Source organism: Indicator indicator, chromosome 3 (assembly GCF_027791375.1).
Source record: "Indicator indicator isolate 239-I01 chromosome 3, UM_Iind_1.1, whole genome shotgun sequence".
Classification (NCBI taxonomy): domain Eukaryota; kingdom Metazoa; phylum Chordata; class Aves; order Piciformes; family Indicatoridae; genus Indicator; species Indicator indicator.
Window position 1 is genome coordinate 9383873 of NC_072012.1, and position 111826 is coordinate 9495698.

The 111826-nt window shown below is 39.2% G+C and overlaps 3 protein-coding genes across 3 annotated transcripts; 2 read left to right on the forward strand and 1 right to left on the reverse strand.

Moving 5' to 3' along the window:
- The first annotated feature begins 28461 nt into the window (after nt 1-28461).
- FAM118A (family with sequence similarity 118 member A) lies at nt 28462-38541 on the forward strand. Its single transcript, XM_054399737.1, has 8 exons — nt 28462-28511; nt 29736-29988; nt 31670-31891; nt 32502-32630; nt 33834-34119; nt 36644-36676; nt 38096-38179; nt 38441-38541. Exons 1-8 carry the CDS (start codon nt 28465-28467, stop codon nt 38539-38541), a joined length of 1155 nt encoding a protein of 384 aa, XP_054255712.1. The 5' UTR covers nt 28462-28464.
- A 2178-nt stretch (nt 38542-40719) lies between these two features.
- SMC1B (structural maintenance of chromosomes 1B) lies at nt 40720-68974 on the reverse strand. Its single transcript, XM_054399472.1, has 25 exons — nt 68857-68974; nt 67744-67932; nt 67068-67180; nt 65827-66030; nt 64747-64985; nt 63997-64252; nt 62532-62672; nt 60326-60408; nt 59178-59385; nt 56580-56765; nt 55460-55639; nt 54642-54788; nt 53975-54112; nt 53382-53498; nt 52344-52450; nt 50625-50766; nt 49659-49804; nt 48276-48429; nt 47522-47620; nt 46500-46656; nt 45536-45690; nt 42930-43081; nt 42615-42684; nt 41095-41205; nt 40720-40830 (listed from the first exon to the last, which is right to left on the reverse strand). The coding sequence occupies exons 1-25, from the start codon at nt 68963-68965 to the stop codon at nt 40720-40722; spliced, it is 3714 nt and encodes a 1237-aa protein (XP_054255447.1). The 5' UTR covers nt 68966-68974.
- A 400-nt stretch (nt 68975-69374) lies between these two features.
- On the forward strand, nt 69375-84739 carry RIBC2 (RIB43A domain with coiled-coils 2). Its single transcript, XM_054399817.1, has 7 exons — nt 69375-69491; nt 73885-73966; nt 75732-76076; nt 76678-76796; nt 81252-81479; nt 83536-83702; nt 84658-84739. Exons 1-7 carry the CDS (start codon nt 69375-69377, stop codon nt 84737-84739), a joined length of 1140 nt encoding a protein of 379 aa, XP_054255792.1.
- The last annotated feature ends 27087 nt before the right edge of the window (nt 84740-111826 follow it).

Sequence of the window (111826 nt, forward strand, 5' to 3'; positions counted from 1 at the left end):
TAATTTTAACCCACCACACAGCTAAAACATGCAGGTTTTTTTCTATTCTACTATGCAAACCTCTAAATTGTGTCATACAAAATGTTGTCTAAACATGAACAGATCAAACAGAACTATGAGGCATTTAAGTGTAATAATTCAGGCAACGCTGAAACAGCCTTGGTTGTTAAGATCTTCTGATTTATGGCTTTTTAGTGCTTCCTAGTTCTTAGCCAGACATTTAATTATCTGCAGCCAATTTCTCTTCCAAGTTTTTGCTCCACAGCCCTTCAATGTGTTAAACTCTGTGAGGAACACTAAGAAACTTGACATTTCCACAAGTGCCGTGTTGCAGCATTAACAGCCAGACCGGTCATTAGTCACTGTGTATGCTTTTAAGTATGCACCTGTGGACAGAAAGATCACCACTGGCAGAAGAAAATAAAGCCATTCACAAACACCTCTTCTCAGAGTCCTGGCACCATAATTAATCTCCCCTGTTGTTTGTTTTTTTATCATGGTAGTAACAGCAACTGCGAGTACTTCCTTTGGAGCTAGATCACTGCCATCTTCAGGCACTGTGCAGAAGGACAGGAGGGATGAGTCCTCCAGAAGAGAGGGATTAATAAAGCCATAGAATAATAGATTGTTAAAAGCTCATCTAGATCAACCTGTCTGCAATAAGCAGGGATGTCTTTAACTAGATCAGGTCTCTCAGAGCCCTGTCCAGCCTGACCTTGACTGTTTCCAGGGGCGGAGCTTCTACCACCTCTTTGGGCAACGTTTCAGCGTTTCACCACCCTGATTGGAAAAAATTCTTTCCTGTATCTAATCTAAAACTTCCCTCTTTGGTTTAAAATAATCAACCCTTGTCCTGCCACAACAGGCTTTCCTGAAAAGACTGCCTCTATCTTTCTTATACGTCCCTTTAAGTACTGAAAGCACACAATAAGGTTCTATTGCAGCTTTCTGCAGGCTGAACAACCCCAACTCTCTCAGCCTGTAATTGAAGCAGAGGTACTTCAACCTTTGGATCAGGGTTGGACTTGATGATATATTTGGGTCCCTTCCAACCCCTGACATCCTGTGATCCTGTGATTTTTGTGGCGCTTTCAAGTTAGGCCTGAAATCAGGGGTTGGATCAATAAACAGGCTCTCTTGTGCACAAAAAAGAGACTGCATATTTCTGCATGTTTCTCTCCAGGTGTAGTGTAAAACCATTCTGTACCTCAAAAGCTTAAACTGGAGGGAAAGCACTTCTCGAGAAAAGGAGAAAATACTTTGTTTTCCCTAGAGGCATAATGAAGTTAGGCTGCCTGAAAGGAGGAATATGCTGCCTGCACAGCTCCCCCATGAACACAGATCAGACTGCTACATGGAAGGAGAAGCATGGGTCAAACTAGTCAGAAATCAGTGTGTAAAGCAAACTACAAATCTGAGGGGTAATTTGGAAAATAAGTCTCACTGTGGGACATTTAGGGCTTTGCTGGTAATGTCACTAATGGGACAACAGCATTTCAAAGAATGATGTTCTTGTTGGTAGCAGCTACTCTCTGTGCATGTCTCTTTCCTTCCACATTTATTTACAGAGCAAGCTCTTTAAGGTGGAGGTTTTTGTGTTTGCACACAAACTTGCATCTCATGGGATTTCAATGTTCCAGCTGAAATATCTATGAAAGATAAATATTCATTGCAGCAAGATACACATAATGGAGAGGTGCATGCAGTTTATTTTATTCAGTCTAGGGGTTTTCTCTCCTTATTACTTGGAGAATATTTATATTCTGTGCCATATGTCTATGTCATAAACACTATTCAACACTTTCATCCTCAAATTCAAGGCTTATCTGACTTTCAGTCAGTGACCTAAGTAGTGTTCCAGCAAAGAGAGATTTAAAATTCTGTGGCTTAGGTAAGCAGTATAGGTGAAGTGAATTTTTTACCCATAATTATTGTATTAGATCAAAATAGTGTCAATATAGATTCAGAAGCCCAAGTTTCAGTGACTTTAGATCTCAGTGAAAGAGCTGGAAGAAAGGAGCTATATGGCCAGCCAGCAGAACTCTCTTCTTGCTGGTCAGGTTGAAGTATGAGCAAATAAGCATGCAGACACCCAGTCACACACCAAAATGCTCTTAAATTAAGACTGGCAGAAATATTTCTCTTTAAGTCACTCTAACCTTGATCACTTTCAAGAGCTATGAACTAGCTTGTAAAGCAGGCTGGCTTTAGTGCCCAGTTTCACCTGGATGACAAAGTGCTGTATAAAGCTGACAGATTTCTATCACTAAGCCCTGTGTGTTCAGCCCTCAAGCTAACCACTTCATCCATCATTGAGTATATTGGTGCAAGGGGAGGAAAAGAATATTAAATGTTAATGGGGATGTTAACTTCATTCATAAATGTGTCACTGGATGAAAAAAAATGCTTTTCAAAAGGGTCAGTGCACCTAATACACTATAAAAAACCAAACTTCTAGCTTTCCTCAGAGTATTTTTTTCTTTAGATGAGGCTTTTCAAAATGCTAGTAAGCTGAATTACAGTTCACGATTTATAATGCATTCTTTTCAAATTATCATAGACTAATAATGTCTTTAAAGAGGCAGGACTCTTCATGGCAGCACATTTTGGATCATATATTTCTATTTCAGTCACAGAAAAGAGTTTTTTGAAGAAAATATGTGGATTTTTCCTGGGGAGATAGCAGGCTATTCTGAAGCTACAGTGAAAAGTAAATTTCAATATTAAATGTTTCACTAGTTTTATATCCCTGGAAGCCTGAAAGACAGAAGAGGAGCAAACAGAGGCCATTTCTCAACAGAGATGTGGAAGCAAAAGGTCAAATTTTGTTGCATAGTTTCACAAAATGTATGCTTACATTCCTGACAATATTGAATGCACCCTTACACTGACAAAACTGAAATTACAAACTGCCTTGCAACAATATTCTTTGGTTATCAGCTAACCAAATGTCAGAAAGATTCTCCCCAAATCCTGACTTTCAGACTGCTCTTCAGGTCACTGCACCAGAGCACAGCATGAATGCCAGTGAACAACATCTGTACAAAGCTAGAAACACATACAGTGGAAGACTCTTTGAGGAACTGTTAGTATAAGCAGGTAAACTAAACTATAGAGACTTCAGAAGATATTCTGATGGATTGTGGATCTCTGTGGATTTACTTCCAAAGGCAGGCTTTCATGGCTACAAAGCAATACACTATTTCAGAGGACTTGAGCTCTTCGACACACATCTAACCCAGCATTCCCAAAGAGTTATGAAAGGAAGGAGGTGAGGAAGATATGGCTAGAGAGGAAATAATTTTATAAAGAGACTCAAACCCAGTTAATTTCTGTTTGCAGATACTATAATGCAACCCACTAGAGTAATATGGCCAGACACTTTGTCTCAACATTTAATAGTGATATCTATTGCAATTAAATAATTAGTATAGCACTCATTATTCAGATGTTGGAATAGCAATTAAAGTTATTGTACGTAGCCCTAGGATTTCACATTACTTTGAATATATTTTATTAGCTCATCTTTATATTCTATGCATATGCTGAGGGATAAAGGAAACATTGCTTAAAGGATGGACAACGAAATAGAACCCCCCATTCTTCCCTAGCTTTTGCTCAAATGAACATCTGCCTGAAGTTGACTGCAGCTTAGTTTGTGGTAAGGTTAAGGAAGGGGTGTGGGAAGGTCTGGATCAATAATAATAAATAGCATCATGTGCTATTTATAATGATAACCAGCACCTCTAAATCATTTACTCATCATTAGTCAATTACTCTATTAAAAATGGTGTAGTATCATTTCTTAACCATTAACAACACAAATTGAATTCCCCATTGATACAAATTTGTTGGTACATAATTTACAATCTGTAGGAAAGGCTGTTCTTTGCCCTGATTAGTGGTGGTGTGCTTTGTAATCCATCCCCTCCTGTCACAACCACAGGATGGTGACACCATTTATACTTAAGGCTGAGGTCAGTGCTCTTTCAAACCATTTTAACCCTGGATTTTTCTCCAGAAACCTTTTTTTTTTTTTTTTTTGATTACCTATTTCACAAATGACTCTACTTGAAATAAAGTTGATCTCAAAGCTGAAGACTTTGGTGCTAAGGGACGTGTTTTAGCATCAGACTTGGTAAAGTTAAATAATGGTTGGACTAGATGATCTTAAATGCTTTTTCCAACTAAGGGCTTGGAAAGCATTGGCATTGTCCTTGCCCTACCTACAGGTTACTCCTGTTGAAACCCTTTGGATGAACCTGAGCCTCTGACTTGTAGTGTCAGGTAAATGCTGAGGCACGGTGTGAGTACAGGCACATGGCAGAAAGGATGGCCAGGAGGCATCTAGAAATTGTATCTGAACTGCATGGCAGGCAGAGGGGGAAGGCAATCTCTGGATAATGTATAACATTTGGGAACACAGAACAAAACATCCAATAACTTTTAAGGTTTTTTTTCCATTACTGATTGTGATTTCAAGCTGAAAATTTAGTCCTTGGCTATGAATGCACCTGCAAATTGTTTTGCTGTGAGCTAAGATATTTTCTATAAACCAGTACTTCTGTGTGGATTACCATTCCATCTTTTTCACGGAATCACAGAACGTTAGTGGTTGGAAGGGACCTTGAAAGATAATCCAGGCCAACTGCCCTGCCAGAGCAAAGTCACACAGGAATGCATCCAGGTGAGTTTTGGATATGTCCAGAGAAGGAGACTCTACAACCTCGCTGGGCAGCCTGCTCCACTGTTTTGTTACCCTCACACTGGAAAAGCTCTTCCTTATGCTCACATCAATCTCCTATGGTGCAGCCTGCACCTGTTGCCCCCGCCTTGTTTTATCATTGGACATCACTGAGAAGAGCCTGGCTCTGTCTTCCTGACACTCCCCTTTCACATCTTCATAAACATTAATGAGGTCACCCCTCAACCTTCTCCAAGCCAAAGAGACCCAACTCTCTCAGCCTTTCCTCAGAAGGGAGATGTTCCACTCCTTTAATCATCTTTGTGGCTCTGCACTGGACTCTTTCAAGCAGTTCCCTGTCCTTCTTGAACTGAGGAGCCCAGAACTGGACACAATATTCCAGATGTGGCCTCAGCAGTGCAGAGCAGAAGGGGAGGAGAACCTCTCTTGACATACTAGCCATACTCCTTCTAATACACCCCAGGATGCCATTGGCCTTCTTGGCCACAAGGGCACATTGCTGGCTCACGGTCATCCTTCTGTCCACCGGGACTCCAGGATCCCTTCATCTGTGCTGCACTCCAAGAGGTCAGCCCCCAACCTATCCTGGTCCATGGGGTTGTTCTTTCCCAGTTGCAAGGCTTCACACTTGTGCTTGTTGTGTTTCTGTGGGTTACAATCTGCAAGTGCTGATATCTTGGGCCACGGAGGACGTGCCTGAACACCACCTCACTGGCACAAGTTCCTGGAGGGGTGGTCACCTGCCGCAGATGGGCAAAGGGCCCTGATCCATGGACAAGTGCCTATTTATTGGGAGATGCTTACATGCTTTACTTCCCTTCCCACAGCCCTACTGATCTTCAGATTCAGCTGTTTAATAAACACCCTCCTTCTCTCACTCCAGCAGGTGGTTTCCCACCTGCTTATCACACATTCCTGCAATACAGCTTTCTGGTATTGCTACACTTTCCCATCTGTTTCTCATTCAAGTCTGAAAATCAGTGAACCACTTATTATCTGCCAGCTCTGGGTTCCCACGTATTTCATTAAATTTCTCCCTGCCCAACTTTCCAGCCTGTCCAAGTCTTGCTGAATGGAAGCACAGCCCCCAGGTGTGTCAGCCACTGCTCCCAGTTTTATGCCATCAGCAAACATGCTGACAGTGTCCTCTGTTCCCTCATCTAGGTCACTGATGAATACATTGAACAGTACTGGTCCAAAAGCCCTTTCTCCTTTACCATCTTAGAAGTCTGTGAGTTTGAAACACTTTCTACAGCAACACTGGTTGTATTCACCACTGCCTGTGATGGGTCACCTCCCCACAGCCTGGATGAAGGCTTCTTTGGTGTTACCCTCTCTCTGCTTCCTGACAGTGGAAAAGGACACAGAGCAACCTCAGTGCTAGCCACAGGCATGCTGCTTAGTGAGGTCTTTTCTACTTGTTGCTTCAGGAGCAAGTCCCTGTGATTGGGATGTGTAATATGATTTGCTGACAGAGAGAAACTGTTTGACTTGGTGTATGCTGGCTTTCTTCTCCTTTTAGTCATGGACAGCTTTGTCTGTTTTTTGTTTATTATCGTGGAGTTTTTTGCTTTGGTTCTCATCTTTGTGTTTTCAAAACCTTTGCTCCACCACCTTACCTCTCCCAGTTCTCTTCAGCAAGTTCTGTTCTGTTCTATTCAACAATCCTTTCAAAAGGCAGCACCAAGGAACACAAGGAACACCTGGCGTGTTTGGTTCATTTAGTTTTTCACTCCTTCCCCAAGGAAAGGTTTGTACATGCAGAGTAACACTTTATTTCAGAAAGGATTTGCTTGCATTTCTTATATACGTGATGCTATGTATGCTGTGCTCTTGGATGGAAGAAGGTTCATTTTCTGACAGTCATTAGTTTTCATGGAAATCTATTGTGCAGGCTGAGAAATCTGTCAGTGTCATGCCTTTCATAAAACCCTTCTCTTTAGAGGAAACAGCTCTGCTTTCCCTGTGGCTTTCTTTCTCCTTGTTTGAAGAACACTTAAAAGAGACTATGGTCAATTAAGAGAGATTACTGCTTGGAGGAGACTGCAGATATAACACTTGGTATCAATCTATGTAGCTCCATCAGGTTCAGTTCATTTTAGCTCTGTAAGTGACATTCACATTGATGATGTTGGATTTATGATGCTCTCCTCCTGGATGATAGGTATGTATTGTTGTGTGATAATGCAGACGGGGTGGTGGCAATGGCTTATTAGAAAAATAGATGGACGCTTTAAAAATTATTTTTACTGCCCTGATTGGTGAGGTATTTTTGTATTTAATGTAGAGAGCCACATATGATAACGTTAGGCCTGTGTTACAAATGTTCTCCAAAGTCTGGTGTGTCAGTACTACTAGTCATCTTTTAGCAGAAAGAATTCCTTTGACCAAGCAGATCTATAGCTGTGTAATACAGCTGCAAATGCCTGAGCTGCTGGGCTGTTCTCAATAAATATCTATGTTGTGCCACATACATCCATTGTATTTAGGAGAACTGACTCTAAAAGGAGTCTTTAGGCCTGTGTGAGTTATAAATGCACTTAGAGAAAGCTTGATGGAATAAATATCTATAATAAGCAATCTTCCTTGGGAAGTGCAATTCTTTGTTAATAGAAGAATTGAAATCAATGTAAAGTAGAGCAAAAACTGCATAAATATCTGGAGTCAAAATACAGCCCTCTAGTAGGTGAAAAAATAGAAGGTCTGCCGTAAGGAATAAGCATAAGACCACAAATTAAGCTTTGCCTGGTCAAGACCTGAGTACAATTTTGGAGCTTTTGTTTGTTGGGTTTTGGTTTGTTGTTTTTCTTTTTTGTTTGTTTGTTTGTTTTTTTCCCTGTAGCCTGTGTTCTGCCACTGATACACAGGGCACTGAAATAGCAGAACTGTTGTTAAGAAGCTGTCAGGTTAGATGAGGGCTAAGACAAATGTAATCCTTTTTTAAGCTAGAAGAACTAAGAAATTAATTAAGTTTGCTTGCATTTTTCACTTCAGGCTACCAGTGAGATTGATGTGTGACCCACAGAATCACAGAGTCACAGAATATTAAGGCTGGAAGGGACCTCGAAAGATCATCCATTCCAACCCCTGCCAGAGGAGGATCACCTATACCAGATCACACAGGTATGCATGCAGGAGGGTTTTGAATATCTCCAGAGAGGGAGACTCCACAACCCCCTCTGTGCAGCCTCTTCCAGTGTATCCACATATATGGACCCTTACCACTGATCAGATTTCCCCATGTTAATGCTCTATTATTCATCAAATGACACAAAATAATTGGCAGTGTAATGTGCTCTTACACTGCTGCAGATGGATAAAGAAACATTGATCGGTTGGACTTGATGCTCTTGGAGGTCTCTTCTAACCTGGTTGATTCTGTGATCCTGTGATGACAGGTTAAGTGGTTTAAGTGAACTTTCTACCCCACAATTTCAAAGGCCTGGGAGATCACATACGTCTAGCTCACCTGGCTAAGCTGACAAGGTGGAAGCTGGCAAATCACAGCAGCGTACTGATTACCATTATGCAGTCACCCCATAAGACATTAGTCATGTTAACTGCTGTGAAGGAAGACATTTGGTCTATCTCATTCTCAGCTTTAAAAGTATTTCAGGCTGGAATAGTACACTGTTCCTTAATGTTTACAGTGACCTCAGATACTGGACTTCTAGAAGAACCTCTACTGAAATGTAATAATCCTACCAAACAGAAATGCCTCTCGGAGCTATGCTTTTCTCTTGAATGTTTAACAACAGAGAAAGGGGGAAAGACCTTAAAAATGTAAAAGGCAAAAGACAGCGATGAACCACTCTAGCCTGACTGATAGAACAAGAATTACAGCTCTTGCATATTTGACAGAGTCTGTTTGGTAGCTTTTCATTCTCAGTTTCAGGGCTTTAGTAATCAGGATATTTAGTTTAAGCTGTGGATATTTAGCTTTGGCAGAGATTCTACTCTTGAGCTATTACAGAGAGACCTTTCTCAAGCCTTAATATTAATCAAGTTTCATGACACTAAAAATCACTCTTGCTTGCAAACCCAAAAAACTAGATTTTATTTACCTGGTAAAATTAAATTAAAAGGGCTTCATTATATAAATAATCAAGAGCAACTTGAGGACTAAAGTGAAGGATTACATCCACTGCCTAGGGATGCCTGCTTCCTCACATCAGCCAGGGAAGATTGCATTGACCCACATCATGGCAAAACAGTCAAGCTATTTTTGCAGAAAGCAAATCAACAGAAACTGCAGCCTAGGAAATGTAGCTACTTCATAAGCCAGGAACATTAAATCTATCTTCTGTCATCTTTGCTCGGTCCTTAATCAAAAATCATATTACTTTTGTCACAATTGTAACACGATTACCCAACCACTCTGAATTACCAAAGATACTTTCTCTTCCTCATCTTCTGCAGCAGTGTGACACTTCATTAGAAGCGATCACAGAATCCACCAGGTTGGAAGAGACCTCCAAGATCATCAAGTGTAACCAATCACCTAACCCAACTAATCAACTAGACCATGGCACTAAGTGCCTCATCCAGTCCTTTGTTAAACACCTCCAGGGACATTGACCTCACTCCCTCCCTGGGCAGCCCATTTGTGATGGTTTGAAACTGTCTTTTAAATCTTTCCTTGCAAAGTTCAGAACAGAGAAAGTGAAAGAGTGTAAATAAGTCACTATTGGGTGTAAGAAAGCAAAATACTGATTGTTCTAAACACTTCCATTGGACAGATAGAAATGTTTAAGAACTATTACTCAAAACAAAGTGGGGCACTCTGCACATTCTGTGTTCTGCAGTCGGGGCAGCTGTCTGGTTGCTGTTTTCTTCTTCTTCTCTTCTGGCTGAAGATAACACACACTGACCTTGGCAGCTAAGTTAACTTTCTGCTCTAACTAACTCTGCTTTCTGTCCAAGGGGGGCCTGGGGGGGGAAGCTCCTGGAGAGGGAGGCCCCTTTGGGAAGGGTCCCCTTTGGGGGTAAGCAAAGGGAGATTGGTTGTGCTTTTCTGTTGATTGTATATATTTGTAAATGTTGTCAATTTTGTATATTTGTACATATTCATCGCATTTCATCATAGATTGTAGATTCTGCTTTGTAAATACAGCTTTCATTTGCTTCCAGACTGAGCTAGCCTGGTTATTGTCAGGGGGGGTGGGGGGGTGGAATTTCAGCTTACACTGACACACCATTCCAATGAGCAATCTCTCTTTCTGGGAAGAACTCCTTTCCAAGATCAAGCCTAAACTTACACCTGCACAGCTTGAGACTGTGTCCTCTTGCTCTGTTGCTGGTTGCCTGTGAGAAGAGACCAACCCCCACCTGTTTAGAATGATGTTTAGGACAAGCCCTTCAACTAACAGTGGATTCACTGAGGTAGGAAAATATTATCATTTTGTAACTGACCAAATGTGGGACCAACCTATGTTGACCTGTGCAGCACAAATGCTCCATCACAAGGGGCAGTTCTGGGAAGGTTGCAGCAAAGAGTGCTTGCTTTTATTAGACATCTACATTATCACATAAGCCCAGGAATTTCATTTAAAAATAAAAGTACTCCTTAGTGTTTCTTATCTGTATGAGATGACAGTTCAAGCAGATAACTGTACATAGTAAGACATTTCCTCTGCAAAGAAAACAGTAACTTCTGTGTAACAAAGAGGCCTTTCATTTTAACCCCTGGCTCCTCCAAGATGCAGATATTTCACTGTTCTGTGATGGTTTGAGGTTTGCTATAGGGATAGGATTCTAGATGTGATTTCTGAGACGAATGCAAGAAGGACCAGTTCTCCTCTTCCTGAGGAACTCACCTCAATGGAGCCATGCCAATTTCTATTAGGCAATGCTGTGGCCCTGATTTCTTAAGTAGAAAGTTATTTTTCCCTTTTTGGTGTTTCCACTGCTTGACCTTTCAGGTTTGCACAAAATTAATTGTCTCCAGATGATAAAATAAGTTCCAAGTTCTTGTCTTTCTAACTGAGCCTTTGTATTTCCTTATGGACACATGAAAGATTTCTAATTTAATGAGATCAGTGTCTCAGTGAGTCATGCTGCTCCGGTCTGTGCACAGATGGGACCCCCACTCAGCTCATAAGTCAGTTCCTGTGCTGAATGAATGTAGGATGGGGTTTATCTCCATCCCAGTGGTCCCTTTTTAACAAAGCAGAGCTCTTCTAGAGATTTGCAATCGGAACGTACAAAGGGATTTCATTAAGAAAGGAGGAAGAGAAACCCTAAAAATAATTCCTGTTTAATAGATGTGTAGATTTTACTATTGATAGTGAATGCCTCTTGTGGAAGCACCAAAGGACAGAAATACTTCTCCAGGAAGCCAAAGACATAGCAAGCTGATTTCAGAGGGCAGAACAGCACTAGACAACAAGTGTGGCTTTTGTGCAGCAGATCTCATGAGACATGAATCTCCTGCTACATTGGAGGATTCTGGAAAGACTTTGAGACAATGTCATAAGACCTCCTGCTTCTGTGAGTTTTCTTCCTGGATAAATGGGAAATTTGTCCCTTTTACCTGCAGCCTTCTAAGTGTAGTGCAGTAGTGACTAAAAGTTATTTACTACTAGAACAAAGTTGCCATTGCCAGGACAGACTGGATTGCCAGACACTGCCCATAACAATCTGTTATTAATACCAGCCCCCAGAACTACCACTTCTGAAGTCTGCATAGCTGATCAATAACCTCTTTGAATAGGTTTTTTGGTTGTAGTGCCACTCTCAAATGGACAGGTGCTCTTATCACAACAGCAGTATGGCAGCTGCTTCTTTTAGGGTTAACCTCTGCAGAGCAGTCCATGAATAAGACTGAGGAATACAGGTGGTTATTATAGTTCCTGACAGATCATGCCTAAAGGACAGTGAATGGACAGAGGGAAAACAGTTTCTCATCCTGTTATAATGCTGCATCTCTGTACTTCTCCAGTTTTTAAACGTGTCAGTTCTCCACAACTCTTCCTGTTTTATTCACAGGGATCACAGGGTTTATCAACTTTTCTTTTAAGCATCTCTGTATTTTCTTCCAGGTCTCCCATACTCATGGAATGCTTTCAACAAATTCACAAAGGCATTACTCCTCTGTTAGTTCATTCCTCAGGGTCTACACCCACCAGGATATCTGGAGGAAATTGCAAGCTAATAATAGCTATGCAGAAAACTAGGGAGGATCTTCAAAATGCATCAGGATGGAGAAAGAGATTTTGTTGTTCTTGAGCTCTTCTTTTACTGGTGCAGTCAGAAACCTTACAGGTTTTGTGCATTACTATATTGCTTTAAAGGATAAACCCACCCTTGATTAGATCAGTGCCACATTTGTACAATTAATTTTCCCAGTGTAAATATTAAAAATCAGATTTCTAGGAATAAAAGACAGAAGGGTAAGATCTTTTCTGGCTTAATGTGATTTACCCCTGTGTTTATGCCAGCACAGGCTTAGAGTGCATTGTAGAGTTAGAAGGAATAATACAACTCACTCTTACTCTACAGTAGTGCAAATCTAGGGTAACTTCTGTGTTCAATATTCTCTCTCAAAAGTAGTGTGGGGAAAAAAGTCAAACCAAACACACTGAAGATGACATGCAGGATTTGAAACAAAATGAGACACATATGGGGAGGAAATTGCATTCTAATAATTGGATTATATATTTCAAACACATTTCTGGGGCCCATGGCATATCCATAAAGGAGATGGATTCAGTAATGGGACTGTAGTATATTAGTGCAAATCTGGAGCTGCTGCAGTGCCATCGTGTTAGCCCCATTAATTCTGTAAAATCTTGCTGATATTTATTTTTTCTCCCCAGCCTGTTTTAAGTGGTAGATTAATAATTTTGTAATCTGAATTCTTAAGTGAGCAGCCATTCATAATAGCAATTACTCGTCTAGGATATTCTCAGCTGAACAATTGGGTACAATAATAATTCCGCAATCTGAATTCTTAAGTAAGCAACCATTCATAATAACCATTACTCATCTGGAATATTCCCAGGTGAATAATTGGGTACAACAGGTCAGATTTCCCAGTGGGTTGCTCTTCATGTAGTTGCCCTGAATCACAGAAGGCTTATGTTTTTCAGGACCTAACCCAGGAAACGTAATTCTGAAAGCCATTGTAGCTTCTGTTAAGGCTGTCCAAATTTATAGCTCTGAATCAGAGCCATCCATGATGCAGTCTGGGTGCAGAGTTCAGATAACTCCAAATTTTCCCTTCATGAGAGATCTCAAAAGTTGTTAGAAGGTAAACAACAAAGCCACCTACCAATGACACAGGTGGGGGGAAAAAAAAACCCTCTATACACCCAGAACAGTACTAGGAACTCCACTGGTGCCTATAGTAGATGGAAATCAAAACTGCCCCACTGTTCCTCACCTGAGAGCAGATAATAGCTGGGGATTGGTGATGCCTGTGCAGGAGAGGCACGAAGGGAGGTGCTGAGGGGAAGGTAACTTTTAACTGTAGGGATTTTGTAGAAAGGAGTGGGTGTTGGGAGCTCTTCAGAGGGGCTGCCTCCCAGCATTGTTTCCTTTCATGGCAGTATTCTGGAAGGCTCAAACACATGCACCTGGTTGGTTGTATTAGCCCTTTGCTGCTTGGGACAGCTGTATGCAGGGAAGATGTATCTATCTGCAAGCTCTTTGTGTTTCCTCCCCTTCTGTTTCTCTGATGCTTATTTGTTATGTCTTGGGTGACAACTGCTCTAGGACCCATGTTAGGGTGGGAATTGAGTTTAGGGCTTCAAAAGTATTCTGCTTGAAGATTGTGAGTCTCTACTTAAGCTTGGCTGGGAAGGAGGAGAAACTACAGAATCTGGTTTTAGCTAGTGTTCCCCAGAAGACTGGAGATGGGATGAGCTTGTGTGGGGATGTGGGAGATATAAACTTTATTCTAATGCCACTTGCTCTTTACAGTGCCTCTCCCCAACACAAGTTTCCTTTTTATAAAACTTTGCTGAATTTCTTACTATGTATGTCTGGTCTTAAAAAATTTAGTAAGATTCCTTACTGCTAAAAGATCCAAGAACTGACTACTGCTTCTGGTGCTGCCACTGGAGTAAGGAGGATGTTCAAGTCCCCCTTATAACACAGCTTTGCCTTTATCCTTCTCAGGTGATGTAACTCATATGTTTGAGGAGCAACATCTCTTACCTTGCTCCCTAAATCCTTGAGTTTCCTATTTTGCATTAAAGCAAAACTCCAAACTCTCAAACTTTCACAGGGCAGATAGGCTGTTCCCTGTTCACCTGCATTTCACATCCCCCTTTTATGCTTTAATGTTGTTTGTTAGCATTGCTAGATCCTCCCTTATGAGTCAGGGCTTGTAGGAAAACAGTAAAAAGTTGGGTGGGGTTGTTTTGTTGTTTGTTTGGGGTATTTCTGTTGATCTTTTTGTTTGGTTGGTTTGGGGTTTTTTTGGTTGGTTGGGGTTTTGTGGATTTTGGTTGGTTGGTTGGTTTTGGTTAGGGCGTTTTGTTTGTTTTCTTGCGGTTTTTTCTTAGGGTTTTTGGTAACTTTCTCTTTTAGATCAATTCCTGAAGCCTCAGATTTTCAGGTTCTTAGCTTGCTAGAAACTGTTTCACTCTTACTACATTTGCTCTAGAAAAACATTTCTGTATGTCTGACAGCTCACTGTGTCCAAATAAATCTTATATCATCTACTAGTATGCAGTGAAGGAATCAGATGAGTAACCAGCATTGCTTCTCTCTGAAAAATAACTGTCATGTGGCCATTGCATGCACTTCTTCACAGCTTGATGGGGAGGGTCTGGATGGGTGAAAAGAGAAAAAAATTGTATCTGTAAGCTATGTACAAGGTGAGCCTCAGGTTTCAGTTTTGCCTAGGGTATTTATTATCAAATACAGAACAAATAACCATAGTATATTAATCAGACTGATTAGTGGTAGTATTAGTACTGTGGGGGCTGACTCCCAGAAGGTGCAGAGAACCACTGTCAGCTACAAACATTTGCCCAGATCTTGCTGATGAAATGAAGCAGTCTACAGTCTGCCCTTACCTTTGTCTAAACAGGAGTGCCTTGTATAAAAGCTTGAATTCTCCTCAGTAACTCTGTACAGAGAAACTGTAATTGTGCTGTTTGCTTCACAGTTGGGGTCACCAACCCTAGCAAGGACTACATTTTTGTGGGTTGTTTTAGACAAAGGCAAGTCTAGACTTTTGGTCAAAGATGTCTGGCCTGAGGGTTCATTCATAAAACTCATTTCACAACTGCTTGGCAAGGAAATGTTGTTGGCAGTGACCAAGAGCTGCCTTCTCTCTTCCCTGCTGTTCTGGCATGCTGTTTTGAATGCCACCTGTTTTGAATGCCACTCCATAAACTGACAGAAATAAATAACTTCCTTATATCACACCTTCTCCCTTAAGGGCTGTGTGCTCTGAGAGGCACAGAGAAAAGATCTTGAGGGGTGCAGTAGTCAAACCAGCCAACAAACAAAACTATCTTACAACTTCCACTGCTGATCCTTGCCCCTTCAGACAAGGTAGAAGGAGGAGGCCTTGAATGGGCAGAAGCTGTAACCAGAGATGCCATCCTGTACAGCTAACACAGATAACTGTGAATGCATGGCCTTCTGAAGCACATCCCATAAGTGAAGTGTGTCTCAGACTATAAGTGCATTAAATAAAGGTGACTGATATGTAGTTATGCCTGCAAATACAATGTTTTGCATTAGAAAGCACATCAACCATTGCATCTTCTGCAGATTCTGTGGCAAAAGCTTTCTACACAGATGGCCAAATGGCTACAAAGGGGGTTGCATACAATGATGTGGTGCTAAGGGACACGTTTTTTCACTAGACTTGGTGGAGTTAGATAACAGTTGGATTCAATAACCTTAAAGGTTTTTTCCAACCGAAATTATTCTGTGATTTGTTTGATGTATTTATTCACCTGAACAGTCTTGTTTTGTATTTTGAAAGAGAGGGAGATGCTGTTACATGGGAGAAGTTGGTATTTTTGAGGGTAATGCTTCTTTCCTGATTTATCCACATGCTAGTATTTATTTATACACAGGATCAGTGACATTTCATTATTGCACTTTGTCATTTGCTGCTTTATGGTTAAAAGAAAGCACCAGATGAATTCAGTTAGTCTGTCCACTATTTTTTTTTAATTTAGCTTAATTTATTTATAATAGCTTTTGTAGCATGACTTTGGAGAATGCTATATATTTTCTTCAAAACATAGTCAACGCTTTTTGGATGAAAGGAGTTCTTTAACTACAACGGAATGTTATTTCCTTAATGGCATGAGTAACTTTGGGATAGAGTTTGTTCCACACTTGCCAGCATAATTCAAGCCAAATCCATTGAAGCTTGTCCATTTTCTCTGTGTTTATACCAGCAGAGCTTAGCAACAGAATGTATTCAAGACTGCAGCCCTTACTCAGGGAACATCCCCACTGAGATTTGCCTAAGTTTTGAAAGATTATGTACAGTTGGAATCAGTTTATCGATACACAATTTCTCCCACACTTTCTTCCACCCCCTGGCATCAGCACAACTGGACAGAGCTCAGCTCAAGTGCACATGAACGAGTCCCAAATAAGAACATCACTCTGCAGTCTTGCTGAAACAGTGCATCTAATCTTGGCAGCCACAGGAAAACCCGAGGGTTTATCTCAAATTTGGCTCAGGGAAAGGAATTCTTAGCTTAAGTGTCAGAAAAGATTCATACATTACTGATAGCATATGAGGTAATTACAAACAAATAGGATGGGGTTAATTCTACATGTTCTTGCAGTTTAGATGAAGAGTTTGAGCCTGAATCTAGTTTTAAGCATGTGTGTATTGGGGGAGAGGGGGGAGGGGGGGAAAGGGTTTTTCAATACACAGAATTCTAGTAAAAGTATTGTTTTAATCAGAAATGTGTTCTCACAAGGGATAAAAAAAAAAGGAACCTGAAAAGTGTCGAGGAAGATCAAAACACTTTGTCCAAGTTGTTTGGGTTTTTGGAGGGGAACCTTGAGGAGAGGAAGAAATAATTTCCAGACCAGATGAAATAGAGACGTTATACTAATCTATTAATAGATTTCTGTCCAGTATGCATTTGCATGGGAAAGAATTTGCTCTGTTAGACGTTGGAATGTGCTGCCCAGGGAAGTGGTGGAGTCACCATCCCTGGAGGTGTTCAAGGGTGGATTGGACGTGGCACTTGGTGACATGGTTTAGTAGTCATGAGGTCTTGGGTGACAGGTTGGACTTTGATGATCCTTGAGGTCTTTTCCAACCTTATTGATTGATTCTGTGATTCTGTGATTCATATTTTCCACATTGTCTTTCTGTCCACTTAAGAACAACACTTACGCTAGCAAGTTTACACACAAAACCTTTTCAGTTTGTACACAAAACCTTTTCAGTTTGTACACAAAACCTTTTCAGTTTGTACACAACCATCAAGGCAGCAGTAGCTACTCCTGCAGATTCAATTGCTGCACAAAATGCATCCTGTTTGCTCTTTTTATTTTTTTGATTCACAGGTAGTTTTGAACTTGTTGCAGCATTATCAAGTAGAAACATGGGAAAGTATTGCCACCCTCACAGACACATTTCTGATCTTCACTGAAAATCAAGGCAAAATTCTGTGATAACTTCCATATAATTTATTGTCTAAAACTACATAGAAATTATAGAAAGCACCCTCAACTTCAACTGGCCATTCTTAATTGAATTCTGTTCTCAATCCAGCCCATGAAAGGCCCATTGAATTTAATGGGACCTCACATGTTTAAGCACAAACAGACTATTATTTGGAGCTGATCCAAAACCTATTGAATTCATACAGAACACATTCTGCATACATGCAGTGGACTTAAAATTCACGTCTTTCTGGCTTTTATTTTTCAGGAAATGAACTTTTCCCATGCCTAGGAATTAGCTAAAGATAGTTACTGATGATTACTTTCAATGGTATATGAAAACGTATGCCAACCCAGAATAATAAATAAAAGGAATTATGATAATAGAAATGTAGCTGTAGCGCTCAAATAACCCATACCAAAGAAAATGGTGCCCTTCCAGCCTATACTGGGGAAAAAGAATCCCAGAATCCCAGAATGTCAGGGGCTGGAAGGGACCTCAAAAGATCATCCAGTGCAACCCCCCTGCCAGAGCAGGATCACCTATACCAGGTCACACAGGAAAACAGCCAGGCAGGTTTTGAACATCTCCCAAGAGGGAGCTCTGCAGGACTCCATGGAATGTGTTGATTAATTGAGAAGCAACAAATACAATGCAAATTTAGCTTACACTTTTGCTGAAATAAAGAAGAAAAAAAAAAAAAAGAAAGAAAAAAGCAAACAATAAAACAACCCCCAAGTTGTACACCTGAAACAGATTAATAACGATCTATCATCAAAGTTGTCTTGCACCTACTGATACCATTATTTGCAATTTACTATTTCACTGCTCAGATTCTCACTATGAATTCACATTTTCAGCTGAGAAATGCACAATAATCTACTTTTTATGGTCTTGATAAATTATGATGTCTGGGCTGTCAACAAACATGAATTCTTTTCCTATGTCTTCCAGTTCAGTTTTCTTTTCCCCTGCCCCTTACTCTAGCCATCACTTTGAGCGTCAAGCAAAAATAAGTGATGTTCATAAGCTAAAGAAAATCTCAAATACATCCTAATCCAATCTGCAATAACACTGAATCTTCTTGAAAGACTATTCTTTAATTTAAAACAAAACGAAACAACACAGAGATTAAAATAATTTGCCAGTAAAGGTGAATTATTGAAGAAGCCAAAACTACACAATAAAAAACTTAGTAAGAAAGTTTTGGTACTTTCTATACACTTTTCGAATTAAGTTTCAGCTAGACCTGCTCAGTACTTGAGAGTTATACCCACACTAAAGTGAGCTATGATTTTTAAATTATTTTTTTTAACCCTATAAAATTATATTTACAAGCAAAAGCCCTTCTGTGGACGTAACTGAATATTCCCCCTGTGAATGGGATTTGTGAAGCAGACAGGCCAAAATTAGGCAGTGGGAAGAAAGGGAGGCTGAAGCATTTTGTATAGGGTAACTAAGGTGGGAAGAAACCGTGAAGTGGGGTGATGGCAGAGGGAAAAAGAAAGAAATTACAGCCAGATCTAGTTGTCTGTATGTAAAACAGAAGGAGGGGCTGTGAAGGAACTAGATGCTCATGCAGTGAGCCTGGCTCCCCAATTCAAAAGCAACAAGGATCTGCTGCAGAGAATGGAGTCTCTTCTGGAGACTTTCAGAACCAGCCTGGCTGCATTCCTGTGCAACCTGGGTTTGGTGACCCTCCTTTAGCAAGGGGAGTTGGACTACATAGTCCTCCAGGGGTCCCTTCCAGCCCTACCATTCTGTGGCTGGGACTGGGACTGGGGAAAAGTAACAATAATTATCACATTAATCAGTTCAGACTGTAAAAAGGAAAAGCTTTCAAGGTCCCTTCTGCACATTGTTTCCTCTCATATGACTCCTTAAATTAATGTGAAACAAAGAATACTACATATTGTAAATCAACAGAATGGCTCTGACCTTGAGTCTCAAGAAAATATTTAGCATGTCTTTGTGACTCCTGTCTACAGCTGACAAAACAATCTAAGACAAATTACTTAGTGATACATTCCAAAGTTATTACAAATGCAGTGTCAAATAGCATTCCAAGCTGGATTTCACACATAGTTACCAGGGTTAAGGGAGCAGAATATCACCTGGTTCTTTTGAAACACAAGATCTTTGACCTTCAGGTTTACTGAATATCATCCTGATAAAATACCTTGCTGGGTGACTGGTGAAAGCTTTGTGAAGGGTGAAAGGCAGAGCCAGAAGTATTACATAGCTTCTCTAACTCAGTCAAGCTTCAGTTTTCATGTGGGACTACAGTCACTTACCTTTTCTCTTCTCCCTAATCCTGTCCTCCATTTTCATTTGTAGAACATGATTCCCCAAATATTTGTTGAGAAAAAAATGAAAAAATGAGAAGCAATGTCTAGAGAATACTACATGGAGGGTTCACGAGGACACAATGTTCTCATACAAATTGACAGGGAAGTCAGGGCAGTCAACACAGTTACTCTTGCCAAAAGTAACATCAGATGTGGAGTAAAAAAAGTAGGGTCATGTTTCTAAAAGTATAGCAGAATATCAATATGACACTGACATTTAACAAACAAAAGCCAATGATGAAGCCTCTTGTAAAGGCATGCAAAAACCTGTGAATCCTGATTGTACCCCAAATGAAGAAAGTGACTAGAGAAACCAAGAAAATCTTGTAAAACCTCTTCTGGGGAAGCTTGTGCTAATAAGTACTTCAGCTCTTCAGAAGTCTGTAAAATGGTACAATAAGTAGTACTAAAAACTCCAGTTAAGAAACTAAAATCAGAAAATGATGCCTTTTCAGCACAGTTCTGCCACTGGAATTTGGGTGTAGAATGATGCAGTACTATCCTTAGGCACCATTAGCAGCCTTTATACACACCTGACTGCCTGGGTTTTGTGCACTCCTGTCGTTGTTACCTCGAGGCTGCATTTCAAAGTGCAAAGCCTTAGTGTTCTGACTGAATCAATGTATAACTATGGAGTTTCTTCATCCAAAGCAAAAGACCTTGAGAATGTTTTAAACATTTGTCTAGGGAACTAGTTAGGAAGCTTTTAATCTTGAAATATGAGAGGCCAGGTTAATAAGCTGAAAGACCATCTTTGTGCTTCAAATATGTACACCAATTATAGATAAGAAAGAAGCTATGGTTGTTTAAGGAGCATCCTTACCTTGTTGGGATAAACACCTAAGTGCCCTGAGGTGTCTCAACACCCTAACAGGATAATGTGAGGAGGGGGAAACCTCCCCAACGACTGACTACCAGATGACTCGTGTGAGTGTGTAAGTGTTCTGAGAAGTCATGCCTTATGAATATGCAATAAGCAGGAGGAATAACTGTATTAGACAGGTATTACTTTGTAAAGCTCGTGTATAAACAGCCACAAGAAATCTTCCTCGGTGTGTGTGCTTTGTGGAGTGATCCCCATGCACCCAGAGTGCTGTAATAAAGAAATGCCTGCTTCATAATACTGCACTGGTGTTAAGAGGTGTAGTCCTGATTTTGGCAACCCAGATGGGACACTGCTTCTGACCCTTGATGGATCTATGGGATTGAATTGCAGGACCTCCACCTGGTACCAAAGGAGGTGCCAATCCCCAGACTGAAGAGTTCTGAGCAAGACCCCTGGGAAAGGTAAAGGCATTTTTTTTTCCCCCAAAAAGGACATCCTTCCCATAAGTCACAGCAAAAGCAGTGCAGGGTTAGGGCTGAAGTATATACTAAAGGGGGGAAAGCCTGCCCATAAAGCATGGTGAAAGCCACATGGAGGACAGGCTGCTTGTGAGTTGCAGCAAAAGCCTGCATGATTTGGGCTATAAAGGTACCTAAGGGAAGGAAGGCAAAGATTCGATCCTCTCAGAAAAAAGTCTACAGAACACCCAGGTTTAAAGGTTGTAGGTTAGAGTCCCACTTGGAAAGGGATCAGAATCCCCAGAGTTTGTGAGTTAGAGTCCTCCTTGATAATAGGTCAGAGTCCCCAAAGGCTGTGGGTTAGAGTCCCATTGTGAGTCAAAGTCTCACTCAGAAAAATGTAGGTTGCAACCCACTGACTGTGGTACAGGGGTTTGAGCCTCGTTTTAGGTTAAGTAACTTGTCTGTGTATTTTGTGGATTGAGTCCCCAGCGTCTTCTTAGGTGTCTTGTCTGTGTATTTTGTTTTGTGTTATTGTATTGTTTGAGTAAGATTGTACTGTTGAACTGTAGATTTTGTACAACCATGGGGTGGAGGGAATGTGAAAGCTAGCCCTCGAGGTTTGTATATTAGGACACTGGAAAGATCTGGAGGGTCAAAAAGGGAGGATGAAATCCCATATATGTGTTTGTTCTTGAATCCTAAGGAACCTGTTGCAGACCTGGCATGTGACTCTCTGCAAACCGTTGAAGGTGACCCAACCTCAAGAACGAACCTCTAAAAGACACCAATCTGGAGCTATACATTGATGGGAGCAGCTTTGTTGAAAGTGGAAGATGAATGGCTGGCTATGCCGTGGTGACTACAGAAACGGTAATGGAGGCAGCAACACTTCCAAACAGCACTTCTGCCCAGAAAGCAGAGTTAATAACTCTAACTAAGGCCTGGGGATTGCCAAAGGGCAGTGAGCAATTATTTGGACAGATTTGAAACATGCCTTTGGAGTGGTTCATGCTCATGGAGCCATTTGGAAGGAGAGAGGTTTACTCTCCACCCAGGGTTCACTGGGTGGAGAGCAAACCTCCTGAAGTTACTACAGGTTGTGCAGAACCCAAGGAAGCGGCCATTATGCACTGCAAAACACATCAAAAGGGAAACACTCCAGTAAATATTGGTAATCAATGGCAGACATTATGGCTAAACAGGTGGCAGAACAAGGAGATTTAGTTTTAATGCCAGTCAAGGTTCAGCACAACTTCAAAGAAGTGAATCCCCCAATGTAGTGATATAGATCATTGCCTAGCTGAAGCAATAGGAGCCAGGAAAAAGGGTGAATGGTGGGTAGCTGAAAGAAGAAAAAGTGAGAATTCCTCTTTCCATTATGATTGAATTACAAGGTAAAACCACCAAGAAATACATCGGGGAACTTAACATTCACTGAACTGCAGAAACAGTGGGGATGATGAAAATTATTAAATCTCTGTCGGGAAAGTGGGAAATATGCTTAAGAAATAACCCCCTAAACCTTAAAATATCCCCTTTGGGACACACATGTCAAGGAAGTTCACCAGGAGGTTATTGGCTGACAGATTTCAATTAATTACCTTGAAAGCAAGGGTATAAATATCTTTCAGTGTTTTGCTGATGCTTTTTTGGGATGGCCAGAGGCTTTTCCCACTCATAACAACAAAGCTTAGGGAGTAGTAAAATCCATTTTGAAGGAGGTAATACCTAGATTTGGAGTTCCTTTAAGAATGTCATTGGGCAGGGGACCTTACTTTGTTGCTGAAGTTGTACAAGAAATAGGTAGAATGTTAGACATTAAATGGGATTTACATGCTTCATGGAGACCTCAGTTCAGTGGGTGGGTAGAACCAATACTTTGAAGCAACAGATAAGTAGGAAACTTCAGGAAACTTCATTAAGCTGCCTGAAAGCTTTAACTTTGGCTCTTCTGAAAGTGAGAATTCAACCTAAATCTAGGGTGAAGCTAAGCCAGGATGAAATTTTATATGGGAAACTCCATGAGGCAATAGTGGTGCCAGGGGAAAAAGGAAATAAGAGGTCCAACTGAACTGAGACATCTCATTGAACTGGGCAATTTTTTTTTTTTTCAAAACTCCCCAGGCACCCAGTGGTGTAATAAACTAATGCCTGCTTCTTAATGCTACATTGGTGTTAAGAAGTTTATTTCCAATTTTGGCAACATCATGAGGCTGCCTCCTTAAACCCACAGCTCTGCAGAGAAAGTCGGACACTGCTGTTAGACAACATGGTGGAACTGAGCTAAATGTCCATAATCAAATGCCTTAATGAACAATGGTGAAGGACCTTCAGGTTTTCAGGCTTTGTGATGGGTTGTGCTGCTGTCACTGCAGGTAACACATCATCTGCCATTAACACATCCCAGTGCCGAGCCTCATCATACCTTGATCGGCACTGAGAGTCAAGCCTAGCCTCCAGCAGAGCCACAGAAGGTAACTCTGTAATCTCTCTTTACTCTTTGCTTTATTTTGCTCTCTCCTCACCCTAGTATTTGTCATCTTTACATCCATAAGCTTTCAGAGCAGTAACCCCATTGTCGTACAACTTCATCACCTCCCTTTCTCCTCTGAGAATTGCTCCTTCCATTTCACACAATCATAGATTCGTTTTGATTGTAAGAGACCTTTAAGATCATTGAATCCAACCATTACTTAAATCTAGCATGTCTGCTGCTAAATCATGTCCCTTAGCACCACATCTCTGCATCTTTTAAACACACCCAGGGATGGGGATTCAATCAGCTCCATGGGGAGCCTGTTCTAGTGCTTGGGAACCCTTTCAGTGAGGAACTGTCTTCTAACATAGCAACTAAGCTGGTGAACAGCCTTCAAGAGTAAGTCTTACAAAGAGCAGATGAGTGAACTGTGACTGTTTAGTTTGAGGAAGAGGAGGCTGAGGGGAGACCTTATCACCCGTTACAGCTACCTGAAAGGACAATATAGAGGTGCTGAATATAAAGGTGCTGAATATAGAGGTGCTCTTTTCACAAGTGATGGAATAAGAGGGAACAGCCTCAAGCTGCACCAGGGTAGGTTTAGGCTAGGCATTAGGAAAAGAATTTTCACTGAAAGAGCAGTCAAGCACCGCAACAGGCTTCCCAGGGAGGTGGTTGAGTCACCATCCCTGAAGGTGTTTAAAGGTCGTTTACATCTTGCTTTTAGCGATATGGTTTGGTGGTGAAGGTGGTAGAGTAGGGTTAATGGTTGGACCGGATGATCTTAAGGGTCTTTTCCAAGCTGAATGATTCTGTGATTCGAACCTGCCATGGTGCAACTTGAGGCTATTTCCTCTCGTCCTGTCAGTTCTTACTAAGGAGATCAGCCCCCACCTACGTACGTGCAGACTGCGAATTTGTATTTGGGGCTGTAGTTTCGAGTATTTTTAGGGGTACAGGAACGTGACCCATGTCCATTTTAGGGACCAGGTGCTGTCGAGGGACATGCATCGCCTTGCCCAGCATCCCCCAGGCTGTCGGGGGCGGGTGGGGGGTGCGGGTCTCTTCTGCTCCGGCTGTTCAGCCGTTGCACAGGGTGCAGGCGAAGCGGTTCGCGATTTTTAAGCAGGTTTCACTGCAGCCAAGAACTGCCTCACAGCATCGGCTAGTCCGGAACCGTTCTCAGGCGGAATGTTGTTCCCGCAGCGGCGGTTTCCCTGCCGGCAGGAACGGCTTTGCTTAGGGAACTGCGCTGGTGGCGAAGGTGGTGGTTGGGGCGGGGAGAGCCACGTGCCGCTGGCCCCGCCCGGCGGATCGCACCCATGAGGTAACGGCGCTGGGGCCCGGCCCTGTGCTGGCAGGTGGGGGTTAGGGACCCGGGGGACGGGGTTGGTGTCACTGCTCGGGTCCGCGTCTGGCGTCACCACCGCTATTACTATCCCCCCTCCCGCGGGGGTGGCGGCAGCTCCAGCTCCTGGGCTATGCGCGGCAGGTGACCGGGGAGAACGGGTGAGTGCTGCAGAGCTCAACCGCCGCTCCGGCTGCCGTGGCGGGGCTGCGAGTCCCGGGCAGGTCGGGGTGTTAGCAGACTCTTCCGGCACAGGTGGGAACGGGACAGGCCTGAGCCGGCAACGGTGCCGTAGAAGCGGCTCCTCTTCACTCGTGGGTGAGTGAGGATTGCCGCCGGCCCGGGGGAGGGTGATGTGCGCCAGCAGGCTCCCGCTGTGCCCGCCCGGTGCTCCGACTAGCGCCGGTTCAGTGGCTGGAGGAAGAGGGGAATTTACCTCGGCAGAAGCTACTGCCCAGCCTGAGAGAGTCAGCGGACGGGGTTGGGCAGGGTCCTTCGCTAGCGCTTCCTTTGCGTTGAACATTTTACCCTATTTGCATATATTAAACTGCCGGGGGGGGGGGGGGGGGGGAACAAAAAACAACAAAAAACCCCGAAACATTTTGTTTAATCAAACCGCTGACTTGAAGCAACACTTTAAGTTCTTGAGCGGAAAGAAAAGACGAAGTTACAGTTTGTTTTGATGAGTCCGTCGTTGCGTCTGGAGTAAAGACTCAGCTCCCATTCCGCACTTTAAGGCATATCTGCGTTGTAGTGGGGTCTCTTAGAAAGAAGTTCTTCACGGAAAGAGAGATTGCCCATTGGAATGGGCTGCTCAGGGAGGTGGTGGGGTCGACGCCCCTGGAGGTGTTTAAGAAAAGACTGGATGAGGCACTTAGTGCCATGGTCTCGTGATTAGTTAGGGTTGGGTGGTCAGTTGGACTTGATGATCTTGGAGGTCTCTTCCAACCTGGTTGATTCTGTGATTTCCAGCAGCTGTGGGCACGGCTTTAGCTAGTCTCATGTGTCTTTAAGTAAATCAGTGTTGAATGCTGGTGCCCTGGTCAGACGCTGTGTGTTTATTACCCTGAGGAGTGTTTATTACATCTGGAAAGAGAATATACAAGACTAGTTACAGTTAATCAATACTCAAAGGCATGGAGAAATTTGAACTTACCAGCAGTCTAGCTCCTGTAGGGGTTGGTGAGAATTGCTGCCACTTAAATAGCTTCTGCTTCCAGAAACTAGTTTTAAGGAATAAAAGGAAAGAATAAGGTCTAAAATGCTGGTGCTGGCAGCATCCTGTGGTAAGATGCTTATTTTATAAATTTTCTTGTGTTACTAATGTAATTATTAAAGCTTTCTTTCCCCAGCACTTTGCTGGATGAGGTTATAAAAGAATCTTTATTTGAAGATGTTGTACTTCCTTCGTGTGTGGTGAACTCACAACCTTTCCATGTGCAGAGGAATCTTGTTCTCCAGATTTTGAGATGTTTTGCTTTAGGTAGGTGGTGGTTCTGAATTTTGAGTGTGCTGATGCTGTTCAGATGATAGGGTAGAATCTTTGTAGGGTATTGCCACTGAAGAAAGGCAACATGGAGAAAAATACTACAGCATTTTTCCTCTTGAAAAAAAAGAAGTCTTGAATGCATTTGTCAGAGATCTGTATGTTTTCCTCAGAAACGCCGATGTCCCTTTATCATAGGCTGGGGTTTTCTTGGTTTTGTTCTTCAGTGGTTTTTCTGTCAAATGATCTCCAAACTTCTTTGCTCCTCATGTTTCCAAATGATCTTCCAGCATGTGAACCATGCAGGTAGCCTTATGATCTGTGGGGTCTTATTTGCAGTTTCCACAACCAAATTAAGCTGTGTTTGAAACAAAAAACTATGTCTTTATTAAAGCAAACACAAGAATTAATGCAATGAAACTTGAGGGTTTCTAAGTGGTGATGCTGTAGCCAAACTCTCTTGACAAGACGTGGTCCTCCTTCTGCTTTAGACATAATACAGATGATAGGGAAATATTTCTTTTATTGTTTAAAATACTTGCTGAAGGAAAAAAGTGCTTCATGTTTTGTGGTCTGATAAGAGTAGCCATGTGGCTAGCAGAGGGCCTCTCATGGTCATTATGTGCTACAGAAGTCCAATTTCCACAACCTTTGTTCAGTTGACCGATTATTGTGAAAAACAGTAATTCAAGAAATGCATCCACATACTTGAAATGAATTAGCATTTTAGGGATTATGATCAATTTTATCTAATTTAGATGGAAGTAGTTCTCAGCTGCATAAATAGCCACATGTCTGTCAGCTTCAAAATGCCAATCAGCTGAACTTAAATGGAGCTGCAGTAGGTTTCTGCACTCGTGCTTTGCCAGCTTTGTTTCTGTCTGTGCATTGCTTAACTGGGATGTGACATTGTGGTAGTTTTAGACTATACCTTTAAAATTTTTCACAGATTTTGAGCAGAAAGTAGTAAAAATGGAAAAAAATCACTATTGGGCATAAAAAGAAAAATAATGATTATTCTAAATAATTCCATTGGAAGGATATCTCCTGTAAGATTTGGTTCCCCAAACAATTTGTTGTCTTTTCTTCTGCACTGGAGAGATTCTAACGGGCTTTGCTGACCTTGGCTGAATTGTTTTGTCTGGTATTATATATTTCTCTGCTTCTCTCTTTTCCCTTTGGCACAGGAGGGGTAAGGGGGAGGCAGGGAGGCAGCTTCCTTCATCTTTTGGCCAGGGAGGGGTCTTTGTGCTATTTTGTTAATTGTAAGTACCTGTAAATATTGTAAACACTGTATATTTGTGCATATTCATTGCATTCCATTGTAGATTATAGTTTGGCTTGTGAATACAGCTCCATTTGCTTCCAAACTGAGCTAGTCTGGTACAGTTAATGTTGGGGGAGAATTTCCAACCCAACACAGATATACAAGAAGTTCTTCATGGGACAACAATGTGTCCTTTGTGGCCAAGAGAGACAATGGTATCCTGGGATGTATCAAGGAAAGTATGTCCAACAGGTCTAGGGAGGTTCTTCTCCCTCTCTGCTCTGCCCTGGTGAGACCACACCTGGAATACTGTGTCCAGTTTTGGGGTCCCCAGTTCAAGAAAGACAAGGACCTGCTGGAGAGAATCCAACAGAGAGCCACGAGGATGATTAGGGACTTGAGCATCTCCCCTGTGAAGAGAGACTGAGAGCCCTGTTTTGTCTTGAGAAGACTGAGAGGGGATCTCATCAATGTGTATAAATATCTGAGGGGTGGGTGTCAAGGGGAGGGGGCCAGGCTCTTTTTGGTGGTACACACTAATAAGACAAGGAACAACAGGTTCAAACTTGAATATAGAAGATCTCACCTCAACATGAGGAGAAACTTCTGTACAGTGAGGGTGACAGAGCACTGGAATAGGCTGTCCAGGGAGGTTGTGGGGTCTCCTCTCAAGACTTTCAAAACCCACCTGGATGCATTCCTGTGTGGACTACCCTAAGTGATCCTGCTCTGGCAAGGGGGTTGGACCTGATGATCTCTGGAGGTCCCTTCCAACCTCTAATGTACTGTGATATACTGTGATAGAGAGTCTTGATTTTAAAATACTTGGTAAGAATTAAAAGCAAATGTGAACCATTATACATCTGGGTATAATTTTGTCCTTTTTCAAGATAGAAGCATTAAGAATTATTTTACCTTTTGTTTTGCTTAGGGCTCAGAGATGGATTCATCGGAACAATCAATAATCAGAAGTGAGCAGAAATCCAGGTAACTTGCATTGCAAAGGTTATACCAAGCTGTCTTAATGCAAACCTGAAAACACAGTGGAATGTGTTTGGAAACCTGAAATGATCCCAGAAACTAGTTTTCTCCAGTGACCAACTGCTTCATACTTGGTTAAGCTGTTCATGAGGAGTAAGTAATATGCTTGTTGAGAGGAAGCAGTTTGTGCTGAATGTAGAAGGAAGGCATGGGGCTTGTCAGCAATACATTCTTTGTAGGCATTAGCTACATGTTTCTGAATTGTTTTGCCTGAGGCCATTTCGAGTTAAACATTGCAGTTTTAGCTAGATCATTTCAGTTGATAGTGAAATAAGAGGTGCTAAACATCTGTATTACCAGATAATGGTAATTAAAAGTCAATAAAGGTAGTGTTGAAAGTCAGGGGAATTCCAAGGTTCTGTGTTACTGAAACCTTGTTCCTGTACTGTGATTTCAGTGTGTGGTTTAAATGCTTTTTCTTTGCTTTGCCAAGGAATCATGAAAGTTAGAACTTGACAGTTGCTTGTGTGGTTTGTGCAGGGAATACTGAAGTAGAACCAAATACTCATTTGAGAGTGATGTGTGGTTAGTAACATGTGAATAGTGGGCTAGCAGAATCCTTCATCTCTACAAGCACAGCTATTCTTATCTTCACCTATCCTAAAATAATAATAAATGAAAATAAGATACTGCTTTTTTCCCATCAAACCAAAATTTTGTTTCTTTGAAATGCTGTGGCTTGTCCTTTTGAGAGAGTTATACTTAATTTCTGTCAGATGTGTTAAGTAAATCATCGGACAATCCTTTGAATGCTTTTATTCAAAATTTCATCTGAAATGGTGTTTGGCTGGACTCAAAAGTGGTAATTGTCAATTTGGATTTCAGAGACAGTAGTGATGTGAAGTTGTTGCCATTTTTTTCTCTTAATTATCATAGAGTGGTTTGGATTGGATGGGATCTTAAAGATCATCTAGTCCAACCCCCTGTCATGGGAGGAAGGGGGCTATGAATGCTTGATGTTGGTTTGGGCAGGACTGTGAGCTGCTGCCATCACCATTCTGTGTAGAACTGGAGAACTTGGTTCCTTTTGGTTGGTTACTGTTTTGTACAAGCATTAATAATTCCTGCAGTCTTCAGTGTCAGACCTGAGATCTGTAGACAAGTTAGAAAATGCACTGTAAAAAAATCAAACAAACAAAACCCAAAAGATTTTTGTTTTCTGTTTTAAAGAAAATTCTTAAAAAGTTTAATAAGAAAACAGCCTCAGGACCTTCTTCTTGTAATTGGAACTGGGGTGAGTGCTGCAGTAGCACCAGGAATCCCAGCATTGTGCTCTTGGAGGAGCTGCATTGAGGCTGTAATTGAAGCAGCTGAAGAGCTGGAAGTGCTTCACCCGGGAGATGTTGCTGAATTCCGTAAAAAAGTGACCAAAGACAGAGACTTGCTTGTGGTTGCACATGATCTCATCAGGAAAATGTCACCTGTGAGTATAACTTAATACCCATTTCTAAAATTTTGATGGGCTTTTCTCTTGATACCAACAGAAATTCTTTTCAGCTTTCTAAAACTTGAAATCTTCCTGGTAAAAAATGAAGTTTTGATTGTAATATAGTATAAAATCCTTGGGTTTTAGTGTAAGCTTGGCTACACCTCAAGTATTGTGTCCAGTTTTGAGCACCTCAATACAAGAGAGAGAGATGTCAAGGTGCTGGAGAGAGTGCAGTGAAGCTGGTGAAGGGCCTGGAGAGGAAATCTTACCGAGTGACTGAAGGAGCTGGGGCTGTTTAGTTTGAAAAAGAGGAGGCTGAGGGGAGACCTCATTGCTGTCTACCTGAAAGGAGGCTGTGGAGGGGTTGGTGCTGGTCTCTTCTCACAGGCCATTAGTGATAAAACAAGAGAGAACAGCCTCAAGCTGCAACAGGGTAGGTTTAGACTGGACGTTAAGAAAAAAATTTTCAGGGAAAGAGTGGTCAGGCATTGGAACGTGCTGCCCAGGGAGATGGTTGTCACCGAGCCTGGATGTGTTTAACGGTCATTTGGATGTGGTGCTTGGGGATATGGTTTAGGGGTGAACTTTGTAGAGGAGAGTTATTGGGTGGACTTGATGATCCCAAGGATCTTTTTGAACCTGAACATTCCTGTGATTCTGTAAGCTTTTGTCATAATTTATGCAAGCAAGAACCCTGACTACTAAATGTTCACCATCATTTTTCTTGGAACTGAGAAAAGAATTTACTGCTTTACTGACTAAAACTAGAGATACCCTGAAAATACAGCTAGGCCTTGTGACTCTACTGATAATCTTCGGTCACAACAGCTTTAATCTGCACCGCAGGTCACACCTTGCTGAAGGCACAACAGCTATTATCAGCACTATGGGTCACACCTCGCTGAAGACAGTCTGTACACATGCAGTTTCCCAGCCCTTCATCTTAGGTTCCAGAGGTTTTCAGATTGTGTTAAAGATTTGCCAAGTCTTCTAGCTGAAATAATTAGGGTGAGATAACTACTCCTAAGTGGTAGGATCTGCTGAGTATTTTGCAATGCATGATGAGCTTCTCCTCAGGCAAAGTACAGCAATAACCTATCTCTTGGGAGGAGTCTACTTGTATGGTTATGCTTTGTAGCAGGTTTAATGGTCAATATATTTTTCTCAACCAGGAAGCAAAAAAGCCCAGACATACTGAGAAAGGTGAGGTTTCCTTTGTACTTAGGTCAGGAACTATATCAGGCTTCTAAGGAACATTTGTTCTGTGTGTAATACAATTTATTAAGTAGGAAGCCTGTATGTTTTATAGCTCTGTTACATGTTCCTGTCAGTCTCAGCAGATACTCTGGAAAAACACAGCCTGTGCTGTTAGGAAGAAAGTAGCTTTCTGTTAGCTTGGAAGTGATGGGTGAGGATGTAGGTGGAACAAAACAAGTTTTGTTTTTATCATACCTGTATTGCAAGCTTCCTTGAGAAAACGGGACTATTATTTTGATACACATTAAGTGGAAAGCAGAGCACCTGAAGTATTTGAGATTGGTATGCTTTGTACACTTTGTAACCCTTCTTTTAAAGAAATGCTTTGGCATTAAGTAGACAAGGTGGGTTTTCTGTTGGAGGCAGTTACCATGCTGTATGCAGTCCTTATGAAACATTAATCTTTTTCTTTCTTCAGCGTACTGGGGACACAAAACCCAACTTCTTCCAGGATTGCTTAATGGAGGTGTTTGATAATTTAGAACAACACATTCAGAATCCTGTTGTTCTGCAATCAATTCTGAGACTCATGGAGAGAGGCACAATGGTTCTGACTACCAACTATGATAATTTACTTGAAATATTTGGTCAGCAACAGGGTAAACCTATGGAATCATTAGACTTGAAAGATAAGGATAAGGTATGACAAGAGTAATAAAAATTTTTGTACTTATTTTAAAAGAAGGCAGCTCAAGCTTCATTGACAGATGTTAAGGCTGAAACTTCTTAATTGTTAAAGCATGTCTATAAGCTAGTGGCAGATGCACAGACATTTATTTTATGTGGCTTTTTGTTCTGAATAATCCGGTGACCGTTACCTAAGAGAGCTTCAGGGACATGTTTATTAATAAATTCCATTCCACTGCCTGGAAAAAACCCCCACAAACATATTTAACTTGGGTGAAGTAATTGTTAACAATCAGAAATATGATTTCACTTAGCTGATAGTTAATTTGCTGTTCACATCCCTTTTGTCAGCATTGCTAGAACTTGTTTCTAGGTTGAGTACTAGCTTAGACCAAAAAGCCAGAGATACCTTCAGTATCAGCCATCGCCTTGTTATTGTAATTTAAAGTAAGCTAAAGTAATTAGTAGTTCAAATAATTTCTGCACAATTTTGCTCTGCAGAAAAGTGCAAGAGAAGTTATTTCTGCTTTAAGTGTTTTCCTGAGTTAGGACAGCTGTATATTTTTGCAGAATCTTTGTACTGTAATATAAAAAAAGAATGTAACTTACACAATTTGCTTTAGGTTCTTCAGTGGGCAAGAGGCCATATAAAATACGGAGTTCTTCATATTCATGGCTTATATACAGATCCCTGTGGAATGGTGCTAGATCCCTCGGGATATAAAGATGTTACTCAAGATCCTGAAGTCATGGTTTGTGTGATCTTTAAATTTTTTTACTATATTTTGCCAGTATTTCATTTTAATCACTGCATGCACATTACCTAAGGCTTTGCCAGACCATACAGAGTAAATAACCGGGCCCTGAAGAATGGCAGTGCTGTTCCCAAAGCCAGTGATCTTGCTGGGGCAATGTATGCTCCTCTGTGCAGCTTCTTTGCAAATGGCAATCACAACCCTCAGCTGTATGTCATAGTTCGACAGTTCTTTGCATTTATCTCATGAAATAACACTAGCCCTGAAATGCTAGACACTGAAACAAGGATTCATTGTTATCTGATTGCTTGGATTAACTTTATAGGGGCTTTAGCTGTTACCAGCCTTGGATCAAGGACAGGGAACTGCTTGAGAGGGTCCAGCACAGAGCCACAAAAATGATTAAGGGAGTGTGGAACATCTTCCTTACGAGGAGAGACTGAGGGAGCTGGGGGCTCTTTGGCTTGGAGAAGAGGAGACTAAGGTGACTTCATTCATGTTTATACATTTGTAAAGGCTGAGTGCCAAGAGGATGGAGCTAGGCTCTTCTCAGTGATGCCTAATGACAGGACAAGGACAAGAGTGGAAGCTGAGGCATAGGAAGTTCCATGGAAACAGAAGGAAGAATTATTTCACTCTGAGGGGGACAGAACACTGGAACAGGCTGCCCAGGGGGGTTGTGGAGTCTATATGCAAAACCCTCCTGGATGCATTCCAGTGTGATCTGATATAGGTGATCCTGCTCTGGCAGGAGCATTGGACTGGATCATCTTTGAAAAGCCTCTTCCAGCCCCTAATAGTCTGTGATTCTGTGATCATGGACTTAATGTCACAATGTAGGTATTTTAAGAAGTCAAACATTTGGTCAAGAATATCCATTTTCCTTGTTTACAGATAGAGCTAACAAGAGCCTAATCTTCTGCCATCATCATTCTTTCCATTAAAACTTTCTTTCCTGGAAATGCTTACCCATGTATTTAATTTTATATGGAAACTTTGATTTTGAATATAATTTTTTTTTGGGGGGTAGAAACAGTGCTTATGAAATGTCAGTTTGCCCTGATCCTGAAACATGCTTAATGCAGTTCAATAGGGATGTCTGCTCTGCTTCTCCTTTTCTGACATGCTTAAAAATCTCTTGCCCTAGCCTTTTGACTACCAGTGTTAATGTAGCTCTTGTGTGTTTATATTTCTTGACAGGAAGTTCTTCAAAACTTGTATCGAACTAAGTCTTTTTTGTTTTTGGGCTGCGGAGAGACTCTGCGTGATCAGATATTCCAAGCTCTCTTTCTTTATACTGTAAAGAATAAAGTGGATTTAGAACATTACATGTTGGTGCTTAAAGAAAATGAAGACCACTTTTTCAAGCTCCAGGCAGATATGTTGCTGCACGGAATAAAAGTGGTGTCCTATGGGGACTGCTTTAAACAATTCCCAGAGTACGTACAAGATCTGTCTGCTCAGATCTGCAAGCAGAAAAGTCCAGGTAATGTACACTCTTCAAGAGCATTTTGAGTGGGTGCAGAGCAATCAGCAGTTAGCCTGAGGTGTTGACCTCCTGTGCAGCTAGTGGTCAGTTTGTGCAGCATCTCTGCTTCTGAATGGCATGTGGAGATGGAGCACCTGACGAACTTGTAACCAAATTTCTTTCTGGTAATGCCTGTGGATGCTTGCAGCTTTCTTAAACCCAATGCTAACAACAAATTTCGATTTGTACTTTGTGCCATTGTATTCATGTGAACTACTCCAGTATATAGAGTATTATGTGAATGAAATACAACACGTCAGTAAGAGAGACTAAGAGAACTGAAGGAATTAACTGCTTGGGCCACAGTATCTGATTAAGCATAGAGTAGGAAATCAAATCGGTACACCAAATAGTGTTTGGCTTGACACAGTTAGGTGATGGGGAGAACACCCAAATGTGAGGATAATGGCAATAAACGTGGCAATAAAATAGGAGAGGCTGGGGAACAGTACTGCAGTGTGACCATGAACGGCATTCTGTACAGGGGGTTTAATGCCAGCCTGGGAAATAACTCAGTGCCTAGGTTTCAGGAAGTTTGTCTGCAGTGGAGACCCCTATAAGTTGGGGTGCAGTTTCGGACACTGAAATAGCCTTAGCCTGTCTGCTAGTCTGTTCTTTGACACACTGCTGTTCATGGATGCGGTGGACACTTACCATAGTCTGAGCAGTGTCTAGAGCCTGTTGAATCTGCAGAGCAGCCACTGATACCAAAACAGGAATCAACAGCTCTAAATGACTGCAAAAACTTTCAGGTGTCCTCTTTCTCATGCTAATCTATGAACTCTTTTGTTAAAAAAAAATAACAGAAGGGGTTTGTCGAAAGGGTTATCTGAAAAAAATGGTCCTGATTAGGGACTTCAGCCACCTGGACATCTGCTGGAAAAGCAGGACAGCTTATTACCTTAGTACAGGTGATGGAGAGGCTCTGCTGGATCTGTGCTTGTTATTGGAGAAGTCAAGATTGGAGGTAGCCAGGGCTGCCGCAGTCATGCCTAGGTAGAATTCTCCATCAGTGAAGGAAGTTGCTAAGCCTCTCTCCATCCTACTTGAAAACTTGCGGCAGACTGGGGCAGTCCCTGCTGATGGGAGAAGGGGAAACATAACCCCTGTTTTTTAAAAAGGAAAAAAGGAAGACCTGAGGAACTACAGGCTGACCAGTCTCACCTCTTTGGCTTGCAAGATCATGGCACAGATCCTTCTGGAAACTCTACTAGGTCACAAGGAAAATGAGGTGATGGGTGACAAGCAGCAACATGGTTTCACTAGTGGCAAATTGTCCCTGGCCAATTTGGTGCCCTTCTGCAACCAGATTACAGTGCTGGTGGATAAGGAAAGAGCTACTGATGTCATTTACCTGGACTTGTTCAAAGAATTCAACACTGCCTGCATGACATCCTTGTCTGTAGCTTGGACAGACATAGATCTGATGGATGGACTACTCAGTGGATAAGGAGTTGGCTGGATGGTTGCACTCAAAGGGCTGCTGTCAACAGTTTGATGTATGAGTAGAGACCAGTGATGAGTGGTGTTACTCACAAGGTGGTACTGGGACTAGTGCTGTTTAACTTCTTTGTTGGTGACATGGACAGTGGGATCAAGGCACCCTCAGCAAGTTTGCTGATGACACCAAAATGTGTGGTATGGTTGACAGGTCAGAGGGCAGGGATGCCATCCAGAGGGACCTTGACAGGCTGGAGAGGATGGGTCTGAGCAAAAATTATGAAGTCCAACAAATCCAAATGCAAGGTCCTGCATCTGGGTTGGGGCAATACCAAGTACAAATACAGGCTGGGTGATGAGTGGGTTGAGAGCAGCCCTGCAGAGAAGGACTTGGGGATGTTGGTGGATGAAAAACTGAGTATGTGTCAGCAATGTACTCTTGCAGCCCGGAAAGCAAATCACATCCTGGGCTACCTCAAAAGGAGAGGGGCCAGTGGGTTGAGGGAGGTGATTCTTCTCTACGCTGCTGGAGTAGTGTGTTCAGCTCTGGAGTTCTCAGCCCAAGACAGAAATGGACCGACTTGAGCGGGTCCAGCCCAGAGCCATGAAGATAATCAGGGGGCTGGAGCACCTTGCTTAAGAAGACAGGATGGGAAAGTTTGGGTTGTTCAGCCTCTAGAAGAGAAGGCTCACAGGAAACCTTATAGCGGCCTTCCAGTACTTGAAGGGGACTTAGAGGAAAGATGAGGAGGGACTCCTTATGAGGGAGAGTAGTGATAGCATGAAGGGTTAACAGTTTCAAACTGAGAGGGTAGAAGTGGATTATTTACAAGGAAGGAGTTCTTTGTGAGGGTTGTGAAGCAACAGATTTTCCCACAGAAGCTGTGGATGCCCCCTCCCTGGAATTGTCTAAAGCTGGGTTGGATGGTCTAGTAGATGTCATCCCTGGCCATGGCAGAGGTTTTGGAACTATTATGATTTTTAAGGTCCTTTTCAACCAAAATTCTTCTGATAATTTGTGCTGTTGCTGTCTCTTCTCTAGATGCTGATCGAGTGGACAGCACAACACTGTTGGGTAAGTAATGTTCTCATTTTCACAGAAACATCCACAATGTATCCAAGATAGTGGAAAAAAAAATAAGTATTATTTACAAAGTAATGAAATTATTGTTGTGCAGCACTGTGATTTAGCTCTGAAAACCTACTTAACAGAATCTCTTTACCCTCTTTATTTTCTTTCTGCATATTAGGAGGTAACTGCTGGCTTGCAGTTGTCAATAAAATGACAAATTGAATAGAAAAGCCCCAGAAAAAGTATATAAATTACTAACACTGATCAGAGTATTCTAAGATAATATTCACACCCATGAGGCTTTGGCTTAAATTTCCAAACTTATGTTTAACTATTTTGAATAGCTTCCTTAAGTATAAAAGAGTGAATATCAAGCTTAAGTGTGTAGTACTGGAGGTCAATTTCTGGCTAAGTGTTGTTCAAGTATCTAAATGATGCTTCTGTGAGTAAGCAAAGCAAGAATACATTCTAATATATGGTATAAGATAGCAAAACTTCCATTTGGAGTAAGACTTCAGCTTAAAAAGGTATTTGTACTGCTGCTGCAAATACCAAAATTGTATGGGAGAATTTTCATTATTGCATGTAAGGGCCTTTGGCCTTGCAGGAGATTAAATCTCCCCACCTTTCACAATCGAAAAGTACTCAAGGTCCAGGATACTTGGAGGCAGGTGTAAAGTCAGACATCACTTTTGTAATTCCAACGAAATCTTGAACTTTCACTGTCTTGCAGAAAAATTCATAAATCCCTTTTCCAGTAAAATGCAATTAGGCTTCTCCACTTAGTGAAGAAGCAGCCAAAAACTTAAGCACAATTTATTCTAGTTCCACTTAATATAAAGTTCCTTTGCTAACTAATTATCACCCTCCTTTACAAATTATTTTAGCACCCCTTTACTTCTATTTTAGAATACATAGAAAACAAAACAAACAAAAAATGCCTTAACACAGATTAGATTTATTTTTTGTGGGCTATTACACAAAAGTGATGCATTTCCCTTCCATTTCTTTTCACTGCCCAGCTCTGGTGTTTATACGTTCAACAGCAGCTCACACCAACGAGTTTTTCCCTCTGAATAAGGGATCCAAACTTCTAAAAGAGGCTTCTCACTTGTGAACTCCACAGGCATTGCCATGCAATAATTATTTTCTTTTAAAGGCAGATGTGTAATTGGCTACTTCATGATTTATATGTTGGTACCAGAGCTCAGTGTTGGGGAAGGAGCCTGAGAGCACTGAACTGCTGCAGCTTTTCAGTGGGGTTAGTGTTACCCTTGAGAGTCCAAAGACAAGAAACTTGGTTGGCCAGTATTGTGTTTATCTTAGTATTTGGTGCTTGCAATAAAAGGTATGCAAAGCACAAGGATACAGCAACATTAAAGGGTTGTTTCTTTCCCCTCTCCATCCCCTTTTCCTCCCTAGGAACTCCATGTGTGGACTGTGCTAAAAGGAAGCTAGGAGAGAACAGCACTGACTCTCCCAAGAGAATCAAGCAGTCAGATAATGGCATAGCCTCTATTGAATGAAAAACACCTTGACCACCAAAACCCAACCCAGAAGCTTTTTAACAGTAGATGTTTTTCACCTGCTGTGTGGAAAGTTTTGAGCTGAGTTATTTCCATGGTTTTAAGTGGAATAAAAATTGCTTGTCTTAGCCTGTTCTTTCCTAGAGCTGTACATGTGTAATGTATGTAAACTTTAGAGTCCTATCAGTTGCTCTGTAGGCACTTTTATGCTACTGAAACTATCTGCAGAGTCAGTTAGAAGCAGGTGCAAGTTTGCCTGTGCTTCAAAACCGTTTGGGCCAAGCTCTTAGCCAGGTGAAGCCACAACAGAGGCAATGTTTGAATGTCAGAAGTGACTTCTGACACACCTATGTTAGTTGGCTTTGAAATGAAGGGTTTTCTATTCTCATCAGCTGAACTGCAGTTAGGTTGCTGGTAGTTGAGCTCTTCAGGGGCTGCTTGCAAGCTTCAGGATCAGATCCCTCAGCTGTTAAGAGTGGGAAATGTTTCATATTTCTGGAAGGCTCATCATCATAATGTGCCTGTTTTCAACTTTTAGCATGAGTATTTGTTTCCTTTTATCATTCTGTTAAGGCATGAGATTACATAAGGAAAAAAGCATGTAAACAGCAAGGACATGCCATATGTAAGTGGGGACTTACACTGCAAATAGGTTCAGTGTTTCTATGAAAATATTTTAAATATTGTTTTTAAAATTACCAGATATGCTGCTGGTTATCTCTAAGAGCAGATAGTCCTAATGCAGCACAATTTTTTGTTTTTTTTTTTTCCCCTCCCAAAGAATATATGGGGTTTTTAAATTATTTTAAGGATGGGATTGTCTTGCAGCTTACCTCAGGATTTAAATTACAGTCAAAAGGGACAGAACCTGAAACTTGTCACTTCCACTTAAGCCCCAAGTACCTGAGCATGGTGAAAGAAGTGTACAAGATGCCATGTTAAAGGATGTTTGCTGATTCTACTGTAGGTAGCTCTTAAGCATTTTTTCTGCTTAAGCTGCTTAAGCATTTTTTTCCATGGGAGGAAGCTATTTACTGAAAACAAACTTGCTGAGCATTTAGTATCTTGTTTTGCTCAAGCTCTGTAATGAAGCTGATAGAACATCTCAGATGACGGCATATACTCTTCTAATAAAATATTTAAAGCCCAACAGACCATTCCTGTATAGTAGCTAAAAGCTGCAGCCTTCACCCTTCCTCAGTTTGTTCAATTCTTTACTCTGGTTTTCTATTTCAACCAGCTGTTGCTAGCAAGTAAACACAACCCAACACTTCTGCATGTGCAGTACACAGACTGATACAGGTCAAAAGTCTTTGGCAATCTCTAGAGGCAGCTCTTCTGTTCATCCTTCACCCTACCTACAGTATTTCCCCATCTGTCAGTGGATTTTAATGAAGGGACTGATGCTAACTTGTGACTTGCAGTAAACAATTTTATTGAATAAACAGCTGTTTACAGTGTTAAGTGAACAGACTTAGGCTGTTGAAATATGGCCACAAGATGTTATCTGCTGCTTGTGTGACATTCCTTATGCAGTAACCCCATGTGCTCAGACACCTTCCCTTTTGTCCAACAAGCAAAGGTAGGTAGCTGGGTATGAAGTGTGGTGGACAAAAGGAAGCTAGCATATGAACATAAGATGATGTAATTATTACAAACAGCCATAAAGCAAATAAACCTCTTCAGCACACCCTGAGGTGAACAGGAACCAGATGAAGTGATTCAAACCCTCTCAATGAGTGTTCTGCAACCAGCTTCCTTAACTTATTCTTAGATGAAGCATGGTTATCAAAATACAAACTTGTCTAGTGAGAAACCTACACACTAACACTCCCAACTGCAAACCAATAGACTTAGTAAGGCTGTTACCTATGGCATGGGACTCACATCTGGTTTGTTCTTTCCACTTGTGAGTGGGGTAGAATACCTGAAGGGTGAATTTTTTCTAGTTCACATCTATAGAGGAGCATCATAAGCTTTTTGTCAAGTTACCTAGTATTTTGTAAAGTTGCAGTGGAAGACTGAAGTCTTGCTAGGCATCACAAACATCATAAGATAATGGGCAGATTCTGGTATCTTGTTTCCAAAAATCAGGAAATAATCCTATCTGAGGATAAACAGATGCAACACAGAAGAAAGAGACTGTAATGGTCTTGACCAGCAGTAGGAGGCATCTTAGTGCACTGGAGATAGGTCTGAACCTTTTATAAAAGCAAGAGGCTGCTTCTTTGTAACACTGGGCTTATATGAACCTGTAATCTGTCATCTAAGGCAAAAAGACCCCAATACAGTTGAGGAGAAAGCTTTGCTTACCACACTATGCACACTTCAATACCCACCTCTGTCTGACTAAATTAATCACCAAAACCATCAGTGCCGGCTTCAATATTTTATAAACCCACTTAATCTAAATGGTGAACATTATCAACCTCTAATAGCCACACTCAAGCTTATACTCCTAACAGTTGGCTGTAAACTCAGTTCTTGCCCTTGTCACCCGGCCCTGAAATCATCCACGCTTCATTCTGAAGCAGGACTGCGGTTGTGCTTCTCTGTTGTTTCCTGATCATCACCATCTGGATACTTGGTAAGATCTATAGTCAGTACTGTGCTGAACATGAAGTCATCTTTCTGAGGAGAGGAAGGATGGCACAGTTTAAAACGTCTCTGGTATTTGTAACAAGCATTTCCTACATTACTATGAGATACAACGGTAAGCTTGAGTTACCAAAACAGCTGTTTCAGTCACCCAGTACCTGTGCTTATTCCTGAACACAGAGGAGTTCGGCAACTCCATTCTGTGCATGATCCACTGTAGTAACACTTAAAGTGTAAATCAATACTTCAAGGAAAAGCAGGGTATCTTACTTAATGAAATCTAGCAATGATTGTTACCTCTGGACACACTCCAATCAGTGCATCTGCTTTGGAATAAAACTCTTCCTTTAGAGAAATGACTATCATCTGACTCTGTTCATGGGCCTGTTCTCTAATGAAACTCGAGACCTTTGGGAAGAAGCCAAAGATTTCAGTAAGTTAATTCTGGGCAACTTACACCATGCTGTAATTAGGGAGTCATTAGGAAAGAACTCACCTATGTTAGCTGCAGAATTCAATTAGGAAATAAATAGGACAACATAAGAAATAAAGTGGTTTTAAGTCAGATACTTTGCAGGTTTTTAACCACTGAGATCATCTGCTTTTCAAAAATATAGCAAAATAATCATTAATGATTAAAGTTTCAGAAAAAGGCCAGAGCCAAACCCTAAAGCTTGCTTAGATATTTTCATTACTGTCCCACAATGTCTAATTTGCTGTTGCTGAAACAGCGGACAAGGTTAAAACAAAACTTGGAAGTTTTGTCTTATGTCTGCTTGGAAGTAGTGGATGATGGGTATCTGGGTATCATAGACTTGTATCCCAAGGAATGCTTAAGGAACTCAGGTTGAGGAAAGCACTTCTCACAGTGCTACATGGAGTCAGTAATCTCTGAGAAGGAATTCTATCTGGCAGGCACAAGTAGATGAGATTTCCCAGCTGTCTACCCTGCAAGCAAACCTGGTGTACTTGGCACGTGACAGTCAACTCCATTGGGAAATAAAGTCTAGTGTTTATAAAACTGCTTTTGTTTGTTAAGATCTATCAAGAACAACATCACTATTAATGCAAGCAGAAATACAGCTTGATCCTTTATGTGGAAAGAAATGTCTGCATAGACAAAAACCCAGGTGAGATCTTTTTGATTCTTCTCCTACATCCAATCTCCTTGTATTAAATCTTCTCTTCCCAGAAGCTGACTTCTACAACTGGCAATCTTTACTGTGTGCATTCTATTGTAGGTTTTTGTTACAGTGAATAGTTATTGTCAAAAAGGAAAAGAAATTGAGAGGAGGACAGGAAGCTATTTTAATCAAGCAAGAATTCATGTGACTGAAATGAGGAGAGTGACAGCCCTTAGCTGGTTTTCATGTAAAAATATTTTGTAGGCCAATTATATAAAATAAATACTCCAGTGCTAGAATTTTCAATATGCAGATACCTCTTAAGAAGCAGAAAGGAGTGTAAGAGAACAAAGAGGCCTGAAAAATTACAGCCAAGCCCAAGCAGCAATTCACAAGTGACCTTCAGATCAGACTGTACCACAGGTGGTCATGCAGCCTACTTTCACATTCCTGACCTATTTTCCTCAACAGCTTGGCAACTGATTAAAACACATTGAGATGAATTAATTTAAACCTAGCCCTGGTCTAACATCTCACACAACCATTATTTTGGTCCTAAACCACATGTATTTTAAACCAGGTTAAGACAGTATAATCAATCTCTTTATCCCAAAAACCAGTAATGAAAAGTAGCCATCCTTCTCTAAAAGGTATCATTATATCGTTGGTAAAAGCAGAAAGGCAGCAACTTACTTTATCAATGTTTGTCCTATCCAGGGCAGCATCTATCTCATCGAGAACAAAAAATGGTGCTGGCTGAAAACTGTAGAAGAAGAGACAGTATTTTTGCATTAATTACCAAAATGCTAAATAACATTCTAATTACTTTAGAGGTTCACTTAATCTATCATAACGTTGTGATAAGAAGTAATGACAAGTAAAGAATAAAGACTTCAGCAATGTTTGAATACTCTACCAGCAGCAGACTTTTAATCATTTCTAAGTGTAACAGTGTCTTCCCACCACTTACTCAGCCCACAGTTGGATAAAAGAGCAAATCTCTTTTACCTTTGTATGGCAAACATTAGAGCCAGAGCTGCAACAGATCTTTCACCTCCTGACAAACTGTCCATTGGCATAAATCGTTTTCCTGGAGCCACACAGTTAAAGCCAATGCCTTCCAGATAAGGCTCCTCAGGATTCTCAGGGCTCAGGAATGCCTGGAAACACACACACACACACACACATTTCACTATCCATAGTGACATTTATCAAATCGTTAAGATGGCTATTGTTTGAGATTTGAATACCAAGCTAGTGTTGAAACTGGTGAGTTAGCTTCATTTGCAGGAAACACCTGCTGCTGAAGAGCAGCACTGTAACATTTCCCAGTGAGTATGCCTTAATCAACAAACCACGGGCTAGAAGGCCAATTAACCAAACCATTTGGGAAACAGCTCTACCTACTTGTAGTAGTTGAAAGTTTGCAAATAACAAAAACTTGGCTTTATCACCTTCTACATAGCTGCTTTAAGTAATCACAAAAAAATTCAGCAAATTAAGACTTCAAAACCGGTCTTCTTTTATTTTGAAAGTAAATCCACTTCCAAAATCACACATTTTTTTGTGTGTGAAACGTTAGTTTGACAAAATTTATCTTCAAGCTTTAAAATAGTCATGCTTTCTCTGTACTTTGTATCCTGGTTCCCAGGTCCAAAAATTAGAAGCAGTATTTTAAAGGAAAGGCCCATTTTACCAAACCATTAAAAAGTATGATGGATAAGCTAATTCCTTCATGTTTTATTTTTCCCCATTAAATAGAAAAGACAATAAAATAACAGTCTTTTCCTCTCTGCACAAGCAGGTACAGATAAAAGAAAAATTTCCATAGGGGGCACATTTCAAATGGCTCCTCTGGGATCACAGATAAAGTGGAAATAAAACGAAACATGAGTTTTGCTTTCAAATAATTTCTGTGGTAAACAGTCCTGGAGGGAACAGATAGTGCTTTCAGGGTCTTTGTTTTGTTGGAGGGATGCATATTGTTTATCTGCTGAGAGAATGCCTGCCATTGGTATGTGACAATGTTCTTCAGGCTGTAAACAACTCCCAACTCTCTGCCACTGCGTTTATCTATGTGAGAGATTTTCAGATATAGGGGTGCTGTCAGCAAAAAATCATCTTGCAGCTTACCAGGGTACATACTGCTCATCAGTATATGAAAGGAGTGACATTTTTCTCTCAGCAGAAGATGACTGGGAGAGAACTGGTGGAGAACCCAGCAGTGAATCTGTGTATGTACAACTTTTTAGGAGGCAGTTTCTTTTAAATTGCTTGTAACAGTAATGTCTTTATTTTACTGAGCAATATATTCAAGCGCACAAATGTTCAGAGTCCAGAATTTCTGGAAGTTAAATTAACTCAGTCTAGCAAAGCGTCTCCCTTCTGGAGTGAATAGTAAAGCATAACAACATTAAGGAATATTAAAATCTAATACTAACATATTTTCCTGTCGAAAATTGTTACAGCTGTTCAATCTGCATCTTAGGATACCTCCTCTGATGGCAAAACTCAGAGCTAAGCCTTTCTTTAGCCAACCAGAACAATTTTCACACACAGAACAATCATTTATCTTCAATGCAATGAGACCAGCTTCCTGCAGCTGCTGTGTTAGTTTCTAGGAGGCAGTTTTAGCTTCCCAGCTAATCACAGGATAATCTCTTGACCAGGTTACCACTACAGCTCAAACCCACACATGGCATCACACACCTCCGAAAAGAAGCACACAATTATTTGTGGCAACTGCTTGTTTTAGAGTAATGCAAAGTCAAGACCAAGATGTTTACTCCAGAGGAGAAGGTATGTGCCCAGTAATCACAAAGAAAGAAATGCTTTATTATTCTGTCCAACCTAGAAGCAGAGAGGATGCATTTAAAGGTATTTAAGGTGTTCCCAAATAGCTGACTGAGGGAAAATACAAACCTGAAGTTTAAAACAGCAAGTGTTCAAACCTGAGCCCTTTAAACATTGGACCATCTATAGAATTTGATGTAACCAAACCATTTGGGGCTTTCCTCTTTACTTTGAACAATATCACTAGAACACTAACAAAGATGAATACAATTGTGATGCATTTTTTCCTACAGATTTCCTAAAAAGCTGCAAATACATTAAGTCTATCTTTTTAAATTAAAGTGGGGTGCAAGGAGCATCAAAGCCTCATATAAAACATTAGCACTGAAATAGTGATTTATGATTTTTAGTTTTATCTATGCTAACAATTAAGTGCTTTCATTTACTTACCATGGGTATCACTAGATCAGTAAACTAAAATCATTTTAAAAGGAAGTATCAGAATGTTTCACATTTGTGTCATAATGACACAAGCCTGCTAAATACAAAGACTAAAACTGACCGAAACTGAGTAGTACCTGATTATGTTAACATTTCAAATCACATCTCCCTGTCTCATGTCAATCATTCTTTAGCATGTTACCTATTCCTCCTCTAGCCCTAAAATTCTGATGTCTTTACATTTTGTGTAGTTTTCTTCCTTAGGACTGAAACTATCTTTGGAAACTGCAAGCTCCAAAGCCAAAGTTCCATAGGTTCTCTTGTTCTAGATAACAAAGAATCAATTAGGCTAAAGCCATGCACCTAAGAACGTGACTCACCTGAGCACTACTGTTTCTGCAAAGTTTCTTGTAGATCTGATCAATGGCTACAGAGGCATGCTCAAAGCACCGGCTAAAAAGCTGGTATCTCCTTTGTTTCACCAATTCAAACTCCAGCTTACGTGTTCTGGCTTCCTTTCTGCTGGCCTCAAAAGCTGTGAAAGAAGGAACACAAAGTACTCCTCAATATGCCTCTAAGCAAATATACAGAAAAAAAAAATCACCACCATATATTGTGTACCGTTATCAAGAAAAATATTTATTGCAGAAAAAGGTTCTACGGCACATAGAAGCAGCATAGTAAGAATTTTTTTTCTGAATTCAAATGGAGGCACCAAAACCTGAAAAGTTGGGTTGTATTCAGTCTGCTCTATTGCCACAATGATCTGGAGGAATGAACAAAATTCTTCTCTTTCTGCAAGCTGTGTAGCCTTAACCAGCAGCATTCACCTATAATGGCTTCAGGTTTCTTACTTTATGTCTGCAACAGTCCTTGAGGATACCAATAAATTTGCAGTAATGCTTATGTTCGAGGTCTGCATAATATGTTACTTCAATTATTTAAGAAAAATGTAAATAAATTTATGATTAAAGCCAATAGTTTTTAGAAAATAAGTAAAAAACCCCACTTTATTACACTTTATTATCACAGAATCAATAAGGTTGGAAAAGACCTCAAGGATCATCAAGTCCAACCTGTCACCCATTATAATTTGGTCAACAAAGTATCTTTCCAGTCATTCAAGCTGTATTTCAATAAACTACTGCAGAGTAAACTATGTGTTAATACATTGGTTACATATAATTAAAAAGGGTAACTGGGGATTTACAGCTGAACATCAAGAATACCTTAATATCTGAAAGAAGCAAAGCCAGCAGGGCCAAACCCCAGAAAGAAGAATTTGTATTTGGGTGAAAACTGTCATGGTCAGAAAAGAGATTAACATGAAAGACAGGGTGTTACCATCTAATGATTCTTGGAACTTGTCTCGAGCTATCTGTAATTTCTCTCCTGCTCTCAGGTTCGGAGCAGCTGTCTTCATTAAAGTAGTCTCTTTTAATTTTATTTCCTGCTGCATCTCGTGCAGATGTTCCTCTATATCTTTAGCAGACTCCAGGTCCTAATGAAAACAATAAAAATAATAGAGCAATAGAATCTGCTTTTAGTCCAAGATATTTCAACATACATGGCAAGTGCCCGTAGTTCTGGAGGAAGTACCTCACTCATCCAATAGCTTTAACTGAAACACAACATAACAAAAAGCTCTGCTCAGAGTCTCAGTTCACAGAATAGATTTATTGGATTCTAGTTATTCTTCCACAAGACCATTAAAAACAGACAAACTCCCTTCAGCCTAGAAGGCTGGGTTAAAATACAACGCAGAGCAGGGTTAGCTGGCTTCACTAAATTTGCAGAGAAAAACTCTGAAGACAGGTTCTTCATGAATTATTCAAGAGAAGTTCCAGTGACAAAAGATTCAGTCCTTGCTCTACACCAAACTTCTGACATGAATCATTTTCCTTATGATGCCTCCCCCAAAGGAATTTGCAATAAACTCCTGAGCAAACATGATCTAATAGACTGTTACAGAGGGAAATATGGCAAGTCCTAGTCTCTGAAAATACTACAGAAGGTGGCACAACATTAGTTCCTGGAGTCTTGAGTCATAACTTCTAGTGCTGGAACTTAAAGGAGGAAGGTAAAGTAGAAATGAAAAAAAAAAAAAGGTTATATTTACTATTTCTCCATTCTGTTTTCATGGTTTGGATAGACTTTAGGTTTAGTTATAAAGGAAACTGACCTATCCAGAAATCCCATACATTAGTGCTATGTATTCTTGCAAAACCAAACCACACACACATGCACTTTAGCTTAATGGTGTTTTCAGTAATTTTCATTTATAGACTAAGGTGAAGAATGAATAATTTCAACACTATTTTAAATTAAAATTTCAATCTCAAATTATTTCAAACAAAAAAGATTACCTTCAAGTCTTCTGCTAGGCTGCTGTAGTTTATCTGAATTGCCTCTTCCCTCTTAAAGATACTTGATATAGTCTGAGTGCCTTCTGTTTCAGTTCCTAGCTATAAATGTGAAGGACATTCCAGTTCAGAAATGTGACAGTTAACTTTTAAACTATTAAAACAATACATTAAAAGGATGTAAAATGAGAAGACAGTAGATAACATGGTATGAGGTAGAATTATTCCATAGCTTGTTCACTAGCCAAAATGAAGTTTAGTTCTTATGAGTCTAATTAAAACCCACATTTTTTAAATAAAAAATTAAAACATCTGCTAATTTCAATTTGAAGCTACGATGAAAGCAGCAGTAAACAATTTGTAGGATATTTAGCACAATTGTGTAAGGTGTCCCTGCCCATGGCAGGGGCGTTGGAACTAGATGATCCTTGAGGTCCCTTCCAACCCTAACAATTCCACAATTCTATGTGCATACTGTAAATCTCCTGATTGGAAAGATCTATGTTCCCATGATAATTCAATTCCCTTTCCAGGAAGTGTACACTGAGGTATTTCTTCCACTCAGCTGGCTTCAGAAGAAAGGAGTAGCTTCAGTTCTGTACAACATAAGCAGATAGCTTTTGGACCCTTTAAGCCTGGATTTCAAGCAGCTGCTTTCGCATGAATGAAACACATGCTGCGCATCGTCAGTCCCTTTCTCACCAAGGTTCTTTTAAGGAAACAAAGGATAGCTATCTTCTGTAAACATTGGAAGCACCTCAACTTCGCTGATGTCATCCAGTGATCCAGACAGAAGCTGTATTTTCAAGTCCTCCACCTTGCATTCAAGCAGCATATTATGTCGTCTTAATCTTTTCTCTTCCAGAGAGGATTCTATAGCCGTAGCTTCCTTTTGTAACATTGTCACTTCTCTACATGCAGCACAAAAGGTACAAAACCATTAAAGAGCAGAAACATCGCTGCCAGTAGCATCCACAGCCATGCAGCATGAAAAACGGTTACCATGCACAAAGAGGGCTTTTTCCTCTACCATCTCCATCAAACAAACGATAACAGCACTTCACTTCTCCCCATCCCCTTCATTCTCCCAAATTACTCAAGAGAGAGCTGGGAACCACATGCTACTGCAGCACACAATACATTATAGCAGACTGTTGGCTTAACTCTTAAATCCATGGCAAGGTAAAAGCTCAGAGCACAGACACAGTTTCAATGTATTGCCAAGTTCACACTACAGCATGTTCAAATATCCACTATGCCTAGCTAGAGCTAAACTCTGTTCTGTTCAGCTCTGCTGAACATGTATGGAGAGCTGATCCTTTCAAAATCTAATCAAATATCTTTTGTCATTATTCTACTTGAAATACAACTTGATTCTTGATACAAATTCCTTTGATGGCATCAATTTGCTAAACAGAGACATAACAGTCATTGTTTAAATTGCACATTATAAAATGATTGACTAGATATTCAATCTGAGTTTATATAAGCTCATATGATTTTATGAGTATCAACTCCCATATAAACTCAAATTTTATATAAAAGTTTACTAGCCACACTTTGCCAACATGTCAGTTTTTTTAAACATCAATAATAAGAAACCACAGTCCCCAAATCAGTTTATATGAAAGAACAGTAAGCTGGGTATTGACCTAAAATTAATATTAGTTTATGGTATCCAACACTTAAAAGGTCTGCAGAAAATAAAAACAATGCAATCAGAAAAAAAAAGAATTTTTTGTTAATTGAACCAACTGTACAACTCAAACAATGAAACTACCAGCAAGCTTAATATGCTCCCCCCAATCAAGTGTTAAGGAAATACACACTTCTCAGAAGCCTCTGCCTACTTATCAGAAATCATGAGACCTGACGCCAGGTAGGTAAGATGAAAAATGTTGTTCTATATAGTTAATGGGATGGCTCTCATGAAACGATCTCATTCCCTTTACTTTTGGGAACCACATACTGAATTAGGAACACTTTTTAACTGATGCATACTGCAAATGCAGATTACCATGTCTCTAGTGAATCTTTCATGAGAAAACAGAACAAGAGGAATTCAAACATCTGATCATTAAAACTCTTCTAAGTATTAAGACATTAATCATTTTTTCACAGAAGTACAATTAGTAATTACCTATTAACAGATAATGTCTTCTTTCTTAACTCTTCAACTTCATTTTGGGCTTTCATAACCTGAGATTTATGAGCACTTAATCTATCCTTAAGAAGCTGCTGCTCCTCCACAATTTCATTCACTTTTTTCAGAAGCATTTCCTCGTCCTGCATTGAAATATTTACATTTTTAACTTTTCACCAAAAATCTTGATATGGAACCTTTACCATGCATAACAAAAGAAAGAGTTAAAACTTTAAACATGTTGCAATACATTCACATGTGTTACAGCACCAAATCTGAAAGGCAGTGGGAAAACAGCCTGTTTTATACATAGCAAGATCCAGATGTTTTGTTTACACAGGTTCAGCCAGCTCTGAGTTTGTTACTGTACCGGACTAAACCATAAAGCCACAGAACAAGGCAGGGATCCTAGGACACCTAAGATCTGCACAACTACTCCCTTTTCCTCAGTTAGTCCCTTAGCCTTGTTGTGCATCTATAACCTATTTAGCACCTTCTAAGTAAGGTAAGCTGAAATATTTTTACAAGTATTGTTTATTAAAGATAAATCCTCAGGTAACCTACAAAGAACAAAAAAAAAAAAAAAAAGAGTGTAGGTACTCTAAAAAAGAGTTTTTCCCTATATAACCCACTGCTAAACTGCTAGAAATTGGATGCTATAGTAAACCTAACACTGGTGCTGCCTTTTTCTACGTACTAACCAAAATATAAACTTTATATACAGTTTTCAGTAAGCTTATTTTTAATAATTAATAACTACCCTAATATGACAGGTTACTCCATGGTTAAAGTGAAAATAAGCAACTGTGTTTTTTAAACATTTACAAAGTCAACGCTGAATTAAGCTTTAGTAGAATAACTCAACAGCATCAACTATGTTTATTCAAAACAGTAAGTCAATATATTCTTTCCTCTCAGTCCCAAATAAATATCTCTATCTCTGTATCCACATATTTTAGTCACCTTCTGTAGCTTGGCAATCTCAGCTTCATCTTTATGAACGGTGTCCCTCAACTTGCTGACTGCATTTGTAGACTTTTGTAGGTGATCACGGTTATATTCCAGCTGAATGTTTAGTTGTGTCTTCTGATTTTCAAACTCCAGTCTAGTAAAAGTACAGTAATTCAAACCAAAGCTTGCAAGGCAGGCTAGTAGCTGTGATGTCAAGTTACTCTAAGACACATTTCCACTGTGACCATTTAGGTAGAATTTTTTTTTATCTTCTACGTCAACACAAAAATTTATATACACTTGATCATCGATTCCACTACACCACATCCTGTGGCTGTACTGGAAGTTGCAAAAATACAGGGATAACAGTTCAAAAAAAACCAACACATAACAATACAGTGTGGCCACATTCAATATGAAAAGTGAGACCAGAAGTTCAAGCAGCTCAGTATGAATGGTCTACCTATAAATGATCAGGTAGGAGCTGGGCAAATGACGCTGTGTTTATCCATTGCTTGCACTCCATGCTCAGTCTCACAAGTTTCCCAGTCAGCAGGCACGTGTGTTTACCTGAATATTTTACAGAACCTATCTTGTCTGGAAGATAGCAGTAAAGAAGTGTGAGATCAGAGCATTTTAAGCCATGTTGTGCCTTGCTTATCACCTCTCACTGGAGACCTATACTGGTATGGAGGGGTATAATGGCAGAAATTTCTTCACATGCTGCTGTCAGAAAGGACAAAAGTAAAACCAAGCAGCTATTTCCAGAAAGGTCTCCTCTCAGCTGCTACTGTCTGCCTCTAAGCTTGAAGCTTCTCAAATGACTTGCTACTAGTACTTGCTACTAGTGCTGCATCTGTTGTTCAGGCAATAGAACTGGCACATGACCAGCTCCAGGCTCTTTAGATGTGGGCACTTCAGCCAGGTGGTGTTTCAACTGCACGCAAAAAGCACTGCACTAGCACATCACTGCAGCCCTAGCCAGAAACATGCATTTGGGCTAGTTCCTGAAAACCACAGAGTCCCTTAGCAGCTAAACAGATGACTGAAAAGAAAATGGAGTTCCTGACTAGTACTGATAGTTACGTAGAAAAGGTACATTTTCCATAAGTAATGTCAGGAAATGCATAAACTGTTATCTGCCTGACAACACGTGTAGCACAAGAAGAGAGAGTTCATTTTAAGATACAGATCTGTGGGCCTGTGACATGTGCCTGTTTGAAGCAAATGCCTGTTAAGGTTGCCTGTGGGAAAATTCAGATCCTGTTTCCTTAATAGTGTGTTCCCATACCAAAACACTGCATCTCACACCCAGGTCTCCTTTAAGATTTCTCATACAGAAGTGAGCCTTCGTGCCATCCTCAATTTGTGATAGAGCTGTTACTCAATGAGGATTAAAAAAAAAAACAAAAAAAAACAACAACATTGCTTGCTTTGGTTTTCTTCAACAGTGCCATGAAAATGGTAAATTCCACCTTTGAAGTTTGTTGCAAAACAAAACAATAAATACTGTATGTCTCCATATTACATATGCCTATAATGTATACTGTAAAATATAACTGCCTAATCAACTCAAACCATAGCACTGCAATTGCTAACTGATTCTTTGAGTGATAATACAACATTCTGCAGTCTGCTAGGTTGCTGGGGTTTTTCCTGTGATGGAGATACTAACCAGTGTGCACAATCTAACGAAACCACTTTTTAACATTTTTCATTTACAAATATCACCTTCTCTTATTGATCTCCTCTTGTTGTCTCACTTGTCCTTGTTCATATACACGAATATTTTCTATACCGATTTCTTCACAGAACTCCCTGAAAACAGCATCTTCAGCCTTTGAATAAAGAGAAATGGAGCAAAAAAATGTCCGTAATGTTCATATTTAGATGATTGCTTCATGTACAGGCTGGATTTTCAAGGTACTTTAAAGAAACAGTAAACTGAACTACTGAGAAATAATCTGTACTTGGAACTTTCAAGTAATGCTCTTGGTACAAATCCCATGTATAAGGCACACGACCTACAAAAGGTTAACTGATCTAAGCTCTTCCTGACAGCATCTAATCATTCCAAAGATACTTTTAAGTCATCACAGTGTAATCAACTTCCATGGTTTTGTTTATGGTTTCCAGTCAACTGAAGAGAAAACTCAACAGTATACAGGACAGTCATCTGAGTTTTTTTTGTGTGGTTCAGTTCTTCATTTCAATCCTGTCAAATGAGACCTGTGGAGTAATCTTCCATGATTTGCTGTACAGTGAAAGCTTGCACTGAGAGCTCTAAAGCTGCGAACTTCAATGGATTGTCCTTGGTCAAATACTACAAAAATTAAATCATACTTATTAGCAGAACAGGAAAAGGTGAGTGAAAACCAACCCATCTTCTTCAAACTCAAAAATTTTCTCCTGCATCACGTGAAATTATCATGTATATGTTAAGCAAAGCTTCTACTCATCTAATATTCAAGAAGATTTGGTTGGTTGGGTTTGTGTTTAGCATGTAAAAGTCACAGAATTTTCATTTTAAGGAAACTAATTTGCAAAGTGGAGACATATATACCAACACTCATGTGCACTTCTGTTCACAGTTACCTTGGTCAGAAAGGCAGAGAATATGGGAAGATTGCTGCAGTAACTGATAAACCTTTGCCAATAAAGCAGTTTCCAAAGTTAGAAGTTACTCAGGATCAACAAGTTAGCTTGAAGAGAAAGAAGTTTTTGCAGTGTAATAACATAAGCTGTCAACACCATGACAGAAGGCATTACCTCATTGATCTTTTTCTGAAACTCTTCTATTTTTCCATTTCTTTGTGCTATTCCTTCATTCAACATACCATGCTGAGACTCAATATTTACCAATTCACTTTCCAGTTTAGATTTTTCCTGAATAGAAAAAAAAAAGGCATTTTTCTTAATAGGACGGTCAACATTCTAGAAACTAAGGGACAGTTCAGTTCCAGATCCCGTTTTTGTGATTAAAAGCATTAAATATTTTCTTCTCAAATGCCTCTTACCCAGTATTACTGCCTATTTCCATCTAATGATTACAGTTTTAGTGAGCTGAAATTAGATATGTATCATTTAAAGTGCATTTTGACTTCTGAAGGCTGCTAAATGATACAAATCAAACTTACTAGAAACTCAAATTTAAGACCGAAAAAAGAAAAAGCCTCACCTACATTATTTTGTAGTCTTGTTTTTAATTTTTTATTAATTCTTCAGTCATAACTGCTGCATGCAAAACTTAAACTGAAGTAGAAAAACTATGTAAAAAAAGTGATATTTACTTCACCAGCAACAGCTTTAGATAAAAAGTAAAATTATTTAAACATGAAAGTCATAAAAGCTTTGCACTATACCCCATAGAGATTAGCAAGATGTTTCTTTTTAATAATCTCTAATTCACTCTGTGAATACTTAAGCCGTGTCTGAGTTCCATTGCTTTGAACACGTAACTGCTTCAAGTCAGTCTCCTTACGTTTTATCTTCATTAAGCCCTAGAAAAATATTACAACATGGAAAAAGGCATTTCAAACAAAGTGACTTCTTTGGAAATTGCTCATTTTTTTTATTTCTGCACTACATAAAGAAGTCTCTAGTCAGGTAAATGCTGATAGCACTGGTCATGTTCAATAGGAACTCTGAAACAGATTTGTCAAAAGAAAGCATATGCTTGTAAATTCCCAATTCCTACTCTGTCCCTCTTCCAAAACAACTAAACACACAGACAGAATGGATCATCTTTTCCATTAAAAAGTCTTCAATACTCTGAATAGTTCTTTCTCCTTGAAAGAACTTGTATCAACACTGTTTTCCTGATTTTCCACCTCTGTGATACATGAACCAACCTCGCAGCTGAAGGTAGAAACTCGGTTGATTATTAACAGGAAGTAGATTAAAACAGCTACTGTGCCCTGTTTGCAAATTCTAGGAGTTTACAAAATCATCTTCCCAGAGCTGAATTAAATTAGATACAACTTTTACTCCTTTAAAGGCACTTCACTGCAAAAGACAAAGAGACCTTACCCTTAACTCATTAATCAAGTAATCTCTTCTTTCTTTCATTTTATTTATTTCTTTCTCATCCCAACATCTAGCTTTAAATCTTAAATCACTTGATCCTCCAGAAATCACTCCAGATTTCGAAAATAAAGTTCCATCAAGAGACACTGTCTAGAATAAATAAATAATTAACATCAAATAAATCTGAAAAATAAAGCAGCCAAACCACCCCAAGAACTAGTGCACCATGATATGGCAATTAAACAAAACCAGACACATTTTAGTTAGACTCCAATTTTTTCTTTCCTGTTCCAAACCTGCTGACATTATACATGAAGCCATTAAAAAAAATTAAAATATTGAAAAGTTGTAGTTTTTTTGGCACTAGTCACATTTTTGTATTATTACAGCTGATCAGAGAAGGAAATTAAATTGTCTTATTTTCTTGTATTTAGCAAATTCCTAAGAGATTCTGTCAAATATTTCAGAAAGCATTTATTCATAGAAAAACCAGCAAGATAGAGTTCCTGATTTCAAATTAAAGAGTTTTAACAACTCCTCCTACTTCCTCCTCCTCTTTTTCATCATAACGACCATACCAAGAAACATATTTAGACAATAACTTTTCTCCAATTTGCCTCCTTTCCCAAGGAAATCACTTCAAGGTGCTAGAGGAAAACATAACCCTATGACATATCTGGGCGCTTATTTATGTGGGAATAGAAAAGACTGTACCATCCTGTGTCAATCTGCGATACTTCGTGGGACAACTGCAGAAGAAGAATTTGAATGGCAAATACGTAATTGCAATGAAAAACATGCAAGAGAATTCAGCCTCTTACTTTCAGTCTCACTGGTCCATCAAATGCTATTTGTTTAGCTTCTTTAACTGTCTCACAGACCAAGGCATTCCCACTCACAAACTGAATCACTTTTTTCACCCGTGGAAATGGAGTTTGTACAACATCCACCAGCAATTTAGCTCCTTTTATCTCTCTTAACATTTCATTGATTGGTTTCACCTGTAAAGCAAATGAGCAGTGTTTAGAATCCATGCTGTAATAGTAAAGCATGTCTGAACGTGAGTGGTCTGGATACAGAACCACAGAATTAACCGGGTTGGAAAAGACCTTCAAGATCATCAAGTCCAACCTACCACCCAAGACCATCTAATCAACTAAACCATGGCACTAAGTACCTCATCCAGTCTTAAACACTTCCAGGGATGGTGACTCCACCACCTCCCTGGGCAGCCCATTCCAATGGCCAACCACCGAACATACAAAGTAACAAAATAGGGGTCTCAGTCATTGCAAGACTAGAAACAGATCTTGTTTTCACATTCTATATATGTTATAGTCCTTAAATCCGCATAACCTCTTTAATTGCATACGAAATGCAAGTAGCATGAAGAATAAACAAAATGAGGTAAAGATCCATGTATAGTTGCAGGGCTACAGTCTCCTCGGGATCATGAAGACATGGTAGGATGGATCCCGTAACTGGAGTGCTGCAATGAAGGAACACAGGCTTTTTTAGGAAGAGCACACTGGAAAGACAAGGAGGTAGAGCTCCTGTGAACGTGAGAGAACTTCTGGAATGCACAGAGCTCTGCCTGGGGAAGGATGATGAACCAACTGAGAGTTTCTGTGTAAGGACTGAAGAAAGACCTGGTAAGGGAACATTGCAGTGGGTTTAATATCTTCATTCATGATCTAGATGATGGAGCACAGTGTATCCTCAGAATTTTGTTGATAACACAAAACTAGAAGGACTAGCTGCCACACGAGACAGTCATGCTGCCTTCCAGAGGGACCTCAGCAGGCTTGAGAAGCACACCAACAGGAACCTCATGAAGGTCACCTCCTAAGTGCTTTGCCTTAGAACTTGAGCTTATTTCAGTTAGGTGTAAATAAGCCAATAGCAAGACTAACTTGCTCAAGACAAGAAAAACTGACTTACATCAAGGTAATCCAAAGCAAGAAAAGTTTCGGGTTCAGCTCGTTCTTCTTTTAGGTACCGAATGCAATCTCTTGCTGTTTTCTCAGTGGCAACAACAATAGCAGTCATGTATTGGCTGAATACTTTGGTAATAGCAAGGTGGTATTTTTTATGAATAGGATGACACAGGTCAAGCAATCTTCCATACTGAAGATAAAAATACAGGGAAATATTAGTATGTTCCATTAAATGTGAAATAACGTTTCTGCATACAAGATGCTGAAGCAGTAAAAGGAAAATGTGTTATGTATCTACCAGCTGTGCTACTCTTACAATGGCTGTACAACAGGAAAAAAATAGAAATTGAGGCAGTCAATCCAAATTGCAGCTTGCCTTCAGAATCTGAAGGGATTTATTATTTGCCCTGAGGTTACCGTTAAATATCCCTATATTTTACTCAGAATGTCTAGCATACGCTTCTGTGACAGTGACAATAACAAAGCTGGCTAAGCATCTTTCTTGAAAAGAAAAAACATAACACAAAATGTGACCTTTGAATGACAGTAAGAACTGTTAATTGGAAAATGGTACTAAGAGAGGCACTACTCCAGTCTCAATTCAAAACTATCTGCCTACTTTAGTAGCATGAAAAGAAAAACTGGTTTTCTTTTACTGTATAGTCCAAACCATGAAGCCTGTTTTACTATATATTGAAATAAAATCAGTTCTTTGCTGTACATGCTCCGTAAAGATCTTCTGTTCTATTTCTGTAATTACAGGTACAGTTGAGCTTTCTCTTAGCAATTAATATTACCAATGCACATTCTTAATATTATAAGCTGTGAATTTATGCAAGAACCATTTTTCTGCTTGTTGACATACAGCTACTGGGCTCCTCTTGCCTATCCACAGTTTTACTCTTATCAAAGACAGCTGGTAAGCCCATTCAAAATATTATTTCCTAAGTGATACAATTGACAGGCATCCCAGTAGATCAGATCACAGCCTACTACGATCTATTTTCCTACCCTCTTGACGAATGTCTTTCCGTTTCTGAAACGTAGCAGAAGCAAGGATAACACCCAACACCACAAAGGTCTTTAGTTCCCTGGTTCTCTCTCACACTGTCAATCTACTTGGATGTTTCTATCTGCAGCTCAGACATGTGAAGTTTCAAACACACAGTGCTGTACAGTGGATCTATCTCCTTCCAGACACAGGCATTTAAGTCTGGATGGAATGCCAGGTTTCTGTGAAAACAAATACTGCCAGCCCAACAATAGCAATCTTGCCAATTAAAACTACCAATGTAGGAATGCCATTTTGAAAATTAAATTGTAAAAACTGATCAGCTGCAAAATTCACTTTGTTGATCAGACAAATACACCAGTCACTCATACAGCAGAATCACATTGCTGCATGACTATTATTGGAAGAACAAGCCTAACTGAAGCAGATATTGCTAAGACTCTCTGTAATGGGACAGTTCACATAATCAATTCAAATTCTCCAGTTTTTATTTTTAGAAGCTGTCACATCTGTCAGTACTCTTAAATTTGCACCTCCTGAAGGTAAATGACAGAGCACCTAAAAGACCAGCTCTTCCAAAAGCCAGCAGGGTTATCAGCAGTTTGATCCAGTTTTTTTTCAAATAGTGGTAACAATGCAAAGAGCAAAAAAGAGATATATCAATCACCTTTTGGATGTTTTGGAACATCATGTTAACATGGATGACAAAAATTCTCAAGGACAGATGAAAAGCATATTTATTCAAAACACCATAATCAGACACTTGCCAGATTCTGAGGTTTGACCAAAAAAACAAGAACAACTGGAAACACTTCATTTTTAGCTTTCTATAATGTTCCTATGGCAGCACTAAGAAGCAGAGATACGTCACCATTAAAAAACAACAAAAACCAAACCTACAAGATTCTCAGTTTGTACATCTCAACTGACTATGAACATCAGAACAGATTGATTATACTGAAACACAGTCAGAGACCAACAATTAAATTAGATTAAGAAGTTCTTATCTGGAATGGCGTCTAATGCTGGAGTAAATATTTTTAATTGTCAATAAAAAGGTATAAATATGGGTTATAAAATAATTAATGTCTGCTGGCAATTCAGAATCAATGCACAGAACAATGACATTACTAAAGGGTAATTTAAGTAAGATACAGTAACTGATAAGCAAAGATGAACCATTTGGTAACAAAAATCTCATGCACCTAAGCAAAATGGTCCTTTGGAAGAAGCATTCTTTCTGGATCTCACAGCTAACCTTTCCATTAATTTGTTCAAAGTGACCAAGAATAAATTTGAGAACAGAAGAAAACAAATCCAAAGCTAACGAAACTCCACAGAATCACACAAGAGATTAAAATTGTACTTTGATGCAAGTGGTAATTTGTCTGCTTCTGGAAAGTGAAAAATAATGACAGTATATACTACTGTCCTATCAGTAATATTATTTCACCAAGTACATTCAAGCTAGTATAAAGTTTAAAAGATATCCAAGACAGTCAAATTCACTCTAACTGCTTACTCAGTCTAAGGCAGGCCTCTCCAATCTTAATTGTAAACCAAAGCATTTAAATGAGGCCATTTAATTACCACAGAATCTGGATATAGTCTTCTGAGACTTTCCAGGATCTCTGCTTTCATCTGCTGACGCCTTGTCTCGTGGTAATCAATTTTGGCATTCTGCAGTTCACCAACTGTTTTGTTCAATTCTTCATTCACTTCAGCCATTCGTGTTGTTGAATTTTCAATTTCCTCAGTTAACTTTTCCTCTTGCTGTTTCTTCTCTTTCAGTGATTCACTTTCAATAGAAGCAAAAGTAGGAAACCAATTTACTGTTTCATTTACACAAGCTTTAAGCTTATAGAACTGAAGTCATTCCAGTCAAAGACTACGAAAGTCATTAGAGATTTAAAGTATCACTAAGAAGCTATTTCTTACACAAGTTGCATTCTGTAGCATAACCTATTTTTAAGGTTTCAAAACAGTGTTCAGGTGAGAGCTTCTGCCTGTGTTATCATGCAGTCCTATTGTTTTATCTTCCACCAATAAACATCCTGATATTGTAAAACTAAGGACTGAGAATTCTCATGCAAAAATCACTAAGGCTTCACCACACTCTACTAGAGCTACTATATTAAAATAAGTATTACAACAATCACAACGGGTCTACTGTTCCCTGGGCCATAGCAGAATTTTGTTCAGTGACAGCTTTAACCACATTAAAGATGCATAGCAGAAGACTAGTTGGAAAAAATATTCTGTGGAGATTACCTACTCTAACCTCCTGCATAAAACACTAATGTCAAAGTTGGTCCAGGTTGCCCAATGAAGGGCTTATTACCTTATCTCACAAAAAGTAAAAATCATGCAGGAGACAAGATCCAGGAAGGAGTAACTGAGCTATGCTTCTAGTATGCAACATAAATATTAATGATTTCTAGAGCTGCACAGCTGTAGAACTGCCTCTTTCTCTTGTTCAGAATTTGTACACCAATAGCCCCCACATCTGCACACCCACAAGAAATTAGAAGCTATTATAAAACTGGTTTCAAACAATATGGATGAGTCATCAACACCTACCTCGGCAGCTAAAGTAACCGAAACATTAATTAGAATTAATAAGAATTCCATTTCTTACATAAAACTTTAAAGTCTAGAAAATTGGAAGACTTGTTATGATAATCTGACAAATGCATAAATACAGAAAAAATCCAATTTCTTATATTTTTTTAACATACGTGCACATCTGGATGTATTCTTCCAACTTCTCTATTTTTTTTTCATGCTCTTCTATCTGTTCCACAGTCTGTTTTATGTACTCCTATGCAATCACAAATAGAATGTTAAAAACACCTCAGAGGAAAATGACAGTTTTGCACCAAGACATAAAACTCTCAATTCAGAACAAGTACTGAGATAGATCTTTGTTCTTGTTCGTATTTATTTCATACCCTAGTAACAGCAGCTCTTCTTCAATAGTAGATGCCTAACTGCACCATGAACAACAAAGGGAAATTATTTTATCAAGGCCATTATATTTCATGTTCAGTTAAGTTAAGAGAAAGCCTCCCCTGCACAAAGAATTTTAGGTGTTTAATTAAAAAAAGTGCCTTTCTTGGTCAAAGATTATTTCCTAAAGACACATGAAGAAGTTGGTGTAAGAGGTTCCAGCCTGACACAGAAGCATTGTACTAAAAATCAAACCAAGAGTGAAAAAAGTATTTTCAGTTACCCAGACTGAATAAAGACACATTTAAACTAATCCAAATGAAAGAAAAAGAAATGTATTGTTACCTACACATTTTATTAAGCCTTAATTTAAGGAGTCCTTGTGTCATTTTGAATAGTTGTAGGGTTGAAGAGTCCACAACATCTTTGTGCACCTGTTTCTACGTTTCACTACTCCTGAGATTGAATAAGTCACCTGATACCTGTACAGAATGTCCTGTGTTATGCCCATTGTCTCCCATACTATCACTTTGCACCTCTGAGAGAGAGCCTGGCTGCCCATTAGGTAATGGCAGACAGCAATAAGGTCTCGCCTTCACCTCTCTCTCCAGGCTGAACAGAATCCATTTTCTTCCTCATAAACCAGGTGCTCTAGCACCAGCCAGTTAGTGGTTGTCTGCTTGATTCATCCCAGGATGCCACTACCTTTCTTGCACTGGGGACAACAAAGCCAGACAGAGCACCAAGTATGTGTTCACATGCACACTGTAAGGAGTGCTCGCCAAGTGTCACTAGTACAGATGAGCAATGCCAACTCATAATGGACAGACAAGCATTTTATGAACTCTCAACTATCCCTTCTTTCTCATTCAACAGCAATGGGATTTGGGAGATTTTTTTTTTAGAAGCACAAGCAATAAAACTTATTTCATGTCAAGGTTTTCCTAATAACTAGTAGTTCAAAAAGAAAAAGTAGGAAAAAAGTAGTATTTTATCAAGAGCAAATGGATGTACAAATACTAACTTAGTTATCATGGCAAGGATGATTTTACATCCTCACAGCTATACAGTAAAATACAGACTTTTCCATACAGGCAAGTTCATATGTACAAGAACGAGGCATTAGGAACTCCAGAACCCATAAAGTCCTATCTGATGGATTCTTAAGTTCTCTGAACACAAGCAGTCTCATCTAAACCTTGACTCCATAACTAAATGGTGAAGAAGTGCATGTTGCCTCTCTAAGTTCTTAGAAGATGACAAAACTTGCTGGTTAGTATAGTCAGGGGTGGGGGGAAAGGATATTTTTCCTGTGTGTTGCCTAACAGTGTAAGGTTTCCAGGAAAAGACAGTCAGCTGAGACTCTGTCCTTTCTACTTCTATCAGAAGCATCTTGAGTTGGGAGAGGATTTTTCTGGAAGAGAAAGTCATAGTGGAAAATACCCAGGTATTTTATTGCTACATGTTTACATCTGCCATGACAAAAACAAACTAGGACAAAAAAATCCAACAATGATCTGCATTTATACCAAACATCCAGCCTCAGAAACGCAATAGAAAAGTGGACGCCAAGGAGAGTTTTCCAAATACAACGCCCTCACACACACCACTAACCTTAGAAACATCTCAGCAAAAAGGTAGCTGTGATCAAAATAAGCCTCTGAAGGGTGGGAGTATCATACAGATAAACATTGGGAGGACATCTCAGAAAGAAAACTATGCTTACAAAACCAGGAACTGGTTACTGCAAAGTATTAGACCCCAAGCTTTCAAAAGCAAATCCTCAGTGTGGGGCCACACAATCATTTTCTCACCACCTTCAGAAGCCATTTTACCAAACCTGTCACAATACAAAAACTGAATAATTCTTGCAACGTGTCTCCTTTGCTGAGGATTTATGTCAAGCATTTAACATGTTTATACAGTCCTTTACACCAGAGGGAGGGGCAGAGAAACATTTTTCTCTTTAAAACAACTCTAACTTGACACAAATACCTCTACTTCTTTTTTCTTCCTCCGATTAAGTTTCAGCTTTTCTTGATCTGCTTTATCCTCCCAGCGAAGTTTTTCTAGCTGCTGGGTTATTGTAGCTACTTGCTTTCTTGCTCTTTCCTTTAGTATTTTGTAACGCTCCATCTGGATAAATAACAAAAGAAAAATTCACTCCACTGAAAGCATTGTTACAACCTACAATAGTAATTTCCTGCATTATCATAATTAAGAATATGAAAACCACCTAATTCTCCAGAAGACCCTTCTAGCTACTAACTGCATTTTAAGAAGTTATATAGTATTAAAGATTCAACCCAAAGCTTACAGTTAACAGTTTTTGCCTCTGGTCTTGTGTTAGACTTCTGTTTACTCTTATTTTTCAGGAAAGTTTATAAAGTTTACAGTACTTCACAGTCAGTCTTAAGGTTAGCACTAAGTTTTTGCACAGCCAAAACTTATTGTAAGTTTTGCTATATTTACCTACAGCAACCTCATATTATCAATTAATTTTTAGATAAACATTGTACACAATCCTACGAAGTGATGACTAACTGATCAAATGTCTCTGAAGTACAGATGCACAAACTAAAAGAACAGCTCTGCAGGTTCTCCCTCAATTGATCAGAAACTATTTTAAGGAAGAAACAATAGTGAAAAGTAGCTACCACTTCATTTTAGAGGCATTTCTGGCAAAATGGTTGCAAAGATAAGATTCCTTTAAAGTGAATTTGCTGTAAAGTGATGCAGTTCTTCCTTTTAAAGTGACTTAAAAAGAGCTTACAAGGAAGCTACACAGTTTAGATTCTGACCCACAGTAGATGTTATGTCTGGCTTGCATTTTTGTTGCAATCTTGTTTTTTCCTAATTGAAGGTGTATTCCTGTACTTCAGTTGACAAATCACACCTCAAAAATTACCCTACAATAGTGTACCATCTGCACTTTCATAAAGGGAAAAAAAAATAATCAAAGAACAACCTAACCATGGATTACATGTAGCTATAATTCTAACACAGAGATGACAGCCCCTGTGTACAACCCTCCAAGTTTTTAATCAAACTCTTCTCAATTTTTTGTTCACTGAAAGTTCACTGCATCCTCTCACATCACTTAGAATATGCACTTCATACCCTAGGATGGAGGCTTATTTCTTCCAATCTCACAATAGTGATTTCTTAATCTCTACACAATTTTGAGATTTACTCACTATAAGTGTCCCACATTTGGAACTCCTATGAGATCCGACTTCCCACCCAGAAAGGAGAGAGCCCACTCCCTCTACAGTATGCCATCATTTATTTAGAAATAATTTTACTGGATGAAAAGTTACAATTTTGTGTTTATTTGAGCTCAACTGCTAAAAAGATCATTAGAAATTACAAGTTATTAGTGAAACAACAGCCTCTCTGTCATCACCAAGGATTTTTTGGACTTCAGTAGTAAATACTGCTTTTTGGTCTCCCCACTCACCTGACTTTCTCTGAGCTCAATATCTGCTGCTGCCTGCAATATCTTTTCAGCCTTCTTCTCAAATGCTCTCCATGCCTTCTCAACATCACTTAGTTCTGTCTCTAGTTCTTTTATGTTCTGCTTTTCTTTATCACAAGATTTCTCCTTCTCCCTTAGAGATTTTTTAGACATTTCTACTTTCTTGATTTGGTAGGAAGTGTTCTCCTTAGCTTTTATATAGAGAGGTCTCTGCTGAATCAGTGATGCTTCGAGAGTCCTAACCAAAACAAATAACCCAAACCAAATAAACAACCCAAACACCCAACAAGCAAACACCACATCCAAAACAACAAATGTATATATACAAAAAACATCAAACAAAACCCCCAAACAAAAACCCCACACCGACAGACAAACAAAAAAAAAAACCCCTCCCAACCACACATGCAAACAATAATCAGGTGTCAGCTGCAAGGTTACATACCCAGAGGTCTTTTTTTAATATCCATTGAAAACACAAATAGTGAAGCACAACTTTCTAAAAAATGTAATAGCAAACAAGTATTATGCAAAGAATTTACTGACAACCTGGGCATGGTGGTGGAGGTGAAATCCCTGTCTAGATATTACCTTAGTAAACTACTTATACCGACTTCCATAGTGTCAGGATACCACCCTACTGCCTTAACAGGAAATACAAGCCTGCCAAGCAATTCCCAGAGCAGACAATGCTTTAACTCAGCTAGCAGGGAACCTGATTGGAAAACCTACTTCAGTTCTCTTTCCATGTGCTGTTGGTCTCTGCTTAGCACACCAAGCTCTTTTTTCTTGGCTCTAAATGCATCTTCTGCTGCAGAAAGAGACTCTTTCTTCCTATGAGTCTGCATATTCTTTTCATCCAAACTTTTTCGCAGGACGTCGATGTCTTTTTCGTTGTGATAAAGCCGGAAAAGCTGCAGTTGTATCCTTTCTTCAGCAAGTTCCTTCAGAAACATCTGGTAATGCTCTGCCTATCAACATTCAATTTTATTTATTGTTTATAAAAAGGATTTTTTAACCATGAACAGTCTGATTTCAAGTCCAAAGATGATATACCAGTTTTAGTTTCAGCAACACGCACTGATCATAGAACTCAAACATGGAAAGTATCCAGAGAAGGGCCAGGAGAATTATCAGAGGGCTTGCAGCCCTGCCATGTGAGGAAAGGTTGAGAGAGCTGGGGCTGTTCAGCCTGGAGAAGAGAAGGCTGAGGAGAAACTTTGTTACCATGGACCAGTACATGAAGGATGGCTGCCAGGAGAGGGGTGACAAGTGATGCCCCTCAGGGGTCCATACTGGATTCCTCATCTCTAATGGGTTTAAAAGACATATGTAATGTGGTGCTGAGGGACATGGTTTAGTGGTGGACTTGGTAGTGCTGGGTTAATGGTTGGACTTGGTGATCTTTAAGGTCCAGCCTAAACAATTCTATGATTCTACATAAGTTAACACCTTAACTACATTGGCAAAACTACTTTTGTTTATTTAGATTTTTTTAATATGTATTCCTATATGATTTGAAATTATACTAAATTATACACCATATAATATAGTATATACTATATATATACACTATAGTATGAGGATATGCTATGCATACTATAACACATAGCATATCACATAGTACTATTAGATACATACAAAACACAGTATATTATATAATACTATAAATTATATTGTATACCATACTGCCAAATATACTAGATTTACAACAACAGTGCTTGGGGCTTTTCATGAGTAAAATCTGTATTTAAGTTTGTAAAACATGCAAAATCTGACCTCTTAAGCAAAAAAGAAATAATTTTGAGTTACCTCATCTCTCTCTACCCTTGCTTGTTTGCGTTCTGCTGCAACACTTTTTTTCTTGTTATACTTAAACTGTGCATCCTCTTCTGCTTGCTGCATTTGTTTCTTTTTTTGTTCATATTCTTCAGCATACTCCCATGAACTACTGATTTGTTCAAAAAGTTGAGCTCTCTCCTTTGGTTTTTTCATTGCAATTGATTCTACTGTCCCCTAAAATAAAAATTTTATATATCTACATATAAATAAACAAATGCAGCACTGTAGACCATTATGCTGTCTAATCAATCTCTTTAAGAGCATGTAATACAGATCTATCTTTGGATATACTTATGGTTAACATAATTGTATGGAAATACTTTTTGATTCAAACTCAACACCAAAAGGAGTATCACCCTAGCCACCTCAACTAATTAAATTACATCATTAATAGTTTTAGAATGTCAGATATGACCTACGAAAAACACCTTCAGATTAAATCCACCTGCACAAATCAGTGCCCAGTATCACAATGGAAAATGAAATCTTCTTAGCCTCTTTAAAGAAACTGAAACTCATTTACAGTGAAAAGCGAAGTAACACCTCCCTCAGTGTTGCAAAAGCAAAACAGCCAAAAATCAATGCACGAGAAGATGACATCACTACCAGGGTAAAGGGGAGCACAATTTTTGTCTGTGCCCTGGCTGCTCAAATTTTCACTGACATGAAGGAGTTACTATTTTCAGTAAGGAGTAGGAAATAAGTTTCTTCTGTGGGAATTTTCCTCAGCAACTGTAAGGAAGACAATCCTGTTAAATATATTCTAATTAAATATACAGCATTTCTGACCTATATAGTTAAATACTTGTGAACTTTGTAGGATTTGCAATCCCTTAACAAAAAATCTTACATATTTTCATGCATCTTGACTAATAGGAGTGTGTTAAGATGAAATTATCTTTTCCTACTTACAGGATTCCTAGAAGACACAAAACATTATATTAAAAAAGAGATCCACATTTTCTTATAGTCTCTTGATAATAAAACTACACCATTTCTTCCAGATTAGCTTTTGTCCTATTAATGCACTCATATACACACAAAATTCATTATTTCCATTTTGCAGTGTTTTAGTTCTTGGCTGAGGTGAGGAAAAAGATGCATTGGCTTGGAAATTAGCTACGGATGCCCTCATTTCTTTCAAATAGATAACTGTGTACTCCTATGAAATCATCTCAACAGTTTTTATGTTCTTTACCTTAAATACGCACCTGAAAAACAAGACAGTTCCTAACTTTGACAAATATGCCAATTTTTTCAAGCTCAGACAGGTATGTAGATCGGCCAACAGATTTATCATTGAAAAGAAATTCTGAACAGTTATCTAAAAGAGGAAATGTAAAAACAAACAAGCAACAAACAACTATAAAATAGCTACAACACAAGACATGTAAGAAAAAAAATGAATTAGTGAAACAATTAGCTAGTGGAACAATTTCACTGAGCAATTTCCTCAAAGAAGAAAACTGACTTCAATTACTCCCTCAGTCACTTCATTTTTCTATATGAAAATTCTAGTTGCAACTTCCAAAAAGTACTGACACATCCTGAAGTGCTCATGCCTGCAGCAAGGTATCAGACCCCATTTTCTACACCCCACATCATCTACGTATTTTTCAAGTGAACATCTACATATCAAAGCATGAAGCAAAGAACACATTTACTTATTTAATTTTTTAACCTTCGCCCCAGTATGTTTTTTCCATTATAACTCATGCCTATCAAAATGCTACTGAAGAATCAAAACAAGTATTGCAATACTCATGGGCTTAATCCTGTAGATACGAAAGAATATTAAGCATCTGAAATTCAAAGCTGGGTATTCTTTATCTCTGTTTTCTGTACATCAGACAACAGAAAGCAGGTGCAACAGAATCTGCTACCTACCACGGATAACTCTAGAAAATCTCTTTTCCTCTCCATCTTCTTCAGAATATACTAGTGTCACACTAGCCACAGAAGAAACTGGTTTTCCAACATGTGCTCCATGAATGAGTTCTCGAATGCTTTTAACTCGCAAATGAGATGTCTTTTCACACATTGCAAAACTAACAGCATCCATTATGTTAGATTTCCCTTAAAAAAATGAAGTAAAAAAATAATTGCTTTGACATGGCAGAAATTAACGGAGGTAACTGATTAATTATTAACTAAAACCCATATATAAATGCAAAAGTCTTTATTAATGCTATTTCTAGTGCTCTATTTGATTGAGGAAAAAATATTGCACATGAGGAAGAAATCCAGTTCTAAGATGTAATATCCTGGAAGCAGACAGGAAGAAAGATCACCACAAAAATCAATGTGTTATTTGTTCAGTGTTGTTGAACAAATTTTTCTTAAAAAGGTATCTCTAGAGGTCATTAAACTGAGCAAGCAATATCATAATCCTTGATATTTTCATTTCTGTAATGCAGTCGGAGAGATTTCCCACATAAGCCACTATACTGCAGAACTACAACTTTACCACTAGAAATCTTCCTTAATAAGCTGAACTACAAACTGGAGTGGCAAAGGCACGGTAGGCTTGAAAGAATAGACAAAATGGAACCATTTCAACCATATCACCTCTGTTCCTCCATGGTGGAAAATATCTATACCTTAACTTAAAAAAAAAAAACAAAAAAAAAAACAAAAACCACAAAACAACACATTGGCTCAGCAGCAGCCTCCAAAACACTGCTTGTGCTGCCACACCTTCAGGTGCGTATGAAGAGATTTTAAGCAGGCCCAAGTCTTTACTTCCCCTCCATCAAGCCCTGTGCTCCTCCACAGGAAAGCTCCTGCTGTCCTCACCCCCTCAGTGCAGCCATGCTGGCCCTGTTCTTGGGCCTGCATGTGCACTGCTGCTCTTTCCTCCCCATCAGGCCTGTGGTGCTCACAGAAAAGACCTGGCAAAGACCAGAAAATGGAAGCCTTAATACTAACAGCTACAGTGGAAACACAGAGCCACCAGGTGCCCACTGCCTCCCTGGCTCCCCACATGCCTCAGAATGCTACCTGATCCATTGGGCCCAACGATGCAAGTGAACTTCATGAAGGGGCCAATAACCTGCTGCCCCCGCCATGACTTGAAGTCCTTCACCACCAGCAGCTTCAGGTAACCCATTCCTGCAGCAGTAGGCAAAGGCCGTCAGCTGTGAACTTCCAATACCAGCCCAATATTTAAACAATCAACCAGTATGGTATTAGTCTGCCTTCTCTTGTTGCACGGTCGAAGAGAAGGCAAAAAACCCCTCCACCCGCAATCCGCCCCAGCCTCTCCCTTCAACAGCCGAGGCCCGGCGCCGCCACCGCTAGCGCCACTTCAACAAGCGCCCGCCTCGTGCCTGACGACCGGCACCGCGGCCATATCTGACGGCGATGCGTAGGGGACGGGGTGGAGGCGGAGGGGGGCGGGGCTCCCGTTCCCATGGTGACCCCCTGTGTTGTTTTCCGGGCTCGGCGGCAGGTCGCGGCGTGCTTCGCTTCTGCCTCTAGCCCGCGCAGCGCTGGTAGCCGGTTGACCTCTAAGAGCCATGCAGAGGTTGAGGCTCCAGCGGGACTTGCAGGAGGCTGCCGCCTTGGAGCGACGGCGGCAGCGGGAGCTGCAGCGGCAGAGCCGCATCTTCAACGCGCGACTCCGGACCATAGGGGTGAGGGCGCGACCCAAAGCTCTCGTCCCGGGCTGCAGCGCAAGTGGGGAGGAATGGCGCCGACTTCCCCCTGCACCTGTGTGTTCTGAGGATCCCACTCTAAAGCGGAGGTGACCCTTAGGGCAGGCCTAAAGAAGGGGCAGCCCCGCCGGCGCGAGCGAAGGTGGCGAGCCCAGCTCCGAGGAAGGGCGGGAGGCGGTTGCCCCAGTGGCCCCCCTCAGGGCTTCCTAGGTGTCTGCGAGCAGGGCAAGGGGGGAGCGGAAGGGAAACGCTCTGTTCTGGGTTTTACAGGGCTGAGGTGCTTTAAAAAGTTGTTAGTGAAAGCGATTTGTACTCTAGGCATCATCAAGTTATTTTTGACAGCTGTCACCTGTGTGTGTGAGAGTCTGAGGGGAACTCATATCTGTATGGTGCAAAGGCAAAACTTCATTTTTCCTGAACAAGACGGAAAGATCAAACTGTGTGTTGCAGTATTTATTTAGGAGTTAGCTTTATTTGCGTAGGAGGATGCTTTACTTTGAGGTAATCAAGAAACTTGCAGAGTCAGCTCGCACAGTGTGGCATGAACAAATTGATGTTTTTTACACCTCTGCTCTCATCTGCTTGATTCACTAGAAGCTGGAATCAGTGAGAGATTTATTGCTGAAAGGGATCCTACAATTGGTCCCTATTTTGCAGCAGGGAAAACAGGATGGATCCATCAGGCCATTTTTGTGTATATGGAGATGAGTGATGCCTGACTTTTCTTGGAGTGGATGTCAGAATGTGAATACCCTTCAGTCTGTGAAGATCTGTGGGGATGATAGCTTCATTTTGGTGGGTCTTCTGTAGATTGATCTGTGCAGTTTGTACACTGAATATGAGGAAATTATGTTGTATTTTATAGCTATTTAACCTTCCTGTAATGTGTCCAAAGGCCCATGCTGGCATCGTACACAGTACGAAGAGTACTATGAGGTGAAGTAACTTTAAATTCTGCTTGCAAAGTGTTTTAAGTGCTGTGTGCTGATGCACACATCACGTGTAAGTGCTGTAGAATTAACTACTGCAGAACCACATTTAGAACTGGTAAAAATAAAGCAAATTTGTTGATTTCATTGGATTGGTAGAATTGCAGTGTCTTGGATTTTTTTCTTGTCACTTTTATGAAAAAGTCATGGTTATAGAGCAGTTACCACTTAAAGAACAGGACAGGTTGTCCACCTGATACAATGTCCTGATATATGGTAGGCAACAATATGCTTAAATGGAAGGAGCTAAGACTCTTTTTAAAACAGATTTTATATATTTATAGTAAGGTAGTTCGAATTTTTTGATCTGGAAACACATATTTTTTCAGTAAGGTGACTTTTGTAGAGCCTTAAAAATGAAATGTAAAGCAAAAATCCTCAACTAATGAAATAGCTGAGAACAAAACAGTGTATCTTAACATACTTCAACATACTTTGTTGAGCAATACTGAAGTACACCACCTGGAGGTCTTTCCCAAATGCTTTTACAGAACTGACTTTTCAGACAGTTTTTGATAGATCTATTTCCATGAGACAAAGATCTAACATGAAGGAGAGCCCACTGGAGGAATTTTGTAAATATTTGTATTAACATCATTTGGTGTACCTTATTCAATGGCTGAACAGTGACTACTGGCAGGAAAGGCTGTGCTTGTGCTTTGAAGTCGAGCCAAGTGCAAAGCATGAAAAGTCAACAGATCTATAGAGAAAGATGAGTGTTTCCAATGTAGTTTTAAATTATTTGCTTTCCCACTCTCACCAGTTTAGCTGAGCAGTTGTCTCTGACAAAATTAAAAAACCAAGGTGATATTTGACTTGGGACACCACAAATCTGTAAGTAAGGTTGTCCTGGTTTTGAAGGGACAGAACCACAGGACAGCCATGGGCTACAGGCCATTGACAGATCTGAGTCAGCCAGGACAGCTCACCTGAGTTAGCTCACAGGTGTATCCCAGACCATGAGCATCGCATTGAGTATAAAGGAGGAAGTTTGCTGAAGGGAGGGCAGTTTTCTGGTTGGGCTCCTCTTCTTTCTGATTGCCCTTCCTGGGTATTGTGGCTGCTGTGCCTTCACTGGGCTGAGTGTAACTTTTTATATCTTATACTGATGTTGGTACCAGTTTGGCTTTTACATTCAAACCATTTTCACTTCAGCCTGTGGGTCTTCTCTTCTATTCCTGATTCTCCTCCACTGCTTGGAAGGGGTCATTAAGTGATGGAGTAACTGCTAAAGTGTAGCTTTATATATAGGCTAAAGGTAGACAAGGCATTGGGTAGTCTAAAAGTGTGGAGATAATATACTGTCTGGAAAGCAGAATGGGAACTGATTTTTTTTTTTTTTTTTTTTTGATTCTTACTAGTTTGACTATTACTTAGAGTTCTGTATCTGTTGCTTCATCTGAATAGTGGAAAAGTAAGATTCTACTCTCTTTGCTTACAGGTTTAAGATTTTTTTTTTCTCAGTGAATCACTTATTTCCCCAAAGAGTTCAGATGAATAATTGAAATGAAAACTTACTTTCCATTTATATATATGCTGTTTTACATAAATAAAAGTAGATTAGACATTAGCTGCTTCAAACCCTTCATAGTAAGGGACTTGTTATTTCAGTGCTTGCAAAGTTAAACCCATAGCTTTATGTGACTAGGAATGGTTGTTTGGGGGATTGTATTCTTGTCATATGTGAGCTGTTCAAATGGGAGTGAGCTGATAGTGTAACTGAATACATACATACATACAAGTCAGTATATTAATTTACCTGTGCTATTGTCTGAAACTAGTAATGAGGTCCTACGGAATTTCTCTTAAGTGATTCCTATAGCTATATTGAAAGCTTATTTTCCCAAATGAGACCTCTAAATGAGTTGATGTTTACTGCCTATACCTCCTCTGGTTTTAGACAATGATACTATGCAGCATGGCTTTTGGTTTCATCTTTGCTTACAGATTTACCTCTTTGCTTGATTGGTCTACTCTCAGTAGTCCTTAGCAGCATTATCAATGTGCATTTTTGCCCATCATCTGTTCAGGTTTTTCTCTCTTGGTCTGAGTAGTCTTTAGGCAAAGAAAACATTTTAACAGATTCTTGAAGAATCGCCAATGGTATGACAAGTCTTGTGAAGATGTTAAGTGCTTTGATCAGTTACCAAAAGCAATTAAAACTAACAAACAAAAAATAACAACAACAAAAACCCAAGCAAGCAATAAAAAAGGCAACACCAACCACACACACAAAACCCAATAAACACCAAACCCCGGTTGTCTGCCTATTTATTTGCCACCTCTTATCAACATATATAGAATCCTAGAATGCTCTGAGTTGGGAAGGGACCTATAAAGGTTACCTAGTCCAGCTGCCTTGCAGGTGGCAGTTACATCCCCAACTTGCTCAGGGTCCTATCTCTCTAACTTAGAAGGGTATTGTGGAGGGACTTTGTTAAAGGCCCTGCAGAAGTCCAAATGATATCCATTGCTTTTCCACTTGTCCAATGATGTAGTTACTCCATTGTAGAAAGCCACTAGGTTGGTCAGGCAGAACTTGCCGTTGGCAAAGCTATGCTGGCTGTGTCAAATCACCTCCCTGTCCTACATGAGCCTTATCAGAGCTTTTAGGAGGATCTTTTCCATGATCTTCCCAGGCACAGAGATGAGTCTGACATGTTGTTAGTTCCTAGGGTCACAGACTTATATATGTTCAGGTTCCTCAGGCGGTCGCAAACATTGTTTTCACTTGCAGTGAAGTGGGACTTGGTTCTTTTGCCTAAAATGTAGGTGGCTGCTATGATTTGATGTGCCTTAGGGCATTATGGTTTACTAAGGTAGCACTGCTGGAGGATATGACTATTCTGTACTGCACCTGCCAGCTCATTATAGATGTCTGCATGTGCCTCATACAGCACCCACTACTTCATTTTAGCAACTACATAAATCCCATTTAATCAGATAAGGCTGGAAAACTTCTTTCCATTCGCTGTTATTTCTTCAATGTACTTTAAATGAACCATCCATATTCTTTTCAGTTCTGAACTATTAGAACTTGCTGTCATCTGTCAAAATACTTAACCTGCTTCATAAATAAGCAGAGCAAGAAGTAAAAATGTCAGCTATAATGGGGGAAACATCCTGTGTAATGCAGCTTGAAATGCTTATAGTTGTATATATTATGACAATGTGGTGTTTTGTTTTGGTTAGGTGCAGGAATATACCTGTCATTGAAAAAAAACTCCAGTTGTTGTTTCTGGATTTTCTTTGTATGTGACCAACATTGAATGGTTTTATATCTGTCTTGTACAACTGCATATCAATGTAGCTTGACAATGCCTGCTTTTAATCATTGGAATGTAGTGTCTCTTAAAGAGCTGCCTCTTCTTTCATCTTAACAGGTTGATAAAGATGCATTGGATAGCCAGGTCAAGGACAAAAAAATTCAAGAAGCAGCTGAAAAGGCACGAAATGAAGAACTTGGTATGTACAAAGATATTAATGACATTTCTGTGAAGTAAATGTAATTTACCATCTGTTTCCTGCTTTTTTCCCTTCATGTGTTTCATGAAACCTATCTTCCTGAATCTTGCTCTACAGCTCTATCCATATAAAGTTGTCAATCAAGATTACATCTATATACATATCCATATCTATATGTATATGCACAATTGTAGGCTTTTCTCTGAATTCAGACATCCAAACTGAATTCCACAATATGTAGTCCTACTTATGTTCATACATTTGCATTGATACACTGTGCATTTTCCTCAGTATCTTAAAATTTATGCCGGCATGATTAAACTGGTATATATTTCTTAATAGGCTGGAATTTTCACTGTCTTCTTTTAATAAATATTGACAAACAGCACTTAGATATCTGGAGATACAGGAGCATTTACCACAAAAACTTAATTGCTTAATACTGTTCTTTTCAGAAATTCAGTGGCAATTTCCTGCAGAGTAAGCCCATGTTCTGTCTAGCCATTATTCCATCTATATCTATAGAGATATAGATATTGCCTACAGAATCCTCTGTAGATTACTACTGCTAGGAGCATGAGTTTTGTACAACGGGGTGTCAGAAGGAACCACTGCTGAGTCAGAGCATGTAGCCACACAAATGTTTCATTCGTGTTCCCTGATCTCAAAACCCTTTGTGGCCCTCTGTGTTTGAAAGGCGCTCCTGTGGTACCATGTGAAAAGGTCCCACAGATGTCTTTATGTTTCAGAAAAATCCCAGAATCAGCCAGGTTGGAAGAGACCTCCAAGATCATCAATTCCAACTGATCACCCAACCCTATCTAATCAGCTAAACCATGGCACTAAGTGCTTCATCCAGTCTTTTCTTAAACACCTCCAGTGACATCGACCCCACCACCTCCCTGGGCAGCCCATTCCAATGGGCAATCTCTTTTTCTGGGAAGAACTTCTTTCTAAGATCAAGCCTAAGATTCCCTTTCCACAGCTTGAGAATCTGCAATGGTGCTGCCAAATTCCATGCTGTGGTCCTATGGCTGCTTGTGATTTTTATGGCAGAATACCTGTCAGACTCTGACTCGTTGGAAACTGCCAGAAGCAATGTATATTGTGGCAACAGAGGAAATGATCCTTGCTTGTGAATTGTATTTAAATGGCTAAAACGGCCAGTTTTGGGTGGAGGGGTTTTGTTGTTTGTTTTTCTTTAAAGGAATTACATAATTTTGATGAAATGATCAAGAGTTATTAAGCTCTTCAAAAACTGTTAGTGCCAGCCAATTGTTTTAGTGCTGTGGTTAGAAAATAAATTGGAACTATGAAACAACTGTCTGTATTCCTTTCATTGGGAGTCTGATTATTTTTTTTTTTTGGTAACTGTAAACTCAGAGTAAATGAGAAGAATTAGTATACAGTGCATTTCACATCTTACAAGTGGCCCTAAAACTGCAAGTTTTAATCAAATGAAAACTCAATAGATCTAGAAGCATTTATTATTGTCTGTTTCACATGCATGTTGTAATTGTAAACATGAAGTCATTGTAACATTAATAAGAGAACTGATGCTAAAACCCCCAAGTATTTTATAAGTAAATATTACTAACATTAGTGGGTTTGCTGAACTGATACTTGTAAATCAAGTACTCTTTCTTAAAGTATAAGAGTTTGAAGTCTTACTCCTTTTCCATAATTTTATTTTCCATCTTATACATACAGGACCATGGTGTGCACTTCTAAGAGTTGTATTTTCATTGTGTTGCTTTTTCTCTAGCTAATGAAAGTAAGCAAAATGACAAGATCATGTGCATGTTAGAGGAACAACAGAAAAATGAGATCAGAAACGTAAACAAGGCTGTCAGTGAATTTCGGAAGAATTTTCAGACACCGGAAACAAGACGTGAGTTTGACCTATCTGATCCGCAGGCCTTAAAGAAGGACAGACCTGCTCGACTTTCAGACAATGACCCTCGGTGTACTGTATCTGGCTTGCAGAAGTTTATGGGTGAAGACTTAAACTACAATCAGAGGATAAAATTTCAAAAGGAGCAGTTAAGGGAGTGGTCTCTTCAGCAACAGCGAGACTGGAAGAATGCGTTAGCTGATCAAAAATTTGCAGGTAAAAAAAAGATAATAAGGTTTTAATCTGCTTTGTATGAAATCCTGATGTATCTGACAAATATGCCTGTTGTGTCAGTTTGACATAGCAGTGTTTTAGTACATTCAATATGTAACTGTTAGCAATACTGCAGCATTTCTTTTACTTTACAAGCTCTAATGTATCCAGTATCTCACTTAAGAAATCTATGTTTAATAGTGTGATAATTCTAGTATTACCTGGCTTTGATTTCTATTTTATGCCTTGAATGAAGTATCAGAACATTCTGAAGAACCACCTGTTTTGCATGCTAGAATGTATGTTTACTTCATAACACCAAATTGTCTAGCCTTTGCTGTTCCATAGCAGATAGCATAATACTGATTTTTCTATCTTGTCTTGTGTGCCCTTTTTTTTTTCTGCAGTATTTGACATACTTTGCATTTTAACATTGTCTTAACTCTTAAGGTGATTTACATAATAAACTGATTTCATGAGGCACCTGAAATTCCAAGATGGAAAGGGTCAGGTGCAGGATTTGGAAATAGTTATGTTTTTTAGTTTAATGTACCTGTAGTTGGTCTGTCTTATACTGTCAAAATTTCATTTAAATTTAATTTAGATTATCTCTATGACAAGAATAGGATTGAAGTTGACCGAAATGCTATGGAGCAACAACGTAAAGAAGAAGAAAAAAGGCGTGCTGTTTGTGCAGCTACTAAAGATTTCAACAGAACTCAGGTAAATTAATACTGGATTTGTTTTGTTTTTTTAAATCACAAAAAAGTGGAGTCAAAGAAAGTAAGATGCGCAAAAGTACAATGAGTGATGATATTTTCACAGATTGCTTAGCAGCTAACTTCCAAAGTTGTTTCAGTAATTGGAAGACAGAATTTATTCACTTTGTCCTCTTCAAGGATCTTGCTCTCCTCTACCTGGTCATCCTCAGTCAAAATTTGTTCTCCTGGTACACAGCTTGCTGACTAGAGGGCAGCAAGCAACAACTCATTAGTCTCTCAGGGACTTGTAATCTGTGAACTGGGGTACAACAAAAGCCTTCCGTGCTTCCTTCTAGTTTTATATCAGTCATTGAGTAGTCTTATCTGTGTCTGCCTGCTCTTCTCTTTGCTTGTGTGGAAACATTACTAACAGCAGCTTTTTGTCTTCATTGCTTATGCTAATTTCCCCACCACCACTGTTTTTGACATTTTGGCTACTTGGTGTTTGCTCACCAAGCATGCTTTGAAACCGATTGAAACATGGAATCTATCTGCCATGCTGTAGTTCTTTATCTTACTGCACAGATTTCCTCCCCCCCCCCCCCCGCCCCAATTCATCTTATACATAAAGCTCAAAGGGTTCCATGGATGCTATTGGTTTGGTTAAACTGTATTTGGTGTGACTTGGCTTTAAATTTTATTTATTCACATCAAAAGAAGCCATGTTAAAATTACCTTCCTCAAATATGGTATCTTTTGGTTTAAATATATAAGCATGCAAGCCTGTGTAAGTGGTGTTTGGGGCTTTCAGGGCATGTTTGGCCTGTAATTTTGTTTATAGATAGCTAAAGGTAATTTAAAATGCGTTTGCTGCTTCAAGTCATGGATGCTGAACTATTTTATATGAATAACCACAAAGGTACTCCAAGTGGCTGGTGCACTTAGGGGTAGCTGTAGTATCCCAAATAATTTTTGTTATACCAATTGTTTCCATGTAAAAATTCCTGGATTTGTGACAGGGTTTGGGGATGGTTTGTGTGTGGTGTGGTTTTTAATCTTTAGACACATAGATTCTGCTTGACTGGTGTACTTGTTAAGTATGTTTAAAAGTCCTTCTCTTTGTTGTTGTTTTTTTTTCCCTGACATGAGGGCATGATAATGGAGGCTGAGGCAACAATTTTCATTTAGTTCTTATTGTCTCCTGCTCTGCTGTAGAGATGAAGTTACAGCCTGCAGCTCTTTTTCTTTTTTAAGACCATCATTCTTTTTTCAGCTTTCCTCTGGTTTAGCTGAGTAGTTGAAAAGGCCTTCTTTTCCCCCCACATGATGTGCTGGCACAGCTGCTGGGGTTTTTTTGTTAAGCATGCAAGCCAGAGGTTTCAGGTTGCCACACCTTTCACTGATGTTGTCAGTCTAATGATCATGAAACTTCAGGATTTGTTAGATGATTTCTGAAACTGAAAAGAAAATGAACTGTGGTCTAGAATGAGTGATTGCTAGATCTGACTGGGAGGAGTGAATGCAGAGTCATCTTATCTTAAGAGAAGAAGAAATTTCCTAGAATTTGGCTTTGGATCGATCTCAGTCTCACTGGCCATCATCAATGGGTACAAGTTGCTACTGGGGAGATTCGGAGTGGATGCCAGAGAAATTTCTTTCACCATTTGAACTAATAGACATTGGAATAAACTCACAAGGGAGGTGGTGGATTCCCCTACATTAGAAAGTTTCAAGGCCCAGCTTGACAGGATGCTGGGCCATCTCATTTAAACTATATTCTGAAAGGTAGGACTAGATGATCCTTGAGATTCCTTCCAACCTGGTATTCTATGAATCTAGTCCTGTAGTCCTTATGGTTGTCAGTATCTTTAGGGGATGTAAAGAATGAAATAATTTTGCTTTAAAACAAAATGCCCCAGCACCTCAGCAGATCATGTACTCCAGGAGAAAACATGTTTTGGTCAATTTGCTAGTTAATTAGTAAAGAATCCTAGCAGGTACTCAGGGTAGGTTATCTTATTTCTTTACAACCTGCTTTGTTACAAGGTTTGTTGATGTTGTCTCTGTGACAGTAATTCACCTTGCTCCACTTAACCACAGTACCATTGCCAATGACTTCACTGCTGAGAAACTTATCTGTAATGGTTCTTTTGTTCTTGAGGGATTAATTGGCAGGACAATGAACTGATGATCTCTTTGGTTCCCCAGTAGTGAAGGATCCTGTACTATAAACTAGGACTAGAGAAAATGTTTTCAAGCTGTGCCAGGCGAGGTTCAGGCTAGATGCTAGGAAATATTTCTTTACAGAGAGGGCTCTCAAACATTGGAACGGTCTGCCCGGGGCAGTGGTGGAGTCACCATCCCTGGAGATGTTTAAGCAGTGTGTGGACCTGGTACTTAGGGACATGGTTTAGTGTTGACCCTTCACTGCTGGGTTGAGGGTTAGACTGTATGATCTTTGAGGTCTCTTCCAACTGAACGTTTTCTGTGATTCATATGATAAATGTTTAACGTCCAGAAAATTAATGCTATCATTCCTCTCAGATTTTCTCTTACCTAAGTGTGTATTAACTGGGAACACCAATGTTGCTTTTGTCCTGGGTATAAAAGGAGACTTCTACAAGCTTAAACTGTCAGTGATTCCTGATGAAATTATTTATACAACAATAATAATCATTTTAATTTGGCAAGCTGGGTAACAAAAGTTATGGCTACCCAGACTTCTGACTGGAATTTTTATTTTTCACTTCTTTTGATGTGATTATGATTCCATAGCAGAATCTTACTGTTGCAGAAGAAGGTTCTGCACTAAGGATAATAAAATTCGAAAGAAAGTCTTTTCCAAGGCACTTTATAGGTAATGCTAAGAAAACAAATGGATCTGTAACTTCATGACCTCATATTATAGACAGTTTAACAATCCTGTAGACCTTATGTCAGTAGTATTTATTCTACACCAAAGCAGCTTGATAGTTTCCCTGATAATGTAATCATGGATGTTCAGTGGCATTATTGCGATTCCTTATACATTCAACATTACACTGCTAATAACCCATTTAGAGCCTGCAGCTACTTCAGAGAAATATTTTTTCAGGCTTTTAGTAAATTACGTATTTGCTTTAACTGTAGAGCCTTTTTTTTCATCTGAAATGAAATACTTCACTGCTTAAAAAGAAGAGTAGCTTTTTATCATTCTTTGAAGTGTGCTGTGCAAATATCCTTTATCACTTGCATCCTATTTTTGATATTTAGAGTGTTCAGTATTCAAGAGTTATCAATATTTCAATATTTTTAACCATGTTTTCAGGCAAGAGGAAGCATAATGCACATTGTGATTTTTAGCCAGGTCCCACTGAGCAGAAGTTCCTTGCTTGAACTTGCTGGATGTAGTGGTAGAATGAAAGGCAATGATTTTAACTTAGAGAAGAGTAGATTTAGACTGGATGTTAGGAACAAGTTCTTTACCATGAGGGTGGTGGAACACTGGAAAAGGTTGCCCAGGGATGTAGTTAAGGCCCCATCCCCAGAGATGTTCAAGGTCAGGCTTGACAGGGCTCTGAGCAACTTGATCTAGTGGAGGGTGTCCCTGATGACTGCAGGGGAGTTGGACTAGATGACCTTCAGAGGTCCCTTCCAACCCAAACCGTTTTATGGTTCTATGACATACAATTGTCTACATTTATTATCTGTATAATACAAAGGGATTACATTTAGTATACAAATTAATAATACTTCTTTCACAAGTTCCCTGGATGGATGACTCTGGTCATCTGTGAGCTCTGTGATTTAGAGAGAAGGACTTGAGAAGCTGTGCCTTCCTTTAGTCCTGTGTTGGTAGCAATTAGTTCCTCACACCCTCAAACTTGGTGTTACTCTAAGCATGTGAAATCCGTAATGTTTCTATGTGCACTTCTTTTCCTTTATGACTTGAATCAGTGTCAAAAGAAGTATTTAGTAGCAGGAGCGATATGTAATGTTGGAGCACAAATCAAACTCAAAAGCATGTATTTGTACATCTGTTTTGGGGTTTTTAATGCTGCAGCAATGAGTTATGTTTTCTTGGGGATTTGACTTGATTAAATCTGATGCTTCTTTTTTTTTTTAGTTTAAAATATTTATTTTGCAGTGTGTTTAACCATTGCGTAATACTGCTATATGCATCACTATGCATAGAGGTGAGTATCCTCCTGTAAAATTCCAAGGCAACTCAAATTTTAGGCTCTCCCTCTTCCTGACAAGGTTAAGGTTGCAAGGCCTAAGTGCCTTTTTTTTCATCTGTTGCTAGATCACAGTGGAATGACATTGATAAAGTGATCACAATAATGATCTTAGCCAATAGGACCATGATCCTAATAATCACATGTGATGCTGTTGACAACATATGCAAATTGGAAAGAAATCTGTTATGATGTCCTAACTTTGCATCCCTCACCTTACCTTCGAAAAACTCTCAGTTCTCTCTTTTCACTGAATTTAGGCTTCTGAAATGGCTGAAAGAAAGAAGTTGGAAAAGCGTCAAAAAAATAAAGAGGACATGGATGAAATTTCAAACCTTCTTCAAGGAGACTTACTTTCTGAAAACCCTGAGCAAGCAGTGAGTTCCTTTGGTAGACACCGTGTGATCCCGGATAGGTGGAAAGGAATGAGTCCAGATCAGCTGATGGCAATCCGTTACTCCCAGCAGCAACAAGTTCTGGAGAAACAGGTATTTAAGCTTACATGCATATTCTGCATTCCTGGTTCTAGTAATATTACAGTGTTTTTAGAAGAAAATCCTGCTCTTTGCCTTGCACTTCCCATTATATGACCATGTTTTCCATTGATCTGAATTCTGTCCAAACTAGAATCAATCAACGTCAGCACAGCGTCTCTGAAGCAGATGGGAAATGACATGGAACATCAGGAGTGGGCTAGAGCTCTGGGAGTTAGACTTGGAGGAAGGTAGCTATGGAGTCCAGGGCCAAGGAGCCTGGAAGATTATGGGTCTATGGTGGCTCAGCTGAGGAGCAAGGTCCTGCACAACCCAAGACCTAGGTGTCACAGTGCAGTGGAGGACTTGAGGATGCATGATCTTCCCACAAGGGATGGGCAGGAGTGGGTTGCTCCATAAGGAAAGGGCCAGGAGCTGAGAGTGAGAGCAGGGCAGGCCAGGGCAATGTTTTCCTGCTCAGGAGTACTCAAGCAATATAGGTCCAGTGGTCCTGCTTGTGCATATTTCATAGTCTTAAAAGTTCATGTATGCAATGGAATTTCCTCTCCACCATCCCACACAGCTATCAGTCATGCTCTGGGATTGAAATACACAAGAAAACCTAACTCTAGCTTATACCTGCTGCTTTAAAGGCACATAGAAACAGGTAGTCAAAATAGAGAAATCTACCCTTCCTATGCAGTCATGACCATACAGGCCTAGACACTGTAAAGTAGGAAGCTACTTCCCTCACTCAATGCAGAGGCTAGATTCATATCAGCTAATGAAGGGCTGTTCAATTCTGGTTCTTAATCTCTACAATGCAGTATGTTACAGTATGTCATATCTACTGCTGTTGAAGATAGAACGGGCATTTTCCTAGCACTCTTATAACCTTAAAGTGAACTCATTCAAGTAGTTGGCAGAAAATTAACCCCACCAAGAAGAGAGGTCTTTTTGGAGGCCTGGTTTCTTGAATCAGTTCAATGTGATGTCAGACAAGAAGTGAGGAAGTGGCAGTATAACAAGAGCAGAGAAAGGAAAAAAACGTTTGGGTTTACTTGTATGGTGTTAGTGATACAGTTATTACACAGAATTAGCTATGTCATAAGCAGTATTGGTGTCTTCTAACTTCTGACCTTCAGAAGTTACAGCTCTTGCTAACAAGAACTTAAAAAAATATCTGTCTTGCTACCTTAGATTTTAGAGGGAGCTAAGATATCAGGTAGAGGTAGTTATCTACTGATTAGCTTACTTCTGCCAGGCAGCAGATCCTAATTTTCTTAACATGTGCAGAGGTAGGAGACTGTCTTGCTCCCTGGAGAATGACAGCTTTTTCATCTGCAGTATCTTATTTCTGCCTAATGCTTGGCCTCCTGCCTAGTTTGAACATGCTTACTTTTTCTCCTTATTTAAAATGCTACTCTCCTAGTGTTGAGTAAAGATAAGCAAGTTTGTCTGGATGAATTTACCAATCAGACTTTATGCAGACTTTTTGTAAAAGCATAGAATTATTCTGGTTGAAAAAGATCCCTAAGATGAAGTCCAACCATTGACCTAACACCACCACGGTTGTTAAACCATGTCCTGAAGTGCCACGCCTACATGTTTTTTGAACACCTCCAGGGCCAGTAACTCCAACACCTCCCTGGGTAACCTGTTCCAGTGCCTGACCATTCTTTATGGAAAGAAATTTTGGATAATATCCAATCTGAACCTCTTCTGGTGCGATTTCAGGCCATTTCCTCTCCTTCTGTCACTTGATACTGACCCTCACCTCACTACAACATCCTTTCATGTAGGTGTAGAGAGCAATGAGGTCTCCCCTCACCCTCTTCTTCTGCAGAATAAATAATCCCACTCCTCAGAAGACTTCCCCTCTAGGCACTTCACCAGCTTCATTGTCCTTCTCTGGACACGCTCCAGCAACTAAATGTCTTTCTCGTAATGAAGGGCCCAAAACTGAACACAGTATTTGAGGTGCAGCCTCAAATGCTAAGTGCTAAGTACAGGGGCAAATCTTCCATCTTTGAACAAAGTGAAAATTAAGCATGATTTTTCATTTCTATAGAGACTACAAGAGGAAGAACGCCGAAGAGATGCGGAATGGGACAGGCAGCGCATACAGGCTGCAAGAGCACAGCTGGTTTTAGGGCGACAGCAGGAACGGCAGAGTCGGGAATGCCGCCGAGCTTTAGATAACATAAATGCAGAGCTATCTCAGGAGCAGAAATCAAAGTAAGTAACAGGAGAGTTTTCTTCTCAAATGAAACTCTTTACCACTAACCCAACAGCTTGGCTTTCAAAGAGCTTTTTCTCGTGATTGTTTCAGTTTTTTAATACACTCGTGACAAGCTTATACATTTCAAAAAGTTAATTCAGCTCAAGTGTGTTTTTCACTACTATTTAAACAATTTTCAAAGAGCAGGTCATGATTTTTACTGACTTATGTGTTTTTTACATATTTCATGTATTTTTACTGACTTGCATGTAGTAGCTGTAATTCTTAAAAGCATTACACTGGCAACAGATGGTTTATATAGATAGCAAAGTGGAGAATAAATACAACTAACTACGTAGAAAATTAACGTTACCAGGTGTAAACCAGTACATTTCCTTAATTTACTATAGTTTCCTAAAGTGAAAAAGATGAGTATCAGTACAACTACCAGTTTCTATTAGCTCAGGGTTAACCTAATGGCACAAACAAAGCTTTTCCCACAGTCTGACAAAAACGGATGATTCAGCTAACTGCTGCGCATATGTTGGTGGACAGGTCTTGTGTCTACTGTAATGGGAAAGGAGGAAGATAATATGTGAAAAAAAAATTAAACCAAGTGACTTGGTGTTCTGTTCTTCCACTTCTTTTTTTTTCATCATGCATGCATACTTAAGTCTTGCAAAAGAGTTTCTAGTACCTAATGCTTTCCTATTATGACAGCAAAAAATTCAGAATTGTGTTTATTTACTTTTTCACTGTGAGATTATTTTATGAAGGTTATTTTAGGTCTAAAAAAAAATTTGGTTTATTGAGACATGGCATACACTTTGAAAATAAGTAATCTAGAAATGCAATTTAATAACTAAGAATTCTGAACTTTATGAGCATGTCTGAGTGTTATTTAGGTTTCTCAGCTTCTATATTGCAATGAGAAAACATTTACTAACTGCAAGCTTTTTTATTTATTGTTAGGAACATATATCTTAAAGAAGAAGAGTACTCAAATATACCCACAGAGCAGTATTTTGCACAGTTTAATACAACCAGCCGATGACGTTCTGGATAAAACCACCTGAAATATACAGAAGTATGTGGACATTAAATTTTTTTTAATTGAGCAATCCCATGTTTCATTGTTTTTATTTTAGTTTTTTTAAAATCTGTTCCTTGTCCTTTTCAAACAGTGCACTCAAACTAAAAGGCAGTCTGCTAGGCCACATCTGCTCTAAGAAGAGGAAAGTATTGTAATAATTTAAAAATGTGATTGTTTTTCTAAAAAGTACTAGGAGATTCAGTAGTAGGTTGTTTGGCTGTTGTGTCTCAGGCTTAACTAATATTTACATTATCCATGCCTTTAGAAATTACTTTTTGGAAAGGAATCACAGCTTAAAATATAATGCTACTTTGTGCATCTTGGTCAGAGGGGAATGCTGCCTGACATAGATCACAAGTGGTGCACACTTGGTAGGTCCTATGGGAAGAAAGAAAGATGACCTAGACAGGAAGTTTTGGGGTTGGTTGGTTGTTTGTAGTTTGTGTGTGTGTGTGTGTTTGTTTTTAAAGCAAGCAAAGACCTGTTCAAGCAGTTCCATTCACATTCCTTCCAAGGGGACTCTTTTCAAACAAGTCTGTTTACTCAGCTGAAAATAGTGGCCCTTTGGGATCAGGCTGATATCAGGCTGACTAATTACCATTTTGAACCAGGTAATAATAACAGGAGTTTGGAAAAGACCATCATGTTAATCCCTTTATATGGAGAGGAAGAAGAAAACCAAGTAAGGAGAATATAAAAATGGGTAAAGTTGTGTCTTGGGACAGGATAATTCATAGTACAAAGAAATATCCCAATTTTAGTATGCTAATACAACTGGGTAGAAAAGCAGCATGGCTGCAATGCAGGAACTGCAGAATGTGCTAGTCAGAAAAGCTGGAAAATGAAACTGAGAGGGGAATCACACTTGCACTGTTAATGATGAGCTGGACTACAAAGTAAGACAGGATGATATTCATGAGATTCCAATGTGATATTATTTGGAGATCTATTTATTTGTCAAACTGGGATTCACACACAGCTGAATGTCCTTGTAGTATTACCGAACTACATTAAATGACAATATCAGGAGTGGAGGTACTTGTCTTGGGAATAGAAAGGCCATAAAATGAGGTGGGAGGGTAAAACAATAATCTAGCTATAGTAGTTTTCACTTAACTAAAGCTGATTTGGATCTGTGTTGACTATTTCAGGTTCTAATTTGTTTTTTCAACTAATGTTTTAGTTACCTGACAGAAGAACTAATAAAATGATGAAAAGGTTATGAAGTTGTCTTCATTTGTCATGTTTGAGTACTCAACATGTTTGAGTAGGTGTTTACAGACTTTATGACAGCTGTACAATTTAACTAAAATAGGCTGGAATTCGATGACATTTGAGCTTCCTTAAGGAAGGACTCTGATTAAAGCATTTAGTTACCTACTCATTTGCTTTTATATGAAATTACAAAAAGGACAGGTCTCTCAGTTTTAATGCAAATAAGCCTTTAGATAGAAAGTCTTGTAAGAAGACCGACAATTCAGTAATTGATCAGGCATCATTAAGTATCCTGGAAAACCTTCAGCATCATCAGTTATATTTGCAAGAACCATGCAACCATGCTGCATTCTGTCTGTTCCAGAATAAAAAAAAAAAGAAATTTAAGTGTTAAAAGAGTACAATCAAGTTGTAGAGAACAGGCTTAATGTGATGTGCAAAAACATCTGAATTATTGTTGGTATTTTGTACCAACTTTTTCATTTTCCACTGAAATAGCCATGTTTTAAGTAGGTGTTTCTCAACTGATTAGGTGATAATAAGGGCTTGAGGTGCAGGAACTTCTCAAACTTGTATGGCTCTACACAAAGCAAGATATGGGCTGGAATCTTTGTTTTGGAACATCACCGTCTTAGCTTTGACTGTTGAATATTGAATGAAGTAGACAAGATGCATTAAAAGAGCATTGACTGATTGTAGGTGCTGTTTGAAAATGTCTTCCATTACCGAGGTAATCTTTGTGATATTTGTGTGTATTTCTAACAAATAGAACGGTGGAAAAGACAGTGTCTTCCATATGAGGATATGGACTGCTAATTGGAATAAACATAAATCACAGCTGTTAGAAGTTGAGGGCTATCAACTCTCTTCTCATAGAAAAAAAAATTATATTTTGCACCCTTTTAAAAAAAAAAAAACAAAAAACAACTTTATAAGAAATTCCTAACACTGATCAAATCTTACTACTGTCCTTACAGTTAGCCTAATTAGATGCAAGTACTACAAAGTTGTCCACATGTTCAATGTTGCTCCATGAAGACCATTTAAGGAATTTGGGCAAGATGTATGTGCTATAATCTGATTTCAGGGAAGAAAATGATGGTCAGTACTGATCATGTTAAAATTTGGGTTTGTTTTTTTTTTTTTTTTTTAATGTTAGTTGGATCAGTTTACCAGGCTCCTGATACTTACTTTGGATTAACAACCTGGGAAAAAGTACAAATTTAAAGTTTAAAAAGGAAGCTACAGTGGTTGACGTGAGTCTAGTATTCTACTTTTTCTTAGGATATTTTGCATTCCTCTTTTCAATAATTTCATAAAGTGTTCTCACAAAAGCTTTTTGCTGATCCCTAGAAGCACAATTGAAGAGTAACTTACTCCATATTAGAGGCATTTTCATATTAAGCTATATTTCTCTGAATATTATATGTATATTATGTTATAGATGAACTTTTATTGCCTCCTCTGAAGAGAGGCTAGCAGGAGATTGATCTCTTTATAGAGACATAAGCAAAGAAAATTTTGTAATACTATTGAAGTCGTAGGTGTTAATGACAGTAAAATTTGCCTGGCTAATACTCCCAAGGATAATGATTGTTGCCTGCCTGATCTGTTCATTCTCTCATCTGCTTTAAGGTTGCTGTATACTTCCTGAGTCACAACCAGGGCATACTTTTAACTGGAACTGTTTGCTTTTATATATTGTATATTAAACATTGCATATGGAGCATCAACAGTATGCATATCAACCATATGGAAAAGACAGGTATTGACTCCCATGAGCAGGTAACTGCCAATACCTCATCATATCAATTTTCACTCACGTAATTTTATTTGCTTTTATATTGGCTGTAAGCAGGAGTCATGTAGCACAAAGTAAGTCTGGATCTACAGTTCAACATACACAGGCAGGTAAAAAAGGTGAAGCGTGAAAGTGGTATTAATAGAATTTACATGCACTTTAGAGAAGTGCAAGTCCGTGATGATGCTGTTAAGCAGGATAATGGTGATTACATTCAGGGAAAAAAAAAACAAACAACAAAACAAAACCACAAAATTACTCTGGCTGTTGTAGAAGGCATGAGTGTATGCTAAGTGACCTTGCTCCCTGCTGTGAGGATTTTCTTCATCTGAAACACGGAGCAAAGGTCTAACCCTTGTTTAGAAATTCTTGGTTAGTGTAAAAGATTTGCATAGCAATCAGTGTTTTTCTTGTTCTTTAATGTTTACACTGGATTGGTGTAAATATTTTTGTATTTCATTGGAACATGAACTAGCTAATTATATATGTAAATGAGATTTATTTTCCAATGTATCTCTCTATTTATGACAGATCAAAGTGCATAGTTAAATCTTTGAAGTGATAATTGGTGTGGGCAAATGCATTTCAAAATTCTGTGTATGGTTACCCTTATTGTATTCCTTTCCTGAAAGAGGGACTAAGGAAAATCACAGAATTAAATGTCTTTTCCAACAAACTGTCTTGGGGACTTCCCTAGCTACAAGCATTTGTTATTACAATCAGCAACCACAACAGAAAAGTCATATGCTTTTTGACTCCATACCTTTTATGTCTTTTTGAACCTGACATCTTCAAGCTTGTTTTTTTCATTCTTGTTAATATTTTTATGAAAATATTTTTAAAACCTGAACAGATGTTCTTTGTATTCTTTACTGTTTTTCAGACCTCTTTCACATCACCATTTAAATCTTGCATTTTTCTAGGCTGAAGAATCCTTAGTTGGTGCGGTTGTTTCTCATTAAATAGCTATCACATTGATTTCTCATTCCTTGTTACCTATTTCTGTACTTTAAAAAATTCTATATATTTTCTTTTTGAGATGAAGGGGTCAGAAGACTGCAATAATGGTATTTTTTGGGTTACTCCATGTTTTCCATAGTATGGTGCATAATACACATACTTGTGTATATTCCCAGCATCTAGTTTTGTTTTCTTGGCTTTTGTTGAAAAAAAAGATGTCTTTTCATAGAACTCCATCTTGTGACTTGGAGATCTTTTTTCTCAGTGGTGTCAGCTATTTCAGGGCCACCAATATTTATCTAGAATTAGAGTTGAGTGTGTGTGTTTGGTTTTTTTGTATGTGCCACTTTGGATGCTTTTGTGTCAAGCTTCACCTACCATTTTCTCTCCCCATCACTCAGTATCACTAAGTTCTTGTGCAGCTCTTTTCACCATCTTTTTATGACACAGTCAAGTTATTATGATCAGTAAAGTATATGATCAAAATATGTGCCTCCTTTTTCAGTATGTTGAATAGCATTTTACCTAGGACAGAAAGAGTGATTGCTCATCGGAATGGGCTGCCCAGGGAGGTGGTGGGGTCAACGTCCCTGGAGGTGTTTAAGAAAAGACTGGATGAGGCACTTAGTGCTGTGGTTTAGTTGACTAGATAGGCTTGGGCGATCAGTTGGACTTGACAGTCTTAGAGGTCTCTTCCTACCTGGCTGATTCTGTGACTTCCTGAGTTATTTCTTTTCAAAGCAGATCACTCTTGGCAATCTGTTATTGTCCATTTTGGTTATTAAATGACTATTAAATACATCATCACTACTGTTCTGTAAGTTTCTGTTGCTACAGATGGGTATCTGTGCCTATGTTTGCATGAATCTCTGAATACTTTTTGTTGATTTAAATGGTTTGTCAAACATACTGTCCTTTTCTAATTCTGAGAGTTATTAAACAGGACTGCATTGCACAGCCAGACACCTTATTGATTGTATGCACTACCTGCATTTTTATGCAGTCAGTTTCAGAAAGACACTCCTTACTGCAGTTTAAAGTCCTAGTTCTTGACTAACTACCAGCCAGGAGAATTGATCAAATGTATACAGAAGCATAGTCATGGACAGTGAATGCTATATAAGTATATATTTGTCCCAGGTCTAGAGAAATATGCACTGGTTATTTCACTGATGGATGGAGAGTATTTGCAGGAGTATTTTGCCTGTCAGGAGAGGACAGTACTGTTAGAATGTTATTGTTGATTTGTCGATGTTGTAACTCAGAAATGTAGTACTGATTAGCAAAATGATGGTGAACTCTGACCCTGAGAAATCTAATTCCTGTGGCATCTTATTAACAATCCTAGTTCTTCACAGAAGAAACCACAAAAATCTTGTCTGTAGAAGAAACCACAGAAAATAAATAGCAGCCACTAGACGTCACAGTAGGAATTGCACAATTGCAGTCGAGGCACCAGAAACTCACGCTAAGGTCCAAAAACTAATAGCTTCCTCCTTTATCTTCAAAAAGATGGATAAGGGTAAGTAGTTGTTTTGTTATAAGACATAGTCTATTCTAATTGTCATTTTTTCCACTCTCTTGTATTGTTGCAATATTGAGGATCCAAATACTACATCATTATTGCACCAGGTTGAAACAAAACAGCACTCCAATATGCGTCATGGCTTTCTTAACAGCATGTTTGCTGTTACAGTGGTGGTATTTGAAGTATGTTGGAAAAGGAAGGGTAGTGTTAAGTCCTAGCTGGCTATTCGTGACACCACATATAAAAATGAAAATTTAGTTTTGAGCTTTATTACGTTTTCTGTGACCCTTTTCCATCAATACAATTTAAGATTTAATTTGTACTATTCCATTAATTGAAAACGCTAGGAAGGAAGGGAGGATTGAAAAAATTCTGCATATACAGGAAAACATGACAAAAAGAAGCAGCCAGCTGCATAAAAGTATGATCATTTTTTAAAACAAAAGATTTCATTGGTAGTGTTAAAATATTAATTGTTATTTTAATGATGTCACTGGCAATTAAATGATGAAATATTAAAACATAAGCAATTTTCATGACATTTATAATGCCTGAAACCAATGACACTGCTCTGCAGTTGTGATGAGTGAGGAAATCAGTGAAAACTTAGATGAGAAAACAGTAAAACTGGTAAACAGTTTAATACTGCTTGATAAATCTCAGTTAAAAGAAACTGTGCAGACATGCAATAATTGGAATTTGATTAATTTAACCCATTTGCTATTCAGCAGTCCCCAGCAAGCCATCCAGGCACAAAATGCTCTCTGTGTTTTCACACGCAGAAGGATTCACTGTCATTTCCCAGGTTCATGCTCCTGCTGGGATAACAGTCCCTCTGAAGTAATGAAAAGTTAGAGTTGTGAATTCTTGTGAGATTCATGCCTCCCTGTAACTGTGCTTATCTGAGTAAGCTGTGATCCTGGATAACTGAAATTTTGTGATAAATCAGGTTTTTTGGCTACTATTTATATATGAGTATGTGATGTTTCAGTGTAGCTGCTCATATTTACTGACGCTTTACTCTGGTGAGACCTCACCTGGAGTACTGGGTCCAGCTCTGGAGCCCTCAGTATAGGAAGGACATGGACCTGATGGAGCAAGTCGAGAGGAGGGCCACGAAAATGATCATGGGTTTGGAGCACCTCTGCTACGAGGACAGGCTGAGGGAGCTGGTGTTGTTCAGCCTGGAGAAGAGGAAGCTCCAGGGAGACCTAATAGCAGCCTTCCAGTAGCTGAAGGGGGCCTACAAGAAGGATGGAGAGAGACTGTTTACAAAGGCCTGCAGTGATGATGAGGGGCAATGGCTTCAAACTAGAGAAGAGCTGATTTAGATTGGATGTTAGGAAGAGGTTCTTTACCATGAGGGTAGTAGAACACTGGAACAGGTTGCCTGGGGAGATGGTTGGTGCCCCATCCCTGGAGATATTTAAAATTAAGCTTGACTGGGTTCTAGGCAACTTAATCTAATTGAGGATGCCCCTGCTGACTGCAGAGGGGCTTGGACTAGATGACCTTCAGAGGTCCCTTCCCACTCAGGCCATTCTATGATTCTGTGATATATACAAGTAAATCAAAATGCCATTTTCAAAGCCAGGAATACTGGGCTTCCAGAAAGCTGGCCAGCATCAGATTTCATTTTGACAGAGGTTATAAGATTTTTGGACAAAGAAAATGTTATTCACTGAAAGATTAACTGACTGAAGAATGACTGATTCTGCTAATGCTAGCCAAGTGTTATACAGCTGCTGTAGTGCTGGGAAACAGATTATTTCTTTAATGAACTGTATTAGGTCAGTGTCTAATGACTCAGAGCTTTTCTATTTTTCAGACCTTAGTAGGTAACAGTTCTTAAAAAATCTGAAAGTTTTAGTCGTGTGTGGCTCAAAACAAGCTCTGACAATGTATACTTACACCTTTTAAACATATGTATGTGAAAGCCTAATCCCTGGGGAGAACCAAAATTTTGTCTAGTACCTATCTCTTTTGGTTTTGTTTCCCTTTTCTCCCTAATAAGCTCTACATAAGGTCTTCCATAGGTATATTTGATATAAATATAAAGGAGATGACATTACTAGAACTTCATTTGTTAGATTATTCATATCTAATGACAGAAGGAAACATGAAGAGTTAAACACACATAGGGAAAAGGTTATGAACTCTTCTTTCTTTCCAGACCTACATTACGCTCTTAAGATCTGGAAAGAACAGGGAACAGATCTAAACAATCAACAAATGGCAGTAGAGTAAAAATGCAAGAATGTTTAAGAGATTTGAAACAAAAAGGAAATTAAAAATCTCTGAAGCTTTCAAAAAGCCACCAAATTAATAAGCTGCTAATTTTTTTAATGTTTCTGTTACATAATGTATACTTTTAAAGCTGAAGAACACTTTGTTCTCATTTAAAGTGGTTGCTCACTGCACGATTTTCTTAAAAATTGTATGTTCATGAAAAATACAGATAAAGGATTTGTGTTTCCTGAAAAATATTAACACAATATGCAGGTTTTTTCATTACTAATTGCTACCTGGTACTAGAATGATAAGCCAGTGGTTAGCATCTCGTATAGACTATAACTAATTCTCTGTAAGCTGATGTGATAGGATTTCACTGATACAGGTATTAGTGGCAAGATTTGGTTGAGACAAGAGAACACAGATTTCATGCTAGTTAACTAAATTGTCTCTGTTTTCAGCTCTCTAATCAAGAAACAGAAGGGCAAAAAAACCCCACAGAAAATAAGTAAATAAAAGTAGGAACAGGAGATAAAATCAGAAACAGCAATACATGGCTGTATAAAAACCTGAGTAATTTACTCAAGTAATAATTGATGCTTCTAATTTTTGCACTTTTGAGCCTCTTGAGAGGTATTTGTGAATAAAATACAGCAGAGATCATTGAGGTTTTGGATTTGGATGCTCTTAGCTATAGCCATGATTTGAAAGTGAGTATCTGCACAGCTATGTGACCACTCTCCCAAAAAGTGCAGTGCATCATGTACAGAGCTCAAGAAAATGAAAGGTGACAGTTTCTGTTTCTTCTCTCTCTTTCTGAATTTTGTCCCTGTTATTCTGTCATTTTCAAGCTTCATTAGTATTTTGCAAAGTTGTCATGGTTTGCCACACCTGTGTAATCTTCTCCTTGCTCATTCCTTTATACCTGCTGGCTTGATAAGTAGTTACATATCCTGCACAGGCTTAGTTAATGCAGAAGGACACTTGAGAGGCTTACTCCTCTTACAATCTGGATACTTTTTTGAGACATTGAACACAAATCTTCAGGTTTCTTCCTGCATGATTATATTCAAGACCCAGCTTGTGTAGAAATGAAAGCATCACAGACTGTCAAATGGGCTTCTATTTCAAATTACATTTCATGTTGGAATAAGTGAAGCACAGCAAGTGGAAAAGAGACGACCTTGCTGCAATATTCTCCAGATTTGCAATTCTTTTTTTCTTTCCTCTCTTCCTGGTAAATCTTAAGTTTTGAATTTATGCTTTGAGAAAGTAAAGGATAGCGCATCCTCATTGAAGACAAAAGCTCTTGTCATATTAAATCTGGAATACAGCATCAGTTTCAAATCTAGCCTGTCTATAAATAAGCTACAGAAATGTGAAATAATTCGGTTTGAGGAAATGCATCAGAATGGAGCAGAAAAAAGCCTCTGTCAGACATCAGTAACGCTGAAAAGATTGTAAATAGTACATGTTCTTCTCTTCTGGAAATATTTGTGCTAAAGAAAATACATTTTGCATTTCTGTCAGATAAAACCCATATCCCCCAAAGTTAGTAGTCTACAGCTCCAACATACCAAAGATTTGGAGAAATTAATGTTAGAACAATGGAATTGTTTTGTTTGGAAGAGATATTTAAGATCATCAAGACCAACCATTAACCCAGTACTGGCAGGTTACCACTAAATCATCTCCTTTGGGACCACGTCTCCACAGCTTTTAAACCCCTCCAGAGATGGTCACTCCACCACTGCCCTGGGCAGCCTATTCAGGGCTTGACAACCTTTTCAGGGAAGACATTTTTCCTCATGTCCCACCTAAAAGAGCTAATGAACAATAGAAGTGTACCAAGCTTGGCCAGCACAGCAAATAACTTCTCCCTAGTTATTCTAGTATTTGTTACTAAGATGGGTTGTTGAAGATGCCTGTATAACAGTCGCTGTGCCAGGGTTTATTCACCTGTCTTACTATAAATTTAAATGTTAGTTCAGTTGCATTGTCTGTGTTAATTCATATGTTTCAGTTTGCTAGAAAATTCTATAGCCTATAATTAGCTACTTTTGGATGAAATATTGTGGATTGTTGACGTTCTAATGAAGTAAATGTCAAGTATTTGAGTAATGTTAGCATCTCCATGTAACAATCAGTTGTAGAATAGGTCTCTAGCATATGACACTTGCTGTACTCCAGTATTATGTTACAGATATAGAAAAGACTTCACTCATATATAAAATAATGGTATTTAAACTTATCTTACAATGATGCAATTTTGCAATAAGATTCCTAGTCTCCCACTGTCCAGGTTTTAACTGAGCTGGCAGCTGAGGTCTAACAGTCTGCTCACACACATTCCCAGATTGGGAATCGAGCCCCTGTGGCAGGCAAGACTTCTACCACTGCACTGGCAATGCAGTGCCCCTCTCCTCCCCTCCCCATGCCCACCTCCCCCTACCCTCTGGGTGAGCAAGAATAAAAAAAGCCCTGGGAGGCAGAGTTGAGATAAAGGGAGAGTTAGTGGTACCAGATAATACAAAGGAAAATACTGGTGTATGTAGCAGCAGGGGAACAGACAAAATGCAACCTGCCCGCTCCAGTGAACCCAAGCCAAAAGGGAAGCATCCCTGCACGCAAGCAGGGAAAAACCAAGAACCTGGAACTGGAAACTTCACAAGGCATAGGATGGACTCCAAATCCCATAAACCCTTTTCACCGCCAGCCAACCCTTTCTCTTTGCAGTGAGCATGAGGTCAGCATGGTATTGAATACTAAATCAGCAGATTCAGTTGGCTAAACCCATGACACCCACCTTTGTCACCTAACCATGAGCTCTGTGGTTTATTCAGAGTTACAAGTGTGCTGACTTAGTCGCTACAAATTCACATTGAACAGATGTGTTGAGCTCCTGCTGCATCTGTTCCCTGAATAGTACACTTAGTTTTGTTCTACCTTCTTCAAGCTCAATTTGTAAAATTCAAAGGAAATTATATTTGAAAACTTGATTTTCTTTTATTTTGGTTGAAACTGGCAAAGAGATTCAGTTAATCACTGTGAAGAGACATTAGGAAAAAGTTTTTCACAGAAAGAGTGATCAGGCTTTGGAATGGTCTGCCCAGGAAGGTTGTTGAGTCACCGACCCTGGATGTGTTTAAAGGTGGTTTGGATGTGGTGCTTGGGGATATGGTTTAGGGGTGAGCTTTGTAGAGTAGGGTTATTGGTTGGACTTGGTGATCCTGAGGGTCTTTTCCAACTGGAATGTTTCTGTGTGATTCTGTGAGAAGGCAGGAATGCAAGACAGGCAATAAGGGCACTGTGATTGTGCAAGTCTCGGCTCCATAGGAAACAAGCTAGCCATAGTGATCTATGGACACAACACAAATATCATACAGACAGATGCTGGAAGTCTTACAGACAGTTTGACACTACCCTAAAACCCAAACAAACTAAGAATGAAGTGACTCAGTAATGTGTGATGCAATACCTAATGCTCAGTTCTGATTGTCCTCTGTCAAAAAATTCTGAAGTAGCACGATTGCGTATCCTTGGTGTGCCGCACATTTTGTGTCTGACCACAAGAGCATTCTTTAAGCTTTCTCCACTTTAATTTCCAGTCTGCAAAATCAGACTAATTCCGTGGGAAATAATATAATCAAATCCTTAGATCTGCTCCTACTTACTATGCTCACTTGAAATTTGAAGAGACTATCTCACGGCACTGCTGTCAAATCTTACGATTAAATAATTGTATCAATTATAAAGACTGCTAAAGCAGAACAAGATAAATATACAAAAATCCATAAGATAAATTGATAGGTTCAATACTTTTCAATTTGGTAGACCCAAATATCTCAACACATAAACACTGAGCTATTACAAGTCTCATATTATTTGCACTTAGTATTTCTGTAGTTTTTGTGGGCACCCCCTCAGGTTTGTAGGATTGATTTCATGTGATAACACCAACTGCTTCTGAAATGCAGCTAAACTTCAAAAGTAGAGCAGTTGCATTCATACAGAATTGCAATCTAAATCAGGCTTGGTTTGAGCTAGCTTAGATGCCTCCAGTCACTCAAGCTTCCTATAAACAGAATTGCTGAGAACACAGACAAAGTGAATGGACTTGTTCTCAGAGAACATAAGATAGAAAAGAATGAAAAAGAAGGCCACAAGCTTAAAATTGTAGAAGGAAATGTTTGAAAGCAACACATAATGTAAGGAAATGGAATCTTTGAGATGATTTAATAAAATCTAAAATAACTTCTTTATACAGTTAATGAGAATCTATTGAACTATTTCAGGCATGGTATGAAAATTATTATGTAAACACCCATATTTCAGAACTGAAGCCAATTTTGAAGATAAATCACTATCTGATAAATCACTAAAGCATGCTAAGAACATGAATGGTTTCATTTAAGGCAGTGGACCTATTCATGTTTAAAGATGGTATGCACTTAAGTGCCTTACTGGCTCAGGAGCTAATAGTTCAGTGGTAGACAGTAACGCAATTATGGGCAGGTTCTTTAGAAGGTGTCTCTTACATCTGTCTTTTACTTTTTCCTAAAACAAATAGTCTGAGTTAATGTCAAAGGCAGGATATTACAATACACAGACAACTGGTCTGATTCAGTAGGTATTTCACGATCTTATATTTTCTTCTAACTAGCAATTTTTCAATGCTAGTTTTGTTTTTCCTTTTACTCCAGTGCATGGAGGAAAAAGGAAATAGGAGCTCTAACTTCTGCATGATCCATTTGACCTCTCTAAAAAAGAGGTGTATCCATTAGGAAATGTAAATTATTAGAAATGTAAATACTAGGAACAGACAAGGGAGATCACCTTTTTTAAACATTATATAACATCCAGGATTTTATTAAGTAGATGAGAAAATAATTTCATTCTTCAACAATGATGTCACTAAGCTTTGCAGCCCAAATGGTCTTCTCATTCTTGGCAAGTAACATTAAATAAAGAATGTATGGTTTTCAAATGCTGCTAAGATTCAGTAAAAAGCATTTATACAAACAAAAGCTGTTGTGTCTAGAAACTGTTGTTTATCTTTAGAATGGAGCCATGTTAATAGTTTTAATATGCTAAAACATGAGGTCTTAGATGCACAGAATAATCGAATTATGATCATCTGTCTAAACAACACTGTCATACTATGATCCCAATTAGAACTATGAGCAAGAGAAAGAGAAGATTCAAAGGTTGAAGCCTCAGGCTCTGAGGAAGTTGTGCACAAATTAGATGCCATACAAGTATTTTTTCATTCTCACTTTTCAGGGGAAGTACAGTTGTGTTTCTAAATTTTAGCTCCATTTTCTTGAATATATAGAGAAGATACTAGTAGGAGTGATGCAGCTGACATGCCTGGGGGATGAGTTGCATCCAGAGGGACAGAAACAAGAATTAAATATAGCTTTGGTGAGCTGCATGCCGACCTTGACTACCCTTAGCACATGACGATGCAACTTTACAGCTAGTGCAGCCCATGAGCCAGTTTGATTCTTGCTGTTTTGGCATTTCAGAGGAATTCAATGTCTGATTTTCTGAACCCTAACTTCTTCCTCAGCAATCTAGCAGGACAATGAGGTATTATGCTGTCCTTTATACCTTGGCCCATTGGAACTAGGGCAAGGATGTATCATCTGAGTGTCCTTTAGTCAATGCCTTATTGACCCCATACATGTGAAAAACATTACCTGTTTGGGTTTGGAAATGCTAATTTGTTAGTGCTTGTAATGTGCAGTCATCTGTTCCATGCAGAATTCTGTTATAACTTTAATAAAAGATTATAGTGAGTGGAAACCTAACTAAATATGACCTACAAAAGAGACTCAATATGGCTTCTATAAAGGAAAGTTCTCCCTGGGTGATCTTTCAGAGGATCAACACAACATTGTTGCTGAAAATACAGTCTGTGTGTAGTTAATGCATTTGATGAAGTCCCTCACTGAAAGCTTTTGGGAAAACTAATCAGCCATAGAACAAAAAGGAAGGTCTTTGTACAGCTAAATGGTTGACTAAAATATTGAGGATAAGTTTAAGAAGTCAGTTTTAGAACAAACAGTGTTCGTTTGCAAAGTTCAACAGCAGTCTATGCTAGGATTTCCTCTATTCAACATGCTCAAAAATATCCTGGAGGTAGCCACTGAGAAGAAACGTTTGTGGAAGATAGTAGGTTATCCCAGATAGAAAGGAGAAGAGAAGACTGTGAAAAAACTTACAAAACTGAGCTGAAATCTAGTCTAGATAGATGTGAAGTGATACACATGGTGAAAACAGCTCTGCAGTTATATGTAAAGTGAACCAGCTGTTACCACTCAAGAGCAAGATGCTGAGGTTATGATCTTTAGTTTCATAAAACATTGATTCATTGCTCAATGACAGTCAAAAGAACAAATAAACTCAGGCATTTTCAGGATTTAAAACAGAGAACACCATTATGCTGCACCATTATTCCACCATGTACATTTATAATTCAGCCATGGTTTGGATAATGTGCCACTTCTGACCCCTTGATCTCAGAAAAGAGTGTATTGAAACTGGAAAATGTTCAGAGAAGGTATGGAGTTCCTAGAGAAGGGATGGATTAGCAGGCTGGGCATTTTTCTAGCTTGGAAAAGGGTAATTTGGAGAGCTGATAACAAACCCACAGAATCCTTGCTTTCATGGGGGCAGTTGATGCAGATCAACTGTTCACTGTCTCCTCTCAAACAAAAACTAAATACCATCAAATAAAACTGGCTAAACCAACTTCGAAACAAATGTAATATGGTTGCTCTTTATGCAAAGGGTAGTTGACCCATGGAATTGCTTACCAAAAAGCACTGCAGATGCTCAAATTTCTGTGTATTTTAGGGGAGAGTAAACAAACATTTAGAAGAGAAATCCACTGAAGTTTACCAAATAGAAAAATGCCATTAAGCTAAGGAAATTGTATGACATGAATATACTTGCAGACTGAGGGACTATTGCAAGGATAGTCACATCTGATTTTTCTTCTGCTCTTTGCTGAGCATCCACTTCTGGCTAATATTAGAAAAAAGATAGTAGGCTAAGTGGACTCCTAGTTTGAATCCATAGATGCATTTCTGATCTTATATGAGCCTTATTTCTTCTGCTCCAGCCCAGATGCTGAGCACTCCTGATGGGAATACAGGAAGTGGAAATAACATGCTGGGTTTTTTAAAACCCGTAAAGACCAAAGTCACCAAGCTAGAGATTGTTGGGCATGTGGTGTTCTGTGTTCTTAGGCTATAGGGATATCTAATTAAGAACTTGAAGCTAACATTAAGAGAGCTGACAATAAGGGAGCCTGATTCCAAATCTGGATGAATTGCAGTCAGGTTTTGGTATTTCATTGTATTTGTTCTCCTTGGAAACTGGGGCATAAAATAACATGCAGGCAATATTAGAGAAATATGATTCCAGCTAAAATTATATTGACTTCTGCACTTTAGTTAGGGATTTCTCTCTTCTCTTAGTGTTTATGACTATTAAGCTGCCATACATCTTTTCAATACAGAGTGAGTTTTAAAATTTCAGAGCCTACTATGAGAAAAAAAAAGTCCCAAAGTTCAAACCCAAGCTGATGTTCATCATGATTTTCCAGGAAGTGGCTGTTTCATAAAGTATTCTGGGGTTCATTCAAGCAGAGTACTTCTCTCTGCATTTGCTGATTCACTGAGGCTCCTATAACACTCCAGAAATTATAGCCCTTTACAATGTCTTTTTCTGCAGAAGCAACTGTGGCTTTTTTGTTCAGCTAAGACTTGACAAAAAAATTATGTGCTTCCTTAATGCATGTATTTATTAAAACCTCAAACTAAACATTTTAAGATCTAGAAGAATATTGCTGTCCAAGATTATATTAATGCTTTCAAAGATTTCATCTGAAAATTTATGTATGAATGGACATTCCCAAAGCATATGCATTAGATTAACTTCCAGTCCACCACAGCTACAATGCATAATGTTTTCTTTAATAAATTCCAGGGATTTCAAAACAGTGTATTTTATATTATCAACTTCTGCTTCAGCTTAATGCTATTACACCAATTAATCCTCTTTTTTTTGTTCAACTTCATGCAATTTATGCAAGGTTGGGATTTTAAATATAATATTCTATCAGCATAAAACTACTAGTGAAAGGGTAACTAGCTAAATTGCTATTTATTCACTACCTATCCAGTCAAAATTTACTGCCACCATGCTCTCCATCATTAAGAAGCCTACTTAGTTCACAGTTAAGTCTTTCAAGGTGGTGCACAAGGATTATAGAATCATAGAATGGTCTGGGTTGGAAGGGACCTCCAAAGGTCATCTAGTCCAATCCCCTCTGCAGTCAGCAGGGGCATCCTCAACTAGATCAGACTGCCCAGAGCTGTGTCGAGCTTCACCTTGAGTATCTCCAGGGAAGGGGCCTCAACCACATCCCTGTGTAACCTGTTCCAGTGTTCCACTACCCTCATGGTGGAGAACGTGTTCCTATCATCCAAACTAAATCTGCTCTTCTGTACTTTGAAGCCATTGCCCCTCATCGTCACTGCAGGCCTTTGTAAACAGTCTCTCTCCATCCTTCTTGTAGGCCCCCTTCAGCTACTAGAAAGTCATTATTAGGTCTCCACAGAGCCTCGTCTTTTCCAGGCTGAGCAACCCCAGCTCCCTCAGCCTGTCTTTGTAGCAGAGGTAACCCAATTCTCTGATCTTTTTTGGTGGCCCTCCTCTGGACCTGACCCATCAGGTCCATGTCAATCCATCCATCCAGAGCTGGATGAAGTACTCCAGGTGAGGTCTCAGGTCTCACCAGAGCAGACCAAAGTGGCAGAATCACCTCTCTTGATCTGTCGGCCACAATTCTTTTGATGCAGACCAGGCTGCCATTGGCCTTCTGGGCTGCAAGCTCACATTGTCTGCCCCTGTCCACCTTCTCGCCCATCAGGACCTCACAAGTCCTCTTCTGCATGTCTGCTTTCTACCACCTCATCCCCGAGTCTGTATTGATAGTGGGGATTGTTCTCGGCCAGGCGCAGGACCTTGCATTCGCTCTTGTAGAACCTCGTGAGGTTCACCTGGGCTCACCTTTCCACTTCAGAAGACAGCTGCTGAATTATTATAATATTAATGTTTTTTTATATATGTACATCTAGCCATCTAGTACAAGATTTATGATAAAACTGGCAATCATTTTACTACATAAAGGCTTTTGCTTACACTATTTGTTGCTCATAGTGTGTATTAACCCTTAGTAATCATAGTCTTCTGTAAATGTTGCACATCAATTTAGTTCTCAATGTCAGATTCATGTGCAATGAAACAGTATCAGGTAGTAGACAACAACCTGTTGGTCTGTGCATCTAGTGAAAAAAAATCAATTTTTTTGAGTTGGAATAAGATTATTCTTGAAGTTTTCAGTGGAGGGAAAACTCTCTAAGAATTCCACTAGCAACATCAGTCCGTCCAAGACTCAAGTGTAAAAATGCAAACAGATTAGATAACAATTTATTTATTTTATTTTATTTTATTTTATTTTATTTTATTTTATTTTATTTTATCCTTCTCTAGTTGTAATAAATAATACTATTAGCCAGTTTGCTTGATGGCATTGCTAATTTTAAATATTTCAGCATATTACTTAAACCATAAGACAGAGAAGAGTGCATTAGTTCCTGTGCATTGAGCCTTCATTCAGGAAGATACTTAACATAGTTTGTCACTTTAAACAGGAGTCATCTCGTTTGATTAAGAGGATTGTTCAGGTACTTAAATTTACGTTCGTGTTCAAATTCCATGGTGCATAGGAGATTTGTTCCTTAGTGTTTACCGCTTCTGACATAACCAAACTATTTCTTTTTTTGCCAACAGTTGATGTGTGTTTAGATTCAGGCAAACTGCCAAAAAGGCTCCACTGTATTGTCTCTCATTGTTAAAAATATCTGAAGGCTGAGTACAGGCAAATCTGTTTGAATTTCAGATTCTAAAGCAGTTGCAAATGGCTAGATTAGGAGTAACAAAAATTTTAAGTCTACAGCAGAAGTTGCATTGCCTTATTTTTCTTTAGCTCTGTGTTTTTTCTTTAGCTCTGTGATTTGAGAACTGTGCTTGTGTGGATATCTTTTAATATGAAGTGAATGTGATTTGAACATTATACTTCTGATCAGCACTCTAGGTTTATTTTTCCTGTTCCTTACTGGTAAGCCAAACTGGCTGTTTGAAAGCAGACACAGCAGGTAGAAACAAAAGGAATTGCTTTTAAATTACTTCAGGATGTCTCTTTCTTCTTCACTTAGTACTTCTAGATGACTGAGAGGATTGTAAAAATGCTATAATGTTGATTTTCACTTTCCTAGTAATCTCAGTGTTTGTATTTAATTTCCATAGTGAATTTAACGTACAACTCATAACTTTGAGTTGGTGAGCTTTGAGCACACCATGGATGTCATAAAACCAGAAATAGCATTTGTACCTTTTGCCTCCAACTAACACTTTTCATTCTGACTTATCCAAAGTCCATGATATAATAATGTTCCACTTCTAGTCCCTCAAATGGGAACCTGTTAGACCCTTACAGACTTAGAATCATAGAATTGTTAGGGTTGGAAGGAACCTGAAGGATCATCTAGTTCCAACCCCCCTGACATGGACAGGGACACTTCACACTAGACCAGGTTGCTCAGAGCCACATCCAGCCTGGCCTTAAAATCCTCCAGGGATGGGGTTTCCACCACCTCCGCAGGCAATCTGTTCTGGTCTCTTACCACCCTCATGGGGAAAAATTTCTTCCTAACATCCAATCTGAATCTACCCATTTCTATTTTACTCCATTCCCCCTAGTCCTATCATTATCTGACACCCTAAAATGTCCCTCCCCAGCTTTCTTGTAGGGCCCCTTCAGATACTGGAAGGCCACAATAAGGTCTCCTTGGAGCCTTCTCCTCTCCAGACCGAACAACCCCGACTCTCTCAGTCTGTCTCCATAGGAGAGGTGCTCCAGCCCTCTGATCATCCTCATGGCCCTTCTCCAGACACGCTCCAGCATGTCCAGATCCTTCTTGTAATAAGGGCTCCAGAACTGGACACAGTACTCCAGGTGGAGTCTCACCAGAGTGAAGTAGAGGGGAAGAATCACCTCCCTTGACCTGCTGGCCACACTTCTCTTGATGCAGCCCAGGACACAATTTGCTTTCTGGACTTGATACAAGGAGCCACAAAACTGGAAGAGAAGAGCCTAAATTCAGTGCAGCTGAGTGAGTACTTCAACACATTGCTTCTCTCCCTCTGTATATCCACCTTGCGAGTTATAAGACATCAGCCTCTAGTTATACTATGCCTGGCTATCCCTTCAGACTGCTGTACTTCATGCATGTCTACTGTTTGGTCACACTGCACCTACATGTTTATAATTTGCTGGAGGCCAAGTCAGTCAGTCAGTGTTTGCCTTCTCCGGGTAATGGGGCAAGAAAATGTTTGTGCACTCCATATGATATTGCTACCTCAGTGTTTTGTATGATGAGGATCTGATCTAAGTCTTCATGCAAGATTGTTGCATGCAGTGGAAATGCCTATGGTTTTACCTGCTGCTGTCCCAGTCTGGTGTGGAGGTATGTGGCTACATACAAGGCAGATATGGCAATTCCTGTCATCTTCCTCTTCTTCCCTCCACAAGCCAAAGCTGCCACTTCTGCCATTGTTCTGGGTGGATACCATTTTATTTCCTCACTAAATGTTGAAGATAAGATTTTCTGAGCTTGAAATGGTATTTTGGACACTTTCTTCAAGACCTTGAAACATCCTGTAAGACAAAATGGTGAAAACTTACTTGTGGCCTTACTTGGCTAATTCACAAAGTTATTATTAGAAGATGTCAGTCTGCTTTTTTCCATTTCAACTACATGGTTAAGCCTTCTGAGCTCCTGTAGTCAGAGATTTTACATAAACCCATTGAAGGAACCAGAAAAACTAAAAAGTCATTTTAACCCAGCAGGAACATGACTCCATGTTAAAATCCAGCTACAGCTGCAAATTGCTCTAAATGAAAAATTTATATCCATTTGCTTTTAAGTGAAAAACTCCATTTTCTCCTTCTTCTGAGCTGAAGCTTACAAAGGGGATACACCTCCCTCAGTGTCCACTGATTGTCTGGGTCCTACAATACACCACAGTGTGTCACTACAAGCAAAGACTACAGGAAAGGGAGTTGGACTCTCTGGTATTGCCTATCAGTATAATTATGATGAGCTGTGGATCCAGCAATAAAAAATGATCCTGAAAAAGGAAATGGGATCCCACTCTTTAAAACCTTATTTGTCAGAACCAGTGTAACTCAACTGCAATATTCAAATGGGGATCTTAATATTCAGAAGACCATGAAATTAAGAGTAAAAAGAATTTTTGCATTAATAAATGCCAAGCCTCAAATAATAAATATCTGGTTAATTGGTGCATGTGTACATACTGTCTGCTAGTTTTCATTTTATCTGAAGGACAGAGTATGACTAAAGTCAGCTCCACAACATAAAATGTTTCATTGAACTTGATCCTATTTCCTATGAAGTAAGAATTTTGTCATAGACCTAACCATTGCCCAGATGCTTATGTAGTCATTTGAGAAAAAACAAGGAAAATTAAACCCCAGTGTTATTATGTGTTGCTCATAATTAGCACCAATGTTAATGGCTACCAATGACAGTGTTAATGAGACACAGGACAGTGAATAAGAAGGCTCACAAAATACTGTCATTTGGAGCATGCCATACGTTCAATTACATTATTACCTTGTAGGAATAAAAACCTTATAAGTATTAGTTCAATGTATTTAATCAAGCACAAGTGTCAGTATCTTAATTCAATAATTAGCAGATATTAAGCCATATCAGGCAATTTCAACTGGCTGAAATGTGTTAGAGAATTAATTGACTTCAGTGGTCGTTGGACCAAGCCTGCGTGCATTGTCTGCACAAAATTGTCTTTGTTATTTGTAATCAGCTGTTTTTATTTTCTTAAAAGACTGTTTTTCAAATTAATTATGCCCTATGTTAAACCTGTGGGCAATAAGTATTTTGGTTGATTTGTTTAGCTCAACTGTAATATAGTTAGCTTGTTCCTTCTACCCTTGAAATTAATGGCGAAATTCCTGCTGATTCCAGCAGCAAACACAAGTCTACATCGTAACTGACCACAATTCCTTCCCTTCCTCCTTCCCTCTCCAAATACCTTATTACAGAAAATAATTTTTTAAATGTTCTTTAATTAAAGGTTTGCTGAAAGGCATTGAAGTCTTTCAATTTAAACTTTTTAAACATCAAGTTAGGAAACAGTTTACTTGAGGAGGGAGAGAAAACACTGTGATTAATGGATTTCCTTTTTGATCTGTGCTTAGGCCAAACCTATGGATAGCAAGATGGTGGTATACAAGATATTGCAAACACTAATAGCATTTAATAGCACCTCTATTAATGCAATTTTTTCTGCCTAAATGCATCCTCTAGGTTTGGTGCAGTATTACTTAAAGCTTATTATCATACAAACTAAATGAAAGAGCCTACTAAAACAGACTGTTGTCAGATCCCACATGAATTGTAACTTCAGGCTTCTCTGTTAAAAAGGCTCTGCTAACCTGTTCCCAATTAGTGACATCTGGGACCAGATTTTTCTTTCATTTGAAGCAGAGGCCTTAAGAAGTTTTGACTCTGGGGAGAAGAAGGAAAGGAGAAAAAAAAAAAAGACATTTTGAGAAAGGGATGGGAAATGTAATAAGAGAAAGAACTTTAAATCTAAGTCCTATGTATGATTTTGCAAGCAATGTCAGAACATTTTAAAGTATTACAAGTAAGTAGAGTGCTTTATACCATGATGCCTTAAAGGTCTGATTTTACAGTGAGCAGTATTTTTCCAAGTCTAAGTTTCAAAACTTTGGCTAGGATTTCTTAAAACTAGAATATTCTTAACTAGAATATCTTTGCATAAACACTAGTAAACGTCCTATCCTACACATAGAAATACATAAATATGTAGGATTCTACACCTTTTTTTTTACCCCAAGCATTGGAAATCCTCTTCTGTAAATTGACACAATTTTGTTGAAATGAGTGGAGCCATTACACAGTTGAGGATCTTGACATTATATATATATATATATATATATATATATATACTTACACTTCCTTTGCATTTGGATTACTATACAACTTCTGTTTTTCTTCATGACTTTTTAGACTATGTGTATCTGTTCAGTTTTTCCCTGAAATTGTCTGGAGTGCAGGAGTCCTTAGGCAAAAACATCTTACTTGCTGAAATGTACAAATGATCTTTTAAAATAAGAATTCTTCATGTTGAGAGACACTGAACATTACTCTTCCATGCATTTCAGATGGAACTGGGGATGTGTTGAACTGAAAAAAAAAAAAACAGGTCAGCATAAAAATGCATTCATGTATGCATAAACACAGGGAAATAAATAAAGACTTAGCATTTTGGTGGTGTTCCACAAATAATTATGAGTGCTTTTCATATGTGTGCATATGGTGTCTAAAGCAAATATTAAGTATATTGTATAAGGAGGAGCCATGGAATGTAGGAGGATACAAAAGAATTCTTCAGACTACCATCCAAAAAAAAAAAAGGGTAAAAAAGAGAAGGTGGTAATTTAAGTATTTTTTGTGTGTATCTTACAAAAGACATAGCCTGTTCTTGTGATAACTAAGAGTGCTTACCCAATTAATTATATAAATGTCATTACACATGCTATAGTGAAAGCTGCAATCCCACATTGCAAAGGAACTGTCAGTCCACTGTCCTATGTAGAATGGAAGTCAGCTATTCATTTTACTTTTATTGTAGTCCTCTGAAGTAGAAAGAAGCACTGTGAAAATATCTGTAAGTGAAATACAACTTGGGTTGTATGGGAATGGCCAAAGCCAAAAGCAGTACAAACTGAGTAAAATGTGAGCCAAACTCACACTGGCTGAGCATTTTCTCATGTTCAAAAAAAAATAAGAAGAAAGAAAAGAAAAAGGACAAATTTTGAATATTGCCATATGGAACAGACAGAGGAACAGACAGAAATCATTATGTGTGCATTCTGGTTCTCAAGCAGTATAAGGCCTTTGCAGTCATATGTATAACTTAAAATTGCTGCAAGCTGCTGTATGTTGCTAAACTGTGTTACTAAGAAAGAGATCATAAAACCCTTTTGCATTACTCTAAAGAGAACAAAGGAGCTTTAAAGTGACTTTATTAATCAGCGTGTCACAAACCCAAAGAGTTCATAGATATGATAGAAGCTTTCTCTAGGACCTATATCAATTAAAAAAATAATTTAAAAAATTAATTTAGGAAGAGGTGGTTTGAGTTTCTCCTGACATCGTATGTCTGGATTGAAGGGCCGCATAGGGCCTAACACTGTAGGAAAACATTTAGAAAACACTGTGAATACTCAAAATAAGCTTGAGCTGAAAGCAGCATAAAGGCTGGTGAGCAGTTTTTTGACCTTGCCATCCTGCTAGCATAGTAGTGAGGACCCTATACAGTCACATACACAATTAAATCTTGTGTCCATCCTGGCAGTGTTCTTAAGAGCAGACTTGTCCTTCGAATAAGACAGATCTCTAGTTAATCTTCCATCTCAATAACCTTCAATCCCCTAAAAAGCTGTTAGCAGCTTTCACGGTATAAAGATTTTTAAATGGTGTCTAAGGCAAATATTAAGTATATTGTGTAAGGAGGAGCCATGGAATGGGGGAAGATAGAAGAGATGAAAAGAATTCTTCAGGCTACCATCCAACATTTCTATTGAAAGTACATATACAGAGTTACAGAATGCCAGGTTGGAAGGGACCCCCAAGGATCATCTGGTCCAACCTTTCTAGGTGGTAGTATAGTTGAAATGAGCTGGCTCAGCACCCTGTCAAGCTGAGTTTTAAAACTGTCCAGTGTAGGGGAATCCACTGCTTCCCTTGGGAGATGATTTCACGTCCAGCTATTCTCATGGTGAAATGTATTCTTCTGGAGTCTTCCAGAAGAACTTCCCAGTCCCGAGAAGGGAGCTATGGAGGAACAAGAATTATCCCAGTCCTGAGAAGGGAGCTGTGGAGGAACATGGATTATCTCAATGCCCTTGGCTTGCAGTGACATGCAGCTGATCTGGCAAGGCACTAGTATACTGTCATTACTATTGCTAGTTACTATTTATAGCAAGACAGCACCTAGGGGGTCTGTCTTTACTAGTGAGATGCTACCATGCCAGATACTCTACACTATACAGATGGTGTCTGTGTAATCAAATAAAAGAATGATTCTCCCGTGTATAACCATGCCTGAAAGAGCTTGCATTTAGCTAACACAATGAACAACGGTCACAGTAACATGACAGTAGTCTACTGAAAGTCCCTACTATTGTGTCTCACTCCTGAGATACAAACACACTCTTTCCTGAGATACAAACACACTCTTGTTCTCCAAGAAAGTAATTTCTGACTAAAAGTTCCATGGCAAGCTAACTAGATCTTTAAAAAGGATAGCAATCATTGCTTCCTTCACAAAATAAATAAACTCAAAGTATCAGAGAAACAGACTGTTCCACCTTTTCAAAATTTAAGGTCAATTTGGGATACACAAAATCAATGCTGGAATTATTATTCCAGTCCTCCTCTCCAGTAGTAAGGTGAATAGAAATCTAGCAGTGAAAACTTCAGGAAGTCCAGCATGGATTTTGTTACTAAAAACATAACAGCAAAACAGGAGAGAATTTACAGACAGTTCTAGTAAGGCTGGCTTTTACAAAAAAGGAAATAGGTCACTGTAACAACAACTGAAGTCAAAAGGACCTGAAATTGTGTGAGCTGTCAGAAATTATGGAAAGAGGCATGAGTAGCCTGTATGTGAAAAAGATTCTTCTGACTCATGATGGAGTCTAGCAAATGCTAGCCTTTTAAACAGCTCTTGAGAAACAGTTGTGAAAGACTACAGTTCCCAAGATGTGCTTTGGAAAACGAAAAGCATGAGTCAGCTTTTCTGTTTAGGACACCTTACAAACCCAGTTCAGACAAGAATTTAAGGGCACATATAAATTAAGGTGTATGAGTAATCCCACTAAATTTAATAAGACTATTAAAAAAAAAGATGAGGTGTTTTGCTGTGTTGAAATCAGACTACATACCATCTCGTGGGAACAAGCACTCCAACAGAAATATTACCAGTTACTGCAGTGGCAGTCACTTGCAAAGTTAAAGCTATTTTTAGCTTTGCTGGTTCAGAGCAAAGAATCTAATTTCTTTCACCTAGGGGGAGAACAGCAACAGAATCATAAAATGGTCCAGGCCAGAATGGACCTCCAAAGGTCATGTAATCTGACCTCCCCACAGCCAGCAGGGACATCCCCAACTAGATCAGGGTGCCCTAGGCCCTGCCAAGCCTTACCTTGAATACCTCCCCAGGCAACCCATTCCAGTGTTCCACCAGCCTCATGGTGCAGAACTTGTTCCTAACATTCAATCTAAATCTACTCTTCTCCAGTTTGAAGCCATTGCCCCTAATCCTGTCACTTTGTGTTACAGGCCTTTGTAAACCGTCTCTCTCAATCCTTCTTGTAGCTCCCTTCAGGTACTGGAAGGTTGCTGTTACTATCAGGTCTCCCCAGAGCCTCTTTTTCTTCAGGCTGAACAACCCCATTTCCCTCAGCCTGTCCTTGTAGCAGAGGTTCTCCAACCCCCTGATCATTTTTTGTGGTCTTCCTCTGGACATTATCCATCAGGTCCATGTCCTTCCTGTGCTGAGGGCTCCAGAGCTGTACACAGTACTGCAGGTAAGGTCTCACCAGAGCAGAGTAAAGTGGTAGAATCACCTCTCTGGATCTGCTGACAATGCATCTTTTGATTCAGCCCAGGATGTGATTTGCCTTCTGGGCTGCATGTGCACACTGCTTGTTCATGTCCAGCTTCTCATCCATCAGCACCCCCAAATCCTTTTCCACAGGGCTGCTTTCACATCTATTGCAAAACTTCCCAGAGTAAAAAGAAAAATGCATCTAGGCATCTAGAAAGACTTATCAAAGGGACACCCAGTTCATTCAATGACCTGTATCAGCATTCAGCATGTTTAGCAAAGCACTTTAGATATGGAAGATCCTCAGCATACTGTTATAGACAACTCTGCATGGACAGATTTTTGTGGGGTTTGCTGCACTACGACATCGTTGCTCAGTTTTCTGTTACATGTTGAATGCAGAGTTTCTGGATATCTGACAACTCGGAACCTGTTTTTCATTCCTGCTGTATTGGTCAGAGAACTGGCAGAATGAAGTCACACACAATGCACAGCTGAAAGCAAAATGTGCCCAAACCAGTCATGACTGTAATATATAGCTAAGTTGTAGATTATACACTATAAGATCAAGTTATGATTGATACCAATGCCCTGTAGATTTCAGTAGATCACTGAAGTAGGTTGCTGAGTGTTTAGTGGAGGGTGTGGAAGTGTTATTGGTGTGTCTCCATACCTTGTGCACGTATGTCCTTTAAGTTTAAGTGAGGCTTTTTCCTGTTCTCATATCACCTTTACATTTTGATGGGAACAAGTAAGCTTGTTCCAGTCATAGTAATGAATGGTCTGGTGTAAAAACATATTTAAATTATCCTTAATTCTGACAGCTTCAGGAGATACAAAATAATAAATTTAATATTTCACCAAATTTTGCATATATTAGTGTATTTGTAGTGAAGTGTTGGACCTAAAGGCAAAGCATTTCATCAGTATTAATTTAAGAAACATGAGTTTCCTTCTAAAACTGAGAATGATTTTTTAAATTTCTACAAAGGCAAAGCTGTCAGTGAAACTATTGGAAGATTGAAGTCTGCACAGGTACCTTCACTTATGAAAATGAGAGTATTTGTTTTACTGCAGTGTAGAAGTTTTGGGGGTAATTTATGGTGCTAGTTTTGTGTTAAGGACCTGGCAAACTCTCAAGAATAACAACCTTAGTAATTATGCAAGGTCAGTTCAACTTGAGCAATCTGGATTGTGGTCTTAACAGAGGCAGGTCAGTTTCTTAGGAATTTCCTTGTAGAGAAGAGTTAACAGCAGTACTGGCCCCACTAAAGTCAGTGGGAATTTTGCCAGTGATTTCCATAGAGCCAAGATTTTACTTGTCTTTAGCAAAGCTATTAAATACAGTAGGTTGCATAAACTGAGGGAGAAAGTGAAAGCTACAAATAAAGAAGCTTCTTTTTTTTTTTCTGGATTTATGTAGATTCTGCAAATGCTTTTCCTACTAGGTATGTGCTTTTTGACAGTTATGACACAATTTCTATTTGCT

Bases quoted from the DNA above. Each gene is read 5' to 3' on its own strand.
- FAM118A (XM_054399737.1), top strand. From the start codon at position 28,465: ATGGATTCATCGGAACAATCAATAATCAGAAGTGAGCAGAAATCCAG. The intron at 32,631-33,833 runs GTTTGTGTGATC...ATTTCTTGACAG, and splicing joins CTCAAGATCCTGAAGTCATG to GAAGTTCTTCAAAACTTGTA. The intron at 38,180-38,440 runs GCATAGCCTCTA...GTCAGTTAGAAG, and splicing joins AATCAAGCAGTCAGATAATG to CAGGTGCAAGTTTGCCTGTG.
- SMC1B (XM_054399472.1), bottom strand. From the start codon at position 68,965: ATGGGTTACCTGAAGCTGCTGGTGGTGAAGGACTTCAAGTCATGGCGG. The intron at 52,451-53,381 runs GTAATGCCTTCT...CTTTATTCAAAG, and splicing joins TTCAGAAAAAGATCAATGAG to GCTGAAGATGCTGTTTTCAG. The intron at 41,206-42,614 runs GTAAGTTGCTGC...TTCTTCCCAAAG, and splicing joins ATAGGACAAACATTGATAAA to GTCTCGAGTTTCATTAGAGA.
- RIBC2 (XM_054399817.1), top strand. From the start codon at position 69,375: ATGCAGAGGTTGAGGCTCCAGCGGGACTTGCAGGAGGCTGCCGCCTTG. The intron at 73,967-75,731 runs GTATGTACAAAG...CTTTTTCTCTAG, and splicing joins GGCACGAAATGAAGAACTTG to CTAATGAAAGTAAGCAAAAT. The intron at 76,077-76,677 runs GTAAAAAAAAGA...AATTTAATTTAG, and splicing joins AGCTGATCAAAAATTTGCAG to ATTATCTCTATGACAAGAAT.